General features: G+C 38.7%; 2 protein-coding genes across 2 annotated transcripts; one reads left to right on the top strand and one right to left on the bottom strand.

The window, feature by feature from the left end:
- Positions 1 to 1,385: 1,385 nt before the first annotated feature.
- SELENOF (selenoprotein F) lies at positions 1,386 to 24,072 on the bottom strand. The gene is made up of 5 exons (XM_059478259.1): positions 23,993 to 24,072; positions 22,743 to 22,910; positions 11,646 to 11,709; positions 3,996 to 4,045; positions 1,386 to 2,374 (listed from the first exon to the last, which is right to left on the bottom strand). Exons 1-5 carry the CDS (start codon positions 24,059 to 24,061, stop codon positions 2,243 to 2,245), a joined length of 483 nt encoding a protein of 160 aa, XP_059334242.1. The 5' UTR covers positions 24,062 to 24,072; the 3' UTR covers positions 1,386 to 2,242.
- Positions 24,073 to 24,846: 774 nt separating this feature from the next.
- Positions 24,847 to 96,430, top strand: HS2ST1 (heparan sulfate 2-O-sulfotransferase 1). The gene is made up of 7 exons (XM_059478001.1): positions 24,847 to 25,086; positions 79,456 to 79,694; positions 85,768 to 85,853; positions 89,359 to 89,497; positions 92,862 to 92,959; positions 94,011 to 94,168; positions 95,623 to 96,430. Exons 1-7 carry the CDS (start codon positions 24,963 to 24,965, stop codon positions 95,847 to 95,849), a joined length of 1,071 nt encoding a protein of 356 aa, XP_059333984.1. The 5' UTR covers positions 24,847 to 24,962; the 3' UTR covers positions 95,850 to 96,430.
- The last annotated feature ends 25,466 nt before the right edge of the window (positions 96,431 to 121,896 follow it).

Genomic DNA, 121,896 nt, shown 5'->3' with positions numbered 1-121,896 from the left:
TCCTTCTTAAAAGATAGGAGTAGTAGATGGACAGTTCATGTTCCAAATCAGCCATGCATGCTTGCTGCTTTTATTTGTCCTTTCATTAACTCTGAAGATTTGGCACAACAAGAGCATTATATAAGATTAAATAATTCTTACATAAGTCTGAGTGAATGCCTTTCATGAAGTACTGGGTACTTATCATGGCTATAAGCAAAAATGAATCACTTCCTTTTTAAACTGGAGCTTTCAACCTTGTATTCTGTGTGGTTAATTGCCACAAACCAAAATAACCTTTTGAGCTCTATGAATTTTCACAGCTGCAGACTGGAGGAAAAAACCTCTCACCAATAAATAGAAACTTAAGAATTTCCAAAAGAAATTATTCCTCGCTCTAATTGCCTCTTTTAGCACAAAGCCCAGCTCATTTATGCCAGAATGTTAAATGCTCCTAACAGGTCTGTAGAGCCAAGAACCTGAGGTATCATCTAAAGGACAGAATGAGAAAAATAAAGGCAGGACAGTATGAATTCCACACTTTAGAGCAGCCAGCAGGTCAGGAAGTGTAGGTAATTGGCTTTTGCTAAAAGCTGCAGACTGAGCAGGATCAGGGCTCAGCAGCCCAGTAACAGAACCAGGGAGAACTCTGAACATGTGCCTGTATGTAGGGAATTACAGGAATGTACCTTGTGCATGCTTTTCAGCAATGGGAATATGGATGCAAGGCCAGATTAGTATGTGGAATAGGTATCAGCAAACACAGGATGGCAAGTATTGGATATAGTCAGTACACTGGAAGACCAGTGGATGGCAGCATACTTTTACTACCAGGTTACAGGGTTGTCATGCCACACGTTTTGGTTGCAGCTCATCTGCTGACTAACACATCATGTGTCCCGAGAACAAATCCATGTTTGACTGTGGTAAGTCAGCACAAGCTGCAGATTTGTGCTTTTTCTGTACAGATCGTGTTTCTCCAAGACAGTGGTGACCACTGTTGTAGCTGTCTCACACTGAGTCACCTGGAAGATAGGAGCATATTCACAAGAACAGGAGTCAGCTGCACACAATCTCCATGAGTTTATAAGAATATTTTGGCAATAAAAACTCCAAATGCTATGCCTGAAGAATAACCTTAGGGCATTGCTTCTGGTAGTTCAGTATGGTCTCAGTCCCAGGTTTATTGTTCTGCTATGAATCTGATGACTTCTTCTCAAAAGCTGGGAATAAAGTCTGTAAATAACTGAGAAAATTTTGAGATATAAAATTATATATGAATATAAAAACTGTGTACCACTTCAATTCATAGCATAACACCCATCCAACCCAAATCTGGTGAGCATGAAGTAATTACAGCAAACACTTATTTGCTAATTAGACTTAAAAAAAAAAAACCCATCACATTATTTTTGATTACCGTATTTATTGGCTCTAAGTGGAAAAAACCCAACAAGTCTTAGTGGATTTGACTCAATACCATACATACTGTCTATATTCCCTGTTCACATAAATTTCAACTGAGAAAAAAAAATACACATTTTAAAGAACAGTTTCTAAATTAATTTCATAAACAAACTTCCAATAAACTTCTGAGAGTTGGAAGGAAAGCTATTTCAAGAGTTATAGCTCATGTTTTCTGAAGCAAAACACTTGATGTAAAGCACACCTGACATCTGACTTCATACACCTCAGAGGTTTTTTATGTAGTCTTCACTAAAGTGTACTTAATAAATGTTTCACAGTATCAGAGCATGAGTTCCTCCATCAGCTTTCCAACCTGTGAATTAGGTACTCACTGTAAACAAGGCTTCTACAAAAGGACAGTTCAAATACAAATAAAAAGGGCATTAGTAGCCAAGTTTCTTTGGGAGATAGGTTGCATTTGGTTCTAACTTCCTTAAGAAAGAGCAGCAGACAAAAAGCATGGTAATCATTTCTATTATTTGAAGCTCTTCAGTTTGAAGAGCATTTGTAAAAACAGACCTGATTATAACAAACTGAGATTTGTATAATTAACTTTGAAACAAAGCTTTCTTAGTGATAAATGCATTAAGAGCTGACATAATAATGTAAAGACAAGCTATTTGTCAACTTGTCAGATATGTGTGCTGAAGCTTCCCTTCTAATTACAAGATGTAGTACAGCACAACTGATATTTTAAAATTAATACAGATGCTGGAATGTTTCTTCAATAGTAGTGCACTTCATCTGAGATTACCATGACAAAATATGAAAAGGAAAGAGGACAGAAAGCAATGATTTACAGACGTTCTAACTTTTCACTCAGAAATTCTTCCACACTGTCTGTATTCCACTTGAGGATGCTCAGTTCTTCTGCAATGTTCCCACTGTCGTCCAGCAGCTTCAGTACAGGGTCAGAACCACGCACATACTGGGGGAAAGGAGAGTCAGTTACCTTGGCTTGGCTCCATACTAACACTGCCCCTGCTCTCAAGTGATTTAAATCAGTTCACGCTTCTGACCTGCATTTAATGTCAGAGAGGAAAGTGGAGGAACAAGTCAAATGAAGGGGGGTGGTGCTGGGTGTCAGAAACCTCTCCTTGTTCTCGCTGGTGCACCACAGCAGTTAATGCCTGTGCAGAGGGGCACTGCCATTGACCTGCCTTTGAAGGAGGCTATTTACTCCAATTGTTTTAAGTTACCAAAGCTAGCTTTTGATAATGAATGATTTTTCTTATATGATCAACAGCCTTTTTACCATTTTAGAAATTCTGAGTCACTCTAACAGGTCGAAGTTCTATCAATTTCTAATGTAATCACATTCTTTCTTGCTGTGTTGTATCTGTGCCTACTATGCTTTGCTGGTAACATAATTCTTCAGTGCTTCTCAAACTCACTAAGTTCTAAATTAAGTAATGCAAATAAAAGCTTTGAACAGTATTAGGAAGCTCTGACCATTTAAGTTTATGGAAAGATTTCCCCAGGAGTATTACACTGCTCAGCTGAGCTAACCTAGCTCGTGGCACCTCTATACAGTTTTCCAAAAGTCCTGTGAATTAAACAGATTCATTTGCACTTTTTTTTCTGGTAGTACTGGATACCAATTGTAGTCTAGACTGCTTTGATGTTCAATAAATCTATAATGTAAAAAAAAAAAAAAAGAAACAGACGTACAGAAGGAGAGAAAGCTTTTGAAAGAAACTGGAGGACATGGAGACATGAATGTGTGAGACAGACAGAGGAAATCTGTTTTACATAGAATCTGCTGCTGAGAGGACAAATCACTTATTGCAGCCATGCATAGCTATGGAGTGATTCCAGATGGTGCCATTTGGGCAACAGAGATGGCAGGCACAAGATGTGAGACTCAAGATGTGCATCTTTAAAGTACACTTGAAGTTCACACAGGATTTTAAGAGGAAGGTGAAGTCTGAGATTAGATCTTGAAACCAAAGAATTGTTGGAGCTTAAGGCAGTGTAGCTTATGCAACTCTGCATATATGCAAGTCATAAGAAACACCATTCAGTATATGCATTTTTATAAAGCTGGATGTCTGAAGTATATAGAGAAAAACCAGCACAGTAGAACACAACAAGGGAATTCTGAAAGGGAGATGAAAAATCCAAGTATCACTGAATGTTATGGAAATGGCAGCTCTGTAAGAAAACTAGGGGAGAACAAAACAGGAGAAACTATGACAGAATTGAGTAAATCCAAGATATCTATAAAGTAAGAACAGAATATAAACATTCCTCAGATTCTTTTCCCATCTGCTATAATAATAATTTTTTCTTGAATTAAAACCAACCAAACAACAATAAAGTAAACCAGAACCTCACCACCACCAAAGAACTAGTACCAAACAGTTACTGAGCAGTAAACAAATCAACATTACTAACAGGAACTTGTAAAGATTCACACTGGCAATGCAAATATATGTTCTCTACTGAAGGATTACTTGATCAGCAAATAGGGAACAATCCACAAGACTGTCTCCACCAAATACAGTTCTTCTTAACATCACAAACAAAAAAGTTAGGCTATTACTTACCTTGATTTGCAACCCCCTGAAGAGTTTTGGCTTATCACTCCTGACGAAAGCTACAGTTTGGACAAAAGAAAGAAAATCAAATTCTTCTCTACTTGCATAAAGTAGATTTATGTCAAATTAGTATTCCCCAATTTTTTTTTTAGTTATGCTTTAAAAGATATTTTAATGTTAAAATCTTACTACCTTCATAAAATTAATAATACTAAGCCTATTATGCCAAAGGAACACCTATTTTTGCTGGTAATCCAAAGAGGAATTCTGTCTGTTTGGATTTTCCTTGAACATTAGTGCAACTGTGGAAGGCAGTTGATCTGCACACCCAACTGGCAGCCTTCAGCAGCCTGGCCCATATGCTGCTGCTAGGCAATGTGAGGAAAGGCGTTGGAGCAATGGGAGCCTGGCTGAGGATCAGCGCTGGGAGGGAAGCTGACAGTGAGTGACACCATCTCAGCAGCACCCTCCCCACTCTGCAGCTCTGCAGGCCAGGCATGCAGGAAGCCGTGGGCAGAGGTGTTATCCTGGTGAGCAAGGTGGTCAGTCTTGTCTTGCAGAGATCTCTGAGATTATGTGTTCAAAACCAGCAAGAAAAGCAAGCTAGAAAACAGGAAGAGAAGCTCGTATTTCCTTTTCTCCTGGCACTGCTGAAGGCAGCTGGTGTCAAGGCTCCATGGGCTGTGAGGGAAGGCAGGTCTGAGGGGAGCTGCTGCTGCACCACTCCTCACCTGCGGCACCTGGCAGCAGCTATTAACTGCAGCACAGCCCCTGCATCCTCACAGCACAACCAGGCCTTGCATTAATTCTGAAAAGACAGTATGAAGTACTTCAGGACAAAGTGTGAGCATAATCCCCTACTTCCTAGCACTTCACCCTAATGAATGTCTGAGTTCCAGAAATATTTAAAATTTATTTAGAAAATAACAGTTCTCATTCTTCCTTTTCACATGCTAAAAGCTGAATTTAGTGTCTATATAGAGATTAAGTGGATTCAGGATGCTCCTGGAGTATGTCAGCAGCATCTCCCCAAGGATGAACCCTGTCAGTACAGACTGACTGCTACAAGGGTGCCAGCTGCATGTTAAAGCTGCTTTTCCAAGGTTAGACAACAATGAATCTCTCAGAAATTGCAGTGCATCCAGCTGGTGCACGGAGATGAGTGCAACCTCAGGACTAACGTTTCATACTGCCTGACAAAGTGTAGTGCTTTCCTCAGTAATTGCACAGATATCCCCTGGCATCTTTGTACCTATCTTTACATTACTGCAGACAGTTCCCTTAACACTTTCTCAGCATGGTTATACAGTGGCACTTACTTTCTTCCCTCTTTCACCAGCTCCCGGTACAGAAAAAAATCATATACACTGCTTGCTGCACCAACTACTACACAATATAAAGAGGTTTAAAAAATACCAATGGCCCATGGAGCTGCCAGATGTACCAGGCCCCTGAAGAAAATGAGTTGTCTCACTCAAATTGTCTTTATTCCTTCTACAGACTATGCACTGATGTCATTGTAAGCTGTGCATAACAACTTCAAATAGCACAAAATAACCTGTACTTGCTCACATACTGCAGTTTGATTCTGATTTAAACTCAAAAATGTATTTTCAGCTTCAGTGTTCCCCATGCCCTTGTGACATGTTGCCTTCGTTGTCATCAAAAGTAACGTGCAAAAAAGCAGCACAGACATTTATTATTATTTGTTAAGTCCACAGACTGTTGAAGTGTTTCTGGAGGAATTTTTCCACGTTTTTCTTCAACCTAAATCTTAAGCTGAAATCAGTCTCTAGAGCTTTATATGAAAAGAGGGTTTTAAGAAGCAGTCAGTACAGTGGGTGACTAATTGCAAAATGGTACAAGAACATAGTAAAATGGATAGAGTTTCTGAAGCAAATCTGAACTCTGGAACTTGATTGTAATAAAAAATTGCCTTTGGGAGGAACCTCAAGTTACAGCACTTCAAGCTTGTAACAGGTGTGAGGATTTGTTACTTGAGTGATAGATTATTTGATGAAAGCTTATTTGGACACAAGAGGCTGTTCTCTGGCTGCAGTGTTGGACTGAACAAGCTCACATAAAGTAGAAACAGCATTAGGTGGAAGAAGAAAGTATTCTATAGGCAGCATTAAATTCTGCCACATTAAAAGTAGCTATTACACACTTGTATCAATGTCAAATGTCTAAATCTTCTGAAAGCTGAAGCACTACAGAATGCTTTTCCTGAAATTTTAGACAGCTGGAACTAAATTAGTTTCTGTTATGGCATATTTATTTCTAATGCTGATCATTATGACTTTCTGCATCATTCACTTGAATTTGTAATGCAACAAAGAAAAACACTCAATGTACAAACAACTTAAATTTGTATATTCTGAATTTTGGAAGCTAAAATGAGAAACTCAAATACTGACATGTGTTAAAAACACAGATTACCCCATCAAATGCTTTTTTTTTTTTTTCTTTCCACAAAATCAGTCCTTGAGTTGAATTAGCAGCCTTTGAAATGATGAGGTTAGGAAGAGAGATGCAGCTACAGTGCACATCTAGGGACATATGACTGCTTGCTTATCATGGCATGTGGGGCATCTGCTCCACCTTCACATTGCTCCAACAGTGTCCCCTCTATACCCTGACATCAACATTGCTTCTTATGGTTCTGTCTCTAAATAGTACTTGCACGTCATCTATACACCATTATTTAGTAGTTTGGTGTTTCATACTAAATCCTATTCAAGCTATCTCCCCATCTGCTTCTCTCTGTAGCAGCTTTAGGAATTACCCACCACAGAGAAACAAGCCTTTCTCTAAGCTATCTGTGGATGAGCAGGAGAGGCATTTTCCACCGTGACTTTTGCAAGATGAACCCTGAGCTCAGTGCCAGGACACCACGTTCTGAGGGATTAAATCCTGGAGCAGGAGTCAGAGCTGTTCTCCAGACACAGAGAGCTTTGCAAAGCCACTTCACCTTGTGCTGCAGGAAATGATGAGCAGCACCAAAGCACTGCTGCTGAAGGCACTGCTGAGGTGCTCCTGAAGAGAGACAGGACAGCCCCACAATCACCTACAGCTACAGGCTCACAGAAGGATCAGGTGTGTATGAGCATTTTAAAGCCTGGACCCCACTGAACAGTGCTTTTAAAGAACTAAAAGAAGCCTTTACCTACAAACACAACAGATTGGAGAACTCACTGCTACTGTTAGAATGTCCATTAGTTTCAATACAAAACATAGAGGTGTAATAAGAAAGTCTGTGAAAACGAGTTTGTTGGAGTTCAATCCCAGAGCCCTAAATGGATTCTGCAGGAATCTCAGGATCACTGAGGCCAAAAGGGCAAGCCTGTGTACATGCACAGACCTGCACTGTTCTCTGAGGTGCAGCAGGACACAGCATAAAAGAACTTCCTGACCCAAAATGGACATGAAACATCTCCCCAGGCAGAACAAACAGTTGTTTTGAGTTAACCTGAATAAACAGAAAGCAAGTGTAATGTTACTTCAGATAAGCTAAAGGGCAGTCTGCTTTCTTGGCCGTGAATTATTAGACACAAGTTGTTTGAAAATAAGAAATTTTACTGGAGACACAAGTTAGTGCATAATCTTGCAAAATTTTATATTAAAAATGCACAAAGGGCTTGACCATACAGACTTGACAATTTTATACCTGAAATGAACTTGAATTAAAAAACATTTTATTGAGCCATTCCCAATTATCAAGTGTTAAATCCATGAAAAAGACAAGAAACCAAAACAAAAGCTAGAGTAAGAGAGGGACATTTTATGACGACAGGAAATTCCAATATTTAGTAATGCCTCCAATAGTAGAGCATTGCTAAGACAATTGGCAATATTTGCTAGAAATATGAAGATGTAAATCAGTGGGCAAGACAAAAGCATCAATGTCTTCCCTCAGACATTTGTTTTGGGGACAAATACATGCTCTGCAGTTTTGAATATGGGATGAGTCTGCTTCCAAAGTTACCATGAAAGCTGAGCAAAAAGACTGAACTACAGCACACCACAAGCACTCATTTACATTTGAATGACTACAGCTCTGTACCTTTTGGGGACCTCAGTTTGAGATAAAAAATTAAATTTAAGAATTCATATGGCACATCAATAACTACTAGTGGTAGTCTCTTAAGTTACAATGCAGCTGTCCATGATTTTATAAAAAGCACCACATGCTTTCAGAAATGAATCCAAGACAGAGCTCCAATCAAACCTGAAGAAGAAGCTTCAAAAAATCCCAAAGACAGGGTGCTTTGTATAAGCAGTTGGGCAAGAGACATTTCTAAATCTGAAGGGAAGTATTGTTTTAATTTGTGTGTCATCTATTTGCAAAAGATTACAATGAAGCAATGCATGTCTCCCACTACAGTACCCATATTTCTTAGCAAGAGTTTTAGTGATGCTTTTATATGTGCTAGATTTAAGGTTAGTATAATTTTCTAACTTTCTTTTGTCTGTACTTATGAATTGCAGATTAAATAACTAGGAAATGAGTGATCTTCATACAATACAATCCCATAAGAAATTACATTTTAGTAGCTAAAAGAATTCCCTTAACACTTGGAGAAGTTGGGTGATAGTGCTGATTGACTCTGAAGTCAGAGGATTTAATGTAGCTGCACTCAGCATGAGTGCAAGGATTAAGAACCTTGTTTCTAGAACAGATTTGCTGGAGCATGTCCATTTCTTAACTCACAAGGAGAGGTGAGAATTATTTTATTGAAAAAAGCAAAAGAATAGAGAGAAATATGTAAGGAATGTTCAATGAAAAAACCCAGTCTAATTCAGTTTTTTAAACAAACTGGAGAGAATGTGGGAGTCTAAACACTGATCTCCTATCTCATGGTGAACAGAACACAGCTGCCACTGAAAAGTCAACTTAAAACAAATATGCAAGATTAATTACTGGCCCAGCTAATTCATTATTCTGTTCCAGAGCCTCAGTTTTATGGATGTCTACCAAAAACTGTCATTGTGTTACCTGGTATAGTAAGACATTGCTTCATCTATGAATCTTGTCACTTAGATTGTTAATATTCTACTTTAATGAAGAGCTTTCAAATGACAAATATTTAAGAACAGTTTTATACAGAACAATTTCAAAATATATGTAATATAGGAATTAATTTTAGAGTACAGCATTTATAATAAAGCACTTTATTTTAAGGGAAACTTATCAGTAAGAATATTTCAGTACTGAATTTAAAGGAGGCATACAGAAATGGGGTCTGCTATCAGACTTATCACAAGGAACTATCTGAAAAACCTAAGAGACATGGCCATATTCACAAATGCCAAATTTAGTGTTTGGTGTGACACTACAAACAGTAATATCCAGTTCAAGACTGAGATAACTTGCTGAAGACCAGACTTTTCCATCCTCGTGCTGAGGACTAGATTTTTGTCATCACTTCTCACTCCTTTGCTTTCCTATTATATACAAATATATTCCATATGTAATGATTCTCACATTTCAGGCACACAGGTGGACTGAGAACTGTTTATAGCTAAAGATTATATAACCAGTAATTTTGAAAGAAACTTTGACAAGGACCTAGCAGCCCACAGCTTCTTCCAACTGTGCAACTTTTACAAACCTTTATTAATTCAACTGATTTCAATCCTTAACTATTTTAATATGTGAATCTCATAATAAAAAATCAAACCACAACAAAAAAAAAACCCAACAAAACAACACTGCTCATCCCTTAGCCAAATAAAACATAATCCAGATTTAGCCTGAGACACATCAAATCTGTGGGACTAATCCAAGTGACAAAACAATTTACACAGGTACTTAGAGGCCAAGACTTCACAGTTATTAATCTCAGAATACAGTAGTAACATACACTAATCCATGTAATTCTAATATATACAAAGTCCTGCAATTAACAATGCCATTTTGTGTATATTCTGGGGAGAATAACCAAACACATCTAAACAAACTCTAACAAAACCCTCAGAGAAGCTATGGAAAAGGATTCAGGCATTTGTGATGGGACACTGCCAGTGACAGGCTACACAGCTGAATGAAGCCTACAAAGACAATGCTTCCAAAGCAGCAGCATGACCTTAAGGCAACCTAACTTCCATAACAAATGTCTCAAGATGGAGACATTAAATACTGTTTCTGTTAGAAGTTACATTACAGGAGAAAATCTGGGTATTCTGAGGTTAATACTAGTGTGAAGACAAACAACAGCTGAAAGAATATTTTCTACTGCTTTTAAAAATTTCTAAGTATGCTTCTAATACATATCCCATCTTCCAATCTCTTCTAATACCCTAGCTGTAAATTTGGTTAAGATAAGTTTAGATTGAGTAGCTGCAGAAATTGGTGATAAAAACATAAAAAAAGAAATTTAAGTGCACTACTCTGTCCTTTCTTAATTCTTACTGTACCGAATCAAAACTGGTGGTCAAAACAGAGATCCTTTTCAAAAAACAATGAACTGTATCCAGCCACTTTAGAAAGTAACCTATATGATAAATGGAATGTAAACATTTGAGGAGGTTTAGATAGCCAAGAATTGAAAGGGAAAAACAACTAGTCACAATTTTCGAGTTTTTCCTTTGCACCATCCCAAGTCTCTGGAACATGTCTCAGAGTGTGCACACAGCAGGAATTGAGGGCCATTTCCTTCAAGGACCTACATGTGAAGATAACTGAGCACACAATGCAGGCTGGAGTCAGGCTAACAGCTCAACCTTCTCCTTCAAACCTATGGCTCAAATGAGCACTTTCATGTCACAAATCCAGAACCATAAAGCAGCTTGAGTGAATGGGCAACAACAGTTGGAAATATTTTTATGTTTGCTAAATTTGAACATTCATGGAGATAATACAGACTCCCGTGCTAACAAAGTTATCTCCTCACGTCCCTCAGTATGACAAGTCATTTAAAGAATTCACATTTGGACATTTTATACAGTGGAAAAGAGAAAAGAGCTTTGCTCTGGCCTTGTCATTCAACTCAGCTGTGTGGGCAGAGGTGGCAGGAAAGGATATAATGCAGTAGAACTTATGTAAGTTGTAACCTGCTTTAAAAACTTTTTTTCCCCACTTTTGTCAGCCAGCCTTCAAACAGGGAGGTATTAATACTTCCCACAGTAGATGGAGACTTGCTGCTTGTGCAATTTTAAATTCTAAAGCTACATTGGTACTTATGTCCAACTATGTCCAAAATACAGCATTAGGGAGTATGGTATTAGGGTCCTCATTTCAGGGAAAAACCCCAAAATAAACTATAGTACTGCTATCACTTAAGCTCTTCCCTAATTTATAAGAAAAGTCCAGTTTGAAATTTCTCACAGATTTTTTTCCTGCAGCTTCCTCCCGCCAGACACTGATGGCACTGAATTTCCTTTTGTTTTACTGTATTCTATTCCTGTTATCTGACTGTCATTATCCACTGATAAAACAATTATATGGCAGGATCTGTGAAAATAAAATTGTTCCATAAGTGCACAATATAATTTCATCTGGCAATTACTGGAGGCTGGTTCTATGAGTTTCAGGTCAATGCAACTTCACTGATATAATACACTGAATTTATGACTACTTGTAATGTACTTAAAAGTACCTTTTGTCATTCAGCTGTGACAATATTTCATATTTGAAGGAGTACTAGTGGCTTTACTTACCCTGGACTTGAGGGAACCTTCCCAATTTTCATCCACATACTTCTAGGACAGCTCCTGCATAAAGCTGTAATAATAAACAGAAGCTGTTTATGACAAAAGTAACTAAATTACTAGTTTATTTATAATGTGTTATCTGTTGAACTGTTTTTCTCTGGGGAGACAATATGATACTCTGTCAATGCTAATTACAAGTAAGATCCTAGACAGAATCACAGTTCCAGACCTGTCTCTGATTATGCAACAACTGACCCATTCACTCAGAATACATGGTAATTTTCATTCATTATACTAAAAATGTAAAAACAACAAAAAAGATCTTTTGAGATATACTGTTGGTGTAAGCAAAGTTTCATTTAAAAATTGCAACTGGACATGTTACAACACGAATTATGGATTTTTAATAGGAAAACTATTCCTTCCTTCCCAAAGATACTAACAAAATCTCATTAAATGAAATTTTATTTTCCACTTTAAACCTAACTTGGACAGTGAAATACTTATAATAAAGACAAGGCAGTAATTTAAAATTTCCCATTTGGGCTACTGGTTGATTTTAGTTCATTGTGTTTGCAGAAGGAGGACAGATCACATTAACAGGCCTTAGGTGAAGTAATATGTACAGGCTGGGCTAACTTTGATACTTGCACTTAGATGTCAATCCCTCCTGTCTGCTATGCAAGATATTCAGATTCAGTCTCTTTAAAATATATATTAAATTTTATATAATATCTATAAAAACCATCCACCTTATTATCTTGCATACTGTCATATTTTTAGACTATTTTGTGATTCTTTTTGCAACATGCAAATGGTTCTACAGTTTGATGAATCTTAGATAAATTGACAACATATTTTCCAGCTACTAAAATAGAACTTCATACTCCAAAGTAAGGCATTTTAATATTACACATAGTATATATACTACAGATATATAATACTGTATACCAAATCACATCCTTCTAAGCCTTAAACTCCACTGTCATAGATTAGCAGACAGAATGAGTTTAATTTAAAAAAATTTAATTTATTACCTTTCACAGACAATTAAAACCTCTGCTTTCATGGTCTTTTAGACAGTGTTTTCATAACAAATGTGCAAGTCTGAGTACAGAAAGTATAACCTTACTGAAATTACATAAATTCATGCTTCACTTAAAATATGAACTGTGAACACAAGTAATTAAAACTAACTTTCATGAACCCATCTGAAAAAGCAAACCACACATGATAAACAGACATCTCCAAGACAATTTTATTAACATTCCATCACCGATTGCATGGAGGCATTACAGACAGGCAAAAATACATGTTCATTTCTGAATATTCAAATTCTGATTCAGAGCCAACTCCGTATTTACTGAAATACTATGAATTAGAACATAACAAATACTCTAATGATTTGCAGGGAAATTACAACTTCTCTCTTGCATGAACTAATCAATAATCATTACTTCCATGGGAAGCTGAAAAGAGAATGTTACACTGCATTATCTGTTCAGAACAGCATCTCAGAAATTTGCCTAGCTACAGATACATTTTCAACTAAACATTGTATTTAAGATAAAAATCTAAGATTTGACTGTTGAAACCCAGAAATACTATGAAACAATACTCAAGAGATCATAAATACTAGACTTTTTAAAAGCTTTTTCACCACCCAACTCAAGGTTTTAATTAAAAAAGGCAGTGATAAACAGCTCAGATACTAGCTGGCATTATTAAAATTTCTCCTGAATTAAAACACGAAGTAATTACAAAGATGGAGGAAACATGGCACAGGGTTCATAAACTTCACTTACCTTGTCCTTCTTTTTTTTAAAAAAATTCAACAGTTGTATCAGCAATCCTAGATTTAGATATTCCTTTAAATACTCACTAAATATATATTCTGATTTCTCTGATGCTGACAGCTATCTGCATTTTCTATCAATAAGTCAGTATAAAGAAGTAGACAAAGGAATAAATAACCTTCTATGTAGTTAATTATTTTATGTAAGTCTATCACAAGCTAAGTACACTCAAATTTAGGACAACAGTAAAATGAACATTTTTGAATTCTTATGACTGCAAATTATTCTTAGTCTTTTTCCTTCCAAACATGAATTTTTATGGAACAAAATCACTGTAGAAATCTAAAATATGTAAGACATTTTGTAACACCTCACTACTCCCAGTTTATAACTCCTGGCCAATATCTTATAGAAATTTAACAAAGAAAACAGCTCAATCATTGATGTCTAAATTTTGAGCTTGTAATTCTGCCATAATTGAAACCCAAATGTTCTCAGACAAAAAGGTTTAGATTCATGCTGGGAATAACAGCTGCTTTCTCGATGGCTAGACCAAAAAAAAAAAATCAACTGGCTTCATTTATGACTGTAAACAAAGGTGTCTTTTGCAAAAAACCCAGGTTTAGTCGCATCACTTAGCCCACCACAAAAGCCTAGTTGTTAATATCTACCATCTCATTGTGTCCAGAGCAGATGTTCTCCAAATTTCTTTGTGAAGGCAGCCACTGTGTTCAAGTATTAGTAAGAATGACATGTATCATATGGAGGCACAAACATCTTGAGCCAGTTCATTACACAATGCTTAACTCATGAGTTAGTTCATTTTAAAGCAATGCTTCACTTGTTTTAGTGCTCATGAAAGTGAGTCTAGTACTAGAAGCAATGAAATAAAGGCATTCTAAACTATTACTGGTGTCCATGTTAAAATCCAAAACAACTGCTGATTCATGTCTGCATCCATAAAAAGAACTTAGATTTTTTATAACATTCTAATAGCATGTTTTCTAAAACTACTGTGACAATATTTGAACTTTTCTCTCATTTTTTTCCAAAGTATCAACCTGAGTTCAGTTTATTTCAAAAGTTTTTTGAAAGCATCTGAAACTCTTTTACCAGTCCATACTGATGCAATCAGGTGGCTCTTCACAAATGAAAAGAGACAAACCACATTATTGGTCATGCCTGCTTTAATTATGAAAGAGAATGCTAATTACATCAGAATAACACCTTTCTGCATAAGGATTATGCTAGTTAAAAATATGCATTGTAAAAATAAGGAACTTCTTTAACTTATATGAAAGAAAACTTTTCACCTGCTATTAGGAAGAGAATTGAAGCAATTTCTGCAAGACACAATTCCAGCAGTGCCTCATTTCTACACTGATATGGTATTGTTATCACAGTTACTCATGGTGAAGACTCCAAAAGAAAAGTGACATTCCTGCTGCATAACCTTTAATGTTTACACCCAAATAGGAATTCAGACCAAACTGAACAGCAAAAAGTGGTATTGAACAGAGATTGCTCCCTGATTGTAATAAAATTCTGTTAGATCAAAGGTGACAGAAAAGTTTAAAAAAATACAGCAAGTTATAGCTAATTTTACTTCTATGACATTTACATTTTGCACACTGCTTTCTTGTAATTATTAATTCGAGGTGACCCTGCCTGACACAGGTTACAAAGTGTCATTTAGGCTGGATTTGTACAGTTGTTTGGACTCAGCTGACAGTACGAGTCTTAAAACGTGAAATGAAACAGGCTGTTAAGGCACAGCCACAAAGGGGCAATAGCCACTTTATGGTACCTGGATTCTCTCCAGTATGTGCATACTGTCCTCTCCTAATATCAGTTTCAAAAATATAGTTAAGTTCAGAGAAAAAGCAGAAAAACAAACTTATGACTACAGCTAAACCTCTAGAATTTGCACTTGCCTCAGGTAAAATACTATCTTCCACCAAATCTTTAGTAACAACTCTCTTTCCAATGTTAACACAGTCTTTATGAAATTCACTGCAATTCTAATGTCATATTATGATATAAGCAGGTCTGCAGAAGACAGCTCCTCATCTCCTATTGACTTCAAAAGATTTCAGAAAAATATGGATGTTATTATTATTAATGGCCAAAGTTCCTTCATTTATGCAAAATGGTACTGTTGAAAAATAGGGTAAATTTTATGAAAGCATGCAACCTAATTTTTACTGTGTTCCAGCCACACACACAGAAAGCAAACCAGGTTAATTAGTATTTGTTCTTCCTAGAAATTTACAACAAAAATAGATTTTATTAGAAGTTTCTTTTGCTTTTCTTCTAAACTCTTTTAACTAGCAGTTCATTTGTGACTTTTACTAGAAAACTAGTCTTCTAAGCTAGAAACCTTCACAAGAATATACACCGAGATACAAACTATAAAATATTTTCTGTGGGAGAGAATGCACTTATATGGACAGCTCAAGGTTTTCAAAATCCCTTTTGTCTTTCCTTTTCCTGGAGGCAGAACATGAGTAAGAATCTGTGGGTTAACAGGGAGCAGTCAGAAAGCCTCACTGCCAGGAACACTATGAATTACTGCTCTATAATACAGCAAGCCAAGGAAGTCATTGCTACACACACACATCATTCTGAACTGAGGTCATCAGTAAATTTAGCAACAAAGCAACTTCTGCCACTGACAGCTCATTATCCTGTGAAGGGACATGCCTAACTCTAAATAAGAGTGTGGAAATAGAGTCCAACAGTCAAAAACCAGTTATGTGAATGAGTGCTACTCCTGGGATTAGTGATATGTATTGCAGGCAAATTGCTCTGAACAAAGCTGAGCAGAATCTAAGCTCTCATTTATTTGTGGGGAAGGAAATTCCTGCTGAGTGTAAAGGGTGAAAACAAGTCACAATGATGGTGTTTATTCACTGAGGAATTTACTAAGGAAGACTACAATCCGCAGTCTTGGAGATCCTCAGAACTTTGAGTTCTGCTTTGAGTAGAAGACTCAAGAGACGTTTTATTCTGTACATACAATATATAGTTGTGCATTACTATTCCATTCTTCAGCATTTAGGAAATGTGTCATCCACCACTACTTTTGGTGTTAAATGATACCCTCCTTGCAGGATTCTATAAACATTTGTGCTGTTTAAATCCAGCAACCACCAAAAAGTTCCAAACCAGCTTCTGCTCCTGGCAGCCTGTTTTTATTAACTTTGGTCTCTGCAATGTTTGGTGTAAGTTCATGTGAGCAAGAGATCTGGCACGAGAGTGAGACAGAAAATGGAGAAGCTGAGCAACCACCAACTTGGGGCCTCTGGAGCTGTCACTTAGATTAGGTGGTGTGAATACCCAGTTTGAGTGGAACAGAGAAGGGTGGCAGAAATAGGGCCCCTATTTACTGGCTCTCACTTGGACCCAGTCAGAATGGTGCAAGTGAAAGAGTACAGACAGGAAGCTAACAGGTCAGGTTTCAATTCTGGACTATACCATCTGATTCTATCTGAGCACCTACTTACCTCTACAAGTAGAATCCCTGAACATCTCTTTTATTCCCCAGTCTGTGCTTTTGTTAAAAAATAATGCATCTTAGAGTTGCAAAGAATACACTGAGAACAGATCTCATGAGGTATTTATTTGACCTTGCACATTTCATTAATTTTGAGACTTTTACTTTTTGAAGTTTCTTCAACAAATGTAGAGTCAAATGCCAGTGCTTTACCTAGATGAAGGTCAATCTTAATTAGCTAAAGGTATTCCACTGACCAGCACATTCAGCTGTTGATGCACATCAACAACTGAAACTCACATTTATAGTTTCCCTAACCTTTTTTTTCACTGATAAGATCAGATAGAGCTGTTCCATGGGTAAGGCTTACCCTATTACAGACAGATAATGTATTTTATCTTAGTTTATCTGACAGAGATGAACACTTAGTGAATATGAACCAAACAAAAGACAGCAAATGTCTGTCTTAGGCATTGACTAGTTAGCTGCACTTCCCTTATCTAGGACTACTTCTTATCAACATTAATTTTCATTGCCAATAACATCATGTACAGAGGGAAGGGAAAGAGTGTACATGGTGAAGTTCTTGAGAAGGACATCCACTGCAGCACACTTTTAATACAAGGAATGGTTGTGGGTAATATTTTGAAGCAACAGTACTGGTAAGAGACTTTCTCACTTAGAGAGAACAGTGCCATCTCAGATTCCCTAACCTCCCCCTCAAGAGAGCCCATAAAATCATCTCTGTATGAACTGCATGGGACACTTAGTTAAAAGCAAACTTTGAAAGGAGATCATATGACATATTAGTCTTAATTACAAAGTTCTGATTATTTACTTGAATGTTAAATAAAATATGCTGTCATTGGATCACACTATTGTTGAAGTCACACTTGCTAGAAAACTAATGAATTTCAACCATTTTTGTGTAACATGTTAGAAATAAGGAAGTTACAGTTTACAGTCAGGTAAAAACACAATTTGATTTTTTATAAAATATCAAAGAGACTTTACAGGACACATCAAAAGACAGAAAAAGATGTAGGTTTTGAGAAACAGCTAGAATTAAACTAAAATTCTAATTAATTTCTGTAAGTATTGATATGACTTACTTTACATCTCTGAGATGTCAATGAATTCTAAGTAGCTCTGTTTTTAACCATTGAGTTGAAAACCAGAAGTTCCAATGAGAGTAGACCTATTCATGTTAAGAGCCTCTGGCAGAACAAGAGAGCAGTCAACAGCAATTTGAGTGTAGCACTCTAATTAGTGTAGTGAAAAGAAAAAAAAAAACCAACCTGAAAAATGAATGTAAATTGGGTCACACAGGAGTAACCAGAAACATTAAAAGCACTTCAACTTATTTTACTTCCAGCAATTATTTTGAGTTTTATAAACTTTTTTTTGAGTTTTAAAAAGTAAGTCCGAACAAGAATGTTATTATTCTTGTTCAGACTTGTCACCTTATTCTTCCTTATACTTCATGAGAGCACATTTAGGAATTCTATACATGTAATAGGGTGGAGTTTTAAGAAAGCTTTCAATTTGTTTTGTTGTTTTTTTAATAGAAGAAGCATCTAGTCATTACATGGGTGTCATGTTTTCTAAGTCACCAAACACTTTAACAATATCACATGACAAATACTTGACAGTAGAATTTAAAAATGTTGAAGTTCAACACATATTGGTGAGCAAAATATATTTTTCAAAGCTTCATTTAGATATATTGATAACTTTTATGGGTTGCAGGAATCCTGCACAGTGCAACTATAAAATTTAATGTATTGCAAATTTTATCACAGAGCTGATTTTTAAAATCAATGTGGATTTTGACATGCATATATAATTGAGACAAATCTAAGGTTATAATATACAATTAATGGAATATGCTTATGGCTGTGTCTGAAATGATCACACAGCCTGTGTGAAGCTGCAGATGGAGTGCAGCTATTTTCAGCTACTGCAGAATATGGACAATCTCTCCTGCTACTACAATTTCACGCACAGTTAGCTTCACCTCCATTTCATCCTTCTCTGTTTTACACACCAGCAGCACTCTGCATCTGACAGACTGAGGCACAAAACTTGCAGCTGTCTAAAGCAATACTGTTTAAGCTGGCTTCTGAATTAGTGTCAGACTGCATACAAAATCTCTAGAGGAGGAGAAAATAACCAAAACAATTTTCATTTTACCCACAGTCCAATTATGAAGTAATTAAAATATTTCACTGGACAGGTGTCAGCAGAAGTTCAGAGCAAGACAAATTTTGTGTAACAAGAATATCTCACAGCTATTTTCCACAATGTTAATTCACAAACTACTGGACCAATAACAAGAGCAGGATTAATAAATACACTTCTTTCAAGGCTATGAAACAGTTCAAATCTGTAAACATCTCATTTGAGGTTGCACTGATACTGTGCAGCATGAAATATTTTTAGGCCTGAGGATATTTCACAGACCATTTGTGAAAAGCAGCAATTATGTAAAAAATCTCAGACAGATGTGCTATTACCTTTAAATTCTCATTTAGAACTCAGGCACAAGTCATGCAATAAACTAACTCTTGCTTTCTCTATTTCTGATATTTGCCACATGGCTGCAAAGACAGTAAAATTAAAATCCTGAAGCATGTCCTGGAACTCCAGGAGCTGCCAAGGCCGTCTGCAGCAGGCAGCCAAGGTGCTGTGCCACCTCTGGGGAAGCAGAGGTGCCTGGGGCACGGAGCCACAGCCCCAGCAAAGCCCAGAGCACCCCTGCCTGGAGCTCAGCAGCCTGCCAGGCTGCCAAGCACAGCCACACATCTCACACTGACATGCAGGGCTTCTGAGTAACATGAAAAACTCTACAAGCAAGAGGGTAGGAAAAAAAACCTTTAAGAACTTTCAATATTCGTTCACTCTTTACTATCAAATTGTCATTAGAAGGAAGATTTCTGTGGTAACAGGAAAAAAAAAACAAGGAAAAGAAAAACTACAGCAAAAGACAGCATTCAGTTTTCATAGTCTGCATACCTAGCATGAAAATTTTTGTTTAGCAAGAAGCTACTAAAAATTATACTGTTAACTTTTATGTAATGGTAAAATCTCAAGCTCAATTACAGACATCTGTTACAACCAGCACTATGTAAAAACACAAGTCATATCAAAATGTGATGATTCTGAATACAGTCTGTTAAGATAATATTAACAGTCTCCAAACACTAATTTTCCACTGGCTAGTCTTCAAGAGAAATTAAACCTCCTAACAACTGCCAGATCTGAAATATACATTTCTAAGCAGTAGTACCAGTATAAAAAATTTCCACTTTCTGAAACAGCATTCATAATAAAATTAGAAATGATGCTATAAGAAATCATAATGTTAGAACAATCCAGTATTTCCATTCATGCACACAATATGGGAAGCCTGCATTCAAACTCAGCTATGAAAATACTATCAGAATCACTCCCATACTTCAAGCTTGCCATATTAGCTCCAAATCTCAAATATCATTTGTATTACATTTCTTCAGAAATATCACAGAAATAAGGAAAGATAAAGTAATAATCAAAATCTACATTGATTTTGATTAAGGAAAGATAAAGTAATAATCAAAATCACATTTACTACAAAGCCCAACCCCAAGAAAATGAAACTGGGTAAAACACAAATAGATTAAAAAAACAACTTATAAGATATAATTTCTTGCTTCCTGTGAATATACAAGGAAATCTGGTCCACTATGAAAGAATTTGTCAAACACCCTTGAGACCCTGTCCAGCTCTGTGCTATTTACTTTACTTCATTGATCATGACTAAAATAGAAAAAGTTTCAGACTAATAATGTTTACAATGTGAAGTCCTGACCACAAAATGGCATTTGCTTATCCCTACACAGAAAGTGTAATTATCCACACAATGAAATCTAGGTCTGATTCAGGAAATTAAGAAGACTCTTTATTAATTTAATTTCTGTTATTTGATCCAAATTTTATTAATACAATGTTCACAGCACAAACTAACTTGCATCCTTAAGTATGTTATTGATAAATTGTTAAGACATTTTTCTCAGAAGTTACATTGACAGAAATGCAACATAGTTCCCAAAGCTTATTTTGCCATCAAATGACAACAGAAATTGTCCTGCTCCATAAGTTCTTGTGCTACATGTTGTGCACAGAGGCAAAACTCTGAGAATATTACCTGAGCAAATGAAAGTATCCTCTCTTCACTTGAGGACACAAAGCCTCACTGCTGCTGCCAGCACAGCTGTCACTGAGCCTGCTGGAGACTCTTTCTGTTCTGGCACTCCCTGTTGGTACATTTCCTTAGACTGCATTCTGAAACCTCAGGTTTTGTGTTTGCATAGGTATAGATATGTACATATTTTTATATATATATATATATATATATATATATATATATATATGTATATATGTGTGCGTGTATATATATGTGTATATATATATATATATGTGTGTGTGTGTATATATATGTATATATGTATATATCTATATCTATATGTATACACATGTAAAAGAACTGGAGCTTCCCCAGAGACAAACTTTCCCTTATCAGGTTCACATATCTAGCAAAGAAAAAGCCTTACATATCAAGTCCCAGAAGGATTGTATTGAAATATGACTTTGTTAATGCATAAAATTTACTACTAAAGTCTGTCAATATTAGGAGGCTACTAATTAAACTATGAATTCTCTGCCAATCTCAAACATATGCTTCTTGATACTTAATATATTCTACCTGACACTTAATCAGTAGTTTTATTAAAAATTAAAGGCAGACTTTCTTTTTTAAATATTAGGCTGAATTTCATTGACAAGAAAAACCTGCTAGATTTGCTCATTAATTTCATTATGTCAGTTATTTCACTATCTCCTAGCCATTAAAAATTATTTCAGCACCTCTCATCCTTGAAACATCTACTTTCTTGATGATTAATTTGTCTTCACTATATTCTAGAACACTCTTACATTACCACATATTAGAAAACACGTATTCTTTTCAAGAACTCTAAAAATTCTTCATTGATAACATACCTTAAGGATTACAGATATTTATTTACTATAGAGAAGGAAAGGTTTTGCTTTGAACAGACTGAAGCACAGCATGAACTCTTGGAGAGATAATTCCCAAAATTTCCAGCTGTTCTGGATATATCTGTATATATTCCCAAAATATCCAGCTGTTCTGGATATATCTGCATATATTCCCAAAATATCCAGCTGTTCTGGATATATCTGTATATATTCCCAAAATATCCAGCTGTTCTGGATATATCTGTATATATTCCCAAAATATCCAGCTGTTCTGGATATATCTGTATATATCCCAAAATTTCCAGCTGTTCTGCTGCAGGATGGAATTGAGCAGTCCTGCTCCTATCAGGTTTGTGCCACTCCAGGAACTGACTGGAGGCTGCAGCAGCCCTTTGTAGCCTGGGACTGATCTCAGCTATCCTGGCCATGGTGCTACAGGTCAGTGACAAAGCAGGAGCTGTCACCAAGCCCCGCTCTCCTTATCCCCCTCTTCTGCCCTCTTCCAACCCCATGGATGTTCCTTTGAAAGGAATCTGGATATAGCTCCCAACCATGGTCATGTCACACCAGGGAAGGGCTGCCAAAGAACCAAATCTTGCCCTGTTGGGACAGGGACATCGTTTCACAGCAGCATGGCAAGTCTGCAAACCCAGACCCTGTACATGCAGGGGTAACTGCTGCATTTCCCTCTTGAGATGATAACACAGGTTCTCATGTATCATAAACGTGACATGTTAAATTATTCCACGAGGGATTTGGTGCAAAACTCACCTTTCTGGTTTCCAGCTGAGCTTCTTCCTGGCAGCACTCCCTGCAGAAGGGATCCAGCTGATTCAGACTGAACTGCCCAAGGAGGTTGCAAGAACTGCACAGCAGGTTACTGGAGAAGCCCAGCTCTCTGCAAGCTTCTGATGACAACTGTGCTCCATAAACACTCACCTGAAAGTCAATACAATGTTGCACTTAGTATTAATTATTTTTTTAAAAGATGGTTTTAAATGCTGTAATGATTAGAAAGAACGACACAGTAGTATAAAAAGCCCCAAAGGAGCATTCTAAACTCTGCTGAAGCTACATATTAATTATGGCTGACTTATCAAATTAATGATGGTAGTAACTAAAACCATTTTCTTGCACCTTACTATCCACCCCTTTGATGCTTTACTGTCATCTTTTCACTTCACTGTCACTGCTGCATCTGCTCCCCTTGGAGCAATGACAGGGGCAGTACTGGCATTGTCACTGGGCTCCCAGCAGCCTCTCTCTCTCCTGACACCTTTGCCCAGCAGATCCCCAAACAATCCATGAATACAAGGCCAAAATGCTCTCCTGAGGATTTTATTTTGGGTTGTGTGTGTGTGACAAAGAACCAACCAAAACACCAAGAGTGTATGAAAAGAAGTAAAGGTTCCATTACATGATAATTCCTCCTTCAAGCAGTTTTGGTTACACAGCAAGCTCAAAACACCTTTAGAATAAAAGTACAGAGAAGCAAAGGAAGAAATAAAGATAAGGAAGTCTCTATCCCTAATATTTTTATTCAATTTTTAGTATCATAACTATCATATTTTCCTGAAACAATAAAACACTAATCATAATAAATGTCTCTGACTAGGACTGGAAAAAAACCCTCACACTCCAGAAAGCAAATTCCCATCAGAACAAGATAATTTCAGACACTTAGCAAGTGATGCGCCTCATTTCATCAGCGTTTGCTCTTTCAAAGCTTTGGCTCCAAATCTACGCTACACTGTTGCTTTGTTTTCACACCAAATAATTTCCTCTATTAAAAAAAAGGCAGCACCAATACAAATTATTTTAGGAAGCGGGCAGAAGTAGAGCCCAGTCTCCGACATGGAAAGCAAAGAGGCGGCCACGGCCTCAGGATCGGGAGGAGACGCCCGCGCCTCCCGCCCCGGGACACGTCTTACGCCGCCTCCCCCGCCCTCACAGCCGCTCCCTGTCTCAGGAGCTGCAGCCGCGCTCAGCCCCGAGCGCGAAGGCGCCGGTTCGGCTCTCACCGCCTGCAGCCCCAGGAGCCAGCAGAGCCAGCGCCGCCCCAGCGCCCCCAGCTCGGCCGCCGCCGCCATCTTGGTGCCGGAGCGCCCCTGCCAGCGCCGCCGGGGGCCGCGGAAGGACCTCACCCATGGCGGGTGACCGACACACCGCCTGATGCGGGAGAGCACAGACTAGCTCCCAGCCCCCGGCACTGCGAGCACAAACTGCTAACCCAGAGTATCTGCTGGATTTCTAGAGTAAAGACATTTTATTCTGTTCAGAGTAGTGCTTCGCAGCGGGGCTGGAGAAACTGCCGTTCTGCAACGCTGGTCCGGCATTGCGGAAACAACCCCAAATAAAGTCCTTTCCCCTCTCTCGGGAACTGCCAACCGGCACATCGGCCCCCAGCCCGTGACTGACAGCCGGTCTGACCAATAGTATTGTGCTTTCCCCACGCGCCTGCACCCGACGAGGTCGGGCGGATGGGCGGAACTGCAACCGGCGCCCTCCAATCAGGAAGGGACGCATGTAGGCGGGACATCGCCCCGCTCCGGCGGCTCAGCGCGGCGGGGGAGGCGGAGCGATTCCCGCTTCGGGCCAATCGGAGCGCGCGAGGGGCGGGGCGGCGGCAGCAACGCCCAATGGCGGGGGCGCGGGGCGGGGCCCACCGCGGGGCCCGGCGGCGGCAGGGGCGGGGGCGGGCGCGCGGCCGGGCGTTCGGTTGCCGAGCAGCGCGCGCAGGGCGGGCGGGGCGCGGCGGGGGCCGGGCCGGGCCGGGCCGGGCCGGGCCGGGCGGGGCGGGGCGGGGCGGGCGCGCTGCGGGCCGTGCGCGCGGCGATGTGAGAGCGGCGGCGCCGGGCCCTGTCCGCGCCCCCGGCCGCGCTCCCTCCGTCCCTCCTCGCCCGCGCCGTCCCCGCGGCTTCCGCCGGCCCCCGCGGGCCGGGCCCCGCGTTATGTCGTGATCCCGGGCGGGCGGCGCTGCTGCTGCTGCTCATGGGGCTGCTCAGGATTATGCTGCCGCCCAAGTTGCAGCTGCTGGCGGTGCTGGTGTTCGGGGTGGCCGTGCTGTTCCTGGAGAACCAGATCCAGAAGCTGGAGGAGTCCCGCGGCAAGCTGGGTGAGCGGCGGCGGGCGCGGCCGGGCGAGGCGCGGGGGGCGGCGGGGCTGAGGGAGCGCGGCCGGGCCGGGGGAGCCCCCGGGCGCTGCTGCCCTGGCTCCGGGCGCTGCCGTGCCCCGCTGCGCGGGACCGGCTCGGTGCGGGCGGCCGCTCTGCAGCCTTGGCCTCTGAGTTCGTTTGTTTGTTCTGCGCGATCGGGAGAGCCGTGCCAGGTCAGCGCGGGGAGGACAGACGGACAGACGTGTCCGCCGTGCCCGAGGGGCTCTGGCCGGGGCGCGGTGCTCCCCTCGCGGCCGGGCCGCCCCTGCCTCCGCAGGCACCTGCGAGCCGGGAGAGGCGGCTGCTGCTGCAGCGAGTTACCATCTTCTTCACATCTGATTTCTAATTCAGACGTTTTACCAACGCTTGGCACTGTAATGGAAAGCGCGGTGTTAAGAAAAGAAATGCTCTTAATGACAAATGGGTAATTTGTTTACCTCACATTTAATGTAGGATGTTATTTTCTGCATTTACTGAGTGTAGTTAGTGATTTCCTAGACTGTCACTGAGCTGTACTTCAGTGAATAGCAGACTAGAAATCTCTTGTGTAAAATTTCTTTTACTTTTCCTGCCTTAAAAGGGTATTTTTAGAGTAACATCTGCCTAGTGGGTAGCATCTTACTACTTTGTCTGTTGTATATAAGGCTGCAGAACTTGTGAAGTTTTTGCATTTCTTAATTAAGGGTTTCCTGGATGTGAAAAAACCATTCTCAACCTAGTTTGTGGTGCCTAGGAGTTGTGAAAACAGGGCACTGAGACTTCTGGTGTATACAAGATAAGGAACTGGTTCACAAACGTTGTGGATTTGCTTTCTCCTGTTATTTGACTATACTAAAATATTTACATTATTAACAGTAGTTAACAGTGTAAATTTAAGTTTGTTGGAAGAAAAGTGCACATCGTGTTCCTTCTGGAGTTAACAGTAGAAGTGGATTTGAGTGACATGGGAAGTTTAACAATGAGTTTTTAACAGAGTCCACATAACTTAATGTTGAGCTGTATGAATGCCATGGGATTTTACTTCACAGCATTTCTTTTCCACTCCATTCTCTCTGAGCTGCACATTAGTGCTTAGGACCTGGAAATTGCAGTGGGTGGCTGCTTGAGTTGAGGGAGGCCCTTACTTTGCATACTTTTCACCTGAAAGTTCTTATCCATTATAATCGAGGCTCTTTTTTTGCAGGGTCTCAATAACTGTAAACAAACATTTGAAGAAGAAAATGAATGAAATTGGAAGATAAACAAGCAAGTGTTGCCATAGTGCTGAAGGTTCAGCGGTACTTTGTATACATCTGCTTTAAAGTGGTTCATAGCCATGGCTGCAATGCTTCTGTTGCTGACAGTGTGTGTTACTTTAGGGAACTCTACCTCCTGGCATGTAAGGAGTAACAAAATATGTGTGAGAATCAAGAATTTTGCTGGTAAAACTTCTTCCTCCCTACTATACATGCAAAGGGCATGTTTAACTTAGATATTTAGAGGATTAAAATACTTAAACTGCTTTGGGACAAGAAACTAATTACTATCTTGTGCTGATTTTATTTCTTGAGGAGAAGGGAAAACTTTTGTGAAGTTAAGATGGAAAGATTTGCTTTGTGTGCAACTTACTGGTGACTCTCCAAAACCCATGGAAGGAAGGGGAAAAGGACTTTCTGCAGCAGCTTTGAACTCAGATTCCAATTTTTAGTGTGAGAGTATGCTTTGTTTAACAGCTTCTAGCTGTCTGAATAAAAATAAATTAAGGTGGTTTCCTAGCATATGTGACCCTTGCTGGAATAGTATCTTTTTAAGCACTGTGTGCCTAATAAACCAATGTTCCCTTGAAGTTAAAGGATTTAACTTCCCAATGATTAAGTCTTATGCTTTATGGATATAAAAGACTTTGGGATGATGAAATGATAGGCATTGCATGTTTCCTTTATTTAGAAATAAAAATCTCCTGTTGGTAGGCCTGCCTGTTGCATGTTGTTGGGAAATCCCTCAGAAAACATATTGTCTGTTCTAGTATAGCTTGCATGGTTCCTTAGCATATTGTTGTTGTAATTGAGCATTTATAAAGAGGGACACAGAACATATAAAGAGGAGTTTGTGATTGTTGGCAGGTCTGGCCACACACAGCTATGCAAATCATTTCCTAGATTTTTTTCTAAATGTTGTCCTATTAGACAGCAGTTTTTATTTGCTGCTGAGTAGCCCAAGGAATTCCTTCAGAAGCTGTTTTATTGTGTACTGGGTTTCCTGAAATAAGAATTGTAATGCTGCTTCCTTAGTCTGTCCCCATCCAATGGAACTTTCTTGCTCTTTGTCTTGCTGGTTTTATCACACTTTTTCACTTGGTTCCCTCTTACTGTTACCTTTCACCATGCCTCTGGTTGTCCCAGATGGTTTAAGAATTTAAAATTTAAGAATAAGTTTTAAACTACTCCCATACTACAGTTGTACTTTCCATTGAAAGCTGTGTTATTGAGCAATTATATAAATTTTGTTCTGCTTTTTATTTATGTTGTTGTTTGTGGTTTTTATATTTCTTTATAGCTTTTTGGGGAATAAATGTTGCAGCTGTTGGTGTTCTATTTTCTGTGAAATTGGTAATGTGTGAACTTTGACTAGTACAGAACTGTGTACATTCCCAAGCAAAGTCAAGGCAGCTCAGGCTTGCTGATTTGGTCTGGGATTTGATCTCACCCCCTTCTGCTGGTACCCCAACAGCTGGTTCTAACAGTGGAAATAAGAGGCATAACTTTCTAAAATATCTTTCCCCTTCTCAAAGGCTGCATTTGAGAAACTACAATATTGTTGGACCTACTTTGCAGGCATTGTGCTTTTAGTGAAATAACTTGGAAAACAAACTGGTGAAATGGCAGGGGTATATTTTTGTTAAAGATATTTTGAGGGCATTTTACAGATATTTTGAGAGATTAAGTGGACTTGAGAAAACAGATGAAGCACCTCCAGTCCCTCCAGCCATGGGCAGTGGGTGAAGTAATCACCAGGTAAGGCATTCTGTCTTTCTGGGTTCTCCATTGAACAAAGCCAGTACATATCTATGTTACTTAGTAAGGCACAAATTTAAGTGAAGAGCACATAGAACTACAATACCATTCTCTGTGGAAATCCTGGAAAGGAGACATGTTTGCAGTCACCTCTTTAGGACAGAAAAGGCTTGGGGAACAGTCAAAGGAATGTGAGTACTGTGTTCTTCATTGTGAATTAATGCAATATTAAAAATTGGTAAGGATAGCTCTGAGTTCAAGGCTGGCAACTTCAGGAGAAAGTGTTCAAAGGAGTTCTGCATGCTGTTCTTCCATGTCATTGTTTTTTTTTACTTAGGAAAATAGATTGGGTTATTTTAATAATGAAATACCTGTCAGGTTTTTTCTACTGTGCTTAGCACTCTAAAAGGAAAAGTGGTAAAAGTACTGGAAATCAGAAGAAAACTACATTTGATGCCTTTATTTTCTCTGTGCTAAAGCAACTAAAACAACAGCATTATGGCATAATGGCATGCCAGTGTTCACTTTTTTTTTCTTGTCTGTTTTCTGAGCATGACAAAAGTAAAATTTTCATGTCTCCAGTACACCTCTGAAATCCAATGATTGGAAGTTCCTATGTCTTTATCTTTTCCTTAGCTCTCACTGGAGGCTAGTATATACTATATATATACTGCCTGTCCAAAGAGACCTTGTAAACTATGCAGACTTTGGGTTTAATGTAACAGATGGAACCATTGCTTTCCAGTTTATCATGGCTGCCAAGGGAAGTTGAGGATGCCCCATCCCTTGGAGTGTTTAAGGACAGGTTTGATGCCTTTCTGAGCAACCTGCTCTAGTGAAAGGTATTCCTGCCCATGGTGGGGTGTTGAAACTAAATGATCTTTGAAGTCCCTTCCAACCTAAGCCATTCTATGGTTCTATATACCTGTGAAGTGAGAGAAATAGTAGAATTTTTTTTTCCTGCATTTCAGAAAACTGACATATTTGAAGCTGGATTTTTTTTCTTCTTTGCATAGCTTTATATTGCCCCTGTGTGTTGAAGTTAGGGACATTTGAGCAGTTAATGAAGAAGTAATTTCCATATCTACTGACTGGCAACCATGAGTCACTCACTGCTAGACTTACTCTGGCCAGACTGGTCTTTTCTTCTAATAATGAGCGCCTTCTCTCGAGTAGGAAAAAGATGGCTTTTGCATATGGAATCCTCCATGTATTATCACTTCAATGGATCAAAAGACAGTCTTTTTGTGTAGCTGTGTGCAATCTGTAGTTTTTGTCACTTATCTAAAGTGTATTTAAACCTTGTCAAAGCAGTATTAAAATAGTGGTAAGAGCTTTGCTTGAAATCTGTTTATGTATCTGAAATACTAGCCTGGCAAGCATAATGAGAGTTCCATGCTGTAGGAAAATAGCTGAACTAGTATGTGTATTTGCATTATTTTTTCAACTGGAAATAAATGATAAAAGAGTGAGTGAAAGGACTTCAGTGTTGAGAGAGGTACTTGAAATTTGGCCAGCTGGCTGCAGCCTTTCATAAATATGTACAGACTCTTAGTTGCCATCTGGGGGATAGGCAGTATCTTTTTCAAACCCTCAGCTTCATGTGGTCCTCAAGCCCATCCATTGTGTTGGAATGTTCAGTCCCTGAAAACCTGTGGCTCTGTGAAGCTGTTGTGTTCAAAGCCCAGCATCTTAGAAGGGTGGCATTCAGAGAAGTCTTCACCCACTTAGGAGAGAAAAGCAAACCTCTTTCCTTGCTGGAATTGGCTCAGCTGGTTCTTTATTCACCCCCCAGCTCCTTGCCGCTTGACTTCTTGAGTTCTGGAGAACTCAAGTCCCTCCATTTGGCATTCCTATCAGTAAGTGATAGGAATGATAAAGTGATAAAATGATAGAAGTTCTTCGATAAACTGCCTTTATCAAAAGAACTTCTAATGCTGATTATGGTTGGTATGCCCATGCACTTCCCTGAGGATGCCAAGTGTCAATGCTGATGGAAGCATTCCTGTGGCACAGGTTTGTACGGCTCTGTGTCAGGACTATGCTGACAATCAGGACATCAGTGTTACTGCAGGATGTGCCTGTGGGTGTCAGGGACTGGCTTCATACTCAGTGTCTGTTTGTTACCAAGGCATTCTTTCATTGCTGTAGTTAAGTTCTTATGGCTATAAGTTAAGAGCATACTTTTACCATACAGGTATTGTTTGCAGATGTGTCTGCAGAGAACCCAGCTGTGTCCATGTGTCTTTTTATTGTCTCTAGTATCCAGCATATTATTGCTGTCCTTACTTTGCAATATCCTTGTGTCATAATGGTTTCAATAACATTACTGCTGTAATAATTATTCAAGTTTTCTGGTAGTGATAAAATTCGTCGTGAGTAGCTAGAAATCCATGGCAGTGAAATAATTAATAAGATAATTAAATTACAAGAAGTATTTGGAAAGAACCTTTCTATCACTTTGGCCCAGTCTTCATCTTCCTTCTTCATGTCCACTTTCTATATCTGGTTAGAGTTTAAAATGACAGCTGACATCCTTCTTTTTCATCAGTTTGCTGTTTAAATCTGAATACTGATTTGTGTTGAAACATATGTAAAACTTAAGTGCTGTTTTGATAAAACAGCTTTTGATGATTTTGAAGTGTTTATGCAAACCTTGTGCATAATTGCTGTAAAGCTGTAAAGAGTGTGGGGATGGGTTCTTAGGTTCCTTAAATTAAAATGCATATATTCTCCGTTTACTTCTCTAGTGGCTTTTCTCTCAGGCGATCTTATTTTCTTCTTCTTTTTTCCTAATATATATATAAAAATACTTAGGTGAGAGAGAGTATGAAGGTATATAAATTTATCATACATATAGTCCTGTGAAATAAGTATGATCTATGTCTATATTCCTCACTCTTATTGTCTGTATTTTCTGATGTAATATAGGACTGATCTTTCTTGCACAGCAGATTGAACGACAGTAGCATTTCATTTCACTTCGAAAAAGGTGCAAAAAGACAAGCAGTTGGACAGAGATTATGCTTATGCATCTCACTTTCTGCAAAATGAAGGGGGAAATCCAGTTTGATTAGTTTTTCCCCTTGAATTTTTCCCTATGTATCTTTCCTCTTTCAGTATTTCTATTATCTTTTTTTCTGGATGTTTTGTTGTTGAAGGTATTCAGGATGATTGCATTAATAGCATATCTGTATTTTCATTGAAATATTTCCATTTCTTTGCATTAATTCTGTGGAGGTCTTGGGAGGAATGAGAAGTCTCATTTTGCAAAATATGGAATTTGCAATGGATTTTAATATACTAAATCTTAATCAACGATTGATTATATTAGAGTTGATATTGATTATTCATTCTAAGCAAAGGATTTCACTAATTCTAAAAAGGGTTCAGAAATTTAGAGTAAAAGCCAAAAGATAGGATGTGAAAATGATAGAATCTTATTCTGACACATTATATAGACAAAAAATTACCTTCCTTATGAAGCAAAGCACTGAGATTTTGGCTCCTTCAGCATTTGAGTGACAATTGGGGAGAGGATTTTTTTTTGGACGTTGTAATTTGAAAGTTTTTATTCTTTCAAGAAAAGGGGATTAATATTTGCAAAAGCTGAGTCCAGCCATGTCCTTCCACTGTTTACAGTAAAACTAGTATCTCCCAGGGTTTTATTCCCAAGCTGAAGGACAAAAACCCTGTCTCCTGACCAAAACACTTGAACACAAGCCTGTGATCACTTTCTGAACATGTTGTTTTTTATGTGACACACAAAATACCTTGTGTAAGGATCTGAATTTTTTGAAACAAAGCCATAATGTCAGTTTTTTTGTATGCTGGTGTTTAGTGAAGTGTTTCAGTGGTAAAATCTTTATTTCAGCTGCACTCCCAGTGAGAAATTCAGAGCCAAGGTTTTTCAGCATCTCATTTGTCAGTAAACCTTCAGCAGTGTGCACTCTTAAAAATTGCGAAAAGATGTTTTCCTATTGTAGGTATTCCTCTAGAATACCTACAAAATAACAATACTCTTGATACATTATCCTATGAACTGAGATGACTATAGCACTAAAATGCTTTCCTGTAATCAAATTTAGTGCCTATGGGAATATTGAATGGCTTCAAGTTTGCCCCTCTTCCCCCCCCCCTTTTTTTAGAAAATTTAAACCAAACAAAAGACCCTTACAAAGCCTACGTCCTTATCTGAGAGTAATTTAGACTGTTTTAATAGATTTTTAGTCAGAGTAGCTATTTTGTATTAAGTTTGTTGATTCTGCTAACAAGGCAAGCTTTTGAAGATAAGTACCTAATAAATAGTTTGCTGTTTTATGATGAAGTGATTAGATCTTGATGTCCAATTTGATGACTTCAAACTGTGTACAGTGGGATTGTTTTTGAGCTTTGAAAGGTAGCATTTCAAGAGTAGCTGTGTATTTGCTATTTGAAGACTTCCCATCATAAAAGTGTCCTTTTCATGTATAAGCATTTAATAGGAATTGGAATGTTTTGTGAATTTACTGTCTTTCTATTTTTATGAAAAGAAATATTTTTAAAAAATACTTCTGGGTGCCTCTCCCTTTGCTGTCCATGTTGTTATCCAATGTGCTAATTGCACTGCTGCTGTCAGTTTGAGTGAGGGCAAAACCTGCTCTGGTGTTTTATCAGAGCCTCTTCAGGTTTGAAGTTAACTTCAGCAGGAGTGTCTTTAATATTTTTGTTTGATCAAACTATAAAAAGCACCTTATAAAATTTCTGGCATGCTGCTTGATTTATACCTGTAAACAAGGGCTTATTGTCTGTGTTGAATGTGTATGCAGTTTTGGCTAAAAGTGCCAAAATGCCTCATTTTCTAGCTGGGCTAGTAATATTCATTCTAGTCCTTGAACTGCCTCACAAACATGCATTGTAGGCCAAAAGCACAGGCTGAATGACCAGAAATACCTGTCTAAGCTTAAACACAGGAGTGTTTATGACTTGTAATGTTTGGTAAAATCTTGAATTCTATCTTTGAAACTATTCAATTGCCAAAGCAGTTAGAGTTATGTAAAACCTTCTACACAGAGTTCAGTTGGAGCTGCTTTTATTTAAAAAATTGTGCATTTTGAGGAAAGATTTTGGAATGGTTGATGAAGTAAAATTTCTTCAGTCATAGAGGGGCATAGGAGGGCTGGAGATGTCACAGCAGAGTTCTTAGTTAGCAGAGGATGCATGAAGTGCTCTCCCAGCAGTGTGGCTGGCACTCTGGTGGGACAGTGTCACCCCAGCCCGGGTAACCAGAGCTGTCCCCAGCTCCTCCACCAGCAGGAATCAGCTTGGAGCATGAAGTTACAGCACTCTTGATTTCAGTTGAGTTTAGGGCTTTGGGTGTCTCTGCTTGGGCTGCAGAGATGGCTTATGTTTGCTTCTGGGCTGGGAGGGACAGCCATCCCTTTGTCCAGCCCTGAAAAAAAAAAAGGTACAGGGTGCTAGTCAGGCTTCTTGGCTATTCCTGAGGTGTGATAAGTGAGTTTGGACTAAGGGCAAATTCATCTTGTAATCACATGGTCAGACTTAGAAGAGAATATTAAAAATTACCTTCTGGAGAGGGTAGGAGAAGAAGAAGGGATGTGTGTGTGAGGATCAGTGCAAATATTGCATTTGTGAGCTGCCCACAGTCTTACTGATCCCGATAGAAAGGCAGTGAGTTTTGGGGAATATGCTCATTTTCAAGGCTGGCTTCACTAGGTGTTAAACTAGTGAATATGAAAATATACTTGCTTCTGATTCCTATTGCTTTCCCATTTACCCTCTACAATGCCATTAAACCCTTTTCTCCTTTCTGATATGAAAAACCAGCATAAAACTGAGGTGTTGGTTTAGCGCAAAGAAATGATAAATCAAATGGCAAAACATTTAAATGTATCCTCTTCTGGTTTTCCTGTCTGTGCTTTCCAGACCATGCTCTGAAAAATCTAGTCTCACTGACATGCTTGTGGGGGCATTTTTTTAAACATTTGTGGTTGCTGGAGCAACCCAAAGCATTGTTTCCACTGATTTTTATGTGCCTACTTAAGTGTGATTGCACAGTGCAGATGGCAAGGCAGTCTTAATAGGAGAGTTAAGAAAGAGAGATAGATTATAAATTATTCACATATCAAGTTTAAGGAAAAAAAGAAAGACTGAAGGTATTGAAATTAATACAAGATTTTTTCCCTTGTTTTAATCCATAATTAAAAGCCCTTGAAAACTGAGTGACTAAGGAGCATTATTAGTGATTTTGTGGAGGTTTTAAGTATGTGCACACTTTGGGGATGGAAGCTTGTGTAAAGGTTGCAGTTGAAAACACATATTGTTTTGCAACAAGTAATGGTATGTAACAAATATCTTAAACTGGTTCTATAAAGTATTCATACAAGATAGTTATTTTGATAGAAATGATGAGAAGATTTTAAATGTTAAGTGACATTGAAATTTAATTTTCAAGAATTAATCTAGGAAGATGGTAAACTTTTTTTAGACTTGCTTCTTCTCATTATATATCTTAAAACAATGTGGAAATAAAAATAGCAATAATGTGCTTTTTAAATATGAGAACCTGCTGAATGTCTGACAACATGACACTTAAGCAACAAAATCTGTCAAGTATTCATATAGCAGCAGGAATACGAAATAAAGTGATTGTTCCTACATCTCTTTTACTTAATATATATTAAGTATTTCCATGTAAATATGAACATGATATGGCACTCTAGAGATAATTACTATGCAAAAGAAATGTATATGAACATCCTCTCAGATATCCAGGAATTGAGTTGGATCTGTTTTCTGGCCTTGATGGGATTGCTTATCTATAAACTCTGCAAGTTCTGTTAAAACCCTTCAACCTTTGCTGTAACAGGTTCCACAATTAAATAGGAACCTAAATTAGCTTTTCTACAGAAAAAGGCCTAGTCCTTACACATCAGGCAGAACTACCAGGTAGTTTAAAGTTTTACCAGTGGGTAACTGTTAACAAAGTAGAGATGTAAAGCCATGAAAAGAGGTTGTTCTTTTTCCTTTGGTCAACACCTTTTTACAATGAATTTGAGGTGCTAAAAAGCCTGTGATGTTTAAGAATCAAAATACAGTGATTTCAAATTTGGCTAATCTTGTTCTATTGTGTAATTTCAGTTGCATCCTTCATAATTTTCCTGTGGTATGTAGTATAGATGGCAATTTGATTTTAAGCAACTGCATGCTGTCCAAGATGGAATGTGGGAACGTGGTGTAGGCTAATGATCTGTCTGTGTCTCTTTGTCCCAGGGAGATCCTCATAGAGGTTTTGAGAGTCTTGCTTTCAGAGCAAAGGATCTTGGTTTGGGGAAATTTGTAGGTAGAAAGAACTACCTACAGAGGATAATTATTTTCTTAAGTTTATCACTGCTTCCTTTTTGAGTTAAGTGCATGGTGAAAGTTATCTAAAAGTATCACAACATTCCTTGAAAAGTGTGGCACTTAAATTATCACCAAATGCCAAGTTTTTAGGAGGCCTGTCATCCAAGAATTGTTAGCTAGTGTCAAAGAGCATGTCAATTAGTTGCCAAAAGCATTCTTGGTAAGTGTAGCTGTTTTTCTCTAACAGTTTAATTAGAGAACAAGTAAGTTTGCTCTTTTCCAAACTATGACTAATCTTACTATGTTCATTACATATCTTAGTGCTATTATTTTACTGTACACTGCTCCTTGACAGCAGTAATGATCTTATGAAGGTAAAAGTTGGTTAGGCTTTCATTTTTTTTTTAACAAAAAATAACCTGATCTAAAACAATCATCCTAAATTGCACTTCAGTACTCACTAAGCATTCTGTCACTGTAACCTCCAGTACTCATCACACAGTGCTTGTTACATCAAGCAGTTGTGTTTCCAAACTAGAATCACTCACATTTTGTATGGGGTAGTAGTTAAACACTAATGGGATTCTTAGCATTCTGAATTTGATTTTGAGCAGACTTGTTTGCTTGCTTGATCTGCAGGCTTATTTCAGGTGAATTTAGGATACTTTGGTTTTTTGGGTTTTTTTAATAAAGGGATTGTTGTGACCAGAAAATGTCAGTGTAAATGTCTTGTACTTGAGAACTGTGTGTGGTAGATGCACTTATTCCAGATTCTAGTGGTAGTTTTGTGACTAGAAGTTTTATTTTCTAATAGTTGGAATAAAACTATGCAGTCACACTGTCTTTTATGATTAGTTGATAAAGAGCTAAACTTTGTGTTGGTGTAGAAATGACTGTTGGGTTTGGTGTTTGTGTTTGGGGTTGTTTTCAGGGGTTTGTGTTATTTCTGGATGTTTTAACATGGACATCCAAGAAGAACATTTGCTAATGCCAACTGCTGAAGTGACATTTTCTAATGAAAATTTAAGATTTCTTGCCTTGAAGAAGACACTTCTTAATGCAACCACTGGATCAACAAAGTACACATGACTTTTCTTGTTTGTGTTTTGTGGAAATTTTCCTTTTTATGCTTTGTGAGCCTTGGCTATGATGCCAGAATGAAGAACAATTTTATTGAGCTTTTTTGCCATTTTACAGGTTGATTTGTGAACCACTGCCTGAACAGGACAACTTTTACAGACTGTAAAGGGCAGCCTTTAACATGGAATAACAATTACATAAAACAGAGTCTGTTGGACAGAGTAATTTTCCCATGTTTTAAATAACCAGTACGTGTAGCAGGGGAAGGTTGGGGCTGCAAGGCCTTGGGATGATTGATAGCAAGACAAGCAATGATGTGATGGCAGGAGGTTACTACTGATGCTGTGGGTCACTATAGGCCATCCAGCATGGGAGCCTTCAGTAGCTCTTCAGCCTCTACTCCTCTCTCTATGTAGCTGATCAGCTTACATGTGTGTGTGCAAATGACAAAGTCTTTGTAGTTTTAAAATACCCAGAAGAATCATCCTAATACAGAAATAATACAGATCTGTGTCCTTCACAAGTGCATTGCAGGTATGTGACATTACAAACTTGTATATGTACAAAAAGCCACTGTTTGTATTTATATTTGAGTTTAAACTTGGTAATTCTTCACAAAATTTGATGAATGTTGCTATGGAGAATAAACTGTATTGGTATCCTTGTGGCACCTGACAGAGACCTGCTTTGTGTCCCTTACCCTGTTAAAGCTACATGAATTAGGTGTAAATGAGCCAGGATGCTCACTCAGGTCCCTGCAGCCTCTCTGGGGGCATGGACTTGGCTTCTCTAAGCCTGTTTCTGGCCAGCTTTTGATGCTCAGCTCCCTCACGTTTCTGAAGTGCTGCTTTTATGATGTTGGTTTAAGCATGAGTCTGTTCATGATGTGTGTTGTCCTGAAGTGATTACAAATAGAGATTTACAGGTCTTCTTTCTGTGTCATTTGTTCCACTTCACATTAAATAAAGAGAAATTTCTTCCCTTGAAGTCCTATAGCCATCCTTGTGCTGAGAGAATCTTTATAGTTTGGCTTAAATGATTTAATGACATATTTTTAGTCATTCGTCTATAGGGATTGTTACTTATTTAATAAATTATGTTCAGTATGCATTGAAATGAAACCTTTATAGAGTTAGGTACTTTTTATATTAACTGGAAGTAAGCTTGTTCAACTAACATTTCAGAGGAGAGTGTATGTTGAGAGGACTGATGACTGTTTTGGAGACAGTGTATAATTTCTGCACAGTTTCTCATAATAAAGTCATGCTGTTAAAGACTTTCCAATGTTTAATGTGTATATGGACAAATATGTTATGCTTATTATTCTACTCCTCAAATCAGCAGTAGTCTGTCAGTCTTAGGAGCTCACTGGCTATTTCAAGAATGTAACCTCCTTTTGACACTTCCATGGCTTCTTCCTGGGAGCAACTTGAATGCCACTTACTCAGCAGTAAGTAAAATAAAATCAGCTTAGGAGAGCAGCATAGAGCAAATGTTGGTGGTAACAGAAAAGGCATGTAAAACTGCTTGTAAGATGATAACATTTAATAACATTCTTGAAAACAACCTCTCATACATTGATTTTTTTCCTCATAATTTTTTATCCCCCCCCCCCCATGCAGATGTGAAATGTAGTCTTTCAAGGAGTCTTATTTCTTCATTGAAGACTTGCTGTATTGATCTGAAACCACAGAACTGAAACTGATCATATTTTAACAGCATTCCTTTTCTAATGACAATATATGGCCTTATGTTTAAGTGGAATTCTTGCTGCAGTATTTCTGTTACTGGAATTTGTGGACCAGTCAGGGAGGGACTTCACTAAAAACCCCTTATGAGATACTGCAAATGAAATACTTCCCTGACATATGTGTGAATGGATAGCAGACCTTTGTAGACATGATTCATGGAAGCATACTGCCAGCTTGCTTCAGAATAAAGTGATGGGAGAGGAGAGATCCTGAATAATCCTGGGTGAATGAACACAAAGTTTTGTGGTTTCTTTTTGGTCTGGTGCTCCACTTATCACAGGCCAACTAAGGAACACACTTCTTGTTAGTGCAACTTTAGATTTTTTCAATAATAATAAATTTTCAATAATGATAAAACAAGTGACAATTTCTCCTCATTTCCTGCTCCCTTTGCCAGATGATGAAATTAAAAGCTGCTGTGTATTAATTATTCCCCATGATAACTATGTTGGGATTGCTGCAAAGCCTTACTGCAACTCTTAAAAGGTTGTAAGCTTAATAAAGTCAGGACTTAAAATTAATGAGAGAACTTTTCCCTGAAAAAACTGGAGTGAAAAATTTCATAAGAAAACATACAAAAAGGCTTAGGGTGATTTTTTTCAGAGTCTGCTTCTGAAAACAGAGGAAGTACAGAAGGTCAGAATAACAGTGTAGAATTTTTGATGCTTTCCAGTCTCACTTGTCCTTTTAACTCTACTGTCATAAACCTGTTGCTTCAGAACATGGCAGAGTGTTTGAATCTCTCAGAGGAAATGAGTTCCAGTCACAAATACCATCTTAAGCTAATTTGGCCTGGGCACTCAAACACAGCACTGTATATGCAGTAATACAATTACTGTATTTTTAGACATAACAATCTGCGGGGTGAGGGTAGACAACTGAAAGATGCCAAGAGTCTGTGCAATCTTGGCTTTAGGGAAGAATAGGAATTCACTAGGTCCAAGTAATTTAGAGCCTGTTAAATTTACAGTCCCTGAACAAATTTTTCTGTTTTGGAAACTACACAATATAAATTGAACATGAAATCAGCAAATAATATAATTGTAGTCCTGTCTGCATGAACCATGTTTTTAAATCCTACTGTAGTGAAATTTATGCTAGGAAAATGGGCCTCTAATCAAACAAATAAACAGAAAACCCATTATGAAAAACTCTGCTTGAAGTTTTGAAAACTTTAAATGTGCAAAATGGTTGTTCTTATCCAGTGCACACAAAAACCAGTTGGTTAATAATTTTACAAATGGTTGGGAACAAAATGAGTTCAGAATGATGTGCTCTTGTGAATCATAAATTCTTGCAGAAAGTGGTATTATCAGGAGAACATAAACTCTAAACAGATGTATTGTTGCTTAGAAATTATGAAGGCAAGTTAGGCACAGTTTTACTGAAATGAGATAGGAACTGGACAGTGACTTTGATATTCCTCCCCTTTCCCATTGCCTTTGTGCTGATGCTGTGTTCATCCCAAAAGAAATTGTTATTAGATGGTTTCACAGCACTTCCGCTGAGGAGGACATGCTGACTGAAACTGAATGGTCTCAAAATTGTAACCCCACATAGTAAAGGTTTTTCTAGCTATAGTTTCAGCTGTAAAAAAAAAACTGTTGCCTGACCACTCTTCAATAAAACCACATGGTAGGGTTGGTTTATGTCTGGGGGACTTTGGTGTCTTGTGAGGAGTAGACAGTTGCTAATAGTGAAACTGATTATCTGGACTATCCTTCTGCAATTAGATTCCTTAAGTATCACACTGGATACAGTGGTACTCAGGGAATGCTTTTGCATTTTATTCAAGTCTACATTTAAGCTTAAATTCTAAAGAAGTCTATTTTAAAAACCAACCAAACAAAAAGTGCTATTGTTTGGGAACAGTTTTAATGTATTTTGAATAGCAGAGTTTAAGTCATTGAGCATTAGGGCTGTGTGGGCTTTTGCAAAATAACCACATAGTGTGACCTCTGCAGGTATCTCCTCATTTGCATCTGCTCCTTCTAATGCTTTAGATAGAGAGCTGAATGGTAGCTGAATGAGATTTGTAATGTTTTTAAGTGTTTCTAGGCTGTTAATTAGCTAGGAAAAAATCTGAATCTTTTGAAGACTGTGATTTGAATTGTTACTCGTATATTTTACTGAACATTAACTTATAGGTTGAACTTGTGATATGTACTTTCCTGTTTGTTTAGAGATTACTGTGTATTGTTTGATGATAATGAGCTTTTCAGGGGAACAATTTCCTAATACCAAGTGACTGGGTAATGGCAGGTGAAACTTGTCATATCTAAACCTATTAAGGGAAGAACAATCCCAAGTTTACATATGTTAAATTCTGAATTGGCTGTCCTCACTCAGGCAGGAGTTTTTGGGCTTACAGAAGTTATCTCTATGGAAACTGCTGATCTACTCTCAACAATGATCAAAAATGCATGTTAAAAGCAAATTATGAACCACATGAGAATGTTTTGTTTTCTATTGGATGGAGCAGTTCTGCTGTGTTGGCCTTTCTTGCCCTTCATCATGGAAAAGATGATCTGTGAATGGTGAGAATAATTAAAGAAATGAAGCATCTCCCTATATGGGGAATGATAAAGTAGAGCAAGGGTCACCAGACTTGGGAAAACATGGTAGGAGCCTGTAACTATGGATAAAGTGAGCAAGGAATCCCTATTATACAAGTAGTAGGAAACAATCAAAAATTAACTATTGCTTGATAGCCTCAAAAATGCTGAAACAAACTGATAAACTGTTGAACCCAATGCCACAGCATGAAATGATCATCGAAATGCTTAGAACTAGGGGTAGAAAAAGTATTCATCTGAAAATGAATTAATCTACTAAGTTGCCAGCAGGTGGGTGATGTTGAGTACATCAGGAGTATGTAACCTTGTGCTCAACCTGGTTTTGTCTTCTCCAGATGTCAGTTGGCCTTTGTCAGAGACAGGGTACTAGAACCTTGGTCTGAACCAGTGAAGCCCTTTAGGTAATGTGTGCACCAGGACATTTCCCCTAAAATGCCATGTGTCCCTTAATGCCTCCATTCATCCTTTTCAGAGTATGCCTGACAACACTTCAGTGTTGTGTACATTTATAGCTTTTGCCTCTTCTGAAGGCATATAAAGACTTTTGTTTATCATTACTCACTTACATTTCAAGTCAGATTTAGGAAAGGTTTTGTCATTCCATTCCGTCCGGGAAGGCATGTAGTCTTGCTTTGAAAATGTCATCAAGAAAAGGAGCATTTTCCTTGTTCATTTGGAACCTTTCAGTATTTTGAAATAAAGACACAGTTTCTTAAAATCTGGATATGGTTGGTCTTGTGTTAAAGCTACTGGATCTTGCAGTGTTTTCTATATTCCCTCCTCACCACCCTGCAGTATTTTTCCCCTGTGAAGGTACTTACATCCTCTAATCATCTCACTTCTCAACCTCTCTGAAAAACTCAACACATTGAATTCCCTGAGCCTCTCATTTTAAGGTACCTTTCTGATTCTTGAATCGTTTTTATCGCACTTCTGCACCCTCATAGTTTTCCACCAACCACTTGAAAATATGGACAAATATGGTATGGAATGTTTCAGCAGCAGGCTCCTCCCTGCCATGCACTTCATTCTTTTCCTCAGTTCTGCCCTCCTGACCCAGCAGTGGGTGCTGTTTGTGATTGCTTCTGCAGCTGCAGATACAGCTGAAGTGGCTGGTTGTGTTAGCAAGGTGCCATGTTCTGACATTTCCCAGTTTTTACTGAAATTGAATAGCAGATAGAACTCTGATAGCAGCTTTATATGAAATTGAAAGTAGGGAATTTATCATGTTATCTCCAAACTAAAAATGCCAACAAATATTTGCCTTCAATTTATTTGCTAGATAAGTAGCAACTTAATTCGTAATCAAGGTACAAAGCTTTTATAGTATGGAGATAATAGTATAGCTAAACCCCCAAACTCTTTCAGGAGTTGATACTTGCAGTTTTTAATGATTTATTTTACTGGCAGGAAAATCTAGGATCTACCATCTATCAAATACAGTGAATATGTTTAACGTGGAGTTTCTAGTTCCAGTCCAAGCTATAGTTTAACTGGCATGGAGCCATACTTGTTCAACTGTACTGCTTTTATTTTTGAGCTGTTTTCAGGTTTGTCCACATGATACTCAGGGATTCAGAAAGATTTTGTTATAGAAGGCAAATCAGGAAAAAACCCCAGATCTTAATTTTAAAGGTCTAAGTATCATTTGGAGTGTGTTTAAATGTGTGTGAATGTATTTATTTGAAACACTGCATAGTTCCCAGTGTTACAATGGTATGAAATGTGATAGAACACATTTTAGGATGAGTGATGGATTACATTCTTAGTGTCCTGGTGGAATAAATAACATATTAAGGTAACATGTTTCTTTATTTCTTGCAGTTGTACGGTAGAAGAGAAGGCAGCTCACACTTTAATCTCTCAGGTTTTGATTTTTTTCTTCATATTTCCATAAGGAAAACTCTTTTCCTTATTTTTCCTTGAGAAAGTACTGAGACTTTTCAGATTTTATAATTGACCAGTCATACTTCTGATGTTTGACTACATTAAATATTTGAAATGTAATTTCTTCTTTAGAGGAGAGCAAGTTACTTTCCTGCCTCAGTGTTTTGATTTCTTTTGTGATGTGCTTAAGCTGGAGATGGAGTCATTTGTAGCTTGTATTTCTCTTCCATAGCTGGTATTGTCTCACATTAGAGATTGGAAACCCTTGTGGTAGTATCTCTACATTGAAAACAAGTTATGTATTGTAGCAGCTGCTCTACACTAATATTTATATTTGAGAAGTAAACTCTCTTAAATTTTAAGAATTGTTCCCATGGCAAAGCAAGTTGCTGTCGATTGTTGCTTCAGATGTAAACTTTTAGAATTATTGTGAAGTATCTGTGTGCCTAGCTTTAAAGTCAAGAGCTTGAATGCAGCTTAGAAAATAATTACCAGCTTGTTATAAAAGTGCTTTCTTTTTTATGAAGAAATATTGTAGGAGTGCTCTTTGCTTGGACTGAAGTTGTGACTCTATTGAGGACCCTGAGAGATAAAAGTGGATATGCTTTGTCCCTCTGGTTGCCTGTGTAGATGTGTTGAATTATGCAGTAGAACAGCTTATACTTCTGTTCATTTTTTGTGAAATTGAAAATATGGAAACACAGATAATCATGGTTGTAATGCCAAATGTGAGAGCAGTTGCACTGCTTTATTTATGTAACTGTTTGTTAAAGTTAAGCAGTATTTTGTGATCTTTGGGTTTTTTGTTTTTCTAGAGTCCAGACCATAGATCAATCCTTTGTCACTGGGTATTGAGGGGATTTTTACAAGAGCCTGTGTGTCTGATATTTACTGTAGCAACCACCTCTCTGTGAGGTGAGACTGCATTTCCTGTGCCTGCTGAGGTGTGGTGAAGGCCCTTGCTGGTCTGAGTTTAGAGAGACACAGGCAAACCAGTTGGGATATTGGAGATATGATGTCTGCCCAGCAGCACCCCTGGTGTGATTGGAATTGGAACCTCTCTCAGGACTAATGCACAACAAGCAGTTTACTGTGGTAATGAACAAGATAAAGCCCATCTTATGGCTTTATCAGAAGAACAGAGCCTTAATTTTTCCAGTGAAATCTTGTCATAAATGGAACTGTTTGGGCTGGAGGGAAAAACATCAACCAAGTATGTAGTTAAATTTGTGGTTATTCTGGATTGCAAGTATGTTTTTCCACAATGAGAAGTATGTGGCTTGCATTTTACTTTAATGTTGAAATTGTTCAGTTTCTCTTACTTCTCATAGTTTTAAAGAGTAGGAATAGGTAGAGAACTTAAATGTATGCAACATATGGCTGAAATATCACATATACAAAAGATCTAAAAAATCAAAGTTGCTGTCTCCATGACAACTGTAGCTGAGCCAAAGAGTTCTTTTCATAAAGACAGCAGTCATGCACAGTGAAAGTTCAGAGTCTGGGAACCTGACTCCTGGGATGCTTTGGGATCCACATATAGATCTACAGGGAGGTGCTATTTATGTTTGTATCCACTTGGAACTTAAGAGTGTCACTTGTTCCCAGCTTCTGCCTACAAAACACACTGATGGGAGTAGAGTGTTTTTGTGATATCTAATTGAGATGTCTGACATGTTGCAGATGGGAATAGCAAACTAAGAAGTAATGCAACCTTGGCAAAGAGGAATTTTAAATGGAAAATGGGAGGATTTCTGTCTTTACTGTTGTGGGTGAGGGATGATGAGGGCTTTGACCTGTGGCTTTTGCTGATCAGATTGTTTGTATGAATACTCATAACTAGACTCCTTCTGTGCAAAGACTCTCTGACATTGATTACTGGAAAAATTTGGCCGTTCAACTTTTCAGCTCTAGTGCCACTATACTTTGGTCATGTCAGGTGGAAATTTAATTTTTATTCCATCTGATGCTCATTGTTTATGTCACAAAATAGGGAAAGAGAATCTTGATTACAGATAGTAAAATAGAATGAGTGAGCCAATATCCTAACTATGGCGAGTTCTGTATAAACACAGGGTTGCACTGGTGTATTTATTGTGCTTAACTCCCATTTTGCTTGGATTTTGGATTGATAATGGAACAGAAATTTTATGAGATTAGTTACTATTTACCCTATTTTGAGTATCCAGACATAGAGATAAATAAAATGTGGATTAAGCAAGTCTGTCTGCAAGTCATTTTCTTTCCTCCAGGCTACCCAGCACAGAAGCTTTATTTTACCCTATTGAAGCAAATATTTCCAGTCATTTTTGGCTAGTTTCCAATTTAATCAAAGTATGTTTAGATTACCTGTTTTTAAATTTGAAACTAGATAAAAGCCCTATTGCTTAAAAAGGAAGGACAGTAATGATGCTGTAGGACACCACATAGGCCCCCACCCCCCCAATTAAAAAGTAACTTTTAATTCATGAAAACTCTTGAAAATTTAATTGAACTTTCTATAAACCCATTACTGTAACTCGTTGTCATTACTTTGATTTGAATAGTTCAAACCTTTTCTACAGGGACAGGCTGTATAATAATAGAACTGTTCCTTTCTTCTGCTCTGGCTTCTCTATATTAATGTATCTCAGTGCCAGTAATGGAGTTTGATCATCATATTTCTGGAATACTAATTCAAGAAAATTTAATCCCCTGTTGATACGACTTAGCCTTTCCAAATGTGCTGTTATAAATCCACATGAGAGCTGAGCTGCTGGTGGTTGGCAGTCAATGTTAGCACAGTGGATGGAAGCTAAGTGTTTAGAAATCCAGTGCCTCTCTTCATGAAAGAGCTCTGATTCATATTCCCAGATTTTGCCATCCTGGTTTAACTGATTCTGTGCCTCTTGGGCCTGACCTTCCAGTCTGCCCAAGGTGGAGCTGCGTGGCACAGATGGTGAAGGGACTTTGCAGCAGCTCATGGAGCCGCTTGCACTGCTGCTCCTCAGGGCTGGACATGAACTCAGCCTGGAGCAGGAGCAGAGTCCCAGCTGAAGGAACAGCAGGGCACACCATCATCAGGCTTTGGACTGGGCACAGACACATCCAGGCAGCTCCATCACTGACTCCTTGTTTGAGGGGATTTGGGATGGAGGGAAGGGAGGACTTCACAGTCAGGGCATGGGCTTGTAAAGTGTCTGACTAGATTTCACCAGTCAGGGATTTCCAAATACAATATGAATTCATAAATAAAGCTCTATTTATTAAAAAAACAGGAAAATCATTAAAATACTAGCAAAGCCTACCAGCAGATTTTCTTCTGCTTTCCAGAACTTGAAAAATGTTTGTGGACAGTGCCACTTAAGCCTGTTCTTGAATCTAGTGCTTTGTGTTAGGAATGATGGCTAACACAAATAATACACGCACTCTTCATATAATACATAGTAAGTGAAGATTGCCGTAGAAGTTCCAAGTTGGCTTTTTAAGTGACATTGCTTTTGGGGACATATATTAAAATGGAACTGTATTTCCTGACAAATGGATTTATGGTTAATTTTTTTTTATTACTTCAAACAACCAAATATATGTTAACTTCTGTCATTGAAGTCTTGGCTCATGCATCAGGTTTGGAAATGGAATTTGTAGATGGCACTCTTGGAAAAAGTGCCACCCGAATGAAACATTTTTCTTCTGGTTCCTTAAGTGCTACAAATGTATCACAGGCTGAACATAAATGTCACTGAAGCAGAATTCTTAAATACCATTTTCAGAAGCGGTACACTGGAAAATATAATCTTTCACTTCAATTTTTCTTTACCTCCAAGTCCAGGTGAAATTCCTCAATTCCTGTAAGGTATATAAGACCACATCACAGCAAAGTTGTAGGTTTTCTGAGCTATGCAGGGTTTTAGATTGTGCAGGCTCTGTCATCCATCACAATTCTGCAGATTCTTGTATAAAAGAGCATAATTTTTTCTGTTCTTTGTTTTCAGTTTTGCTAGATTTCAAAATGGACTTTTCATGACTGGTTTCCCAGGCTCTATTTTGCTGATCAAAAGTCTTTTGAGAGTATCTTATCTTTTGTTTTAGCAAACAATGCATAATTGATAAACATCCATTGAAAGTAATCTTTAAACATAGAATTTAAAGATCTCTGTTAAATGGTAAAACATTGATTAGTAAGAGACAAATCCTCTTACCCAGCCTAACTCACAAGTGAGAGGGGTTGCTAAGAAAGCAGCAATTGGCATTGACAAAACTGTTAGCATTGGATTGAAGTACTGAAGGCATAGATAGGCCTGAGTTACTGTGTTGGGTTGCACCTTCTGTCCCTGGGGCTCTGTATATGCAGCATTTTCCCTTCTCTGAGGTTTCTCTACAAACCACTGCTGCAGCATAGCAGACTGTATGATGTGTATGTATTACATGAATCCCAGTGCTCTTTGTGCCTCTAAGGCTTCCATACCCTTCTGGGATTTTTGTGGGGCCTCTTTTTGCGGGGGTAGGGGGTGGTTGGGTGTTTATAATTATGGAAATACAACTGTTCAACAACTCCAGTGTTCAATTACCAATGCTTTCAGACATTCCAAAAAGTAATTTTTCCTGGAGGAGGATGTGAATGGGAACAGCTTTTAAACCATCCACATCCTCATTCAGGGTGTTATTTAGCACAATGAATTATTTTACAATTTAGAATCAATATCTTTCTAATCAGCATTAGTGAAGTCTGGACAAAACAGTTTAAATTCAAGCTATATTTTTGTTCATTAGAGGGTTTTAAAATGCAGGATGTCTGAATTCCAAACCTGTATTCTACATTATAAACTGAAAGATAAATAGAATACAAAAGCTTTCTCTTCTGTAGTTTTATAATGCAAACATATTTATTGGTTATCTAAGTGGTTGTAATTTAGTATCTTATTTAGAACTGAATCTTATTCACACATCAAGTTGCTGGTATTGATGTAGTTCTTCCAACCACCACATTGTACAGTGGGTCATGGTGCCTGGTACATTACTGCTAGGAACAGAAAATTTTTTTATGACAGAAGTCTTTTTTATAAGACTTCTTCCAGTAATGTCCCTCATACTTCAGTCCTGAGCAGAAATCTGGTGATAATCTCATTCATTAATTTTAAGGCAAGTCAAGGTTAGGTGAAGCATTGAAAAATAAATTTCTAATACACAGACTTATATAGCGAATGCTGCACATTAATGTAAGCTGGCTGGAAAAATAAACGTTGTAATCTTCATCTTTTTGCTACAAAGAATCCTTGACACAGATGTAGGTTAACTGCTTCATTATTGGCTGATGTAATCAATACAAGCTTGCCAGTTCTGTTGTGGAATTTGGAAGTCTGAACGGGACAGATACTTTGAAATATCTTAGAATACTTTTATTATCTAATGCTGATTTTCAATAGCAATTTGATCTTGGCAAGATTAGCGTGGGCCTTCCTGTAGCTAAGCTTGAATAATGAAATATTTAATGCAGTACTAAATTGTGAGGTTTCTAACAATGTTCTGGATCCCTCAAGATCAGCTTGTTGCTTTGTGAGTTCTTTTCTGGTGGCGGTGCACTAACTGGACCATAACCTTATGCCACGTGAGTGTTTGTCCTGGTGGGAGAGCACTGAATGAAGCTTTCAACTTTGTGGGCAAAATCTCAAAACTACTGATGCTTTGAAACCACCTTGGATGGAGCTTTCAGTGGTGTGGTGTAGTGGAAGTTGTCCCTGTCCATGGCCAGGGGTAATACCTGAATAATTGTTACAGTGCCTTCCAACCAAACCTCTCTGTGGTTCTGTGATACCAGTTAAACCATTGAAATGTGTAATGTTGGGGTCACTTGGGAACACATTTTGCTGTGACAGAGGATCCTCTTCATAAGAAACATAAATATTCACAGCTCTGGTATTGTGTTGTATCAGCTTTAAATAAGGACAGTCCAAGGAGAAAAAGGAGAAAGGGGTGAAGATGAACACAGTTAGTCTGAGGAGTGCTTAAGCCTTCCTTGACTAGTCTAGAATGTGGTTTTAATTAGTAGGGACAATAAGTACTTGTGAGCAAAGAAGAGATTCCTATTAATAGTTTTTTGGAAAGGAGGATATTGCAAAATAGTTACCCTGAAAATGCCAGATTATTTCCCCTTCCTTTCAGAGCAGAAACTGAAAATATGAAGTGTGCTTTTCAGATTTCTTGCTATTCTATGGTGTCTGACTTGATGTCGTATATCTTTTTAGTTTCTGGTTTAGGGCTTTACAAATCTATGGTTTTAGAAGCAAAGAGGTGAGGAAAACAGGCATTTAAGTCTGCACATACATCAGACCAACTTATTAACAAAACAAATTTTGTGTATTATTACCACAAAAAAACAACCCAGCTCATCCTATCATGTCCACTTCTGTGGTCTTCCTTTGTTATTAAATTTCTGGCTAATAAAATATGTACCATAGAGTGTAAGTTTGTGCTTATTTTAATTTTTAAGATGTTGTAGTAATAATCTAGACAGTGTCTCCACTCTCACAGTCATGTATACTTGAAATAATCTGCTATACTAAGGCATTAATGTGCACTCATGACTCTTGCTTTTTGGTGATACTCCCACTAAAATATAAGTGGAACTTGCATTACCTGTAGAGTATTGCTTAACATTTGCATAAACATACATTTACCAAATTGTACCAAGAGGGAAAATGAAGCATAATTATATCATAATTGCATAATCAATTCACTGTGATTATATTTTCTCCCTTGATGCAATTTAGTAAATGGGAGTTTGGGTGAATATGAAACAGAATTCTTGCTTACTGTGATGTGTTCAGTTAGTTTTGGGTGGCTTTTTGACTTCAGAAGTCGTAAGAAATATTTTTTATATTTAATTCAATTTAGGACAAATTTCCCTAATGACCATTTCAGATTGTGTTTTCATGGAGATTAGATCTGTTTCTGATGGTTTAAGTGTCTAATTCTCTATTGTCTAGAGAAGTGTCTAGATTCTCTATTGTCCTTGATATCATAGAATTATAGAATTATTGAGTCACAGAATGGTTTGCATTGGAAGGGACCTCAAAGATCATCCAATTCCAAACCTCCTGCCATGGACACCTTCCACTCGACCAGGTTGCTCAGAGCCCCATCCAACCTGGCCTTGAACACTTCCAGGGATGGAGCATCCATCTCTTCTCTCGACAACCTTTTCTAATGCCTCACTGCCCTCACAGGAAAGAATTTCTTCCTAATACCTAAACTTAATCTCAGTTTGGAGCCATTCCCCTTTGTCCTGTCACTGCATGTCCTTGAAGAAGTGTCTGTCCATCTTTCCTGTAGGCCCCCTTCAGGTGCTAGAAGGCCACAATTAGGTCACCCTGAAGCTTTTTTCTTCTCCAGGCTGAACAATCCCCATTCTCAGCCTTTCCTCTTAGCAGAGATGCTCCATCCCTCTGGTCATTTTGGTGGCCTCCTCTGGATTTGCTCCAACAGATTGGTGCTCTTGCTCTTCCTGTGCTGGGCATCCCAGAGCTGAACATGGCACTCCAGCTGGGGAGTACTGCTTGCTGTAGGAGGTTACTCCACGTGAGAGTAACCAGAAGAATATGGAAAAATTCCTTAGTGTAAAACTTCTTTTCCGTTGCTGTTAGTTGGATTATTCAGCATTATTAACATTCCTTTACAGTAGCAAGTGATGTACAAAAGCTTTGAGCAAAAAAGGTGACAAAAAGAGTTTGAGATCTGTAAGTTTCTTATGGTGTGTGGTGAAAAAACTATTTCCTATTTTAATACAGAATAAACACAAGAAAATAGCTTAAATCTTGGGAATAGTAGTTTGACAGAAAGGTACTTGTCAGGTAGATTATGTAAGTGTAGCTTAAATCTAAGTGTAATTTTCTTAGTTGTGCATGACATATCTCTGTTAAGAAAGATGGAGTATTACTGGCTGTAATATTGATTCCTACATACTCTAGAGTATTTAGGATTTTGCAGTATGTTTGTATAGGAATAGGGTGTATATTCTAGCTGCAGTTACTGTAGAAGGGATAGATGTTCTTGTGTGGGCAACTTGCCAAAAGAGCCAGAACCCTGTCACGAAAGTGTTTTTGCTATTTCAATGAAGTGTAATCATGTGGAGGTGGAGGAGAGGAAGCAATAGATATGTAGGTATCACAAGTGCCTTATAAATTAACCAGATGCTCTTTACTTTGAACTATATTGCTATTTTAAATTTTCAGTTTTCACACGGGGTAAGAGTCTAGGGCTTTGTATATGTCAGTAGGTGTCACTAAGAAGCTCTACCATTAAAAGCAGAATACAAAGTCTGCTGAATATGGAATAAATCACAAGAAGTCGTAGCTTTACTGCTCTGATTAAGAAAGTGGGGAATGGAAGCTCTGCCCTGAGAAAGGTAGTGACCAAATACATAGGATTACATGCTCAGAAGGGTTGGTTAAGTACTGAAAAGATGCAGTCTTCCTTAAGCAAGGACACACATTGCTTCTCTTCATGCCCTTTGACTTCTTCATCAGTCTGAGACTCCTACCCAGGACTTCTTGAACTGTGAAACAAAACAGTCTTTGGGTGCTTATGTAGCTAATGGAGGAGGCCTGGGACAGGGGTCCCTCTCTGGACCTAGCTGGGCTTAAAGAAGATGCTGCTGCTGCTCAGCTGGGGGTTGCTACCCTTGCTTTTTGCTTTGACAGAAAATGATTATGTACGTGCTTCCTCATCTGTTTTAGGCTCCTAGTTCTATCATCTGAAAAAGACTAATAAGACCTAACTCACTGACTTCCCTTAGGGCTCTTTGTAAACCTTAAACATGATTTTTCCAGAGGAGAAGTAACAGCTTATTGATAGAGGTCAGCAGTCAAGAACTGTAGAGTTTTTTAGGTGAATGTGAGGAATATAAGGACCCAAGGAAAACAACCCAATTAAATTTCTATAGAAATAACAGGCTGCAAATTAGGGTTAGGCAGATATAATCTGATGATTTTCTTCATTAGAAAGGAGTTAAGTTACGTTATTTTTCTCTTCAGTGAGTCAGCAGGTGCCGACTGACATGTTTAATAGACAAAGGTGTAACTCTTCAAAGTGTTATATTTGTGAATTTTGCTCTTTACATAAGCAGTATTTACGACAAGAAATTGATGGTTTTGTTTGTTTTGAGCAAACACATCAAACATCAGTGTCTGCTTTGTTAGTGATGGACAAAATGATATTAATTTTGCAAGCATATTCTTTCACTTTTTTACAGTTTATTCCTAAAAAAGTCTTAACAATTTTTTGTGTTGTTACTAGCATTATTTGATGCATAGGATATGTGAACATCTTCATCATATAAGTTTTAACAAAAGTCATACCCCTGAAAAAAGTGAAAAAGAAACCCCAGAATTTAAAGATTTCCAGTAATAAATAATTTAAAATGTGAGTAGTCTTGTACAAGTGAGTGGAAATACTCACTTGCTTAATTATCTTGCTGGATTGGAAACTGGGCCATTAGTAGGCAGCTAGTACAGGATTAGATGTTTATCTCTTTTAGATACAGAGGTCTAAGAATTAAACTCCTGGGGCATAGTGGTGAATGTATTGTCTAACTGGGCTCTCCTCCCTTTCTGGAAAACTGAACAAAGCTTATTTTCTATAGGTGTAGCTTGCAAAATTCCTTTAACTATGTTACTGGTTTAGTTTTCCTAATTTTAGGAAGTAATGCTACAAAAATCTTGAAATACCAAAATGAAATTTGCTTACATTTCCCTTAAAATGCCTGTCACTTATGTAATGAAATACATAAGTACTACCATACCTTTTGGTAACGAAGTAACCTTACATTTTGGTAAGGTTTTTTTCCTGAAAGTTGAGTCATATTACACTAAAATGCACAAGAATTTTATTTTAAATCATGGCTTAGGATTTTTGTTGGATTTTTTGGAGCGTGCGGGCAGTTGTTGTGTTTTGTTTGGTTTGGCTTGTTTTTAATTAGTTTTGGTAAGACATCTTAACTGTGTTTTATTTCCAAGTATCCAGTAAGTTATATTTAATGTTACAGTGAGGGAGAAGAGGATTTGAGAAGAAGGCTGCTTTTCTGAAAAGCAGGCTAAAATCCAGACCTATTACTTATTCATTCCTCAATGTTCTAGATGTCTTAGGGATGTTCTTTGACATTCATTATTTCTGGCAGCAATGCTGACTTAGACAGACCCTACTGCTCCTTTCCTTGGTGCTCATTCCAAATCTGTGTAATCTTTGTGGGAAACAGAGGTAAAGTGAATCAGACTTGTTTTACCATGTACCAGAACTGCTACTCAGAGGTATAAGGACTGAAAGAGCTGTGGAGAATGTGGATATTGCATAAATATCTGTATATTGGTGGCTGGTTTTTTTCTGTTTCACTCCTTTATTTCTCTGAAAATAGATAATTGGACCTAGAAGCTGGCTGCTGAAGTATTGCTTCTGGACATTGGAACAGGAAATTACAAAGTTGATCTTACAGAAGAGGCAGCTGGAAGAAGATAAAAATATATATCCTGAAAGTATTTAATCATGTATGTTCTGTAAGATCAGATTCCCCTTCACCACCGTGTAGAATTGAACTAAGGAGAGCATGGTAGAGGGTGTGTGTGGTGTAGGAGTTCTAGTGAAGAGTAAGGAGTGGTAGGTGGAGGGGATAGAAGAACACCAAGGATTGATGTTTATGTCTAACTGTCCTTTGTCTGAAGTTGTCACATGGTTAGTCACTGGATTCAAGACCTCATGAAAACTGTAAGACAATTCAGGACTCAGGAAAAAGCCTTAATTGAGCTACAGTGTTTTCACTTCAGTGTTAGATGTGGGTTATTTCACAGTCCCTGTTTCATACATTTCACTGCATTGTCACAGCTGCATCTTCCATGGTCAGTGTTCTGTGTCAGTAGAGATGCTCTGCTAAAGCTTTCCTGTCCAGCTGTTGGGTGAACATTCTTTCTTCTGGTATCTGAGGAAGATGGGGAGCTGGAAAACTGGCTGGCATGCACTTCAGCTTCACTAAGGACAGTGATGGTTTTGGGGAAAAGGTTCAGTGGTTTTAGGAATTAGTTGGGCTGCTTCCTTGGAGGCCTAAGGCTTTCAGTTGGGAAGGTGCATTGCAGTCTGTGGTGAGAGATTTACTGCTTGTTCTTTGGATAGCCTGGGTAGCCAGGAAAATATATTTGTCTCCAGCTGGCCAAGTGATTGCAGCTTTTCTTTAAGGACTTGAACACAACTGCAGGCATCCATCTTTGTCATCTTTAGACTTGATTACTATAGCACACTTTTTCTTTATATACTTTATGCCTGACATTTTGCTCTAATCAGCATTTTCAAGTGAAACTGGTTGCAAACGGGCTTGCTAGACTAACATGCTCTGTATTTTGTATTATTTACAAGTTTTCTTTTGGAATTGCTTCATATTTGATTATCTGACATTTCATATACCCGAAGACTGACTTTATGGAACATATATTGAAATATATCTAGGCACACTAGCAGCCTATTTAATTCATGAGAGCCTGAATCTTACTGTTTCTGAGTCTTGATGCATGGACCTGAACTGTCTCTGTGGATTCATAACTTTTTTAGCTTCCTTGCTTACTGAGATCTCTTCCATCTTTCTAGCATTTTTCTAGCTTGAACAGAATTTCCTTAGATTTTTTTTTTTGCATCATGCAGCTGGTAATCTCTTGCAATTACTTATGATTAGAATCATACTGTTTTTTTAGCCTCTGAAAATATTTGAAGTTCTGCACTTACTAATAAAAAAGCCTTCAGTTTAGCAGCAATAAAAACAGAAGAGCATAGGGATTGTGTCTGATGCTGCTTGCATTTCTTAGTATTATATTCATGGATTGTTTATGCGCACTTGCTTTCACCACCACACACACTCTCCCCACCCCACTGCCAAGACCCTCAAACCAGAAAACAAGGTGTCAGTCTTTTCTTAGGCTTCAAAATTTCATGAGGTCTATGAATACTGTGGCTGCCAGTAGAAGAAAATTTAACTGTTGATACTTTGAGTCATGCATCCTTACATAGCCTGAGATACCTTTACAGCTGTAGCACTTCAAAAGGAAATGCAACAGTACAAACAGTCTGAGGAAATAAATAAATAGCTTGCCCAATAGTCTGCTTTATTTATGGCCTGACAGCTTACTTGTGCAGCTGGACATACAGATTTAGACAAGCGTATTTGAGGAGGTACTTTGGAAATATTTCTCCACACTGGCTCTATAGAAAACCCATTGACCTGTGAAAGGATGCTGCTGAGTGCTGTGTGTTTATCTGGGTAGTAAATGTACTTTACTGGTAAAATGGTAATCTTATTCATTACTGACCCTAGCTGTCCTGAAGATGTTTTAATGTGTACTTTACTTAACTCAGGTTTTCCTCTGTGCTTGCAGTCAAATGCTGCTCAGTTTTCATCTGTTTAGGTTACTGATAGCAAAGAATGGCCCTCAACATTTGGTTACAAGAATGAAGATACAGAAATTCTGAAAATAGCCTGATGCAATTAGTGTCTGCATTTGTGGGACGGTGCTTTTGGTTTAATCTTCATCTTTAATATGTGGATAATGGGAATGTCCCTGACCTTTACCTTCCCTTGGCCGAAGTTTGCTGCATTTTTATCATTATTTCACTGTGTTTTTGTTAGGTATCACATTACTGACTATTGTTTTTAAATCATATTTTTTAAAATCATATTGTTTTTAAAATCATATGAACTTTCCTGAGAAAGTATATTGAAAAAAGTTCCCCATCCCATGTTGTAACACAGAAACATTTCTGATGCATCTATTGGGAAGAAACAATATGGGAGCAACTATTGAAAGAAATAATTTTTCTAGGGGAAAAAAAACCCTAAAATGTAATAGAAAACAAAGAAGAAAGAAGCAACTCCAGCTTATGTCTATAAATATTCTACTGCAATGGTGAACAGGAAATCGCTGGTATGGAGCTGCTTGGCCATTGCAGAGTAATTAGATTTGAACATATCTATAAAAGAGATACTCTGGATGTTTGCTGCAAATAGATGAGTGGCCTCTTACTTCTGACTCCTATTGCAGCTTTCTCTCCTTGTTTTCTGTGACTAGAATGTCAGCTTTTTCTGCTTACACATTCACAATTGATTTGCCTAGAAAAAGTGGAAAAAAGTTTTAAAAATTTATTATCGAATATAAATGGAAATATGTTTTTTCTATTGATGTGAGGGAAGAAGATATGAATAAAAGCATTCAGATCATATTTGCTGTGGAGTAACACTTACATTCTTAATAGAGTTTTGGATTATAAAGTTAAATTCAGCGGCTCTTGCACAAAATGAGATGAGATGAGAAAAGAGACCTTTTGTTTTACTATAAACTTTAATGAAATTCCAGAATACATTGACAGGCTCTTCAGTGCATCAATAGGGCTGCTCTAAAACACTTGCTGTTTTCCTTGGAGTATTTTCTGTTACTTGAAAACGTACAGTAAACTAGTCATAACAATATTTTCTCATGAGAATAGTGGTGAACTAAGGCCTGGTTTTTACATTGACATTACCAACTCAGCTTCTTTTTGCTGCCAGGGAAGTTCAGTAGAGTTTATAGTGGTATTTCCAACTATATTAGTTGTGCTGATTTGTTGGTATGGTGCATTATAATACCATTAAATTCTTAATAAAAAATTAATGTAAATAATTTGTCTATAGTACTTAGAAGTCGAGTGGGGCTGATTTGTATAGGCAGAGGCTGCCTGCTGATTAATGGCATTCATTCCAGTAATGCTGTATTTGTTTTAAACAACAGTTGAGTAATTATGTGCAGAATGCCAGGTACAGAAGGTGATTCTTAGGCAGATAAATTATAGTCCTTCATCTCATTGATTGGGTCTGCAATGGGCCTGTTGATTCCTACTTGTAAACGTTTCCTATCAGGATTGTAGAAAAAACAGAAGATGGGGAAACTGGTCATAAACTGGTACATTCCTCTAAATATGAAGTATTAGGATAAAAATCTAGTTTTGGGCCATATAGTTTCAAAACAGTGACTGAGATTATCATGTTCTTAGAGCATTAATTGTTTGAGAAAGCTGAAGGGTTGCACAGCTTCTAAGGCACTGCAGTGAATGTGGAAACTGGGAACAGGAAGGGGTTATTTTCCTATCACTAGACCCTGGAATATCTTGAGTGATGAAATACTTAGTTTGAGAGAGATCATGTAGATCCAGAACCTGTGATTTCATTTTATGAGAGTCTGATTAGTTAGTATTGTATAATTCATTGGATAGATGAGATTACAGATTGATGGTTTCTTATTCTAGTCAGCAGGAGAAATCTACTGATTGATGATAAAGTGTGGTCAGTATTCAACATATTTTAAAAATTTTGTTAGAGCTCTTAATTCAGTTCTTAATTCTGTGAAGGGGGAATGTACAATGATATGTGGGTGTATTTGTTAAAAATGTATCTAATGTGTAGAATAGGATTTTGTTCAATGCCCCCAAGAAGAAAAATCACAATGTATAAATGATAGAAAGAACAGGTCATATTATCAGTCACAGAAACTGCAAGATACAAAGAATTGTTTTCATCTCCAAAAGCACAAAGAAGTGACTGCAGTGTTTTTAAGATCAGTTTTAACATCAAGTATCAAAGTGGAAAACCCAAGCAATAATGAGCTTAAGTCTAATAAAATGAATGCTTATGAAGGCCAGCAAACCTCTTCAAAACTAGTTGCTGTCCATAAAACAGGCTGAGCAATATAGCCAGCACTGCATCTGTTTTTGAGGCTAATGCTGCTGACATTTTCCTTTGGAATTTTGACATGACTTTCACCAGACAAGGACTTCTTTCATGGAAATACAGCTTCTTCTTTTAAAAAGCAAAATAAATTTACTGTTAAGGAGAATGTTCATCTCTTACAGTCTTATACTTCCTAATTTAAAACACCTACAAAAGTCATTATATAATTAGTACTTGTATTGGAGGGGAGGAGAAGCACATATCTTGAATGGATCTGCCAGAGTGTCTTTCAGCTACTTTATTAAATCACAACTGATGAAGAGCAATAAACATCACATGGTGCCAGACCTTGCAGAGCTTGCACATCTCATGGGGCCCTCAGAAAAATACATCAAAGTGCATGAATTTGGTATGTGTACAGTCACACCTGTGTATTTGAGGTAGTCTGCTACTCCATTTTCCACATGGAAACCATGTTGGTGGAATTAAAATATGAGGATGAATTCTCACATGGTTGAGATAAGTGGATAATGTCTAATTGCAGCGTAGGATGGCATCTCTGATATCTTGGGCGTTTCTCTTAGAGAAGATGTCTAGGTAAGGTAAGTGTAATAATTGCAATTTAAAATTTTGTTGAATGAATTTGTGCTTAGTGGAGTACCCTTCATGAACAGATATGCAGCAGTCTTTGTGTATCTCTATACAGGTACTGGCAGCATGGTCCCATGCTGATATACTCAAAATCAGCTATTACTTTTTTTTCTCAAGGGGCCAAATTACAGCAGTTAAGTTTAACTAAACACAATTCTCTTAAACTGTAATTAGTTTGGAAAGTGTCATTTCTTGTCAGACCTGATACTGCAGGGAGTGGATACTTGCTCACCTGGTTTTTTACCCCCAACTATATAATTTTGTGTAATTTGATACACACCAGAGAAATGAGTAGGGAAAGGTAAACTTTTAACTGCTGATTCTTATTTTCTTGATAGTTGTATGTTTATTGTCATTCTCAAAGGACACTGGTGATTAAACAGATTTTGATAGGTATGGCACTTAATGCAATAATGTAATTGAATTATCTACCCAGAGTAGATAATTCATTGCTATCTTGACCTTCTGCCATATGCAAGATTCAAACTTAACACCGGTTTAGTGCAGCTACCTCAGTGTCAGATGCCCAAACAGGTAATTTAAGGCATATTAGACAACTGCATTAGTATCAGAGTAGGGCATAAGGTGATGCTGCAGCAAAATAAATCCTATCTAGCCATTTGACAAAACATTCTGGCGAAGAAGTAGAAAATAAAATGTGTATGTTCTGGTGTGCAGCTGAAGTCTTTCTTCTGAGAAACAAACTTGAGTAAGATTTCAGGACACCCTTCTTGAAATATCAGCTGCTCTTTTGTGTCAGTGAGGGCTACAGAGAACTGTGATACTGATACTATGATTGAGGTCTGAAGCAAGGATTTATGCAGTCTGGCTTTAAATTCTGGCTGGGGGCTGTGTGTGTGCATGCATGGGCAAGTGGCTTCTTTGTTCTATGCTTCCTTGTTTATAAAATGGAAAAATTAGTTTTCCTGTCTCAAGAGAGTTTAGGAGTTTAAATCCACAAATTCTGGAGGCATGCAGGTCTCATGGTAGATGTGGTCATTGTGGTCACTCCAGAAATTTCCAAGATACAAGAAAGCACCATCATGGACTAAAACAATGTAGATGGTCACATTACAATTGTTATATTAAGGACCAGTGTATACTAGTTAGAGACTTTTCAGAAATATTTCCTTCTTTTTCTTTACTTTTAAAAATCTTTCATACTTCCTTTTAGGAGTGCTCCAGCTTAGAATCCAAAAGCTATAGGTAAATGCAATGACACTTTCTTGGTATCAGCAATGTTACTCTTTCTCACTAGTTCTATGAAAAAGTCTCTGTTCAATAGTACAAGCACTCTTCTTGCTAGGAGTTCAGGCTTTGAGAACAATATTCATTTAAGTAAACAGTTGCACTAATTTCTCAGTTTGGTAAGTAAAGTGTGGTGTAATTCACAGAAGTGAAAGAGAAGAAACAAGACCAGATTTCAGGGCATTTAAAGCAGCTCTCTTGCAACATTCCAGCCCTTTGTGGTATTCCAAAAGGGGAAAAAAGAATCACTGTAGACTTGGAAAGATGTTTTTAGTAACACAGTTGGGTGCCACAACATAAGGAAGATGTTAGAAAGAGGCCAGAGGAAGACTATGAAGATGGTGAAAGGCTCATCAAGCCTTTTGAGTTATCAGAAACTCAGATTTGTTTTGCAGAGAGTAAAGTTCTAACCAAGTACATTCCCTCTGATTATTCCCCCAGTAGTGGAGTCTGGGAGGTAGCTGGAGGAATGAGAAGGGAAGGAACCACTGCTTTATGTTGGCCAAACATGAAAACTTGGTGCCATCCTCATGGAGCTGCTTTAAAAAGTATTTGTGTAGATTCCTTTGATGTGGTAAATGGCTCCTCTGATCACATCTATGAAGATTTTTACAAGAACCCACTTCAAACAAGAACCTGTACTTATTTTTCTGTTTCTTTGAAATACCTGTTCTACAACTGGCATTCTCTTCTTTTAATGCTTATTTAAAGCTATGAAAAAGCACATTGTCTATTTAATCTTTATAAGCATATTCACTAATTTTGATTTCTGTTTCCAGTGCAGAGTAAACATTGGACTAAACTCTAGCAGTAGTAGTTGTACTGTTTATTGTGTCAAAATGTAAATATGCAGGAGTTTTTATTAGAATGCTTTACGAACTTTTGACTAAGTTAATAGTCGTAGTAGGGAACAGCCAAAAAGTTCTATCTTATCAAGTATGCTGTTTCACAAAATACAAATCAGGCCATCACTAGTCATGAAACTTTACATAGCAGTGTATTAAAGTTACACATTTAAAAACACTCAAAATGTGAGTGTTCCCATCATTTCATCCTGCATTAAGCTTCAGATCTATGTGTATTTATTGTCATAGAAATTTGTGTTAATGTAGTGCCTGACTCCTAGTGAATAATTTGCAAAAGAGGTGGACTGACAGTTTCTCAGCATATTGTGTTTGCATCTTAATGAACATTTTCTGCTTGGTCATGATAAAAATAGGAATACATCTACATAATGTTAATCAAGTACTTGTTCTTAACATTTGGAAAAGGGCAGGTCTTAAATTTAATTTTTACTGTGTGCACGTCTAACACAAATTTAACAACTAGTTTAAATACAAGCTGCTGTCATGGTGAAAACTGATGTTAACTATCTCTACTACAAGTTCTATATTAAATGTTCTTTTACAATGTTTTATAGATTGATATTTTATAACTCATTCCTATTGCTAGCTCTCTAGACATAAGTCTTATCTGAACTTTCCCTAATCTTCCTCAACTTTTTAATTCAGAGGATCACTTTCCATTTTTAGCTGTTCATGGAGTCATAATTCTATTCTGCTGGTTTGGTACCACTTTTTCTTTGGAACCAAAAAGTAACAGGTGCTTATAAAGATCATTGAAGTTTTTGACTTGCATCCTAAAGGAAGCAGGTCTTTTTGTTTGTTTTGTTTTGTTTCCTCTCTTTGTTGTTAAAACATTGACTAGAAACCTAGTCAACTTAAAGCTGAAGAGAAACAGAGAAATACATATAGAGGTAGAAATAGTTATTTTTAGACAAGGTGATGCCAGATCTTATTTGTTTGCTGCCTCTGTTCTTTGTAATGGTACTTTGTATTAAAAATTATGGAAGGAGGCCTAAGAAAATAATTTTTGACACTCTGAATTAAAAAGAAAATACCAGTCATGGACAACCTGTATGGGCTATGTAATTTTCATGGGTTTTTTTCATGGTTTTTTTTTTTTATGGTGGGTTTGTTTTTTTGTGTTTTCATTGGGTTTTTCCTCTTTGTATTCCAAGAGTGTTGTGTATTTCTTGGTTTTATTAATTGACTGCCCAAAAGTTTGCATTCACCTTTCTGGAATCAGGAGGAGATCATGTGGTAAGAGAAATGTGTATTGGCTCCCATGGAATGTTTTGGCCACAGGATGATGTGGCAGAGCACAGGGAAGTAGAATGGAAAAGTGAGAAAGATGAGACCATAGGAAAATGAGGTAAGACAGAAAAAAGCCCCCAAAGGATCACTTTCCTGTTTCTGTGACAGTGTCCTTTATCCCTTTGCACTGACCGTGCCCATAATGGCACTGCTGGGCCTGCTGTGAAACTCAGTGCCATTCCTGTGGGCTCAGTTAGTGCAGTACTCAGTTAACTCTCCCAGTTCAATTGTCATCAAATTCATATGCAGACTCTGTGAAAAAATTCTGTCCCTGAACTTGGTTCACACAGGTAGAAACCAGTTTTTTGAGATAAGCCGTCTGTTATTAGTGTTAAAACACACACCATTGGATTGCACCCTTAATTCTGCAGTAACCTTGGAAAATTAATTTTCTTTTGGATAAATAGTATGTCTGTGTGTACAGCCTGTAGGACAACAGCAGGGGAAAAAAGGAATTGATACCAGTAATAGCAAAATAATGATAACTTGCTTTCACTTTGTAATATTCATCTGTATATAGTGACTTTATTCCTGTGAATTGTTTGATTAAAGCACATGAATTTACTGAGAATTTTTCATTCAACTGCCTTTATGCAAAACAAGTAGTGATCTGACTTGTGCCATCCTAGCCTTTTCTTCTCAATGACTATGACATTTCCACAGCATCAGAGAATTTAGACAAAATGCCTTTCTCCTAGAATTTCTAACACTTCTTTCCAGACGAAGCAAAGATAGTAAGAGGATCAAACTGAGAATCAGTCTTTGTCCCTAGAAGGTGAAATCTGGTATATTTCAATATGGCCTTGAAAATGTGCATCAGTCATTGGTTTCATTCAGTTCTTTGTGTCTCCATTGAAAACTGTCACCTGTTTGTGGTTTACCATACTGGCTGAAACCACTGATGGAGATGGGAGCTGGGGCTGAGGAGGAGCAGACACATGGCCCATTCCTCATTCCTGTTAAGATGGTACTTCCCAGGCTCTGCTGTGTGCCTGCCTGAGCTCTTCTGTAAAGTAATTGAGAGGCCAAAGGAGTTGACACATATTGCGCTGGCATCTGGAATTTTAGGAAAGCTAAACAAAAGCAGGAGATATCTGTTATCACCTCTACCATAAATACTTTGAAGGAAGCACTCTGGTGGTAAAGCACAAGTTTAATGGCCAGCTTCATAAAGATTATTACTGGGTTTGATTTTACAGAGAGTTTTACTGGTGTACAAAGTGTACATGTTAGCTGAAGTTATATAATGAGGATGTGCTTTGTTTTGAGAAGGATCAGCAATGTTTTAATTGTACAGATCCTTTCTGAAAGGACAAGAATTCACTGTTGGGAACCTTTGCATTCATTCAGCATTGCAAGCTGATTTATAACAGTCGTTCCAAAATACATATTGACAGTGGGGTCTCCTTGTGAGAGACAGAAGAGTGATTATTTTCACTTTGAAATCAGAATTCTAGTGTCTTGAACATGTTCTTTCAGATATACACGAGCATATTTAAATTTTTTTACTGACAAATTTTTTCCACTCTAAGTTCTGATTTCAATGCTATAAGATATTCTGCTGGGTCTCTGCACTTCAAGGATGGAGAAATTGATCCCTTAGTGTAAGTTTCATTTGCATAAGTATGCTGTATCTCTGTTGCATAATTATAGACCACCACTACGAGCAGCAGATTATTACATGTCTGGAACTTAAAAAAATATTTTAATTTGACATTTTTGTATTTTTTGTCAGTCAAGGGTTGGTTTCATTTTACAGAATAGTTGAATAGGGAAATGATGATTGAAGTAGAAGCTGTTTCAAGTGCCTAATCTGTATATTAGTCATCTGCATGTTGCTATATCAATGTTTCATTCTGTAAGACAGTTTTTCATTCTCTTTTTTATTTTTTCTGTAGCAAAATATAGGTATAAAAATGCATATGACTAACTTGGATTGAGAGATAAATCTTTAAAAATACATCATAGAGCACAAAACAAACACAGCTGAAACAAACCCAAATAGTTTCATTTGCCACAGCCTAGTGATTATCTAGACTTTGACATATATAAGAGAGCTTAAGAAGAAATACTTCCAAGTGATTTCTGTTTGTCTAGTGTTGACAGCTTTTTAAGGGTGAAAGTGAGGTTTTTTTCAGGAAGTGTATATGGATTACCAGAGGTAAGTACCTTTGTAACATAGTTGTGCTTCTAGAGAAGAGGGCTGGAGTTTCTAGTGCCGTTTAATTCCTTACCACTGCCCTGTGGTGTCTGCAGGAGGCAGCTGGAAGTGGAATGGTCGGGCTCGAGGGAGGGCTGGGTCAGCCTGGTGGACCAGGCCCCTCTCCACAGCTGGTGCCTCCTCCTCCTGCTCCTCTGAGCTGCAGGTTTGTGGTTTGGTGCTGAAAGGCAGTGCTGGTGAGCCCAAGATGTGGCTCCCAGCAAGGGAAGAGAGAGGCCAGCACGGAGCCCAGCGGATCCACGAGAGGCCCGAGCTGCAGCTGCTGGAGCCAGGCTGGAACACCAAATGTTCCAGTCCTGCTCCACAAAGTCAGGCTGGGAGAGGCCTCAGCTGATTGTTCAAAGCCCTGTCAGGTCCCACCAGGTTCTGCCTTGTCCCTGTTTTCCCACTGGTCTGGGGGAAGCTAAACCTTTCTTTTCCCATATACCACAGGGCCAGTCACCATCTTGCCTTTGGGAAACCACACTGGGTGCTGTCTTCAGGAAGCTTTTTTGGTTGTTCTGTGGTGAATCCCCTTTTGGGGTAAAACACTCTTTTTTACACTTTTATTAATATTGTTGTGGTTATTGTGATTTTTCAGTAAGTTGTGATTGCATCTTATAATCTCTCCCAGTGTTTCCTTCACTATCAGAAGGAGGCAGGGGATGGCTTGAAGGGGTTTAATTTTCCTGCTGGGTTTTAAAGCAGAATAAACTTTAACAAAGTTGAGGTAGCAAATTTTGGCTAAGGGATAGAATTTGTAAAATGTAAATTAGAAAAAAACTCTTAACTGAAATAAAAAAATATTTTTTGTTAATTTCTATAGGTGTGATTGATCTGGGGGAGCTGTCTTTCAACTGCTATTGGCTTAATCTGGAGACTGTTTCTGCATGAATTGATAAATGTGGATTTTCTTAGATCAGAATAATAGTGTTTCTATTCCTAAGTATTTGGCTTTATTCCTGTTACTTTATTTGTAGCTGTTAATGGAAACTAGGCAACAGCAGCTTGTATGTGGGCATCTTAACATTTGGGTGTGTTTAAGACAGAGGAGTGGGAGCTTCAGAGGGTTTAGGAAGTACTGGGGAGATTTGACACTGGAAACTGAACAGCTGCAGGCTTGGTGCTTGAAATGACACCAGTGAGAGGCGACAAGGTGTGTTTGAGAAGACACTGATAGCTGTGAACAGAACGCAAGTGGGGCTGTCATAGCTGGAAACTACAACTGTTAACTTCATTATGAAGTACTTGGCATAATCATGTACTGATCAGCAGGTTTTGGTGTTGATGGCAGGGAGTTACTTTGGTGGTTTTTTTTTATTTGGGAATTGTTTTAGGGTGTACTAGAATTGAGTACTAAGTCCTTTTTCCTCTACAAGAAGTGCTCTGTTTTCCCAGTGGCAGAGCTTTGAGAAGAAAGGAATTGGATGATATATTCTACCCCTTTAGTTCACAGGTCTGCAATCAAAAAACTTGTTTACTGTTGTTTGTGGCTGCCAGCACAAACACCGAGTGTATTGGAAGATCCTCCCAATACATCCAAGGTTCCTCCCTTGGATGTATTGCTGCATCCTAGTAAACCTTCTCTGAGCAGACCAGCGGTCCTGTGTTCTTGGTTCCTATTCAGTCTCTAATAAATGGACAAAGAAATAGCTTGAGTAATTTTATAATAATAGGTATGTTCTGTAGAGCAGAAGTTTGTGCTTGGAGGGAATTTAGGGGGAGCTGAAGTGATGTCCCCAGTGTTCTCAGCCTGTTCACAAGCCTTTTGTATGTCATGTTATATTACGTCTGAGCTGGAAGATACTAAAACAAAATCCATTAGGACAAGACCTAACATTATCTCAACTGCCTTACATATAAAAAGATAGATGAAGACTCTCATTCTTCTGATAGAGAAAGCCACATGTCCATTCCCCTCAAGTTCCTGCGGCTTTATAAACAAATATTTATGTTTATTCTTTGATAAAGCAGCCATAGAAAAAAGGCTGAGGCAGTAGATTGCATAAGCCTAATGGTTGGAAGATGGGATCCTCAGGCTGCTCACTGCTGTCTGGCCTCAGAGTGTTCCCAGTCAAGTCTATTAAAAGCTACCTAAAAAAAACTTTTAAAAGCTTTTGAAACTGCGGGATTTTTTGTTTGTTTGTTTGGAAGAAGAACTACTTCTTTACCTCCAGTGCATCTGGTTAACTATGAAGAGTGCCTGGTGTTCTTTCATTGTAGTATATAGGGGCATATTTTCCTACTCCTTAAGATGGTTTCCCACCTTTTTTAGTGGGTTTTTTTTGTGGCTATTTTTATTTAAATTCACTTGCTAGAGCTGTGGTTATGTCTTAATGGTGGTATTCAGTAAACCTTCAGACTCCTTCTCTTCAGTTTGGGTTAACAGACAAGTTCTTACTCAGCTGCATAATGTAAAATAAAAGGAGAACATTGTTAATTGTGAATGACTAGGCTTATTAGCTGTGTTCAGACAAATATTGCAGAATTCTGGTGCCCTTTCCAAGGGTAAGTTTGGGATAGCTGTGAGCTGCCAGGTTTACTTTGTGTAGACTATTCTCAGCTCTCAGTAAATAATAACACAGACTTTTTGAACTTTTATGCAACTGTTGAATGTGAATTTATATACATATAAGAAATTCTGGATGCAGTGTTGGCTCTTTAGTGGAGTGTGGAGTAACACAACATATTCTAATTGATAGTCAACTTACACATTATTTTTTCTTTCCAATTAGTTTCCTTCCTCCCCACGTTTAATGCAGTTTTACCTCACGAATTCACCATATGAAATGGGGAATTAGGTATGTTGTCTTGGTTGTGCCTGAAGCCCTAACTGTTGTTAGCTTGGAGTAATTAATAGTAAGGCCCTCCATTGAAATCCTTTTGGAGATCATCAGTGATCTTGAAGGTTGGTTTGTCTCTAAGACTGTTGAAACAGAAGGAAGTCTGTTTCCTTTGCTTATATTGTGTTTGGGCAGAAAGAAAATGAAATTAAAGAAGCTGAATGTGTAGAATAATAATATTACAAGCTTTCACTGGTAAATCCATGAAGAAAATAGCAAACTCAGTCTATGTGCAGACTAAAAATTTACACTGCTATTGATTTACCTGCAGAAGGAAACATTCATGTGGTACTTAATGTATTCTGACGTTTTGTGAAATAATATTTTGGAGATTTTTTAGTTTACAGGTGGCTGAAGTTATCAATTTTATCAGTTGTGAAATACAGCTCCCATGACCCAAATGACAGCTGTACCTTATCTCCCTAAGTCCCCATTCATCTTGGGTGGCATGTTCAGCAACAGATGATCTCTGTATTGTGTTTTAATAGCATTAATATTTACTTTTCTTTTTAAATCCTGGCAGTGAAGCAGAAGGTTCTGATTAAGTGTAATCCAAAACAATACTGTATTTCTAGATAGTCATATTGATTGCAACAGCTGACATTACTTTGCCCTTAAATGAAGGGAGCAGTTTATTTTCATAGTAATTTGGTGTTCCATACATAAATCTTTGCAACTTGAGTTTCTTTCATATCTGAATTATATAAACAATGTGTTTGCTAATCTAGCCAAGACAGTTCATTACAGTTTATAATGGGAAAGTTTAATACATTTTTGGCCCGTGATACAATAATCAGTTTTGACAAACCTGTGAAGCTCTGAAGCGCTTCAATGGCTTTGACTGATTTTCAGCCATTAGTAAGAATTCAAACCTGAGAAGTCCTAATTTTTAACTGTGACTGAAATGTGTGCTCTTTTATAGGTAGTTTATTGGTTTTGATCCTATGCTGTGTGCCTAAGGATAAAAACATAGGCATAAATAAGATTATCTGATTTGTAAGGAACATGAAAAGATAAGGATTAAAATAGGTTGCTGTTTCATAGACATTACATGGATGCGTCTGTTTTTTTCAGTGATTTGATGTTGGCTAATGGAAAATGTTAAGCATATTTCCTTCTTTTCTTTTTATATAAGTTTCTGACAGGAAATCTGTAGCTAAATATCAGTTTATGATTTCCATCTGTTCATGTATAATAGTGTCTTATAATGCAGTCCAGATTGCTGCCCAATGGAAATGTCCTATAGCAGGAGATAGGCTTTCAAGTGATTGTTGCACATACTAATTATTTTTGTAAATTAGTACTTCATATAATTTTGAAGACACAGAACTCATTTTAAAGACAGCTTTCTTGATGCAAAAATATCCACTAATTAGCAAAGATAGTGCCTCATATTTCTAATGACAGTATTTTTTAAAAGAAAGGTTTGCATAGTTGTACTACTATGGTAAAATAAGAAAATAAAATACATCCTTAGATTTACGTAGGCAACAGAAAGAGGAAAATTGTTTAAATGTTTTTAGTTGCAAATCTCTTTGATCTCTGCAGTGTGTTTCTCAGCTAGTGACAACTAGATTAGGGAGCATTTATTGTAACAGATACAGCTTTAATTCTGAGAACTCAGGTAGTTTAGACTAATTAATAAAACTGTTAAAACTCTAGCTTTTGAAAGATGCATGTCAGCATATGTTTTACAGTGAAGATTTCCACCTTCTCAGCTGGGAGGAAGGACTTGGTAATGGGACCCACGTGTTCCTGCATGGTGAGAAAACAAGACAGTGAGTAAAAAAACCTTACGTGTGTTGTTCGTGCTCTTCATCACATTGGTCTTGAGTTTTGCACAACTGACTGTAAGTCATTGCAGGGGAGTTGGACTAGATGACCTTTCAAGTCCCCTTCCAACCCAAATTATTTTGTGATAAATGGTGAATTGTTGCTTTTAAACTTTGCAATCAAGTAACCTTAAAATACCTGTACTGCCTGAGAGTTTCCTGCTTTCACATGTAATGACAATCTGAATAATAAAGTTAACATGATGAATCATTTTAATATTTTTCAGTTTAGACCTAATTTAGGGACAGCTATATTGTGTGTTAAATGAGCCAGGATGCTGTCTGTGACTTCCAAATTGGGCTGGAAGTTCTTCTGAGCGGCAGAATGGTGCTCAGCCTGTGAGGTTTAGCTTTGTAATAGCCTAAATAATTATTATCAAGAGCTCTCACTTCTTGAAAAAAGTGTGTTTCATGTCCATGGTGAATTTCCTTTCACCAAGACAGTTTGCTGCAGTTGTTTTAGTGGCGTGAATGTGAATTTCTATGGGTTTTTGCAGCTCAGTTGTTATCAATTCAGAGCTGTTTTCAATGGGTAAGCTGATTTCCTGTGGTTTGCCTCGTGTGGCTGTGTGCTTTGCACAGGGTGACCCTTCACAGGGAGCTGGGGGTATTCCATCTCAAGTTCAGAAGCTGGAACAGTCACGTTCGTAGTCATGCGGGAGTGGGTCTCTATCATTTTGGAAAATGAAAGCTAATGGCTTCAGCTGCTTTTTTGATGAATATACTGGGTGAGTTTGTATCTGGGCTGAAAGCAGGGATTGTTCTCAGTGCTTGTCTGCAGAGCAGATGTGCAGAGACAGCCAGTCTGGGTCCCGGCTCGGCCCGCGCCGCGGAGCCTGTGTCAGTGACCGGCGCGGGCCCAGCGCAGCCCCCGCTGCTGGCAGGAGATTCTGCTGGCTCTGTGGCACACTCAGCTTCCCTCCTGGGGAGGAGCAGCGAGAAACTCCTCTGCTTCCCAGGTGCTGAGAGACAGGATTTAAAAGCAAACCTCACAATACCTAAACCGACTCTTTTTCCCCCTCTGAGCAGCTGGAAGGCGCAAGAGCAGAACAGAGCTGTGGCAGCTCTGTGCTTTTTCGTTCAACGGGAAATGTTATATTTTGAAATAAAACTTACTCTGTCCAATTGTAAATACAGTTTTTAGAAGTCAATATATTACAGAAATTGTACCTCAAAGAATAACAGGTTAAAATAGTTCATGGTGCGTACAAAATTACTGAAGTTCCCAGATACTTTTTAAGTACCACGTGTAAAGTCAAGTGAAATTTCTGCTACCTGTTGTAGTTGCAGTCTTGTGGCATTGACTACAGAGAGGGGCCTTCTCCACAGCCTCTGGAATAAATGGCTGCTACTTTAACCAAATTACCATTGGGATAATATGTTCACATTTGGGAGCACAGAGGGGAGGCCACTTGGACGGAATAAACTCTTTTAAATTTGATATAGTTTTGCTGAAAAAATCACTATACATTTGTGCTGTGGTTCACCCTGGATCTTGCTTAAGAGCTCTCTTCTCAGTTGGTCATAGGCTAGTAGTGTACCGAGATGTGAAGTCCTGATCTACAACAATTTATATACAGAATTTCCCTTTGATGAAAAGTGGCCCATTTTCTCATTGATAGTGTGATGTATGAAACGTAGTGAGAATTTTTACCCTGAGTCAATTTTAACCCTGCATATTGATGTCGGCCCAAGATATCCTTGCCTTCCTGAGAAGAAGATAAGTTGGTATGAACTAGGTGTCAGAAGAGGTGTGAAAATATTTTGAGGTGGCTGTTTGGAAACTAAGTTACTTTAATCTAGGAATGTGGAAGTAATAAGATTTCAGAAATTATTTTAATATGCACTAGGGAAGTTAGTGTTTACAACTTACATACAGCCATAGTGTTTCTGCCTTTTTAAAGATAAACTGTGAATTGGAACGGAAGATAAAAATGATGAAGTAGATATAGAACAGTAACTGAGGAGTTGAAGGATGAGAGTATGCACATTTTCAGTGTTCACTCATCATGGAGCTTCCTTTGCACCACGTCATACTATAGAGGACTATTGCCTCTTGACTTTCCCTCCATCTTTTCTGCCCAAGCTTGTGTATGAATTGTTCCTACCATAATATGATGTCACATGGATAGTTCCCTTTTTAACCACTACAATTAAATTTGCTGAGTATCAGGAGTCAAAGTTCAATTTATTTTATTTCCATTTATTTATTTTTAAAATTTATTTTATTCTTTATCTAACAATGTTGCCGGAGAGTCTGTATCATGACAAAGAAGTTCTTTTCAAGTTTCCCTCTGCTCTGTCAGTCTGAAGAGTGAGTTCACTATGTAACATGTATCTGGAAGGTGATGTGTCATCAGAGTTCACCAGTGGTATTCTTTGCTTTGAAGTATCTCAGATAAATAATGCATTTCTTATAAAAAACTGTATCAATCAGTATATCCTCCCACAGAAGTTTATAGTAGTGCTTTTGTAGGCCCTGCCCCTAGTAATGGCTTGGATTAAAATAGCTTCCTGATTTAAAATTCTGAAGTAGTAACTTTCATTTCATATAGCAGAAGGGAAGACTTGTGTGTTTTTTCATACATGCTTTATTAGAATTACCAACCAATATTTATATACATCTTTACATGGTTGCAGCTTGTTAACATAAAAATGAACTTGTGAACCTTACTATTCATATATGCAAAAGTAGTAATTGAGGCTTATGGAATTTGAGGGTGGAGACTTAATGCAACAGCAAGGGAAATTTAAATAGTATATACAGAAACCATTGATGGTCACTGGAGACTTAAACCAAAAGCACCTCAGGAGAATTTGGGTTCATTAATGGATGTGTGAAGAACAGAGAGGAAATGTTTTAGATTAATTTGGTAGTTTTCATACTGGCATAGAAAGAAGTGTTATGACTGTACAGCTTCTTTGGGGAGAGCTGAGTTCAGACCAGTAGCTGCACCTCTCATGAGGGCACAGACTTCTCAAAGTCACAGTGTCTTTGGGAGCTGGGGCAGTGACGTTTCCACAAACCATTGCTTTAAAATAGAGTTTTAGCATTGCTATTCATAGCTGTGCTGACTGTGTAATATTTCTTTAAAACCAAATTAAAGCATCATCAGTGCCTCGGTATTGACAGTTCAGAACACTTCCGCTCTCAATGGCAGCAAAAGCATTATTGCCTTCTAGAGCTCTGCAGGCTTCAGCCTTATTAGAAATGGGTTAATGCTAGATTTTAGCCTATTGACTATTGTTGGAAGCAGATTACTTTGCTTGTATAAAATAAAATCTGACCACTGAAAGTCTTAATGTCTGCAAAAGATAATCTGACCAAATATGTGGGTGTTCCTAGTGTTTGGTTTGGAGTGCTTTGGTTTTTTCTCAGGACCAGTCAACTCTGCATACTGTGCAATTCTGACTGCTAACAAAGCAGTATGTAAAGCTAAATACACTTTCCTGTCATAAAATGAGTATTTTAATGAATTTGAAACATCAAAAGAGAATCTTAATTCCTCTTTTTCTCTGGACTTACTGGGGCAATTCTTTTTGTCCTTTATTTCAGTGGCATTGCCCTACCCAGCATAACATTTGGCAGTTCTGACTTTTAGTAAGTTCAGTGATGGTATGTCTTCTGATAATGAATAATTGTGCTGTATTGTGGTTAGGAAGCATTGGTAGAGATTGATGAATACAAATCTGCTGTATCCCTCAGTGTGTGGGACCAAAATACCGAGCAGGGGGCTGGAATTGTTTTTAGCTTTTTGTAACAGGTACCTGAGATGCAGTTGAAGGAATGGTTTGCCCTTTTCTTCTGGATAAATTTTCATCAAATAGTCCTTTTTCAAAAAAAAAAGATCTGGGAGAAGATCAGAATATTTCTCATGCGTGTAGGAAAAGAATTCCTTTTAATTAAAAAGCTTAATCCAATCTAAATCAGGATTAACACCAAGAGGCTTTCAATGAGCCAGCTGGCTCTCCTGCCAGAGGGAAGTTTTTTGTACAAAGCCACCTTACTGTACACATCACTAGCCTGGACTATTTCTGTTTTTACCAAGCACAAGGAGCTCCATATCACACTGACATGAAATGAGGTCAAGCTCTTACTTGTATAATTGTGATTTTACTAATCAATGTCTGCTACAAAGAGATTTATATTTGTGATGTTGATATGCAGGTATTTGAAATATGATTGCCGCTGTTCCTTAGCATGGAGAAGATGATTCTGGAAGGTTTGCATTAGCTGCTAGTTGTGTCACAAATGTTCTATAATGTGTGGTTTCAAACTGGTATTGAGGATTTCATGTGGGCATCTCTCATGACAGTCCAGCTGAACCTCAGGGTGCACCAGGGGGGTGTGTGGTGAGAGGAGTTTGTAATGGTCCCTCTGTGCACTCCTTGGGTGCACAGGGCCTCTGCTCCTTTCAGTCCTTTGAGAGTCAAAGGGGAAGGGCTCCCTTACAGCAGGTGATTATTTTATTCATAAAGGAACAAGGTTGATACTGCCTGTATTTCTATTCCTTGTTCTGCTGAGAATAGCTTGGACTTAAGTGAGGAGGGGAAGGATACAGCAAAAAGAGTTTTCCAGAGATAATTAAAACGTTTTAATTTTGTGTTTGTTGTAGTTCTAGCATTTAATTAAAAATAGGGGGGCTTTTGTACTTTCATTTACTTAAAATGGCTTTGATGTTCCTGAAATGTAATTTTTAAGTGGTCTATATGTTGTTAGAGCTTATCTTTATTCATGCTTTATCTTTTTGATCTTGCAGATGAGGTCTTTAGGCTGCAAACCTTAGACTGGAAAAAAAGATAAAGCAATATTTTTAATCTATGTTGATATTTTAGCTACATGAAGTAGAAAATATCTTGATTAACAATTCACATTTTTGAGGGAAAAATAAAACTTACTTCTGATTTATGTACAAAGCACCCAGGGTATAGAATTAAACTGAAGATCTTAAGCTAAGACCAAGATAAATAGTTTCTATAAAGAAAACAAAAAATATAATCAAGAGCTTATCTAATCAGTATTTTTAAAATGTAATTAAAATTAATTCTGTAATGACTTAACAACCGTGGGGCTCATGCAGCATGCAGGCTCATTTCTGTTTTTTATAACTTCTTTCAAAACTTCTGTTTTACACAAGCTCCAATAACAACATTAAGGTTAGAAATCGTGTTTATCACTGTAAATGCTTAATCTATACATAGCCAGTGTCAATTTAGCAAATATCACGCTCTATCTGCTGGTGCTACACAGAGTTCTTGTAGGGTTATTCTTGGTACTCCAACTTGCTCAGATTCCTAGTAAAATGTTTAGCTCTTCTACCTTAAGCACGTCAGCTGCCGTTCTGATCAGAAGGCAGTGCTGTTTGCTGTCTTCCTTTTTTGGCTGTTAGAGCAGATGGCAATAGCTTGTTTTCCAGATTAGGTTAGTTTAGCCAAGATGTGTGAAGACAAGCAGGGGTATAAGTGCAATATGTTGCAAATAACAGTATGTCCTAGCAATTAGTTTTATTAAACCTGATGGGACTTACTAGAATACAGCATTGTTCTTACATATAGGCCTTTGAATGATTTTAACAGGTAGTTTAGTGATTCTTTTTGCTTTTTTGCTAGTCAATACCCTTTATAAAAAGTAAGTGATTGTATGGCAGCAGAAAGCTTGTGTAATAATATAAATAACAAATACATGTAGGTAAGCACCAGTCTCCAGGCTGCCTTACTAAATAGAGTCAGACACTCTATATTGATCTTGCTTTTTTTCACTATTTGAATTGGATTTTTCTTGAAGGAGTGACATGCATATTTGTATAGTGGAATGCTTGTGACAACTGCATGTGTGTAAAAAACAGTTCCATTAACTTCTCTTGCTGACACTGGAGACCTGCATTAAGATATTAAGGCAATGTAAATAAAGCAAACTCCACTTTTATATACTCAGCTGGTGTTTATTATTTAGAGAACAAATCCCTGGTTTGCAACTTATTTTTCTTTGCTCTTGTCATAGTCACAGTGCTTCGTAACAGATTACTGACAGTTTGGGTGTTCTGAAAAGTCACAAAGCTTTTCCTTGTGTGATTACATCCTTCTCTTTACAGCTGTTTACTTGTCCCAAGGAAACAAGAAATTGCAAGTGACTAGGAGAAAACAAAAATGAATGGTGACTGTTGTGTTTGTTCTCATGTTAATTCATCAACTTGAAGTCAACACTTGGGTCAAGCAAAGCAGTTCAATCTGAAGTTGGAAAGCTTATGGAGCTGCTTGACATATGCTTATTTTCAAATATACCACATCATGGTGCATAAACATTTTGCTTCCATAGATCTTTACCTAACTTTATAGTTAGCATTATGTGCAGTATTCAGGAGTCATGGAAGTGGTGCTGTAGTTAGAGCTGAAGATGTGTTTTAAGTATGCACATTCTGTTTTAAAGCATTTACAAACTTTTGAAATTTTCATGTTTGATGGAATTAAGTCGTTTATTTTTTTCTCTTTTATTGGATGCTGTTTTATCGAAATATTTGCTATAAGTAAATATATTATTTCTGAGAATAACCCTGCTTGCTGGGATACCTAAACTTTGTGTGTATGTGGTGGGTGTGGAAAATGATTCCCAACATCACCTTCGCTAAGATTTATGATTCTGTTTTAAGCTGTTGTTTAGTTCTCATTCTTGGTCAGAGGAGAATGGAGTCCATAGTGAGTAGGTTTGCAGTCCTGCTTGGGTTCAGTGTTTAGGCCAGTCAGGCATTTAACAAAGCTTTTGGGCAGGGAGACAGCTTGAGAGCTGCTTGCCTAACTGGCCTGGGAGCAAGGTGGAAAGCAAGCTGACACACCAAGTCAGCTGGCTCCCCTGGTGCTGCCAGCTCCAGGAAGGCTGTTTGTTGGTTTAATGTGGTGTCCAGAAATGTAAATATACAGCAACAGTTTGCTCAGGGGCGGTGCTGTCCAGGCCAGCTGTCCAGTTCCTTCACTTCAAGCCAGTGTGGCTGCAGTTTGAATCCACATCTTTTTCTTCTGTTGGGCACCACTCGAAGGCTGCTGAGCTAAAATTTATTTTAAGACTTGAGTCTTTCCTTGTCTGGGTGGGCACTTTCAAATGAAGCATGGCAGGCACATAAGTCAGATTGAAGAGAGAGCCTAAATAATATCTGTAGATACATACAGAAGGAAAATAGATGTAGAGGACAAAGAACATAGTTTGGGAAAGTAGAGCCGCATGCTCTGAATTATTTTTTCAATTACTTTAACTTGATTTTGACAGCTAGCTAGGCTCTAAATGTGTCTTTCATCAAGAGTGGTAAGTGCTAAGTTAGAGGGTAAAGAAGAATTTCTGATTTTGATGGATTTCTTTGTTCAGAAATCCCAGGAGATTCTTATGCTTCTGTGAAAAATGTGAGGAATTTGAAATGTTTGGTTTTGTTAATCTTTAAGTTGTTAGAATCCATGACACACTATTTTCTTTGGGAAGATTTTGTATGCAGTTATGCAGTTAATTCTTGGATTTGAAGTCAATGCTAATAAGCTTGTTTTACCTAAGACATTTATCTGTTTGAATGTGCAAGGAATGTAGACTAATAACTGCTTACGATCCCAGTCATTTGTTTCTATAATTATTTAAATATTGTTCATTTGGGTGATTTGTTTCTGTAATTATGTAAATATGGTTCAGCTGGGTTTTCAAATATTTTTAGAAGTATGTATGGGTCTACTGCATTTTCACAGGTGATTTTATTAGTTGGGATCCTTGGCCTGTCCATTTCTCTCCCAAGTATTTCTTGTTAGTAACGTTTGAGCTTGTTGAGAAACTGCTTTGACTTGAAAGGGCAGTAACCTTGAAACGATGGCGTATGGATGAAATGTTGCTATTAGTGCTTCTGCTGAAGGAGAAGACATAACTTGCCCATTATGTGTTTTTTCTGGTAGCATCTGACTGGCATACCAATTTGTTGCTAGCCATGATATTTTGTGGTTTATTGCTACAAGAGGATGGCTCAAGAAATGTAAGTCATGCCAAGAGGCTGAGTTACAGAAATAGGATGAAGGCAGATTTAGAAGAACATGTAGACAAATGGGTGAGAAAACAAACTTGTTCTCCTGTTTACAAAACAGCTACTTCAGCCAATTAAGGATTTTCTGCAAGTAATTCATCTGCTGGTAAATAATCAGTTCAGCAACTGTTATTACACTGATCATATTGGTGCTGCCTGTGTGCAAACTGTCCTTGCAGTTGATGAAAGTTTGTGTGCAGGACAGCTGCAGATGACAGAACAGAGTTTATCCCAAGGATGTAGCAATTATATTGTGTATTACAATTGGGGAAATTCAACAAGCAATAATAAAACAGTGTGAAACAGACTATTTTATGCCTTAAAATTATCCTGTATTATAGTTTTATGAAAACCTGTCTTGTACTCAAAGGTATCACTTACTTAAATGCCATATATCTTTTAAAATGGGTGTAGTTATATAATGTGAAATTTAGAGTGTACGATCTTAACCCTATTTAAGCATTTGGCTCTTAATAATTTTGTATAAGTATTTTTCCTACAACACAAGGTTTAAATAGAATGCAGTGAAAGCAATAAGACTTTGGGACATTTTGTCCACTGAATCTCTGAGAGGAAAGAAATCACCCATCCTTATTTTTAGAATTTTTAAAAATTGTTTTCAGTGAAACCAGTCCAACCTTACGTAGATAGGTTCTTGTAATCAAAGTTATATTTGCAGGGCTGTCATCTAAGGAGATGTTTTGGTAAACATGATATATATTTAGTAAATACACCTCCCTATCTTCCACATGTCAAATATCTTTAAAATATTGCATTTTCTGCCATATTTCTAAACACATATTGTTCATTTTTCAGCCATGAGAGGGCTTCTTCTTCTAAGATTATTTAAATTTTATGGAAGAGCAAATGAAGTAATTAATCAAATGCCCATTAACTCCTCAAATTCTCTAACTTCTGATTACATGGGTATCCCAAAGACTATTCTCAGTTGCAGCTTACCATTACTGGACCTCTTCCCTTCTCCAAATAAATTGAATAATCTTATAAATAGAAAAAAATCAATATGCATCATGCATCACTTTAAGAGTTAAACAGCCTTTTCAGTAAGTAGCAGAAGAGTTTCCTGACTTCACAGGAAGAACTGCCAACTGTTTGTGATTGGGAAAAAAATGTGCACTTTTACAAAATTTGCAATTTTCATTACTGTATTACTTGTAGACTAGAATGAAACAGGCCCTCAGAGTGGCTGACCAGGTTAGACACTTCCAGGTGCTTCCTCTTGCACTTCAGCAGTTTATATCCTTCACTTCATTTCAGATTTTGTTTTTTAAGTATTACAATTATTTCAAAAAGGTGATTTCAGTGCTTCATCTTAAAGATCAGTTTGTTTCAGCTTGAAATGTAAAGCCTCCTTTTTTTTTCATAATAGGACTGTCTGTATACATCAGGCTTGTGAAGGTTCTGCTCCTTACCTGAGTTCTTGCTTTCCCTCTTGCAATGGAAAGCTGAAGGTGGTTGGATGCAATAGCCTTTCTGCTAATTGCATCCAATCATGCAGTTTTATATCTTATGCATGGTCTTTAAAGTGCCCTTATCACACTAATTCTTGAATCATCAAGGTTTAAAATACCTCATTAGAGGATGCTTCTCATAAATCCTCTTGCAAATCATGTCTCTTTCTCACAAATGTTTCTCTCTTCCATGGAAGCATTATCAGCCCTGGGGTTCTGTGCAGATATGATTAAATCTGGCTTAGATCTACTACTCTAGTGTAGAAAATACCAACCAAATGTGTTTCATTTCAGCCTCTCTAGGTGGTATTCACTATCCGTGTAGCCTTGGGCAGCCACATAGTTAACTGTGTTCCCTACTGAATGCTTCCTCTAATCTGTTACTGGCAGGAAGGGGAGACTTGCCAGCCCCATTCTTCTGTAGCCATCTTCAGAGAGATGAAACCTGAGTCTGTTGCCTCATCTCTTTCCAAAATAGGACGTCTGCCAGCATTGATGGGAGAGGTAGCAAATGAGAAAGGAAGGAGCAAAAACTGTGACTGATGTAGTGGGGAGCAACAGATGTCATGTGGAAAATTGAGATACACTCAATAAGCATTTCCTACAAACATTTTCCTACTGATGTAACTTAGTTATGGGGTGTGAGATATGAGCATATGAGAGAGTGAGTGAGTTTAAGCTTTGAAGCATTTCAGACAGATGGAATTTTGTGGTTTAAGACAATTTACGTGGAATTACAGGGTAGGCTATTCACAGCTTGATGATTCTGCTTTAGAAGTGATTTTATGTTCTAATTAAAGAGATTTGGTGAAAGAAAATAGAAGAAACTGCCTAAAGAATCAAGGGAAGTAAAGGTCAAGAGCTGCTGCTGCTGTTAAAAGTGTGTCATCTGTAAAAAGCTATACCCTGTAAAAGAAAATAATACAGAGAATTACAGGTTACTCTTGTGATATCAACTTCAGCTTACACTATTGATAAATGCAGATTTCTTTGAATACATTATTAAAGGCAGTATCATCACACATGAGTGAGAAAAAGTGTTTTCACATCTGTATTACAAATTGTATTAAAGTGCATACTTGTCTAGAACAGAAAAAAACTGAGTCTGTTACCTGTTTTGTAAGCACTTCTTGTTTCTATTCTTGTCAAACTTCAAATTAATAAAATCTTCTTCCATTATAATTTTTACCTAGGGGTATTGTAGAAATCATGTGGGATATTTCAGGAATGTCACCATTTTCATAGCGCATTATAGACTTTCCTTTCGAGATGGTGGCTCTAAAGATAATGACATCAGTGTGAGTCACAGAGTATGCTCTGTGTTCCCTAAGCATATTGTTTTCTAGGCTTTGTGTTCTGTGTTGGACTGTCTTTCCTTCATTTTTATTGATGAAGTTTTGTTCAGATATGTCAAAAATACATACTACAGCTAGTGTTTCCTTTATTGCTCAGGAGTTGCTGCTTTTCACCAGATTGTGTTCTAAGGTTTGAACTTCAGAATTGGTGAGACTTACATTGAAGTTTTATGTTTTTCTTCCTTAACAGAAAGGGCTATTGCAAGGCATGAAGTCAGAGAAATAGAGCAACGTCACACAGTCGATGGTCCCCGACAAGATGTGACACTGGATGAGGAAGATGATGTGGTGATTATTTACAACAGAGTACCCAAGACTGCCAGCACATCCTTCACAAATATTGCCTATGATCTCTGTGCTAAGAACAAATACCATGTTCTACATATCAATACAACCAAAAATAACCCTGTTATGTCTCTGCAAGATCAGGTAAGCTGCTGAATTTGGGATGTCTTTATGAAACCAGGGAAGAACACAGGAAAAAACTTTTGCTCTTGTAAACTTGGGTGTTCTGATGTACTTAACTTCTTTGTCACATGTTCCAATATAAATGAAATCTAATGTTTTCATATTTTCTTTGTAGAGAATATTATTTCTTAATAGGTTGAGGCTTTTGCTTGGCTACTGGAGGTGGTAAGTGTCTGTTTATTGGACAAAAACAAAGCTAAAAGGGGCATGACTGGGGTAGAAATGACCTTTGTTGTTAGAACTGTTTTGGCTGTGTAATACAACTTGCCTGTCATCTCCATCTGCAGTGAATGCAGTCTTAGGCAATTTGCTCTCTGAATAGTGCAGGCACTGTGCCATGCTGTCAGGGCTAGACTTGTGTCTTCAGTACTGGGGCTGGTCAGGTCTCACAGGTGATAAAAAGCATACAGAAAAGTGCTTGTAAATAGCTTGCTCTGCAAAGGACAGGTCACTTAGCATCCATTAAAATCCTCACTAAAATCACTGTAGTATCGCACTAGAAATGACCATGGCTACTGCATTTTAAAAAGATGAGGGTTCAGTGCCATGTTTTTTATTAGGCTGGGGTGAGGAAGTAGGTTTATTGGTTTATTTTCATTAATATTTCCTTGGCCATCATGAGTGCACTTGCAGAGAATCCAGGTTAGAGATCTGAAACATCACTGTCATCATCCCCGCCTGTAGAACAAATGTTTCTGAGCTCTCTGCTGCTGGTTGTATGCTGATCACTGAAGTTGATATGCAGCAGAGGCAGGAGCTGCTCTGCATTGCAGCATGTCAGCTCTGAGCTGTCCAGCTCCTCTGAGTGCATGTCTGCAGGCTGAAGCAGCTCAGCACAGCTGGACTGGGCCAGGGAAAGCAGATGCTAAAGGCCCTCCAGTTCTGTATGTTGGAGGAGGGTTTAGGTAGGGATCTCTGTGCAGAGGAAATAATGGATTTTGGTGATACTGGAATCTGTTTTCTGATAGTGGAATTATGTTACTGTGGAGTGTTTCCTCCTGTAAAATTGTTTCCTACATATGAAAGTGGTACTGTCATACATGATTACTCTGATTATGAAGTCTGGTAGTCACCACTAAAGTCCTGTCCACTGCAAAGAACAAGTACTAAAGACCTGTGCACTAAGAGCTGGGTGATTTTTCAAAAGATTTAATAAACCTATTAATTATTAATTTAAAATCATGCTCAAGTCAGGTATACCTAGTACTGCACTTCCCACCACATTCTGTTTCTTTCAAGGTGTCTTTTGAAATGGAAGTCTGTCCTGGAGGATAGGAGAGCTAGTCATTGAATAGGTATAAATTAAACACAGGCTACCTTAAATTTCTACATCTGTTTGAACTTAATTCAAATAAAATTTGTTCTTTGCTGGCTTAGTTTTATAAAATAGAAACTCTTCATCTTCCCTCTAGTAATAATCTATTGAAAAATGAAAATCTGTCTGTGCTGAGCATATACACTACTGTCAGTCCTACCTTCATTTGATACTATGCTCTTGTCCAAGGTGGTAAATAATGTAGTTTAATTAGACACTTGATACTGTTTTTTGGTGGCCATTAACTGGAAGATGCTGGCAATGAAGAACTTAATATATTGCATAGTTGTTCAAAGATGCAGAAATAATTATTCACCTTCAATACACGGAGATAAGACCTTGCCATTTCAAGTCATACTGCATAATTCAAGAGATGGCAGGGGTGCTGAGTGGTAGCTCATGGTGTTTACTCTGTGGGCTTAGATTAGCATGGCATATTCATATGCCACCTTCACCAGTATAGCTCATTTGGGTGCATTAGGCGTATATGTGCCAGTAGTAAAATACATAAACATATCATAGAGACAAAATTGTTCTGTTAGTGATATTGTTTGTTTAAGCAAATCTGCCTAGGTAAGGTGAAGATTGCTTCAGGCCTGGCAGAAATTTGTAAATTCGTGAGTGTTCTTTTGTGCAGTTTTTCTGCTGTACTTCTTCCAAACTACTGTAATTCTGTAACAGATTCTAAGTTCTCAGCCCATATGTGAAACCTTTACTTCTTGAATGCAGTATGAAACAAATGATATTTAAAATCCACTCCAAATATAGTCTCTATCTGATTTGAGATAAACTGATAAGAGTTCCTAACACTCATTTTAGTTTCAGGTGGAACTTGTCCCAGGAGCCTTCCTTTCTTTCGCAGCACCTCTGGCAGCAGGATCCTGGGAGCTGCCCCTCTTTCCCCAGGCCAGGCTTTGTCTTTGCAGCAAGCTGAGTGCTGTGTTGCTCATGTTGCAATTCTGACCTGTGTGCTTTTCTTAACTAAATCAGAGTAGTTGTTTGGTTGAGTTTTACTTGCTGCTTGCATGTTTCAGCAGTGACACTTTGTCCATACAAGAATGCCTGTGTCACATCAGGATGGCATACCAGTCACACAAACTTTATTGCTTTTGTTACATGGTGAAGTTGTCATTGAAAGCACTTAAAATTAAATTACTGTTCTGCATTACAGCATGTGTTCTTGATATATTATTTAAAAAGTGGGTGTGAGAACATTCTCTGTACTCTTATGAATGCTACAATTATCCACTCTTTCAGTCCCTCAGCTTGCTGGCTTCTGTTTCTTGGGTTTTTTCTCCTTCAGTTTCTCTCTCAATTTTTCTCTAAAGAGCACCATGACCATATATTATCTTGCTTCCAAGTGCATTCTAAAACAGTTGGTCTCTCAGAGGCCAGCACAGTCATAGTGGCTTTTAGTGGTACTTATTTCCTCTGCAAGTGCAGGTTTCAGTGGCTGTCAGAAGTGGAACAAGTGAAAAGCCTGCAGCAACTCTGCAAGAAATGGAAGTACTGATATGTGCTTGTGGACATTTAAGAATTTTTCTTTTGGAGTTAGATGGTCTACTGAGTACAAGTGCTGCATGTGTGTCAATTGTACTTTTCCTTCTGAGAAAGAAAGAAAAGTACAAGGCAGGTACCTTCAAGGCAGGTATCCTGGCTGTACCATGGCTGAACTGGTGAACTCAATCTTTTCACCATCTCACAGAACTGATTCTCAGCTGTCCTTTTCCTTGAGCTTACTTGTGGTTGTTCATGGCATGCAGCCAAAGGTGTGCTGCTTGACTGTTCCAGCATTCCAGACCTGTGGTTCAGAGCTAGATCACACATGCTCACACACACTCAGACTCATTCTTGCACACTAGCACACACACACACACTTGTGCACACCCAGGCACTCTCACACTGAGACACAAACGCAGTCACAATGCACACACATCAGATACACTCAGACACACAATTAGACACACACACTCTTGCACACATGTGCACACATGCATGTGTGTGGCTGTGAGTGTGTCTGTGTGTGCATGAATTCATGTGGGAGTGTGCAGTCAGACTCTAGGGAAGAGGCACTGATGGATGCAGTTACTGGAGAGAGATCAGAACTTAGAGCATCACTTTCATTGCACATATGGCTTTTTCTCAGACCAACTATGCTGGTTGGGTTTTTCCTTCTTTTGGCTCACTGGGACTTGTTTTAAATTCCTGCTGTCCTAGAAACTGAATGTGTTTAACTTACCTGTCAGGACATCTTATGCCCCTGGAGTACCTTTGATCGGGCTTTTTAATTCAGTGAACCTCAGCTGATTTCCCACTTACTGAAGGCTGTGAAGCAACTTTGTAGCTGATTATATAAAAGCACCCTGAAACAGCTTCACAGGAGTTCCATTCACATCCATCTGAACTTTTAAAGTCGCCTCAAATTTTATTCAATTGGGCTCTGATGGGGAAGCTTGCTCTGTCTCTTGAAAGCTACAGTATCTGCTAAGCCCTGAAAAGAAAAGTAAAATTGATCATATTTAACAGTATGAAGCGGTGAGCAATATTCATCTCTGACCTAAAACGTGTGAATCCAGACTCATTAGGCTGTCCATGACCTGAAACAATTCTGGCTTTTGGAATGCTGCAAATTATGAGAGGAAAAAAAAAATCTCTTGCCTGCAGGCTAGTTATAGGTGTTAAAAACTATAGTTCTCAGGGGCTCAGCATGTTGCAGGTCCATCCTAAGACAGATGTAAATGTCACAGGTGTGTTATAAAACCTTCCTAGCCTTGTCTTAGCTTGGTTGGTGTTAGAGGCCTGAAACATCTACATTTTGATGCCAGATGGCTGGCATGGGGATCTAAAACAAAAAACTTATGATTTTGTACTTAACATTACCTTATGTCTAGTCCAAGTCTATTAGAAACTGAAATTAGAAATCATCCCAGATGATACAAGATTTCAAAAGGCTCATTCATGGAAACATAAATGTACACTTTAGTATGTGGGCTGCACTGCACAGCCTAAATAGCATAACTGGTTTACTTGGAGAGTTGTATCAATCAATCATGACATTTGGGGTTTGTGGGTGAGGGAAGGAACGATGATTGATATTGTATATTTAGGAAATATCTTTGCCAGGTAAAGAAGTATTTATAGCTGAGGCTCTCCACTGAAAATATCTTGTCATTAATTTTGGAAAGATACAGTGAATGGAATTGTGGTTTATTTCAGTTTATTTACTGAAGGTAAAGGTAGTTCAACTGGGTTCAAAGTCCCATATTAACAGTTTGTGCTATGGACAAAACCAGACAGAAAGCCAATGCAGTTTATAAAACACAGTTGTGTAACACTGTGCAGTGCTTTTCAGCTAGATTTGCCGCCGTTTTAATGTGCAATATATGCTTTAAATTTTGTAATGCCACTGACTGTGAAACTTGTATACTAAAAAATTCATGTTACCTGTTATTAAAAATTAGTATAAATTTCTGTTATCTGAGCGTCCAAGAGCCAGTGTTTAAAGAAATAAGGTTACCAATCTCTTAAATCATAGACCATGAGTTTTGCACAATTGAAGAAACAGCAGCAGGCCAGTCTCACCTCTTAAAATCTTCAACTGGTACGTTATAACAAATAGTAAATATTATGCTTCAGGACACTCTTAATATACTTGTCCTTACAGAATGGTAGTTAATGTGTTGTCTTGAGCTCTTTGCTTTTTTGTCTCTCTTGTTTCACCTTAGAATCTTTGTGGTTGTCTGTTTCTCTGTATAACAGAAAAGATATTGCAGATGTGCAGAGAACATTATCTTTTAATTCACAACCTTAGAAATGGCATATCTTTGTCAGACAGCTCGGGCAGTACAAATTTATCATCCTCTCTTTATTATCCAATTCACTAGTTTTGGAATAACTTTCAGTTACATGCTTTGATGTTAGAATATTCTGTTCATCTAGTAAAGCCAAGCTCTATCAGGATTTGCATGTCCCACTTAATTTGATCACACTCTCTGGTTTGGGGCATGTGTCTTATTTTGTTCTTTGAAATGTAAAGCTATTCCTATTTTTGTGAAGTTTGCCAATAAGTGCTCTATCAGCCCTCATTCAAGGGCTACTTCATGCTTTAGCATGAAAGTTTCACTGAAATGTTAGGCTTAAGATGACTATTCAAAATAGCAAACTGTAGATCTGATTTACATTGCATGCATTTATAACATTTCTGGATTACTTGTGCATTGCATTTTGGGATGGAAGAGTAAATGAACCATCAGATTTGTTTCTTATATCCCAATAAAATAGGTCTAAGAACATGCTGTAAATCTAGTACACTTTTATTTGAGGGACTGAATATCAGATCAGACAGACAATTTCATAAAATACGTACTTGCATTTCTACTGAAAGAATCCTTCATTCCTTTCCAATTACAAATAAAATGGACTGACAAAAATATAAATGTTTGTTTTGCTGATGTTTTTGTGAAAGTTTTCCTTGGACTGTCTTTCTGATTGCTGTATTCTGGTTTTGTTAGTTTCTGATCATTCAATTCTGATGACCTAAAATCAGTTATCTGTATGCTGCAGGAAAGTCTATTTTAGGGGCCACTATTTTTTTTTTTTTTATAATACTCAAAATAGAGTTTTTAATCTAATGCATTATAAGATTAAAAGGCAGGAAAGGCCGTGTATGGGTAAATGCAATGAGGCACACAGAAACACTTTTTGTTGCCCCTTTCGCAGGTGCGCTTTGTGAAGAACGTGACCTCGTGGAAGGAGATGAAGCCGGGATTTTACCACGGCCACGTCTCGTACCTGGACTTCGCCAAGTACGTTCGCGTGGGCTCGGCCGGGCTGCCGCGCCCTCCAGCGCTCCGGCCGGGAACTGCAGCGTGGGCATGCCCGGCCCCGCCTTCCCGGAGCGCCGGAGTTTGGGGGAGATCTTCACCCACTGCTCTTGTTTCCTTGCATGATATGCTGTAGCCGAGACTCATTTAAAAAAGAAAACGTTTATATATTGGGATTAGTATTCCCTGTCTAAATTCCAAGTTTGTTTTGCTGAAAATCATGGGTTTTTTTCTGAAACCCTGGCGGTTCTGTTTTAGGATTGGCTTCCCATTTGGGGAGGTTTAACATACCTGTTCTCAAAAATGCTTCATATAAAGAGTAACACCACCTGCCTCTTAAGTTATGTCATTCTTCTCTACCTTAGTATCTCTTTACACTTTATCAAAATATGAAAAGTTATGTTTTGAAGTAGTTTTCTGGTCTATAATAGTTTGATTTGCTAGAAAAAACATCAGAATAATTCCTGTGGAGTTAAATGCTGCTACTTCTAAAATTAAATTAAATAAATTATCTTAAAAATCGTCCCACTGACTTCAAAGGTTCAGGATCATATCTTTATTCCCACTTTCATGTTTCTTTTCTTGTCTTATTTTTGCTCCTGGATCTAAAACTGTGATCCTTAGTACCTCAGTTTTATGAAACCTCCCCTTGAACTGACAAGTCAGTTTTGCTTAAGATGCTTACTAGGCAGTGCTTCATCTTGCACTTGGAGCATGTGGAAAATTATTTAAAATTGAAAGTGGCATTTTCAGATCTCATTACATTTGACTGCACAAATGATAGTAACCGCTACTTTTACCTCTTGCTGATGATCACTCAGTGTTTATATGTTTCTGTGCATTAAAGTATTTATTTAAATTCTTTTTTGTATGTAATAATTCCTTTTGTTTAGTCATTTCTTTTAATTACTCATTCTGTCATGTACTCTGATTTTTAATTTGGACTTTTTATTACAAAGAATGAGATGGGGAAGTGATTGTGCGGATTCCCAAAACAGTACATTATCAGAAAATGCTAAAAGCTACAGTAGTAGCTGAAAATAACCAGTGGCACCAAGTTTACAAGAAGTAAAAGGCAAAAAAAGTTACTGACAAATCAGTCAATCAAATAAAATACATCAAAATTCATTAGTTTCCTTTCTGCCTTTTTAAAATTAAAATGCTTCAACATTAATAAACGCTTGAACTGAGTAACGGCTTTCTGGTGCAGCAAAGCTGAATGTTATTTTATACATTAGTTCATAAAGCTGAAAACATTTTCAGATACCGGAACTCTTAAAACTAAAATATTTTACATCTAGAAAGCATCTAAGCAATTTCACAGATTTCTTTCATCTGCATCTTCCCTCCAGGACTGTGTTATCCTTGTCTTTGTTGTTTGTTATCCTTTCACCTGAGTGATTTTTTTTTTCCCCACAACAGCTTGCTTTCTTATACTTTGGGTTTTCATTATTAAAATAATATCTTGAATACGATGGTTGTGCTTGGCAAGGCCCACACCTTTAAGGCTGTGAGGTATGTTCTTGTAATGAACATTCTTGTAGTTAAGGAGTATAAAATATTTCAGAAGAGTCAGTGCTTCCTTATCCATGGACCTCAGACTTAGGTCCACTGTCAAATATCAGAAGTACCTCTTAAAATATGCTGAAAATTAAAGTACTGGATTCCATCGGTAACTCACAGTACTGAGGACAGGTTATTGTAATCCATCCATGTAGAAATTATGCTAATAAAAGTTAAAGTTTTTTCCCTTTTCTTTTTGTTTTTAAAATTTCTTAGCCATTTATTCTCTATTTTCTCTGGTAAATAGTTGGGAAAAAAAGTTCTTTGACAATGCAATTGCCAATTCATTATCATTATTAATAAGGTTACAGTAATAATTATGTTACTGCTAGGTTTATATTACTGTAACTGAAACTAGTTCTTCAAGCTCATGTGCAAATGCAGGCAACTGTACAATGCAGCACAAGCATTTCTGAGGGCTTGGACATCTGCATTTAACCCTCAGATATGTGCTGTTCATTGGCTGAGTCTGCTGCTCTGTGGAAATGGTTTGTTTCAGCTTCCTCAGCACTTGCAGCAGTCTGTGGAAGGGGACACCTGCATGTCTCATGCACTTCAGTGGAGCTTGAAGAGGGTGAAGTTCAAAGCCTGGACTTTGCATCAGAATGGTTGAAATATTCACACCCTCGATCCTCTGCAGACTCTGTGGGAAGCCAGAGCTGGCATGCAGACAGATGTCAGCAGTTCTGCCTTAGAGTGCTCCAGTCTGAATCATTGGTACTCTACTGGCAGCACTGGAGAATCAATTGCTCTTTCTGTAGCCTTTAACAATTTCTGTGTCTGTAGTGCTTGTTTTTGGCAAAAGCAATGCCTGTAATTGTTTTTTTTTTTTCTAACTTCCTCCTTTCTCTGACTTTTGCTACATTTCTGTTCTTCAGTTTTTCAACTTAACATTCCTCATATGCCCAGTATCTGGTAGTAAAATTTACCCCTTTAAAAATCACGGTACTGCATCTTAAAACTGTGAGTTCTGTGTCTTAGCCAAGCTAGGCATGAATGGCCCTCTTTTGATGGAGAACACTTTCCCAGTTTGCATAGGAACAGAAGAGAACTTTTTTTTCCAGCCTCTAGCTTTACTTCAGGGCACTTGACACACTTGCAATTTCCACTGTGATATAAACTCTCTAATATTTGAAATATCTCAAATGGGAAAGAAAATAAAACTGAGAAATGTATTGTAAAAGCTGACTTGAACATAGATCACTGAAAGGTAGCATTTGCACAAAACAGTTTGGTGATTTAAATTTTTCTTCTGTGTCATATGAGATTACCACCTCATCTCATCAGGCTTCTGTTTGTAGTGGAGTGCATCAAAATTCGCTTAGGGTAAATGTCTATGGAAAAATTTAATATCTTTAGATAGAAAAGTTAATATGGTTACAGATGCTATCTTAGACTTATATTTAATAAGCATAGCTGTATGCATTCAACCCAGGCTATGGATGGGCTCTGAGCTCTGTCTTTCTGCTATTAGAGTTAATGTCTCTGACAGCTGGAGACGTGCCAGGAAAACCACTCACAGCATTGCAAAGCCCAGTTCACAAGGGCAGGAACTCAATATCAAACTTCCTTGTACTTATTATAAACATGTATGTGGCTGCTAAACTAGTTAAGGCATTTCTAGAGTCAGGATGGTTGTGTAAACATTTTTAGTATCTATTTGTGTGACAATATGTCTGTTTTGTTTGTTTCTTTAATAATAAACCCTTAAAATCATCATCTTAGGCAGACTGAAATTGAACTTACTTTTGCATCCATGTAGTGCACTGGATATGAGATGAAAAGAAGTGATCATTAAGCTTCCTCCCAGTGTCATGTATTCTGTGTATGGATTTCAGTTGTAGCAATAAAGACAGGCTTTTACATGTTAGATGAGAAGCTTTGACTTGTCCTTTGAAAGATGTTTTTTCCTCTTTTACTTTAGATTTGGTGTTAAAAAGAAACCAATTTACATAAATGTCATAAGAGACCCTATAGAACGCCTAGTTTCTTATTATTACTTTCTGCGCTTTGGAGATGATTACAGACCAGGGCTACGGAGGCGAAAGCAGGGGGATAAAAAGGTAAAGTACACCTAATAATATATGCTGAACTTACTAAAATCAATGTGAAGACAATTTTACAAATGCCCTGATCAAAGCCAAATTGTTATTTTATCAGCCTTGGTGATAGTGATGGCTTTGAAAGTTATATTCTCCGTTTCCTGTCCATACTGGAGCAGAGCATGACATAAATAGGTTCTCTGTACCCTTATAAATTCACTGTATGTTGCAATTTGTTAAAAAATTAAATAAAATAGTTTTTTAAGTTGTTATTAGGTATCCAGAATTATAATTACCAGATTAGATTTATCCTCCTGTGTAAGAAGGCTACATCTTTTCTTGTTGAAGACTGAGACATATTTTTTCAGCAAAAGCTGTAAAACTGCTGATGCTTTGGCTTTGTTGATTATTTTCATATAATTAGCAACCCAATTTATTCTATTTTTTAAAAAGGTAAACACTGCAATGTCTTTTTGGAAACTGTGGAGTATGACACATAAATTTCTGTACTTCCTCCTCGTGTCTTAGGTGGCTGTAGATAAGTTCAGGTCAGCACATTCAAACATTGACTACTAATACAATTTCGGGATGGCAACGTCATTTAGACTTCATAATGGATCTGTTCCAGAAAGAATCTGTACATCCACTGTCATGGTTTGCAGTATGACCTTTCTGGACATGTTGGTTTAGATTTTTCTTATATTGGGAAGAAAAGCAGGGTGTAAAATACATGAGTATGGTTTACAAAACTGTAGCTTGAATAGTGTGGAATCCTATAAAATGTAATGAGTTTTTGTACTTTATAGAGCCAAAGACTTTATACATTTTCAGTGATTATATTTTCTTAAGCTGATGCTGTTTTTCTGTAGTGTTGACAATTTAGTGCTGTGTGGGTACCAAGAGACATTAAAAAACAAGCAAAAGTCACACAAAATATACAGTTTAGTAATCATTTTGTGTGCTGCCCCCATCCAAATAGTGCTTCTTAAATATTTGCAGCAAACCATTCCTCTTTTTTTTTCCAGTTGGGAACTAAGTGGTCCTCTGTTATTTAGGCTTTAGCGCCATCTTCAGTTACTGCATTTCAGTTTGTCCAGGTATCCTGAAGCACAGCAGCATAGGAAGAGAAAAGCTTCAAGAATAAATTGAAATTAAGATTAAAAATTGTCTTTATAGAACTGGCTAAACAGATGAACAGGTGATGTGATATGATATCATAAAGGCATTTTTAAAAAAGAGAGATAGGATCTCATCTTTTGTAGACTGTCTTCCTCTTTCCTGCTTGAGATCAGTCACTTGGAAAGCTGAGCATGCTGCTAAGTCTGAGCTGTTTCTAGGACATAAAACTTACTAAAAAGAGTAAAATGTAAGTGTTTATTTTAATTTTGAATTATAATCCAAACAACGTGGTTAGGTAGTCACTGGGAGACATGCCAAAAATCCTTAGTGTTGCTGCTTGCTAGACTGCACTGTAAGCTTTGATTTGCTGGGAAAAAGGTCATATGCATTTCTGTTTATAATGCTTGCAATGCATTGCATTATTAATTTGATGTTTTTCTATTGAAGGGGCTTTTTACATTTTGTCACTACAATACCACTTTCTTTTGGTTTGAGAGACTTAGTTGTTGTTGTACAGACTTCACATGTTCTGTAAGCATTTCAAGTTCATTTGAAGTGAAACTCATTTGCTGTATCAAGCTTCTGGCTTCTTTCATGTAAATCAGGTAGTACTATTTTTCCAGAGTGTCTCTGGGGAACTGTCCATGTATAGATGATGTAAATTTTGCATACATTAGTTATAAAATTCAGTAAGCTCAAAAATGGATTGAGCCAATTGCAGTGTCTTTATTCTAGTATATGTTACAGTAGGTTAATGAAAAGCTCTAGAGTTGAAAAGTAGGGAAGATCAGAAATTACCTCTAGTGAAACTCAATTGTTCCTTTATTAGTGGGAAGGAATCTCAATGTATTTTTATACTCTGTCCCCTCCTAGTCCATACCATGGCATTATATAGAAGAATTATAAACTTGGTTGTTTTCTGTATCTCTGTGTTTCCAGTCATAGTTAGCTTGGCTCCAAATGCAGGGTCTGTAGAGGCAAGGGTTTCTTCTAATGAATCTCTGGATGGAGCAGCCAAGGTAGGTGCATTAGAGGAAGTGTGGAAGGAAGTGTGTCCTATTTCAGCTTACTTAGAAAATGGCTTGCTTCCTCTTGCTTATTAACTGTAAAATAACCTGCAGGTATAAGCAAAGAAATCTTTCTTTGCACAGATGCCAGTTCATTTTTAGTATAAACATTCATAATTTAGGAGGTGCGTTTAACAATAGATCAGTGCAGAGTTTCCCTAGAGAACTATGCTAGGGAAAGCATACCAATGTCTTGTTTTCCCACTTAAAGCTGCATTTTTAGCTATGGTGTGTGACAGGTACAAGCTATTTTAAACTCAGAGTTCAATGTGAACCAAGGCACCACAGTTTACTCCCTGCTTTGGCATAGTATCAATAATTTTTTCAGATTATCTCATAAACTTCACCTCAAAATAAAAGCAAATCATGTTGTCCTTTTTCTTAACCCCAAATAATTACACAAATGTGTTTTTACATAGTTGCTTTGAACAGAAACTTGTAATTAGACTGAAGAAGCAATCTAAAAAGTTGTCCATGGGATCTATTATTTTTTAATATATCCTAGATATAGGCCTTATATCTTGATTAGAAATACCACAAATACTTCCTTTATGGTGACATGTAAAGCATTTACAAATTCCCTGCAGTGCTAATGGAGTCCCTGTTGTAACTGTGTTATTGCAGTTGAAACTCTGTTACTACAGCAGTGTATCCACATCAAGAGCAATATTGTATGGAATATTCTGTTATGCTGTGAGCAACTTCTTTTTGGTTTTTCTGATTGCCAGAACAAAATTAGCCTCTGAAATGGCAATTATTTCTCATTACTCAAATGTAATAGAAGCTTGTTTAATCTAAAAGACAAAATGCACAATGTTCTGTGTTAAAAAAGACCCAGCTGTTGCAGGATCACACAATTCCTCATGGCATTTGATGCTGTATCTTTAGTGACTTCTTTTATAGGGGAAAATAATTATACCAACAGTTATTGACTATTTTTGCTAGTTTTGACAAATAGCCTTTGCTAAAGTTATATCAAAGGTATATCAATGTATCAGGTAAGATCAATTGTTCATTACTTGTAACCATAAAGGACTGTCCAAGTACTGTTTAGCTGAGACAGTAGATCATCCTGATAACACTGTGAAAGCAAGGCTTGACATTTTTTTTCTAAAACATCATATATGTGTTTTTCTGTTTGAGATGTTAGATACATAGATGAGATTTTAAAGCTCAGCTCAATTTTGTCTTTGTTCCAGACCTTTGATGAATGTGTGGCAGCTGGAGGTTCCGACTGTGCTCCAGAGAAACTTTGGCTTCAAATTCCATTCTTCTGCGGCCACAGCTCAGAATGCTGGTAGGGAGATGAATGTGGCTTGTTCATCAAGTACATCAGTGCTGAAATCTAAACTTTAACAAATTTCAATATGTAGTCCAGTTGATAAAAGTGTGAGGGACTGAACAGAGTGAAGCAGTGGATACTTGAGTGCTTTCTGTTAAAGATGGATTTACTGAAACAGTTTTGCAGTTCTTTAAACTAGCAGTATGTTACAATACTGTATCAGCAGTGCTATGACGGAAAACATGTTTTCAATTTTAAAAATCATTTTTGCAGATTTAGTCTTGACATTTTTCTCTTATGTCAGACTACAGAATCCTTCTTTTGGAATGGATATATTTCAGTTCAAGCTCCTAAAGTTCCTGGTGAATACACAATAATTGAGATCAGGATAAATTTATCTTTTTAAATGTTTACCAGATATCCAGTAGTCAATGCTACTTAGCAGAAACTGAAACAAAAGCAAATAGTGTCCATCTGTCAATGCAAAATATTTTATAATAATGGCAAAAACTTAAAAAAACTCTTAAGCAAAAAAAACACAGAAGAAACCTCATTGAGTTTTTGAGAGATTGAGTGATAGCAATGGCAATTATTTGTCAAAGGTTTTGTTCATTCAAACATAAGCAAAGTAAATGGCCACTTGGGAGCTCCTCTTTCAGTGCCTGTTGTTCAGACCTGTCTACTCTCTGGCCATGTGGAGAAGCAGAGAAAGAAAGAAAGAAGATGCAAAAGGGAAGGTATGCTCTTGCCAGATTTCTGGTATCTAATGTGAAAGTAGAGACAGAGTATTAATATTGAGACAGTGTAAATCCCAAAAAAATTGCTTGAATAGAGGCATTAATCATATACACACACTGGGTATTTTTGTTTAGACTATTTTATAAGTAGAGGAGTCACATTTTTAGGTGAGAACACAAATGAGAGGAACTGCAAAGGGAAATGAAGTTAGCAATGGTTATAACTTGGAATAAGTCTTGCCTATACAAATGTCCTGTTGTGAAGTAATCTCCATCTAGGGACTAAGGCTGACATCAGAACTTAATATAATTGTTCTCTGTCATTTTAGGAATGTGGGAAGCAGATGGGCTTTGGAACAAGCCAAATACAATCTGATTAATGAATACTTCCTAGTGGGAGTTACTGAAGAACTTGAAGACTTTATCATGTTATTGGAGGCAGCTCTGCCCCGGTTCTTCAGGGGTGCTACAGAACTGTACCGGACAGGTATTAAATAGCTGATTTCATGGAGTTATCAACCACTTTCTGCCTTTTTCAGTGTAAATTGTTTAGATCTAGGTGAATAGTTTGAGTCTCTGCCAGGTTTGCCTCTCAGCTGGATGATGCTCCTGTATAAGAAACAAACTCCTTTTCGAAGATTCTCAGTTCTCTCTCTCTCTCTCTCTCTCTTTCTCTCAGGGGTGATGCTAGTCCAAGTATCTTTCTGCCTTACACTAATTATAAATATTTAAGGCTGGGGTAAAGGTAGATGTGTAGGTATACTGCATGTAACATTGTGATATGTTTGTAACAGAAATTTTTTTTTAAAGTTTTACAGTGGCTTCAGCTTTTTTAAGTAGCTGATGTGGCAGATTTCCATTTCCTCAGAAGCTCTGCTGGAATTAACTGTGCTCAGTGTAGCCTGGTTGGCTGAGCAATAAAGCCTGAGGGATGCAGAGACCCAAGTAGATGTTTATCTTCCTGGGCTCCTAGCTACAAGAAGTAGCTCACTTTCTAGGAGCTGGCCATTCAATTTATGATGAAGAGAAGATCTATCTTAGCAGGGCTCCTAGCTGCAAATAGAGGGAGAAAAGGATCTGATGTACAGAGCCTAGATACGTAGTATTAACAAGTTAATTAGAAAGCAACAGCACTCCTTGGGGAAAATCTGGTCATCATTTTGGTCTTCTTTGTCTCAGAAACTCTGCAACAGGGATATGGCTTATGTATAATTTATGATAAGACTATAGTATCCTATTTAGATGGGAGAGTAATGGTTTAAATGCTATTAGTAGAGATTATATTTTTATTAGAAATAGACAATTGAAATCATGCAAAAACAAGATTTTTTTCTCTTTTATGGAGAGCTACAGAGAGCTACACCAGAACAGGGAGGTTTTTGGTAGTCTGAGTTGAATATAACCTTCCCTGGAGATATTTAAAATATGTGTAGAAGTGGTGGAGGTATTTAAAAGATGTGTAGGTGTGGCACTTGGGGACATGGCTGTGTTAGGTTTGTGGTTCGACTCGATGACCTTAAATGTCTTTTCCAACATAAATATTTCTATGATTCTATGAAAGAAGTCTCTGCAGTTTCTAAAATTCTTAACATTTGATACTAGATTAGCATATAAATAATTAATTTTGAAAGACCAGTTTTGCTCCAGGTAGATTATATGGAGTAATCTTACTCTTTAAATGAATGTTCATTCCCTGGGTTTATTAGAGCAAACAGGAAGAATTGAAAGAATGGATGCAAAATTCATAAACATTAAGTGAGCGAGGCTGCAGGTTCCAACTCTGCATGTTGTGTTAATAAATTTTGGATTAAAGCCTGCTCCTTCTAATGCAGTTTATCAACACACTGAGAATATAAAATCTCTGTAAATAACAAAGGACTGTAAACATTTTTTGAGCACGTGAACTTGAAAGTGAAGTTATTGCTTTCATTTTGCATTTAGGAAAGAAGTCGCATCTTAGAAAAACAACTGAGAAAAAACTTCCCACAAAAGAAACTATTGCCAAGCTACAGCAGTCTGAAATCTGGAAAATGGAGAATGAGTTCTATGAATTTGCACTGGAGCAATTTCAGTTTGTCAGAGCACACGCAGTTCGGGAAAAAGATGGAGAATTGTATATTCTGGCTCAAAACTTTTTCTATGAAAAGATTTACCCTAAATCAAACTAAGAATGCTATACTATTAGATTTATGGACCTAAATCTTTGGCCACATCATCATCTTAGTCCTCAGCCATGGAAACTAGATTGCTTGTAGACCTCCCAGACATTTCTTTGTACGAGAAAAGTGGGTTGTGGATCACCTCCAGGGCTTTGGATATAGTTGTGTTGGTAATCCAGAAGCAAAGGCTTCATTTCTTTTATCTAACTAATATTTTCAGTGGGAGTCAATATCCTTAACCTGAAGAAATCTACAATGTAATTTGGAGCAATTAATACACGGCAGTTTTATTTGAAAATGTAAACAATCAAAAAAACCACTTCTGTTGATGCTCTTTTAAATTTTCAGAGCAATTTATTTTCATTTATACTTCTGTGAAGAGGAAATAATTTTTCCCCAGCTTTCAACATGGAAATTTTTGTTGTATACAGTATGAGTAGCCCTAATAACTGGTTGACATCTGTGCTTTGTTTTAGTGAATCATGTCACATGATATTAATTGGGATGGTTAATCATGTTCTGCTGAGAAATGCTGCTGCTGGATTGGCATATTTATATATGTGGTTTTATTAAAAAATTACAAATACTCATTGGTGTTAAAAATGTCATTTTCACATTAATATTGTAAAAAGTTAAAGAATCAGAGCAGTGGGGTTGTTTTGGGGTTTTTTTGTTTGGTTTTTTTTGTTTGGTTTTTTTTATCACCACCGCCACTGGCTGAGGTTGGGAAAACTACAAAGAAATTTGGTATTGTCTGCAGTTCTAGTTGATCCTTACACAGTGGTATAAAAATTGTAAATTCAGTACGTTTCTCCATGGATTCTTTGTAATAATTGTAAACTGAGGTATTGGTGAATCCATATTATGACTCTACTAGTGAGCTGTGGTATGGCTAGGGTTTTCCTACTACTTCAATACTTTTATCTGTAGAATATTTTTACTGAGGTGCTTTATAATGTGTTTTAAAGCATTGCATTTACAAAAGGAGTAAAATGCTGTAAATACTGCTTATTTTATGTATTTGGACCAAAAGGTTTAAAGTAATTAGTTTAAAGTGGGGTTTTTTGCACCGGTTCTATGTGAAGTGAAAAACATCACATCTACTTCCTGGTTGAGTTAACTGTTGGACATTGCTGAAATGCACTTCAGTGACCTCTCTGACTTGAATGTTTTCCAGGGATTGTCCTTTCAGAAAAGTAGTCTTCATCCTTTTATCAGGGTAAGAGAACAAGAAGAAAATTGTCATATGCAGTCTGGTTGGGAAAGGTGCAGTGAACTTGATTGACATAATTGTATTTATGTAACTGCCTTACGTGACTGTTGTAAATTTGTGAGTTGCAATTATTAACAATGTGAAACACCTGGCAAATGAAGTAAATTGAAATTTGAGAACAGATGTTTGGGGCCACTGCATTATAGCAAATGGCCGTGGAGCACTGCAAGAATTTTTCCTATTGAATTTTCTTAAAGATACAAGTATTTACACAGCTTCCACCTGCCTTTTCTTAAAAGTGCTTTTCACAGGATTTGATTGGGAAGGCACTGAGGAGACAAAGAAAGGAATGGTGGGAAACATTTAAATTCTTACGGTATGATGCTGAAGGTTTAGTTTAAAATTACCAAGTGGAGTTTCTTTAACCAGCTTGTTCTTGTAATGAAAACAAAGGAAATGGAAATGGAAAATGGTCTGTGAACTGGATGTCTGCAGCCAAAAGCAACAGCCCAATTACAGAGAGGATAACGAGAGACTATCAAGTACATCTTGCAGTTTCTTTGTTTTCTTAGATTTTTCCCTTCTGATTTTAAAAATAGATCTCTCTTTGTTCTTCCCAAATAATCAGGGAAGTTCCTTCTCGTAAGTTACCATTTATATAGCATGAACCATGCATAAGACTTCCTGTTCTTGTTCTTGTCTGTTGACATAATAATGATGCCAACATGTTTGGCTATAGGATGTATTAGGTCACACATGAAGACATATTTCCTAGCTAATGAAAGGAACTGAGGAGTCATACACAAAAAGTAGTTAATGGAGATCTAAAAGTTTTCATTTAAAAGCAGACACTTTTTTTTAAAGTAAAATAAGTATTTGTAGTCCCAGGAAAGATTTCCACTTAGTGATACTTTTATGTTAGATTTTTTACTATGTTGTTCTAATTCAGATTAGTTTATCTTCTTGAATCTCCTTCAGAATTTTCAGCAGAGCACCTCTAAGAGACCTGAAGAGCTTGCTAAGAGAAAAAGCAAAATATTCATCTAAGTAGGTATGTACAAATGCTTCTCTATTGACAAGAAAACAATAGACAAAACTTCTGCTAATTTCAGTAGGGTCTACAGAAACAACTTCTATTCTGTAAGCAGTTTTGAAAGTTATGTTTCTTTTTTTTCCTTTCAGGATTTAGAATTTCTTAATTACGAGTCTCCAATAACAAAACCAATAGAACAATGCAATGTTTTTTACTTTTAAAAGAGCAATATATTTTTCATAGTTCATGTAAGATAACACATTTTATTTAATCAGATATAATTTCCTGTTCTTTGCTGTGAACTGTGATGGTTGAGACAAACAAGAATTTTAGGAACATTTTTTAGAAGTGCCAACAATTGGAGCGGTACTCATTTCAGGTATACTCAGAAAATTTGATCATCTGTAGAACAGAGAAGGAACCAAGACTGTCTGCCTTTATATCTCGTGCAACCATGAAGGACAACTGTGAACTTAGAATGATTTGAATTTACAACTATCAAATTGGGTTTCCTAAAAGACAGTTTAGGAAAAGGAGCTTTACAGATTTTTAATAATCTATTCTATTTGTTTTCTGTTTAGAAAACAGAAACAATCCAAGTTGCTGCCATTAAAAAAAATTGACGGTATATAAATATTATTTATTTCATGTGTTGTCCCTTAATGACTCATAGAGGAAAGCAGCAATATGTGACGTTTTGTTTTTGTAGGTTGTATGATCAGTAAACTATTATGCAGCCTCCTGAACACAGATCTTTTAAGTGGAGTCACTGGACTCTCTGTAGAGGAGTGAGATTGGCTTTTTGCAGGGCTAAGTTCATATGAAAGGTGCTGAAATGCTCATATATCTACATACACTTGAGAGTAGATTTTGTGACACTGTTCTGTACTTTCTCTACAAAAGTGCCACCCAGACTTTGTGCACAACTATAGCCCTGTTGAAACTCCTGATGTCAGCCCGAGGCACAAGGTCCTGCTGTGCAGGTGACTACACAGCCAGCCCACAGCATGCCTGGGGCACTTGTGATACTCTGGGCAGTGCTGGTGGGAGAGCAGCAGTGCTTTTAGCTCCTTCCCTTAATAATTCTGCAGCCACACAACAAGAATTTCACTTTTATTTTGTTAGTGCATCTATAAGCAAACCTAAGGCTAGGATGCAGAATGTCCTCTGTGCACATTCCTGCTTGTTCTGGGTGGATTTTCTAGCAGTCTCTCTTTTATTGGTATGCTGATCATGGCTTCATTTTCAAACACACATTAAAATGTATAGCTATACAATGTAGGATATGGAGAACCAGCCCACCCTGATCATTTGAAATGCCTTTTCTGGGTATTTAGTTTTTCTGAAGATACCTAGCTATTTTTACATTACTGGAATAAACTTTTGCTTATTGATGATCTCAGAGTAATTCTATCTTATACTGGGAAAAATTCAGTTATTTTTTTTTCACACTTATGTTAAAATTTTCCATTAAGCTTACCTGGCTTAATGTGTATATGTATGCTTAAAGGTGTATGTGACAAAAAGGTGCGTGGATGATACTGTCTGAGCTGTGCTGCTTAAGGAATCACTGGAAAAGCCTGATTCAAGTGCACTGCCAATCTAGCTCTTCAAAATTAGAGCATATTTTATGACTACTAGAGATTGAACTTAAAGAAAGTTTAAGGCTGCTTAGTTGGATGGATGCTTCCTTTACTGTAAGCCTATGCAACTGTGTAACCTTTGCAGCAGTATTTATAGAAAGAGCCTCTCTTCCTGAGACTTATCTGGAGCATAATTATAAATGTTCGTAGACTTGTACTGTCTGATACTTACATCAGCAGCTTTCCATAGCTTCTGCAAAAGAGACAGGTTTGTGAGCATTTCTAAAGCAGTACTGAATGTAATTTTGAAAAACATGGATTGTGCTTCATGACCTTTTTATTTTTAAACACACACACAGCTGAATAGTGCCTTTTTTCTCACAATCCATGTTGAAGATGCTTGCTCCCACTCACCCTCCGTAAATTGATTCATTTGTGCAATACTATTCCAACTTGAAACAATTTTGTCACAGCTATTTGTTTGAGAAATAATATCAATTTTTCCTCACTGTGCTGCCAGCTTTCTGTTGTTTAAGTGTTTCAGTTGATTACCTAATGCAAATGCTATAAAATAAAACACCCATTGGGAAGGGGAAAGAAAAGAAGTCTGGTGTCCTGTCTTAATATTTGCATGTCACATTCACATTGAATGCTTTTTTTCTGGAGCATGTTGTTTTACAGTATTGTGAACTTTGTTGGCAGCTGTTGTGATTTTGGAGGGGAGAGACAAGCTGGAGTGTAGCTCTTCTGTAATAATTTCATACAGCTATAACCAAATATATTTAGAGGCCCTTAGAACTTGGATGGGCTTTGTGACCACATAAAGTTTTAAGTTTGCAGGGGTTATACACTGTGCTTGAAGGTGTCAATGGAAAGTTCTTGAGATTAAAGCCAAGATTTGTTAGAACAGAAAACTGGCATTAAAACAGAGGATTTATACCTTTGTGCTTCCCTGCCTGAGGAAACAAATGACCAACCAATTTCTGTGGTTTGGGCACAGCCTCAGTTACTGCAGTGCTGAGAGTGGTGTAAAGAACTTGAGTAGACTAGAAATGTCATTTGCATTTGTAAGCAAGGACTTAGAACAAGAAAATTCAGTGAGCATGGGTATGCTGCTGTTTAGGATTTCTGAGGCATACTGTAACCACTGCCCTATAAACATCCCTGGCTGTGTGCGCTATGGAGCTGAACATCGTCTGACCCTGCCAAGGGGTCAGGAGTCAATGCAGGAGTTCCTAAATATGTAGTTATCAGCCTTGACAATTAAAAACCATCATGGAATTATTCTGCAACTTCCACTTGCGGATTTTGATGGCTTTTAAATCCCCCTTTTGTTGAAAATAGACTTTTCCTTGCTCCTGTGAATGGAAGTGCTAGGTGTGACTGTGCACAGGAAACAAAGTCTCTCTGCTTTTATCAGCTGGGGGAAGTGGAGGAAAAAAACGCCTATTTAGAGGACTTCCTAAGGTCACTGTAACCTGTTTCTGAAATGATGTAGTAAAATAGAATGACAGCCAAAATAAGTTGCAATACAACAAAAAGCTTTATTTAAAATGACAGTAGCTCCTCCTCTGAAAGACAGGATGACTAGTGTATGTGGTAGGTACTTGTTGAACCATTTTTGAACTGATGCTGCCATTCCTTTGCCCATGTAATTAATCTCAGCAGTTGGAATTCTTGGGAGGGGAGCAATAGAAGGAAAAGGTGGTTTTTGTTCCAACCAATTTTTTTTTTCAGATCCTGTATTTTCATTTTATTTATTGTTTGCGTCTTGCAATTGATTTCAGTATAATTTCCTTACTTTTTAATAAAATAAAAAAAGTTGCTAGTGAATGTCAAGGCACTACCCAGATGTTTTCTTCAAGCACAGGTCCCCTGCTATGACCTCCTCCCCCAGCTTCATTACCACATAACGCAGATGTGGTAACTTTCAATAAGAGCTAATTTAAAGGACTAATAATTTTCTTTATTAAAAAAACCTCTACAAAGAACACCTGTGGCCTAAAAATGAAGGCTTTGAGACCTTTAACCTTGTCATAATAACCAACTGCATCCTCATAAAAATGGAAAATACTGTGATAAACATTCTCTGCCCCTTTCCTGCACACTTACAAGGCTGATCCTGAATCCATTCTCACATTTGCTATGCACAGACATTAACCTTTCGTAATAAATATGACTGTCAAAATAATTGCACAGAGAATAATCTTCCTATTGAAAAAAAAAGTTTAAATTGGGAACAAAATAGATTAAAATGATGATTCATGGGAATTGTGGTTATCATTCAAGTATACAGGTATTGCATTCCTCTGATGTTTTAAGAAATAATTCACTACTATGCTGTATAAATGTATGTGTTATTTCAAACATAGTTCCATTATTTATTAATAATGAAAAGCCTTGTTCTGTTTTGAAAGAGAAACATACCTAATTTGGTATGATGATTTGAATGCTCTAATTCTACCAGAACTCTGAGTTTGATGCAGCAGTTACTGGAAAATATTATAAGCTGTCTCTTTACCAAAAAAAGAGAAAAGTTAGTGTAGAGAATAATGGCCTAGAGGGCCTAAAGGCACTATTACAGTCTTGACAATTATTGATTGCTGTTTTTAGCACAGAATAGAATTTGGAATCCTTAATCTCCTTTATTTAGAACTTAATAACTTTTAAAATGTTATATGACTTAGAGAATTGGCAAGAAGAAAAGGAATGGTAGAGACTAGTGCAGTTACAGGCTGGCTTTGTCAGGACTGCCTCCCAGCAGTGTGTAACAATGGGTGTAAATATGGACAAACACCATGCAAACAGTCAATATGGAAGGACGGTGTATTTATATCTGTGAAGACAGTCTGTAAAGAACACAGGAAAGTACAGGCAGAAATACAAACCACTATATATTGCAGTAATTGCTTAAATTAACAGCTATGATGGCTGTCTCTGGCCTAATTATCTTCTTTGGATCTTCAGTGCCTTCTCCTGACTGAATTAATGAACTTAAAGCTGCAGCCATTGAGGCTGCTGCTATTATAAGCAAGGCCTGTACACCACCAAATGAAATGTCTCCTATTTATAGCCCAGACCATGTACCTACTTCCCACACTTTGCTCCAGTACTACTGACAGCTAAGCTATAGATCTGGAAAAATAAATTACATTGACTGGTAGGCTCATGTGCTCTGCATCTGAGGTCCTTGCTTCTTGAAGATAAAATAATAATTGCATGATAGAAGTCAAATCCATAAAATCTGGGAGAAAGCAACTTAATATTCAGATTATGTGGAGCAAAAATGCTGCATTTTTTTTTTTTTTGGTGTCCATTCAGAATGAGTTCACTGGCTCAGGCAGATTCCAACAAGACATCTGTTAATACTAAAGGCTACTTCAGAGAGATGGTTAGAAACATGAGTTTTACTGTCAGCAAAAATGGCTGTAAATGTTTTCCACAAAACTTTTCAACGAGATTTTTGAGGGTTTTTTTGTAAGGCAAACAGGGAGTTTTCCCCTTAAAACAGAGCAAAACAGGAACATGTCAGTGCCCTCCCCATACCAGCAAACATTCTTTGTCAGTGTCCTTTTATTTTTTTACCCCCTAGTGTGTGGAAAAATATGTATGAGTGTATGACATCTGTGTTCAGTCTCTCCCTTTTCTCAGCTGGCTCTATGAGATAGTGTGCTAGTTTTTGTTCCTCCACAAGCCTTCCAAAGGACAAGTCTTATCTTGCAGGTATTGTTGTGGGACATGAGATCACACCCCAGTATGGAGTTTATCAAACTGGGTGCTTACTCAGGGTCACCTTTGAGAGCCTGGTGGCAGTGGAGGTCCCTGTCCTGTATGTGGGGGCAGCACTGGTGTGCTGCATTAGCTCTCATGTGTGTGCTGCTGACAGCACCTAGGACAGTTTGCATACATCTACCCCATGTATCTGGCAAGGATACTTAACCTGGGGGGGATATTTTTTCTTTTTTTAAACTTTGTGCAGGAAAAGTGCCTGACAAGATGAGAATTAGGCTGCAATCAACAGGTTTTATTGAGCAAAGCTTTGCAGTAAGCTTATGTCTATCTTTGGTTCTATACTGCCTCCTCCCCAACTCACCCAACCAAGAATGTTCAAGAAAAATGAAGAGTGAATTACAAGGCCAAAGGCAGCTTTTGAAGACAAGGTTGAAAAACTTATAAGTAGTCAGAGGCACCAGCAGATGCATGAATGTGCTTTCAAATCCCAGCTTCTTTGTGTCTCTCAGCATCTGAGTACAGTTGGGGCTGTACTCAGTTCAGGTACCTAGGAAACAAGTTTTAAAGAGCTTTCTGCAATTAAAGATCCTAATGTTAAAGCTTGTTCTCCTTTGACAACAGTGTTTTCCAAGGCAATTGTGTACCTTGTGACTGAGAGAGGAGGGAGAAACCCTGATGTCATCATGGTTTATCCTATATGTTCACAGATGATTGTTCAAATTAATTGCATCATTTCATGTCTGATTTGTGTGTGTGGCAATTTAAACTCTCTTGTCCTTTATCATAGGCATGAAAAAGATGTGTTTAAAATCCAAAATAGACTCTCTTCCATGCCAATCTCATTTTGTTTATCCAAATTCAAATAATGATTCAAGACTGGAAGTCTTCCTGTGTAGTTCCAAAGGTACTGCAGAAGACTAGGAAATGGGATCTAGGTACCACAGCTATACTGGATGTTCTAAAATTTCTTCAAGTCTGTGATACTACGTAACCAAAAGCAATGCAAGCTGAATGTTGTGACACTTGACAGTATTTGTCAATTTTTCAAGTGTGGAGCCTGACTTTAGCTATTATGTTAACATGTAGTTAAGTAATAAATTGTTCATATGTTGTTTTCTTTCAGGTTAAGCAAGTATTGTAACTTTCTAGGAAAGCATAATACCTAGTTTTGTGACAAGGTATTAACATTGCAACACTCTGGCATCTGAGTTTGTAATTGTTGACTTTATTCTTCTAAAACCAGCCAGAAAATTGGTTTCTGTTGTTTCAGGCCTTGTTGTGAAAATACACATACATTTCTAAAAATTTTTTTAAAAATCACTTCCTCTTCATATTCTCTTCTGTAATCACATCTGCAAGAAAAATGTGAGTTAGAAACATTAATCATTTGGGAGCCTTGTGTCTAAGTCTTTGAAGACAAAGTGCTGCTTCTGCTGACTGCAGACTTTTTTGCCCAGGGTGGTTTCCTCTTTCCATATAAATCAAAAAAACCCCATACAGCTGTTCTTCCCAGATCATGTGGGGGCAGGGGGAACCCTCAAGGAATAAATAGCTAGTTTTCATGTGATGTTGCTACCACAAAAAACAGGCCACTAATAGAATCTTAAAGGATTTTTGAGAAACAAAGTTTAAGCAATGTAAATTAAAAACAAAGCCAAATTTTCACCCTGCCTAAAGCTGGTACAAATCCTTGCCCACATCACTTCAAAATTAATAGGATTCCACTCTCTGAATGCCCTTTCAGATGAGGAGGGGTTTTAGTTTCTTAGGGTTCTGCGGATTGGTTTCTAGGCTTCAACCGCTGATGCATCAACTCTCAATAAATACATCAAATAATGAGATTTATTAGCATTTGTTGGTGTCTCTAATTCCTGGGAAGAATATTCAAGAGATGGTAGAAACTGACTGCTAGCTGAAGACTTGTCTGTTGAAGGGCAGGAGAAAGGCTAGTTGTGGGATATTGGTGTCAGGTTTTGGGAATTATGATTTTCCAGTCTTTTAGATGACGCAGAGCATAACTGAGAAGTTTAAGTAACTTCCCCACAGTTACTCATCAGAGACAGATGTTTCACCCTGCACGTGCAAAGCAAGTAGACAAACACAGGTGCCAGAGGTGAATTGCTGCATCTGGCACATCTCATCTTCCCACTCATCTCTGGGCACCTGTTATCATCATCTGTCCAGCAGAGAGAAGTCCCTCCATCAGGTAAGCACTTTCTTTACCTATTTTGGGGCAGTATAGATGCTTGTTCTTTGTAGATCAATTAGATAAAGAGCTGTGTTAGTATTACTGCACAGAAATGTTTTTATTGGCACACAATGCAGTAGAGCTGCAGACCCAAAGGAAGCCTGTGTTGGTCAGAGGTATTGCTGTGTGACTGCCAGAATATCTGTTTATTACTGGGTAGTATTGAATAAAGTCCCCTTATCTTTTACAATGTTTTGGTTAGAAAATCTGGTGCTGTTGTCCTGTGTCAGAAGTAAGGCACTCAAACTCTGGTGGGCTTACCTGTCTGAGAAGCTGCATCTTCTGATGGCTGCTGCTGCCTGTGTGCAGCCTCACCCAGCTACAGCATGGCAGGCTGGTGCCTGGGCACGGCTGCCCTGTGCCTGGTGGGGAATGGCTCCCTGGATTCCCCTCTCTGCTGCCAGCTGTCAGCTACAGCAGCCTGGAGCAGTTTGGAGGAATGAAGACCTGGTGGGTCTGCCTGCTGAGCTGTTTTGATACTGATGTGTGCTGAGATAACAGCAAGATTGGGTTTTTCACTGCAGTCCTAAGCCAAGAGTGTGGTATCTGCAAATATAGCACTGGTGGTGATATATGTGAATTGCCTCCAGCTAGGCAAGAACATTGTGGAGGAGCCAGGAATTCAGACCTCCTGAGCTCTGCACAGGCTGCTCCTGTCTGTTCGTTAATCTTCTTCCTGTAGAACTTTCTACCTTGGCATGACTAATGTTCCCAATTAATGTGTGCTAACCTCTAGCATTTTAATATAATAAAGTAATAATTTATGTCTTAATACGGAATTTAATTTTTCTACTTGCCTGTCATGTTTCAGGCACCATGAAGGGTCAAAAAACAGGTGTAGGTGTCAGGGAAGCGCTGTATTTGCAGCACTGCTCATGGGCTGTGAATCAAACTTGCTGTTGTTGGCTGTATCAGGAAACAAGATATTGTGATTTGGGATGCCAGAATTAATCCTAGGCTCTGAAGTGAGAAATAAAGCAACATACAACTATGTACTCAAAGTTGCAACAACTTTGACTGATTTGGAAAAGAGTCAGAACAGCAAAAGCTGTCTGTGCTGGCAGTGTTAGTGGATTACAGAGCAGCAATTGCACCTGCTTTTCTCACCCCAGGTCTGATTCTTGCTTCTGAAGATTTTAAAAGAAATGTCACAAATACCTTCTTTGTTTGCCTGCTATATTAACTACTTTAAAAAACAAGGAGAAAAAGATCAGAGAAGGTGATCTGATCCTTTTGGACAGCTGTAGCTGTTGGGAACAGTGGTGTTTCAGAACCCTGTCTTGGGCTAGCCTTGTGGTGAAGTATGCAGCTGGTGGAAGGAATTGGGGAGACACAGAAGGCAGCATATTATATAGAACACTTTGTTCCCAGACTGACATCCTTCTTGCCCAAGCTCCATTAATATTTAACAGCTTAAAAAGAGGTTATTTTACTTCATTTTGAAAAAGAAAGCAAGCATCTTTCCCTGCCCTAGCAAGGACTAGTCATACAAAATGAAAGCATGAGGATATTGGATTGAGATCATGCCAAAAAAACCTTTTCACTATACATCCAGGCCTGTGTCTAACTGAAAACAAGCCCAGGAGCACCTGTGCCCTTGCCATGCAGTAAGGCTGTCAAAAGGAATATTACTTCCCCCTACACTCCAAAGAAATACCAGTGGGCCATAAATACATGCCTGTGCAAATTGAGGGGTAGAACATCATATCTATTTTAGAGAGCAGAGCTCCCAGGGCTTTCTATACTTGCAGGTCCACTGCACACTTTTTTGGAACTCTAGGCAAGTAACAGATTTAAACTCTGCCTATTGCTGCAAAGGCCTCTGTAGCAACCTCCCCATCCCTGACTACCCACTCTGTGCTTTGGTTTTTGAAAGGAAGACCTGCTCTCATGGCCTCTGAAAACTCTCCCCATCTCCAGCAGGGCTGGGGGTAGGCACCCTTCACAGGGCAATAACTGCTTTAAAATTAACACGTGTCTTTTTGCACTTGCTGCAATTATTTAGAAACCTCCTTGTCAGATGACCCACGTTAAGCAAAAGAGCATATTACTAGGGGTGTGCTAACAGCACCAGTGCTCTAAACCACAACTGACAGCCTGACCCAGTGCTGTGCTTTAAAAGGGCAGGGCCACAGCGTTGGAGTTGGAATTCTGCTTTAATTAGGCCATTACCTGACCTTCAAAGCTGTATTTTGTTCCTCCTCTGCATGCTATGCTGGAGGAAGGGCTGCTGGAGAAGACAGGAAGAGCCCTATCTGATCGTTATCAGGAGCGGATGAAAGCCATGCGTTGCCTTTTCCTTTTGACACGTGCAATTAGCTTGGCTTGTGTGGAAGAAGCATGTCAAGGTAAATGGCCGTCTCTGTCCTTCCCCCTGCTGATCCCTGGCAAGGTTCATCATGCAAAAAGCCATTCAATCACCTGTTGACATTGGTATCCCTCTCATAAAACCTGATTATACACCATCATGAAGTACCTTTGCCCAGTGGTGGCCTGACACTACCATGGGCTGTTTTACAGGCTGAGTGCACTCCAGCTCTCCTCATAAAACTTTGTTTGAACCCATGTGTTTCTACATCTCTGCTCCCCTCCCCCTGCCCTTCAAAATAAGTTTTTCCATTTTTATGGGGATGGAAGAATCTTTGTGTCCAGGGCATGTGACATCTGTGGTGCTCACCAGGAACATGCTGCCATTACCCACACTTCTGAGCAATCCTCACCCTGCCAACCCAGCAGAGTCCTATGGCTCTGTTGCCACCTTTGGCCTTCTTGTTGAAGATGTGTGTCTCCTGTGTTTGCCCTCTGTTGTCTTAGGCAGAGATCTGTGCTAATGCACTTAGCTTTGGGAAACCAGTGAAATCAGTCCCTGCCCTGAACGGGTGCTGGCTGCCACCAGTGCTCAGTACACACAGGGGACAGACCCTCCATGGCTATGTGTTGCAGATGACTTTCACAAAAGACAGAAGACCTGTTTCATGTTTGGGTTGGTTTTTTTTCTAATAGGCATAAGAATTTATTTTATTTTTTAAATTCAGTTCACTAGATTTAAATAATGCTCTGCTTATGAGAAATGAAGTCTAAAGCAAAGAAATCCAATGCAAGTGCTGAGAAAGAGTTCACTTTAAATTCACCTCTTAGGCCAGTTGCAGCGCATTGCAGATGGGTTATGCCAAGGAAAGGCATTAAGCTCACTCTGTATCCATGTCTCAGAAGCATGTGCATGGGCCTTTCCACCACTGCTGAAGGGGTGGCCCCTTGCCGTGCCCAGCGTGAGCTGTGGTCACAAGTCTCCGGTCATACCCTCCATCTCACTGCAGATTTCCTGTGTGGTCACGGGAAAGTCATTTTGAACTCGTGCTATCTCCTTTGCTTTGACCAGAAGTGCTGCTAATCCTTTTCCTTCTTGTGGAGTTGACTGTGCATGAACACTGACTGTGTGGCAGGCCAGTGGCTGCCAAAGCCATGTCTGTCCCAGGACTATAGGGGGATTCTATCTGTCCCTGTTTGGGTGCTGCACCTCAGCAGATGGTGATGATACCAGTGCTCCCCAGTGTCACTTAGATCATAGTGGACAATGTTTGAGAGAAAGGTGAGAGAAAAGCGTACTTGTTTAGTCACAGAGGCTTTGTTTCCTTCTTAAAGCAATATTCAAAAAGTAATGGAGTAGCAGTTGAATTAATTAGGGGACAGAAATTAGATAATGTGTTAAAAAGGAGGGATATTCAGAGATGGAAACAGCACTGGATTTTTACAGTACTACTATACAGTCAAAAGAAGTATTTAGCTCTAGTTTATAAAGGGGGAAAATGAGATCCAATGGCTTCCTCAAGGTGTGACAGGAAATATTTTTGTTAGCACTAACATATGGAATGATCTGGCCAACAAATGACTGAAGTCCTGTGCTGCCAGAGAGCCCTGGAGGGTGGTGTCTGAGTGGGATGTGGCCCTGGCCTTCCTGCTCAGAACCCCCCTCTGCCAACAGGGCCTTGGAGCCAGCTGCCCAAGGCCACAGCAGCAGGAGCAGTGTCCGTGCTGAGCTGCAGCAGCAGGAGCAGTGTCCGAGGCAGCAGCAGGAGCAGTGTCCGTGCCGAGCTGCAGCAGTGTCTGTGCCGAGCTGCAGCAGCAGCAGTGTCCGTGCTGAGCTGCAGCAGCAGCAGTGTCCGAGACAGCAGCAGGAGCAGTGTCTGTGTCTGTGCCGAGCTGCAGCAGCAGCAGTGTCCGTGCCGAGCTGCAGCAGTGTCTGTGCCGAGCTGCAGCAGCAGCAGTGTCCGAGACAGCAGCAGGAGCAGTGTCTGTGTCTGTGCCGAGCTGCAGCAGCAGCAGTGTCCGTGCTGAGCTGCAGCAGCAGCAGTGTCCGTGTCCGTGCTGAGCTGCAGCAGCAGCAGTGTCCGTGTCTGTGCCGAGCAGCAGCGGAGCTCAGGGCTGTGGGCACAGGCGGTGTGCAAAGCGGCTGCTGTGTATGTGGGCAGGCTGCTCGCCGTCCCCCTGCCCAGGTGAGGAGGTGGCAGATGCAGAGTTGCAGTGACATGGCTGGTAATGACAAAGATAATTTGTGCTTTTTATCACTTTTATAATGAAAAAGCCTAGTCTTTAACCAGATGATGTTCTGAGGTGAATCTGAGGACAGATAAACTAGCAGCTGCTGAATTCCATTTTGGTGAGGCTCTGAAGTGGTAGAACCGCCATCCCTGGAAACGTTCATAAAGGTTTAGACCCTAAGGGCCTAACGCTAACCCTAACCCCTAACCATAACCCTAACTCTAAGCCTAACCCTAAGGGCCTAACCCTAATCCTGAGCCTAACCCTAAGCGCCGCGAGATGGCGCCCGAGGAGCGGGCATGGCGCGCCGCCCCCGCCACAGCGCGGCCCTCAGGCGGCTTCCCGCGCTCGGCCCGCCTTTGCAGGAAGGCGGCTGCTTGGGGTGGTTCATCTTAGTGCTAAATTGAGCCCAGTATTATAGTTTAATGAAGGGCTCTGCTTCAAGTTAAATAATGACCCCGGCATTGTATTTATATGAATGAAGAATTAACCTGAAAAGGTTGCCCTTCTCAGAAAATGGATTGCATGCTTGGCTCTCTCTATTGATTAGTTTAGGTATTTAAAGTGCTGCATTTTATCTCTCCGGCCTCCCGGTAAATTTGTCATGATGATACTTAAAGGAGCAAATTTACGTTGTTTATTTTCACAAACCTTTTTGGCATGTATCTGGAGCTTCTTATGGCACCTTTGAGCTATATAGTATTGTGTGAAGGAACAGTGATAACCCTTCTGCTTAAATAAGCATGACAGTCTAACATCTCTGTTCAGCTGAAATCCCTCTGAAAAGGATGCTGCAGTGTGAAATGTGTATTGCATTGCAGCTGATGGAGTGGGGTGAGCAATTCTGAGGAGGTTTTTCAAGAGGACTGGAGTCTTCCTATGTTCAGTGACTGATGGGAGGGTTTGTCAGAATTTCTGTTCACTCCAAAAACTGGAATTCATTTCTCCTTGGAGGCTGCCACACAATGGGAGCTATCCTAATAATTGCAAAGTACTGTAATACTGAGTAGTGTTAGGGATTTTGAATGTGATGTGCAACTAAGCAAAAAGAGACAGGACACATGCATGCATTCCTGTATTACAAATTTCTGAAGAAATAATAGGATGATGTAAAGTTTTTAAGTTAAATATGGGCATCTGGTTTTCCTACAGAAGTTTTAAACCTTTTTAAATTTACTCCAAATGTTATGGAGAAGTGGGACTATTTTATGCTGTGCTGCTTAAAGTCACTCCCCTGTGTACTGCTACAGGAAGCACCACTAGCTGTGGCTGTGCCCCCTGAGATGGGTTGTTTCCCCACTGGTGCTCAGGGAGCAGCCTCAGCACTGCTTGTCCCACATTCCTGTTTCTGGGGGATGGCTAAGTGCTAAGATGTGGCTCATTGTCCCCTGTAGGACAACCCCATGGATGCCTCCCATGGCAGTGGCACAGGGAGCGTGGGTGTGGGTGCCCCTTGTTGGAGAGCAGGAGGTTTGTGGGTCCCTGTGGCACAGCAGTGTCTGCACTCCCCACACTGGACCAGGGTCCAGCCACTCCCGTTGGGCTGCACTGCCCAGGGTGTGTGAGGGGCAGCCAGCCTCCACCAAGGCTCCTGCTCCCACAGCTGCCAGTCTCTAGCCTGCTCCTTCAGTTACTCTCTCTGGTTTCTCAAGTTTACAGATCTGCTTTTGGTCTCTGAGTGAGCAATTGCCACCCCTTTCCTAACCCCATATCCTGGCTGGCAGTAGGAATACGCACACCACTTAAATTCCCCAAACAAAGTGGAAATGGAAAGTCTTGGGTTCAGTTGAAAAGAACAGCGAATTCTGCTTGCAATCTGTAATGCAATTAGTGTTATTTGACTTGGCAGCCGTCGGAGGGCCTGCGTGGGCTGTAGGCTGTGAGGGCCTGGAGTCAGCCTCCATCTAGGAAGAGGACTTTGGAGGAACTCTCAGTAATTTTTACATCTGAAGTCTCTCAGTGGTTTCTCTCCCCCTTATCCTCTTCCCTCCACCCTCGGCATTCAGATGCTGCACCCAGTCCTTCTTTCCAGCTGGGAAGGGGTGAAATTGGCTGGTCCTCCAGCCGCCGCCCCGCTCTGCGCCCCACTGGCCCCCCCGTGTGTCTGCGTCCCCCCGCCCGGCCAAAGGAAAATAATTCTGGGTCAAAACTCACTGAGCCATCTGTGTTTCTCAGGCTAAATTATTTCTTACAAAGGAAATAGCATTAGGTCGGTGTATCTGGCTGCTAATTGCTTTAACTGGCTGAAAAGATTTCAGTCTGTTCCTGAACTGTTTGTGCAAACTTAACGGAATAGTGTTACCTTCAGATCCTGCCCCAGCCACAGCCAGAACATATAAACAAGTCTTCTGGTACGAAAAGCAGCACAAAGTTTCAAGCTATGCTAGCAGAGGTTATGAGAGACAGGAAGTTATGGGCAAATTGATTTCACCACTGGGAAACTTGGGATTTTTTTTGCCCCCGCAAGTAATGACTATAAAGCATGCTAATGCTATTCAACATTAGTGCATTAAAGTGTAGCCTTATTAATTTAAGGCATAAAGGCAACAAAATAAGCTGTTAAATTTAAAATATAATACATATATATAATGAGAAAAATGTATGAAAGCTTTATTCAAATGAAAATGCAGAATTGTTTGAGCTAGTGAAGTATCTTTTGTGCTGAGTTTTGAGCATATGTAATAGATTTAATTATTAATTTCTCCATTGTTCTATGCACACAGACAGGGTTCAAGGCACAGTTATTCTCTGGCTTTCATGGATCTAATTTGTATAATTATTGTCTGAATAAAGAACTACTCTGATTCCTAGCTCACTTTTTTCCTCTCCTAAGTACTACCTCACTGCTGCTTTCCAAAAGGAGAGCACCTGCCAATTCTTTAGGAATCAGCTGATCACTTCCAGTGATGAGACACGCTCCCAGTGACATTCCTTTTCAAGCCTTTTTGTCTAAATGAATTATTGTGCATACTTTATAATTTTATTGAACAAATTAGATTTGTCAAGGTCTAGCTTTGTAAATAAATAGCTAGAGACACATGAATGCATATTGCTGCTGTTCAAGGTCTCCTGTTCTATTTATGGAAGCCAGATGAATATGAAACAAAAGAGAAACTTTTCTCTAAAAGCAATTATCTTTCTTCATTCCCATCAGTATAACTATATTGCAGGGAATTTTAAGAAGTCATACAAGTAGAATTGAATACTTAAAATCATGGCTGGATAGTTATGCAAAAGCTGAGTGGAGCATCTCACCTCATGCTAACAAAACATGCCATGGCTGGCTGTTCTCTTACACCTTTACACCTGACATGTCTGTGGGTATTCATTGGAAAACAGGAACCTGAGATCCATGATATACATGAAAAGTATTTCTGGTGAGAACTACTGAAATCCTCTCAATTTTGCAGTAGTAATATTAATGGGTTGAATTATTTTGTTACTCAGGCATTTAAAAAGTCATGGTCCTTATCTGTGAGTATTTTTAAGAAGTGTTTTCTCTGACTTTGGAGATACATTGTGTTGTTGAAATAGGGCATCTTCTTTGTTTATGGAAAGGTCTTCCCAGAGGGTAAAAGGAATAAGGCCCAAGAACACATAGCAAGGTCTAGACTGTGTTGGTAGAGGAGACCAGCAAAAATCATTATGTTGACTGTGCTTAGGAAGCTGCAGTACTGACACATGGTTTGTAAAACGTCTTTCTAGGTGTAAGAGTAGACAAAGTTTGCCAGGAGAGTGCTTTTTTGTAAATTTTGGGACCTTTTCTTAAAAATGTAGTTATATTTTGCCTTTAATTTATTCAGAAAATGCTGTCAGACCATGAGTGTTCTATAGATTCTTTTACACTCCTGTTAGAGCAGAAAGCTGCAGGAGTACTTCTTGAGGAGAAGTACCAGCCGTAAAAAAGGCACAGCTTTCTTCCAAAGCAAAGGAAAGGGGGTTCCTGCAAGAGGGATCTGCTACACCACAGTTCATCTGTCACCTGCCTTGGCAAGGAGGTGCTGTGGAGATGTGAGGACATGATAGTGCAATTAAAAACCATTAAACAGTCCTTGTATGAGGAGGTGAAATAAAAATGGCACAGGATAAATACATGGTATTTCCAGATTTGAATGTGTAACCTATATGTTTAAAAAGTGTATGTTTGCATTTAATACTAGAAGGAGACAAATGTATTCTTTCCAGATAGATTTTTGTCCCTCCACTCCTGCTGTATCCAGGGTTGCTGGCTTTTTCCTTTGCTCTGCCGCCCCTTTCTCCCTCTTCCAGTCTTTTTTATGTCAAACAGAACCATGTAAATTAAACATTTAAAACTCAGTTATGAAGAAATTATATATTTAACCTGACCTTGGCAAAGAGCTTTAGCAAGTAGGAAATGTTGGTAGCTGCCTGTGCCATGGCAGATGGCTGCACAGGGCTGCCCACTGAGAGGTGCCCGTCCCACAAGGGCCAGCTCCGTGCTGCACGCCCTCAGCAGCTCCAGCCCAGTGTTTTCTTTTCTGTGAAAACCATTTTGGCTGCCATGTGTTTGCATTTATTTCCTTTCCGGCTCCGTACATGACTCATCTGCAGCGGGACGGAGGAGCCAGGGCAGAGTTGGGCTGCCCAGGAGCTGCTTTCCTTACTCACCAGCCCTGTTTTGGGCAGCTTTCTGCAAGGCAGTCCCATGCAGAGAAGTTCTCCAGGCTGCAGGAATTAACTTGTGCTTGTGTCAGCTGGGCTCAGTGTTGCTTTGCGGGGCAGGTACGCAAGGGTTCTCATACCCTTCCCATACAAGAGACAGAGATGCTCTTCCCTCTGTAAAGTGATGGAAGCAGCTTTTATTTGCTCAGGCTTTGAATCTTGCCATTTTCTACAGGTTACCCACTAAGCATCCTGCCACAGATCTGACACTCCTAGGTTGTAGTTCAATCCAAACCTAATATTTTCTTCTTTTTCCAGAAGTCCATTTCCATCATATTGGCACCAGAGTTTTCTTGCTTTTGTCCATGGGCAGGGTTGTAGTACATGGTTTCTTCTCTTCCTTCTGGGACCCTCTGCCAGAGCAAAAGCTATGTTTCCATGTGAGGATTCCTGTTGGGAAAGACTCTTAGTTTTTGGAGAGGCTATACTTGAACCATGATGGTATTTTAACTGACTTTTGTATTTTAGTATATTCTCCTACCCTGTCCCATAATCTGCAAATCTGTTACCAATCAGAATATGATATGTATCCTCAGCCAGTTTCAATGGGGTTTATTTCTACTGCATCTGGCAGTGTGTCCAGAAGGGGGAGAAAAAAAAAACTCAGCCAGAATTAGCTGCACTCAAATCAGCTGAATTTTGGATGTGTTCAACCTTTTTGGCCAGACTCATTCCGGTTCATGAGAAGTAATTATCTCTTGAGCATCACATTAATATTAAAGATCCATAGGCATTACCGTTTAGGCAATATACCTTCTTCCCAGCTCCAAAAAAAATTATGTAGGATAATTGATCTGAACGTGCTCCAAATGTGCATATGTCTTTATTTATGAATTCCAATGTGGATTGTTTGGGAGGATAAGATGGAAAAAGGAAAAGCAGGCAAAAATGTTGAGACCTCTTCATCTCTGCGGCCATTTCTGTTAGGAGTAGTTATAATCCACTGAAAATGAGTTGTGAAAGCTAACAGTATGTAAATAGCATATGTTACAAATGCTAAACCCCTTCAACTGGTACTCCTGATTTACACCTTTATCTGTTTCTTAGATCAGGGAATTCATGGTAAATGCAGTCTGTGTCTGCCAAGCCAGTAACTGCAGAACCAGGTTTGGGCACTTAGGGATCTACTTCCTAAGGATGGCATGAAATTGCACCCAACTTCTGGATGCTGAAGGAAAAATTGCCCCTGAAGCTCCCAAAATGCTGTCTTCTGCAGGTTATCCATCAGCTGACATGCATCAAGCCCCAGACATGGAGCTGATGCTGGCTGTACCATGCCCCAGGACATGGCGGCCTCAGGTGTTCAGGTGCTGCTTGCAGAGGGTGTGGCCAGCCCCGTGCAGGTGGCTGTGGCCTGGCCTCGAGCCACTGGGCACCCCCAGGCTGACACAGTCCCCTGCCTTCCATTGTGTCTGTGACACCTGGGCCTATGCTCAGGTGTGCTTGTGGGTACACAGCTGGTGTTGCATCGCTTGTCCTTCCACTGGAAGAAAATTCTATTACTCCACTCTAGCCAGCAATGCCATCACATTAAATAGAAGGGGAACTTCTCCCTTACTGAATTCTTCAGTGTGTTCAGCTTCACTCAGTAGGGGAAAACAAGTCTATAAAAGTGCCACTAGCTTGTTTTAACTCCTGCATGTGCACCCACCTCATTTTCACGCCCTGGAGAGGGGTGTCAGACGCAGCCTGACTGCCCGGGCAGTCGTGGACTGGCCCAATTTCCTGCAGAGTGCCGCGAAGGCCATAGATATCAACTTCAAAGGTAAACAATTACCTTTTATTATCACACATGGCTTTAGCTCTACCAGTTTCAAATAGCACATAATCACAAGTCTGTGATAACATTTACTCCTGATGAGAGAAAATTCACCAAGTACTAAATTGCTGCTGAGATGACGGGAACATGAGCCAGGCACGAATTAACTGCTATGATGAGTCAGCAGATGTTAATGTCTTGCACCATGCTGGAGACATCTGCTGAGCCGTCCACTGTTGAATCATCTTAAATATTTCTGTGTTATTACCCCTCCAGGAGCAAGCATCAGAGAACTTTTGTGTGTCTGTGTTATAGATGCATAAGCTATTTTAAAATAAATATATACAGGCACATAACAAGTGTATGCATTTAGGTATATAGGTAATTTTCAGCTAAGAGAAGGATGAGCAAGTAGCAACTATTTAAAGTAAAACATGCATGGAAATGGTGATAGCAATTGCCCACATTTGGTGTTTGAAAAGTGATAGCTTTGCTTAGTCGTGGGTCTAATGAGCCTGGGAGGGTGACCTCATGTCTGTGCCACACACCCCCTGAACCTTCATGCAGACCAGCCTGTCCAAGTTCTCAAAGTAGGAATTACAAGTTTCTAAGGGCTCACCCCATATTTTGAAAATTAATCCCTCCAGAACAGCTGCAGGGTGCTGTGCTTAAGTGTATCATCACTTCAGCTTTTCCCAGGTTTTTTCCCATATAGCCAGAATGTCAATGTGTGGTTAGATAAATGTAGTAACTAGGCACTATCAAGAGCATCCGGTGAATCCAGTGGAGAGTTGCAAATGCCCTCTTAAATGAGATCCTTTTTCACTAAAGGCCCTGCAACTGTCCCAAAATGCACTGTCCTCCTTCTGTAGTGGATCTTCATCAGATGCTAAAGGCAGTGGTGTGTTACTGGGGGAGTCAAGGACTGTACTTTGGACAGTGTAATCATTGCACAAAGGAAGAGGCAGAGCTTATATTTGGTAAGCCTTTGTTGCATTCTGGTTAACTCACTGCAACAAAGCAACACACACTTTTTAAACTCAGAGTATTTTAAAGTATATTGTCTGTTCTGGCCTTAATTTAAACTTTTGCATACATAATTACCCGATTGTATGCACATGAGAAGTGTAGTAATTCAGTACACATTGTGCAAAGCTGCATTTTTTGAAACTCTTACTCTCTGAGGTCTGGAGGTCAAAAGTTAATTCTAGTGAGATGTGAGAGTTCTCCATGTTTGCCAAAAAAAAAAAAATTGTTATTTCAAGCATTCTGCAGTCTGAGTGTCACTGTTCCAACTTCTGTTTTTAAGGTTTCTCCACCCTCTGAATTTTCATATGCAATTGAAAAAAATACTATCCAACCCAGAGAATGCTTTAGGATGCAGAGTGAGAGCAGGCTTGGCTGTTGGAGAGGGACATGGAAAGCCCAGGCTGACAGTGGAGGTGGTGCCTCACAGTGTGGCTGTGGGGCAGTGGGACCAGACACTGTCTCCAGCATGGTGCAAGGCATTACCGTGTGCCTCATGGCGCCCATCCTGCCTCTCCTGGTCTCCTCCTTGCTGCTGCTGATCCCAGGCCTAGCAGCCACTCAGGCAAGCCCATGGCTGGCTTCCGTCTGATGGAGGGGCTCAGAGACCTTGTCCCCCTCTTCCTGGGGCTTGGGATGGCTTCAGGTGCCTGCTGGTCCCCACTCATGGGCCAGAGGACATCAGGTCTCCTGATTCATTGCTAAAATGCTTCAAATAGCCCAAAGGAAATGATGTGAGCATCCCCAGCATGCTCAGTTTTGCACTCAAACACTACTTTTTCCAAAAATTAGCTCTAACAAGTCGTCTTGAGGTGCCCTAAACTAACAACTTAGTACTTAATGAACATTAAGGGGAAATTAAATTAATCTAAACAGTAGCTAGGTTTCAGACTTCTCAGTAGCGGCTGCACAAAAGTAAGGCAGTGTTTTTAGAGCAAATAAGAAATACATCCTTTGAGAATTGGTTTACAGTCCTCCAGATTTTTCCATGAGGTTAATAACCAAGTGAAATGTCCTGGCAGGAGTGATCACATTCTTACTACTGCCCAGTCATTACAATGGTACATCAGGAGATTTCAAGTAAACCACACGATTTTTCTGCTACTGTGGAAGACAATGTGTCTCCATATTAAGTTAAAAAGCTTTCTCCCATTTTCCTTTGCAGATTGAACTTCTTGGGCACAGTGCATTAACTCTTCTTGAAGTACAAAATGGAGAATAGAACTGCCAGAACATTTTTGTCAATGGTTTCCAAAAACTATGGAATTTCCTGCCCAGCTAGATCAGATCAGCCAACAACTTTGTAATTGCTAAAAACAGCCTGTTGATTTTCCTCCCAAGTGTTTCAGCTGGCCTGGCTGAGCTTTCTCTTTTCCACTGTCTTGAGATGTTTCTCTCATTGTGCACTGTACTGTATTTTTATGGTCAATATATCCTCTAGCAAACAATTTCAGGCTGATGGCGGAAGGGAGATTGGATTCAGGTTAGAGATTTGAGCCCGGGACAGGGAGCCAGGAATGCCTCAGCTCCTGAATCAGATCTGCCACTAAATCAGGAATCCACATAAAGCAAAGCCACATGATGAACAATTGTATGTTGATTTGATTTTCTGTGCAGAGGAGGAAGTGAGCCTTTGAATGCAGTTCTCTCCTTGGCATGCCCGCTGCAACTGAAGCTGTGGCTACAGGTGGCCTGTGAGCGGGGGCATGGAGCAGGTTCCTCCCAGGGAGAGGCAGACATTGGTGAGGCTGCTGTCTAACTGGAGGCCAGAAGTTTTCACCAGAGTGGTACTTGGACTGACATCTCAGTGGTAAATGCAAATAAATTAGTTAAGTACGCATGCATGAAATTTTCCTGCTGAAAAACTCATTCTATAAAAGCATTTATACTGTATTCTTTATTGTCAGCTAATCCAGCCCAAACTCATTAAATGGCAGTGTGTGGGTTACTTGCTGTCAGTGAAATTATCAAAGGCATTTTTCAGCTGATGCACTGGGAAAGCATGTGCTTCAATGCCAACTAAAACAATAACGAGGAAATGTTATGATCAGACTTGACCAAATGACCTTTCCCATTTTAGATTAGTTCTTAATTTCAGCACAAGGGTCATCCTGTGAGAATAGTTACAATAAGTCATTGCTCACCTCTCACATGAAAAAGAAGTGACTTATTAGAAATCTCACTCTACTCATTGCAGTTAATGAGATGTGGAAAGCTTTATAATTTGATTTGCTGGACCATATGCTGTAAAGGGATACTGCTGATTTCATTCCTCCACATTTAATTTAAGCAGTATGCAATGGCTTCTTCGTATGGCTACTTATATAATAAAAATTAACTTGGAGCATAAAAAAATAGACCATTGTGGGGTTTATTACTCTATGTGGTTGAGTTTCAAGTGTTTTTCATTGAAACATCTGTAAGTAATGTGTAGGTCTAATTTTAAATCCTGGCAAATATTTTCCATTTAACATTTGGTTTTACTGACAGACTTGGAGTGGTGGTTTTCAGAGCTTGTCAGTAACAGATACGTATTTTCAAAGATAAACAGTTTTTTAATTGAAGATAACTGTAACCCAATGCCTGCTTTTCCTACCCCTCTTGTATTTTAGTGGTTGCAAGCAGCAACACAGAAACTCATTCCCTGTCCCCCAGACCCTGGCCATGGTGCAGGCTGTCCCTCGAAGGCCGTCCCAGGCATGTGGAGCCATCTGGGGCCACACAGCATCCAGAGAGCGAGTGCGGCCCCAGGCACGGGCTCAGCAGCCCAAGGGACAAGGTGGCAGACATGAGCTCCCAAAGGCTGTCTCTTTCAGAGATGTCCCCTTAGGGGTTTTGCAGGAAGTTACCCCTGCAGGGTGGATTTGGGCCCCAGGGGGGCTTGGCTGCCCGCCGCCACTCGGCAGCACAGGCTCCGCTGTCAGGGCCAAGTGTGCTCACTAGCACCGCAGTGTCTCACCGTCACAGCTTCACTCCAGGTTATTTGAGTTTCGGCTGCAGACAAAATGAAACAGCTCGAGCAGGCAGGCTGGCTGCGCAGCCCATAAAAGTGCAAACCGCGCTGCCTTGTCAGCGGGCGTCGCCTGGCCCGGCGGGGCTTGTGCTCCTGGTGCTTCGTGTGAGAGCCAGGGCCGTGGCTGAGCTAAAGGTGGTGGTGGAAATACCCGGTGTGAGGCAATGAAAGGTCAGTTTGGAAGTAAATGTTAAGCTCATTTTCAAAAAGAAGTCCTGAAAGGCTAGAAATGCGGGAGAGTCCCTGGTTTCACCTGAAAAAAAGGCCACAGCATTATTTGTAATTAGTGCCACAATGTCCACAATCTCTAAATACAAAAACTGTGTGTACTTTATTCTAACCTGTTGGTAAAACTTGAGATCAGGCCGAGAAATCTTGTGTATTTGCTGCCCTCGGCAGGCCATGGCCCTGCAGCATGGCAGGGCTCCATCAGCTGCTGAAACACCATTTTGTGAGGTGCTTGGTAGAGGGACAGTGCTCGTTTGTGTCCTCCTACTCCATCACTCCCTCTCTCTACTTCTTGCTGTTTCCTCACCATGATTTTACAAACAGGTTTAATCCAGCTTTCAATGAGAAGTAATAATAATGGTATATTACTCCCTTCAGACCCAGGCTGTTGTCTTACTGAACTCTGAACTGCAGCAGCAGAAAATGGGATTTTGGTGCAGGGGCATTAGCCGTGGTGTGGGATGCTGGTGGGAGGCAGCAAGGGGCGCTGCAGCAGCCAGCAGGAGCATAGGGACATCCAGGCTCCCACAGCCCTGTGCTGAGCCTCCAGGAAAGAGTGTCAGTGTTAACTAATTTAACAACTTTTCATTTAGAGAGAAAAACATGTTTTTCCTACCAAAGACAACCTGTTTCATTTAATTTGGAAACTGCCTTTAATGCTTTGCGATGGCCTTTGCGATGGTCTATGGTGTGGGTTCCACAGCTGAACTGAAGTTATGGGCTTGAGCCAGTCCTCTGTGCCTCCTGGGTGTGAGTCATCTTGGTGGAGATCCTGACAGGGATTGAATGGCAGGCCCTCCATGAGTTCACCTCCACATTAAAAATATAATCACAAAACCAGGTTTCAAGTTTAACATGTCCCTGTTTTCTTTCATCAGAAGTTCTGAAATGCTTTTGAGGAGGCTGGTGATAGTCATAATCTCAGCCACAGTGATTTCTCATAAACATTGAGAGAAACTGCAGCTTTACTGAATATAGCGTCTGTTTTAAATGGCTGGT

Source organism: Ammospiza nelsoni, chromosome 9 (genome assembly GCF_027579445.1).
Source record: "Ammospiza nelsoni isolate bAmmNel1 chromosome 9, bAmmNel1.pri, whole genome shotgun sequence".
Classification (NCBI taxonomy): domain Eukaryota; kingdom Metazoa; phylum Chordata; class Aves; order Passeriformes; family Passerellidae; genus Ammospiza; species Ammospiza nelsoni.
The sequence above is the reverse complement of the archived record's forward strand: the minus strand, read 5'-3'. Positions and strand labels throughout refer to the sequence as shown.

Bases quoted from the DNA above. Each gene is read 5' to 3' on its own strand.
- HS2ST1 (XM_059478001.1), top strand. From the start codon at position 24,963: ATGGGGCTGCTCAGGATTATGCTGCCGCCCAAGTTGCAGCTGCTGGCG. The intron at 85,854-89,358 runs GTACGTTCGCGT...CTTTTACTTTAG, and splicing joins TCGTACCTGGACTTCGCCAA to ATTTGGTGTTAAAAAGAAAC. The intron at 92,960-94,010 runs GTAGGGAGATGA...CTGTCATTTTAG, and splicing joins GGCCACAGCTCAGAATGCTG to GAATGTGGGAAGCAGATGGG.